Source organism: Polypterus senegalus, chromosome 10, assembly GCF_016835505.1.
Source record: "Polypterus senegalus isolate Bchr_013 chromosome 10, ASM1683550v1, whole genome shotgun sequence".
Lineage (NCBI taxonomy): Eukaryota > Metazoa > Chordata > Cladistia > Polypteriformes > Polypteridae > Polypterus > Polypterus senegalus.
Window position 1 is genome coordinate 171569368 of NC_053163.1, and position 144179 is coordinate 171713546.

The 144179-nt window shown below is 40.4% G+C and overlaps 4 protein-coding genes across 9 annotated transcripts in view; 1 reads left to right on the forward strand and 3 right to left on the reverse strand.

Annotated features, from left to right (window-relative positions):
- aldob (aldolase b, fructose-bisphosphate) overlaps positions 1-15111 on the reverse strand; it is a 21390-nt gene extending 6279 nt beyond the window's left edge. The window contains exons 1-6 of the mRNA XM_039767498.1: positions 14985-15111; positions 5844-5956; positions 5533-5744; positions 3287-3341; positions 798-958; positions 612-695 (exon numbers count right to left, since the gene is read on the reverse strand). Coding sequence (XP_039623432.1) covers positions 612-695; positions 798-958; positions 3287-3341; positions 5533-5744; positions 5844-5955 — 624 coding nt within the window. The 5' untranslated portion in view covers position 5956; positions 14985-15111. The remainder of the gene's footprint in view (positions 1-611; positions 696-797; positions 959-3286; positions 3342-5532; positions 5745-5843; positions 5957-14984) is intronic.
- Positions 15112-23953: 8842 nt separating this feature from the next.
- On the reverse strand, positions 23954-37006 carry pgap4 (post-GPI attachment to proteins GalNAc transferase 4). 3 transcript variants are annotated; one of them, XM_039767500.1, is made up of 3 exons: positions 36906-37003; positions 28978-29102; positions 23954-25562 (listed from the first exon to the last, which is right to left on the reverse strand). In XM_039767500.1, exon 3 carries the CDS (start codon positions 25421-25423, stop codon positions 24242-24244), a length of 1182 nt encoding a protein of 393 aa, XP_039623434.1. In that variant the 5' UTR covers positions 25424-25562; positions 28978-29102; positions 36906-37003; the 3' UTR covers positions 23954-24241. The 3 variants fall into 3 exon arrangements, with proteins under 3 accessions (XP_039623434.1, XP_039623433.1, XP_039623435.1); XM_039767499.1 differs by lacking the exon at positions 28978-29102 and having other exon boundaries at positions 36906-37006; XM_039767501.1 differs by lacking the exons at positions 28978-29102; positions 36906-37003 and adding an exon at positions 36121-36454.
- A 4672-nt stretch (positions 37007-41678) lies between these two features.
- rnf20 (ring finger protein 20, E3 ubiquitin protein ligase) lies at positions 41679-87550 on the forward strand. Its single transcript, XM_039767502.1, has 21 exons — positions 41679-41742; positions 48183-48354; positions 48437-48604; positions 54471-54654; positions 54742-54915; positions 55020-55138; positions 57883-58029; positions 58542-58619; positions 65076-65195; positions 65291-65470; positions 65708-65843; positions 65925-66046; positions 71565-71742; positions 71848-72115; positions 72209-72326; positions 74124-74273; positions 76122-76334; positions 77210-77335; positions 78795-78935; positions 86369-86470; positions 86555-87550. The coding sequence occupies exons 2-21, from the start codon at positions 48226-48228 to the stop codon at positions 86729-86731; spliced, it is 3030 nt and encodes a 1009-aa protein (XP_039623436.1). The 5' UTR covers positions 41679-41742; positions 48183-48225; the 3' UTR covers positions 86732-87550.
- An 18-nt stretch (positions 87551-87568) lies between these two features.
- Positions 87569-94287, reverse strand: LOC120538082 (protein FAM216B-like). 4 transcript variants are annotated; one of them, XM_039767505.1, is made up of 4 exons: positions 94130-94287; positions 92534-92628; positions 91008-91128; positions 87569-87779 (listed from the first exon to the last, which is right to left on the reverse strand). In XM_039767505.1, exons 2-4 carry the CDS (start codon positions 92612-92614, stop codon positions 87688-87690), a joined length of 294 nt encoding a protein of 97 aa, XP_039623439.1. In that variant the 5' UTR covers positions 92615-92628; positions 94130-94287; the 3' UTR covers positions 87569-87687. The 4 variants fall into 4 exon arrangements, with proteins under 4 accessions (XP_039623439.1, XP_039623440.1, XP_039623437.1 ...); XM_039767506.1 differs by lacking the exon at positions 94130-94287 and adding an exon at positions 93796-94079; XM_039767503.1 differs by lacking the exon at positions 94130-94287 and adding an exon at positions 93629-93722.
- Positions 94288-144179: the final 49892 nt, after the last annotated feature.

Below are 144179 nucleotides of genomic sequence, written 5' to 3' on the forward strand. Positions count from 1 at the left end.
TCGGTTTCACTCAGCCTTTAGAGCCCTGCAGTATAAAAACGTACACAATATCTCCACATTTGTACGAGTCATTTAAAAGTGTTTACGAACTCCTGTGGTGTCATGACACACTAGTATGTTCGTGACCCTTCGGTTCCTCCTTTGTGAGTGAATGCAGCGCGACACACCAGTTCCCCTCCTTTGCAAATTCGAGTGTAATCAGTTCCCCCTTTGCAATTTGAGTGCAATCATCAAAGTTTGGAAGGTTGTCTCACACGATCACCAGAGGATCAAGTGGGATCGTCAATGCTTTTCTTTGTTTATGAATCGGGCACAGACATCAGAGTGGTGGTATGGAAGGTCGTACAGAATCAACCGCGATCCACTTGCAATGCTGCCACTGTGAACGGGGTGCAATTAGAGAGGTGGGAGAATGCCATTTTTTTCCAGGGTTGGCCAACCCCCACCTGAAATGCTGCAGCACACGGATTGTAAAGCAATGATTTAAAAAGTAGTTATCCAGTTATTTATATGTATTAAATATTCAAACCATATTTATTAACACATCGTGATACAAAGAATTATTACACTAACAGCAGTGTATGATGCAACTTTAGGAAAGGGAAACCTACCTTTTCTGTGGCATATTGGCAACGCTGGAGGTCATGGTCCCCATCTGGTAAAATCTCAGGCTCCACAATCGGTACCAAACCATTCTGTAGTGATAAATATATGTATTTATAGTGTTTTCCCTGATACCAAAATGTACCATCTAACACTTATCAGAATTTTTTTTTCACACATTCGTGCAAACCTACCTGCTGGCATATGCTGGCATAGCGTGCTAAAACATTAGCATTCTCCATGATGGACAAGGTTGAGGGGCAAGAATCTGAGATTTTCAAGACGCAGCGCCACTTCGCAAAGTCTGCACCATCTTTCTTGTACTGTGCACAGCGTTCTGCCAAACCATCCAAGCCTAGGAGTGATAATATATCAGACATGAAATTTGCTTAGGAAGAGTCCATATTTCTTTAGGTTCTCCAAATCGGACATCCCTCTCCCCTAAATAAATGCACAGGCCCAAAAATTAGGAATTTGTTATCCCAAAGGATTTAGTAGAACATAATTCTCTTATTTAATTATTAAGCCTCAAGTCACATGTCACAAAGGTTAAGACTAACTTAGCATTTAAGGACAATGCAATCTTATATCTACGCATGCAGATAACTATTTTATACTTTTGCAGAAAAAATAAAAACCTATTATGAAAAGGTGCTCCCCAAAAGATGTCTTGGGCTACTTGTAGTGGCGACGCTATGCAGAGAAAGGTAGAGGCTGACACAGAGAAAGATCAGCTGACACCACTGCTCACAGTTTCCAGAGATGGTCTCTTAGGTTGGGTCACACTGCAAAAAAGACTACTTCGGAGCCAGACATTGCTGGTTCGCAAGTGACCACCAGCGGTTCACCACAGTGCAAATTTTTGAACTAACATGCTTTGTAGTACGAATCCATGGCAATTAATTTGGTGATGAGGACGGGATTGGCACTCTGGATGGGTGGAGTGTAATAGTGACGCTGTGCAGTGTTCTCAATGGCTCTTTGTGGGTCGTAATTAGGACACCCCATCCACAGGAGTAAAACAGGAGTCCCAACAGGCAAGAGGGAAAAATGAAGAAAAGGTAACAAGAAAGGCAGAATCCTGAGTGTGAGCCGGCATGGTGGCGAGAGGGTAGGGGGCCAGTTGCTCCACAAGGTCACAATAAAAACGGTGCTCCTGGAGCAGATCGTTTGCCTTTGAAAACAATGGAATAGTGGGGAGCGATCAAGTGGCCACCTAGGGTCCTCTAAATGCTGAGAAGGGCAAGGTCCAGTTTCAAACATTTGTGCGGAAGCTGAAGGATCGTGGTTGGGGCGAGGGCCAGAAAAAGGGACCAGCAGTTGCCAGCATCACACCAACTCAAGTAGACCCAAAGGGGTGAACAGGGGAGATGAGGGAGAAACACTCAGAGAGTTGAAAGGGAACCCGATTGATAACTAGATTTTACTTTTGGATTTTAACACAAGGGAACTTTCTGTATTTGAATTTTTTCCATCACAGAAGAGCCTGTGTATTTAAGGAATATTTGTTATTTCTTGAAACTGCACTGCACTTTGTGAACACCAAACTGCACAATGAATCGTTTACAACATCTCTTGCTGTGTGCAAGTCTCCTCATTGCCTAGTCCATCTTGGTTTCGTGACTATCGATGTCCCAGGTTTGAAGGACTATGCCAGTTGCGGATATCCTGGGCATCACAATCACACATTAACTTGTATAACTGAGGCAAAAGCAATGATTCTGACGTCACTGATCACACTGCAGAGCTTCTGAATAACTGGAAACTAACAAATGTTGTCTCATTACATAAAAACTAGTAACTACAGACCAGATTTGGCCAAAGGTCATAAAGACCTGGAAGAATCATTGACTATTTAGGTAAGCTTTCTATTCAATAAAATGAAGTTCATCAAGGAAGAGAGACTGGAAACATGTTGTATGTTTGATTTGATTGATTCAATATACTTTATTAATCCCCAAGGGAAACCTTTTGGAGGTCAGTGTGCAGTGTTAGCCATTGTACAGTGTTCCTTGGAGTAATTTTTTCTATGTTGGTTGAAAGTACAAGAACTTCACTGAACTATGTGCACGTGAAAACAATTTTACTAGAATTTAGTATGTCACGATATCTGAGATCATGCAGACCCCCACTGAGATGTGGGACATCGAAAACCATTCAGCTAAAAGCGTGTGTACAATTGTAAACTGCAATATACTGTCAAGGGTTTGTTCTGGGCATGAACCCAATGTTGTCAGAACATCCTACAACCTCTGACTACCAGTTATGTCTAACGGAACAGGAAAATGAATGAGTGAATATCATTGATAGTTCACCGTCTTGCCTCTTCAGCAGTACATTCACCAAGGATAACACTTTTTAATATCCTTTTTCCAGCTACCTTGGCTTATCAACAATAAACCAATTAATTCTTTCTGCTTCTCATTAAGTGGGACTATTAACATACACAATGTTCACATATTTTATGTGGAAGACCAAAAAAGAAAAGAAGAAAGAAAAAGAAACACATCTTCTCTGACCACCTTCTTCTGCTATAAGTTGATAACAAGCACGCTGGGCTAAAGAGCATAATGAAACTCGCCATCACGGTACAGCGGTCAACACCACCGCACTCGGCAGGTATTTGTGTCTTTCACTCAAGGAGATGAGAAGCAAGGTGTTAAGATCTATAAATGGTACTAACCCTGTGTGGTCGTCTCTCCATCTGTTCCAGCAAGAGGTGCTGTGCCCTTATCCACCTGTTAATATAAAAAATATATATATACTTACTATATAAATAATATATTTACTTTTTGGGTATTAAATATGTTAAGAGTTTTAAAGAGCTTAATCAAACTTTTTCAAATTACATGATATCCCATAATACCTCACCTCAGACAAAGTACAACAATGGCAATCTTAGATACTCTGCACCTGGTGTTTGTCTATGAATTAGAGATTTCAAACAGTCATTGCATGCAAGGGATATGCGACAAAGCCCTACATTTTTTTTTTTCTTTATTTCGCCTTATACAATTTCTTGTATTAGGAATTTGTTAGTTTTCGCATACACCTTGGGGTCAGAGCGCAGGGTCAGCCATTGTACAGAGCCCCTGGAGCAATTACAGGTTAAGTGTCTAGGCTCAACGGCCCAGGAGAGTAGGATCTCTTTTGGCAGTGATGGGGATTCGAACTGGCAACATTCTGGATACCAGCACAGATCCTTAGCCTCAGAGCTACCACTCCGCCCCAGTATGGCGGGGCAAGTAATTTATCGCTTGTGGCAATCGTCAGGAAGGTGACAAATCTAGTGGTGAGGTCGCTGCTTATGGACGGAGTGCGCAAGTACACTTTACTGGTGGGCTGGAGAAACAATGGGGACATGGAGTTTGAACTGATTTTAATCATTTATGACTTTCCCTTTTTTAATTCACTATTTATTAACAATGGCACCATTGAATCTTTGAGATGGAAACAAATATACAGTTGAACTTTTGGGCAACTTGAATCTTGCTGTGTGTCACTCACTGCTGGTTCATTTTAGTAACAAACAGCTAGGGGGCCAAGAGGACAGTGGGGTGTCAGGATCGCATCCCAGCCTGTGACCCCCAACACTGTACTAATACATGTAATTATATTCAATTTTCACTGTTATTTGTGAATAGGGGGTCACATGCTCTGTGGTCTGAATGTGGATCCCAATGCCACACTGCAGTGACAGTGACACTATGCTGTAAAAAAAAAAACATCCTTCAAATGAGATGTACAACTGAGGTTCTAACTCTCTGTGGTCATAAAAGATCAATGGCCATCTTCCTTAAACAGTAGGGTTTATCCTGAAATCCTGGCTAAGTTGCCCACCATGGCCTAGTGCAGGGGTTCTCAAACTCGGTCCTGGGGGACCCCTGTGCCTGCAGGTTTTTGTTCCAACCAGCCTCTGTTTTTAATTGGACCCCTGGGCTAATTAAGTGAACTGTTTCACAGATTCCCCGTTTTGGGAACAATATACAAATTAGAAAAAAGTTTGGTTTAAAAAAAAAAAAGAGTTAAAATGTACTAAGCAGTTACTGTATGTATTTTTTTTTCTTTTTAGCAATATTTTCATCTTGATTTTCATTCTACTTTTCTAGGTGTTCTAATTGTTTAATTAATCCATTATTTACTACTTTGTGGGGTTGACGCTAAAGTAGTTGCAGCATTTCACGATTGAGTGTTTGCTTGGGTTTCTGCTCTGCTTGTTTTTAATTGTCATTAAGATTCAATGAAGGGAGCAAACTGCACAGTGAAAGGGTGAAATATAATAAAAAGAGAGTTAAGCATTTAAATCCATAGGAAAAACAGAAATATTTCTAAGTTTCTTATAAATGTAAAAATCATGCTGCTGTGCTTTTCTGAATGTAGAATAAAAGAAAAATACCAGCTAATTAAATGAAATCAGTGTTATCAGGTGTTGTCAAAAACCTGCAGCCACAAGTTTGAGAACCTCTGGCCTAGTGAGTCTGGCCTCCTAATCATCCTTTGTCTCTAACTGGCTAACAATCTCATCACTTTACCACCTAACAGCTAATGTGTGGTGAGCATATTGGTGCAAAAATGGCTGCCGTCACATCATCCAGGTGGATGCTGCACATTACTGGTGGTTGAAGTGGCGCCCCACTCACTATGAAAAGCGCTTTGAGTAATGAGAAAAGGGCATTATGAATGTAAAGAATTATTAGTATTATTCTTAAAAAAAAACATTAAACAAACAAAAATGTGGCATCCGTCTTTGATGAAGTACACTTAAAGAAACAGAATTAAAAGTTGGAGTATTTTTTAAATAGTTAACCAAGTTCCTAAAAGTACACTAGTCTTAAGTGATGCTTACATTTTCCAATCTGTTTTATTTCTACCTCAACTTGTGATTTTCCAAACTCACTAGCTGCCAAAGCCTCGTCACACTCTGCTCACCTTAATGCCTACTACAATGCCCTTGTCCTTAATGAGCTTGGGGAAAAGCACTCCTGCATCGGACTTTTGATACAGGGTCTCATGAAAGAAAATGACCCCACCGATGCAGTTTGACACAGATGCATCTGTAGAGAACAGAAGCTGGCGGAAAACGCGGCGGTGCTCCTCTGTGTTCTCCACGTTGATCTTCTGGAGACGCTTCCCCATCGTACCTGAAACGAATGAAAAAAATGTGTCCAGAGAATGTCATGTCACTGTAATCAGCGCTTCCAACAACTTAACCCAAAAAAAAAAATGAACACACAGCTTACCTACGGACTCATCTGCAGCCAAAATGCCCTTCCCGGTAGCAACGATACGCTGAGCAATACTTGACAGATCTTTCTTTTGCTCAGGGGTGAGTGCAACAAATTGGTGGGTCATCCTGGAGATGAAAACAATGAATGGTTATAGAGGTCCTTCAAAGAGTATTGTGACAAAAAAATGCATGACATTGACACTGAGCAGAACAAAAGGGCCAGTGACGACAAACAGAAAGAAACATTTCTGCTGAGTCCCCAGACAACCGGCCTTTCCCTTTAGGCAAGATTACGCCTGCATTGATAAGGAACAGGAGTCAAGGCGAGGCTTTACGAGCCCAGCTCGAGCGGTTATTCTTACTGAGCAGGATCTTCAGGACAAAAAAAAAAAAAAAAATACAAAGCACCATGTTTATCTACCACAGGCTTGCCCTAGGCCTTAGGTGTGGAGGTTTACTTTTAGATTTTGAAATACGTCCAATTCCACTTATTTTGTATGTGGCCGACACTTTTATCCAAAGCAGATTACATTTTTCATTACATCTGTCTGATGCATGGACACGTTGACTTGTATTTTTACTTTTGAAATCCTCTTCAGACAGAAAGATGAGACAAACTGTAATTCCTTAGGTTTTAATTTCCACAGCTAATTTCAGATCAGATATTTTTTTATGACAACTCACAAAACTGACAAATCAAAACTATATTTGGTGTATCTGTTAGGGCACGAGCTCAAATGTGATCAGAGCGCAAGGATTCAGATTTCATTCACGCATAAAACGAAACCAAAAGCTGCATTCAGCTCTACAAGTGTCTATTTAGAGATTAGAATCAAGCACTGGAACTCATTACCTGCGGATCTCCGAAATATCAAATCATATTCATCTTTCAAATGTAAACTTAAAACACATTTGTTTAAAATGGCTTTTTCTTCTTCCTCCTAATTATAGTGCTTTTGTTTGGTTTTAATTTTTAGATTTTCTGATGTTTTAAGTTGTTTATAATTGTGTTTTGTATTTATTTATTTATTTGTTTGTTTGTTCGGTGTCCTTGAGTTCTCTGAAAGGCGCCTTGTATAAATAAAATGTATTATTATTATTAGAATCTGTTTGAACATTGGAACCATCTGGACAAGGACAGGCCATTCGGCCCAAATGGAGCTTGCCAGTCCTATCCACTTCTTTCTTCTAAAATAACATCAAGTTTGGTCAAGTAAAACAGACTGCCTGCACAAATCACAGCCATATCAGATAAACACAAGGCTGTATCAGATACCGTATCTCTGTGTCCAGATGGGTCTGGCCTTCTTAAGGTTTTACATGACAGGCAGCCTAACCTTTTCATTGATTCATTTTAACTGATGACGAGTTTCATTCCACCAAGTTGTGCATGTCCATGACCTTCAGACAATTAATGGGAAGCTTCTCCGTTCCACCAAATTGCACACGCCCATGACCTTTGGACAATCATCTGTAAACTTCTCCATTCCATTAAGTTGTGCATGTCCATGACTGTTAGACAATTATCTGTTAGCTTCTCTGTTCAAAATCTCACTGTGTTCTCAAGGTGCCTGCCCCTCTTACCCATTTCTGACTTACAAATGCCAGTGCCAGTCCTGCCACGTGCAAAAGTTCGCTGACGACACTGCTATCGTGGGCTGCGTCTGGAGTGGGCAGGAGGAGGAGTATAGGAACCTAATCAAGGACTTTGTTAAATGGTGCGACTCAAACCACTTACACCTGAACACCAGCAAAAACAAGGAGCTGGTGGTGGATTGTAGGAGACCCAGGCCCCTCATGGACCCCGTGATCAGCAGAGGTGACTGTGCAGAGGGTACAGACCTATAAATACCTGGGAGTGCAGCTGGATGATAAATTGGACTGGACTGCCAATACTGATGCTCTGTACAAGAGAGGACACCTTAGAAGGATGGCGTCTTTCAACATCTGCAATAAGATGCTGCAGATGTTCTATCAGACGGCTATGGCGAGCGCCCTCTTCTATGCGGTGATGTGCTGGGGGAGGCAGCATAAAGAAGAGCGACGCCTCACGCCTGGAAAAACTGGTGAGAAAGGCTCTATTGTAGACACGGAACTGGATAGTTTGACATCTGTGGCAGAGCAACGGGCACTGAGTAGGCCCCTGTCAATCATGACAGAGTCATCTCCAGACAGACGAGCAGCTTCAGCGACAGACTGCTGTCACCGTCCTGCTCCACTGACAGACTGAGGAGATCGTTCCTCCCACACACTATGCGACTCTTCAGTTCCAACCGGGGTGATAAGCGTTAATATTATACAAAGTTATTGTCTGTTTTACCTGCATTGTTATCACTCTTTAATTTAATATTGTTTTTCATCAGTATGCTGCTGCCGGAGTATGTGAATTTCCCCTTGGGATTAATAAAGTATCAATCTATCTATCTATTTCCAGGTTACAATGAAGGTGCAAAACACAGCGAGCCCTCAAGTGATGTGGGGATGTCCAATGACCTGCTTAAAACCTTCTGTGCTCTAAAAAGTGTTGTAGCAGTCTGGGGCTGGGGGGTCATGTCATGTAACTGCATTGATCAGCGTAGTAAGAGAGCCATTTCAGCATTGTACACACAGTGTCCCAGTGTTTATGTATCAGGAAAAGTACCTGTTCTAAATTATACTAGTCAGAAGTACAAGGTATTGTGGCTTTTTTCTGAAGATTTCGTATCCTAGTATGATACAAATCATCGACTTAAATTATGCATGACCCTGTAGTTAGCATATAGCAGGTTGGATAATGCATGGATGGATAACCAAAGCGATACCATTCAACATAACTAAGTTCTTTTCCATAGTTCCAGATATTTCAGTGTTCAGCCAACACTGGATTCCTAATGGGACCCCTGACTACCACAGAATATTTTTGCACACTGGTTTCATCCACACGCCTTACATTAACAATATTAATCTATGCCTTCCCTATTTCTGTAGGCTAAACAACACTTAATTATCAGCAAATTCTCACATTGTGGTTAATACAATTGTATTGCTCTGCATACAGGTCAAGCCTGAAGTGTGCAGCAAACAAAAATCAATAAATAGCACTCCACTCGGATTTATGCTTTAATGGGTTACGCAGATGTATGCGACGATTTAGCTGGCACTTACACATGTAAAAGAGCATTTCAGCTTGCACTAGGAACGGGTGCTAAAATCTATCAATACAAAGGATTTGATTTGTTCCCAGGGGGAAATCTGGCTCTTTACTGAATCTCATTCAACAGATAGGCACACTATGGGTCTGAACACACAACAGAATGACAATCACAGAAGAAAACTAAGACATAAAAATTGATGAATATACATTCACAATCCCAGTGATGAACTCTACAGGCATATTGTTGTTGGTATTAAGGACTGAATAATTTGTTGCCTGATAGTCCTCAGTGCTTGTGTATCACAAAGAGAGGATGTGCAACTGTCTCATCCCCCTTATCCAGGGGTCTCCAACACGTCGCTCGCGAGCTACCAGTAGCTCGCAACCCCTTTCCAAGTAGCTCACCAAAGGGTTAATGAATCCTACATAAATCTGAAAACTTGATTAGTCTAATTAGGGATGGGCGATCTTTCCAAAAAATCATATCACGATCCTTTTAACACAAAATCACGATCCACAATCTTTTCAATGTGCGTACACTTAAGAGAATATCCGGACTCAAACTCATCACGACCTAAGTAACACTTTATTTTAAATATCAAACAAAGTTGAATTCAATTGTTCTCTCTTTCTTTAGCGGAGTTAAAGAACACGCCCCGAAACTGGAAAAGTGAGTGAGGAAGGACATTCCACTCTGCATCTCACTCAGAATTCCGCTAATAAATCGGTACCGCAAGCGAACTATGATACATAGCGAAATGATAGAATTTGCAAATTTAACTGGAATGTTCAAGCAAATTATAGAAAAAAACAAATCTAAATCCATTAAGTAGTTCTCTCGTGAAATAGGGACAGACATACATACAGACAGACACTGGATTTTATACCTATATATATAATTCACAAAGGGCACGCAAGACACTGAGCGCAAGCAAGACAGAGCCCCGCCCACCAACTCTAAGACCATGGGATATGCTCGACAGAGCCCCGCCCACAAACTAACCCTCCTACCGCGTCATGGGATACGCACGACAGAGCCACGCACGCCAACTATAACCATTCTCCCGAGTCCAGCGTCGCTCTTGAGGCACGCAACAACTCACCAAACACAGCCTCAGTCGCTTTCGTCTGTGCAAAAGTCCACATGCACCTCTGAGCCAAGTTGACATTACACCGCACGCAAGACAGAGAGCCACGATCACCAACTCACAGAGCCCCGCCCGCCAACTCTAAGGGCAAACAAGACAGAGAGCCCCGCCAACCAACTCTAAGACCATGGGATACGCACGCATTTAGTGTATAAATGGATAGAAGTAATTGCATGTAAACGAATCGCCAAAATCTGTTGTATGTAAACGATACTGTTTAAAACATAATTGTTTTTTCATCAGAAAACCCGGTTTCTAAGTCTACCTGTATTAGTTTAAATGGCACTTTTACCACTCGCAATATGGCTGACGCGCTGACTTATCATGTCGACTGGGCAACACAGTGAATGCGGCGTCTGTCTATATATGTCTATGTTTTCCGTAGCCTGCTACAGGAAGACACTTTCTCGACCATTGGCATTGGTTTCGCTCCTTGTTATTTTCGTTATACTGCGACGGTGGTTTCCTAAGCCTTTGTTATACTGAATTCCTTTCTCACCATTTTCCATTCCTATTCTTACACCGCCATATGCTACAGCGGGCTTCGGCTAGCATTATATATTAGTACTCCTTCAAAGTAATGTGCAGTTAAAGTCTCAACAGCATTTTCAGCATTTCTAGAGCTTAGTAGGGCCAGATAACTATAAGGATCTTCACCAAGCAGCTCTGAAAATGTCTGCTTTGTTTGGATCTCCATCCCTCTGCGAGTCTGACATGAATGTCACGAAATCAAAGTTCACAACAAGACTGACAGACAAACATTTAAATGACTCCATGAGAGTGAACCTGAGTGATCTGACCTCGGTTCCCTGCGCTTGCTGGAGAAGCAAAGAGCAAAGCACCTCTAAAATGGCAAGAGAGACCAAAGCAAATGGGCAAAGCAAAATATTTCGTGGGTGATGTTTTTGCATATTATCTTTGAATCGGACTTCTCAGACTCTGATTTTGATGCAAGTGATCTGGAGTTACAGATCGAAAACGAAAGTGAGGTACCAGCATCAGACATGTTCGTGTAGCTGATGCGCCTACAGCAAACTTCGCCTGGGAGGACCGCTACTTATGATGACACGAGGTACAAACCGGATTGTGACGCACTGCGACTGCCACCGCCGGGCCCACGCAAATGCTGCTGCCAGAAACCGTGAACAGGCACTGACAGCAACTACAGCACACAGCAAGAGACGTTTTATGTCATTTTACGGTACGTATGAAACAATTGCCTTGTGTGCCTTTCAGAAAACGGAGTTTTTTGGAAGAAATATCCAGCCCTCAAAGAGTTCAGGTAAAAACCCTCGCCTGGCTCGAAGCTTCTTCTTTGAAAGCCTCTCGAAGCATTGTGACAGCTTCTGCTGCCGTTTTCCCCAAATGGAAACAGAACTTGATGCAAACACGTTATTCTTTCAAGTCTGCCATCACAAAATCGAGGAAGACAGAGGCTCAAGAAAAAAAAAAAAAAAATTACACAGACCTTACAGACCTTTCCCCAAGGGTGCTGCTTGGCCAAATGATGCAGAGGGCAGTCTGGTACATGCAGCTACTAATGACCCTCCGGCCTCCAGAAAATAAGTCTCGTTATTTTTGGGTCCTCCCTCGTATATAATACAATATCATTGTCTGCTCTAAATTGTGGTGGCATTGGGCTGTCATAAGGCAGTATGTGCAATAATATGCCAAGGTATAGAATACATATTAAGAACAAAATCCACACCTTGACATAAATGGTGTGAACAATATGCCAAGTTAAGACTTGAGTAAGTCAGTCCGACTGTGCGTTTTCATTAAAAGCTTTTTTTTTTTGTAAACATAAACCTGTGTGTCTGCATTACTTCCATTTCAGGGCTTTTCAACTTTCACCCAATTATTGCCATATACCTTTCCTGGTTTAGAAAACTGAATTTTTTTTATCACACCAAGTTTCAAGCTCTGGGTGTGCACCTTCGTCTCTGGATTCAAGACTTGTTATCAGACGATATGAGCTGTGAGAATAAGCCCTTTAGAAATTTAAACATCCATAGAAAAACTATTGTAGCTGAAGGACAAGTACTTATCACCAAGTGCTTACCACGAGAAAGAGGGAGAAGGGGTGTGTGGTTTAACTGTGTCATTTATCGGGCTAATTCTTGTGTAGTCAAAATAAGATAAAGGAGCAGCTTGTGCCGATCCGGGTTGGCTCCACACTCTCCAGTAACTTCTGGGAGGTTTTTTTTTGAACCCGGAACCGTCGATGGCCGTAAATCCAGATGTTCTCGTCACCTGTACCTGTTCAAAGCTTGCATCTTTCGGGGCTCGTAATTATCCAACCCGCTATATCCTAACTACAGGGTCACGGGGGTCTGCTGGAGCCAATCCCAGCCAACACAGGGCCCAAGGCAGGAAGCAAACCCCGGGCAGGGCGCCAACCCACAGCAGGGCTTGTAATTATTTGTTTAAAGTTCCTCCTGACTTTTGATCTTTTCTCCAAATTGAGCAACCTGTACACAGCTGTGGGGGGCCAAGATAAGAAACTTAACCACAGACTCCAGTGATGTGCTGCCTTCCTGTGTCCTAACAGATGTTTGTTTCTAGACGTTTATTCAGCATTCAGTTAATGCTGCGTTCCATTTACCTCAGAATTCAGATGTCACTGCTCGGAATGATGGCACATCAGAGTTGAACGTGTTCCACTGAAACCAATATGGACTGCCCAGGAAAATCTATGTTGTGCTTGTTCCACCAGAATAAACAGCAGTTAATAACAACACAGTACTTTGTATTTGGCGTATAAAAACACCACAGCAACTTGAACGCTGATAGAAGGTGGACAGCACCGTGTGTGCGACGTATGAAACAAACTGACAGAAGTACTAATAAACAGTAGAATACTAAAGCTGGCAAGAGTCTGTTATGGGCTAGTATTTCAAAAATGGCTGATTCCTTGCCAACCGTCATAGCACATGCACTTCAGAAGAGCTTGCCCACCTGAAGCTAAGCATTTTTGGGCCCAGCCAGTACTTGCATGGGAGACCATCTAGGAAAAGCAAGGGTTGCTGCTGGAAGAGATGTTGGCGAGGCCAGCAGGGGGCACTTGCCCTCTGGTCTGAATGTGGATCCCAGCACAGTAAAAATGGCGCCGTCCATCAAATGAGACAGAAACTCTCTGTGGTCAGTAAAGATCCGTGTGGCATCTTCTTTCTGGCTAAACTGCCCATCATGGTCTCGTCCATTTTGGCCCCCTAATCCCTAAATCCCTTGTCTCTAACTGGCTCTCTCCCTTCACATACTAATAGCTAATGTGGGGTAAGCGTACTGGTTCAATAATGGCATCATCCTAGGAGGTGCTACATATTGGTGGTGGTTCAGGTGGTTAAGGTGGTTGAGGTGGTTGAAGTGGTCCCCCATCTACATAAAGCACTATGAGTAGTGAGAAAATTGCTATATAAATGTAATTAATTATTATTATTATTATCAATAACATTTCCAAATTTGTGGTCAAGGCGTATTGCCTTTTCTGAAAAGATTTATTCTGGCCTGCATAAACCACGTTTGCTATTTGGAATATTATTTTAATATGGGGTTTCTTTCCAGCCTTGTGCCCTATGCTAACTGGGATAGGCTCGCTCCAGCTTTCCCCAGGACCTTAGTCTGGATTAACTGGGTTAGAAAATGACCTGGCCGTTAATAAGGTTGGCACTGTGGCAGAGCTGTTGCCTTGCAGTAAGGAGACCAGGGATAGCGTTTTGTGTCCCCCCAACCACACTGTGTTTGCATTTTCTCCCCGTGAGTTTCCTCACAGTGTCTATAGATATGCAGGTTTGGTGAACTGGCGAGGCTAAATTGGCCCCATTGTGTGCTTGGTGGTTGTTTGTGTGTGTTTGCCCTTTAATAGGCTGGCATTCTGTTCAGGGTTTGTTCCTGCCTTGCACCCTATGCTTCCAGGGATAAGCTCCAGCACCTCCAAACTCTTATCTGTATTATGCAGGATTAAAAATGACATATGACTTTTTAATATAAATATTTCCATTGTTTATAGTAGGTATCAGAAAGCCCCAATCCCAAATTGAACAAGCAAGTAACACAATGAATGGATGGATGGACTGATGGAAGGGCAACATGCAAACATTAATCGTTAGCGCTGCCCACACAGCTAAGGGGAGTTAGAAAATGAATGAAATGAAACAAAACTGCATACTTTTAAGTATTATATATATATATATATATATATATATATATATATATATATATATATATATATATCTCATTTGAGTGCAAGAAAGCAACAAATGATTCTGGCACAACTCTGCCCGCTGACCTGTGACTTACTGGCCAGACTTCATTTTTCTCACTTACGCAGTCAGAGGGCAAACTGCATAGGAATTTGACATCTTGCGCAAACTGCGGTTATGGCGCCCAGCCCCCCGATTTAATCCCCACGGACAAGCAGTTGGATTGAGATTAGATTAGAGAAGAAAGAAACTTCTGATAAGGACTGATCAGATCCTGGGTCTCTGTAAATGCATATATGTAAACAACGATCCAGTAAAAAATCTACCATGATCACAGGTTTAGTAACAAAGAAAAAACACGCCTCACTGTGTTTGAAGGTTTTGTTACACGAATACGAAGCCCTTAATAAAAAAAAATGCGTTTTTGAGATGCACCTTGCAAGAGCAATCACGCCTGCACCCCCAGCACGTTCACAGTGTTATCTTTATTTGCTCAGTAGGCGCTTTTATTCAAAGCGTCTAACAAAATCCGAATAAACTCTCCCAGTTGCATCTCGTCAAGTCTGCAAGATCCTGCCATGCTCTGCGCTATACAGACCCCACCATTCTCGCAAGGTAAATAAATCACGCGGACTTCATGTTGCGGACTTCACGTTACGGAGGGTACTTACTTTGCAGCAGGGTTCGTAAGCACGACGGAGTCACAAAAAAAGCAACACGTCAGTCTCTGGGTGCAAACAGGCTGAACTGGAGGTCGAGCACGCGAATTTATAAACTTTTATGACAAACTCTGCACCTACGTGGCCGGAGGGGGCTGTTTAGGGTGTTGACATGAGATGTGCGTTCTGATTGGTCGTTCATGTAGGGCCGTCCCCTAACTCAGGCCAATAGAAAGCATCGTCGCGCTCTTGCCGCCCTCAACCTTCCAATACTATCGGGTATCCAGTAGGTGGCGGTGGTGGCTGCTGCTTCTTTATTATATTATTTGGAAACAATTTTACTGACAGCTACTTTAGTTTGATGCTCCGTACGTGCGTGTTATCCCGCAATGCCACAATGCGATGTCCATTAGGTGAAACTAGTTATGCTGACTCGTTTTATCAAGATGATTCGTTTACAGCGGAGGTTTCATGTTTTCATACCAGTCCTTTTCAAAATTGGTTGCGTTGAATTTAACTTTCTTACTTTTTAAGATTCTAATACCAAATTTGTTTTTCCCCCTAAATTAGTTCTATTTAATAAGTGGCTTTCAGTTAAAAAGTCCCCCAAACTGATATTTGATGTGTCATGTGCCGAGTGATGCAATCAAATCAAACATATCATTAACAACAAGAATTACCTGATGATGACATAACTGGTTGCAGTAAAAAAACTGAAGCCATTGTCACCTTAGGCTTTGAGACCCTAATTTAAGGGAAATACTCTAGCATGGTGCCCTGTTCAGGGTTTGTTACTGCCTTGCTCCCTGTGCGGTCTGGGATAAGCTCCAGCACCCCTCTCGTGACCCTGTTCAGGCCTAAGCAGGTTAGAAGATGATTGAGTCACTCTAGCAAAATAATGCAAGGTTGTGCTGTGCTTGTGCCCAGCATGAAAAGTACTGAGCCTGGCCTGTAAGCCATCCTTAATGAGATGTTTCCAAGGTAAGCTTTCATGACATGAACTCACTGAACAAATTATTAGGAACGCCTGTACACTTGCTTATCCATGCAATTATCTAATGGGGCAATCATGTGACAGCAGTGGAATGCAGAAAGAGGTTAGGCGTTTCAGTTAATGTTCACATCAAACACCAGAATGGGGGAAAAAACAAATGAAATATCGGTGATTTCAGCCATGGCAACATTGTTGGTGCAATATGAGCTGGTTTGAGTATTAATGTAACTGCTGATCTCCTGGGATGTTCTTGTACAACTCTCCAGAGTTAACTCAGAATGATGTGAAAAACAGCAAACATCCAGCGAGGTGGCAGTTCTGGAGATGGAAACGCCTTTTTGATGAGAGAGGTCAGAGCTGATGGAAAGGTTACGGTAACTCAGATAACCACTAGTGTGGAGAGCAGAAAAGCATCTCAGAATGCAAAGCACGTTGAACTTTGAGGCAGATGGGCTACAACAGCAGAAGACCACGTCTGGTTCCACTCATGTCAGCCAAGAACAGAAAGCTGAGGCTGTAGTGGGCACAGGCTCACTAAAACTGAATACCGGTAGTCGAAGACTGCAGAAGCATAGCCTGGTCTGATTAATCTTAGTTTCTGCTGAGGCACACAGATGACACTTTTGGACATGTAGGCAAGGAGAGTGGTGGATATTGCATCAGACGATCATTTAGTGACGGGTTAAAATAAAACTCAAACTGAAAAAGTAAGCTAAGTTCAATATAACATAGGCTCCTGTCAGAATTAGACAAAGCAGGTACAGAAAATGAAATGCTGGCCTATTTCATGGTGAACATTTAACACTCTGTTTAAGAGGCTGTGCTGCACATGTCTTAAATGTGCAGGCTTCAAGTCACATGGCATCACTAAACTACAATCTTTGCTCAACACAGCAGCTCCCTTTCACAAGAGGACATGGTGCATGTAAGCAGACAATCAGGCTGGACCAGAAAACCCTAGACTGACATTTAGACCTCTCTGATGATGCACTTAAGGACGTCATTATAGGTTTGTGAAATAGAATTTGAATTGTTGCTTGATATTTTTTTTACCAAACCTGCCTGTGTTCAAATTGTGAGGAAAGATGCATTTGAATTTTACGATTTAAGGTTACTTTGCAAAGGTTCTTCACTATATTCACACCTGTTCTTTTTCAGGTGTAAGACAAGAGCCGATCTTGGGATGGACGTCAGTTTTTTCACAGGACATATCCACACTCACACATACAGAACTAATTTAGAGACACTTCATTAGCCGTACACGATCTACACAGACACAGAAAGACAGTGCAAACTGAGTCAGCATTTGAACCCAGAGGTATGGGGTAGGCCACTGTGCCACCCATGTGTTTTTATAGCAGATGTATGTCTACATGTTGGAGCCAAGGGCTCCCTTTAGTATGTGTAGGTCATGAAGCCTTCTAATCAATTTTGGGGTCAGGCTGAATTGGTTTCTAGGCCTCACATAGGCCTTGACGCCTGTCTTTTGGGTTAAAGTCTGTTTGTGAATTTTGTGAATCCCTGCAAATTATATCCCTGGATATTTGGTTGATCTGCCCCACCATGGCCAAGTTTTCCCCAAAATTTCTCAACATATACTCTGCATGTACACTCTGTCTCTTGTGTGTGCATAGAGGTCACCCTTAAGGCTCTGTCAGGGGGCAAGAGGACTGTCACTAAAGAATTCCTTATTGTACCAGCAGTGCCAAGTGCCCACACCAAGAAGACACATGACCACATCTCAACTGCTTTACAAGCTTATAGCCCTTCTGGGAGTGGCTCTATATAAAGGATGCTCAGGCTTGAAAGGGTCATCTTTTGAACCGTGTTACATGGGGAGAAACACTGAGGAGCTACGAATGTCCTCTGAATGTCTTTTTATTTTGTTTAGAAGCGTGATTGCCGATTGCTTTGTGTTGACTGAACTTGTTCTTTCTTGAACTGTCAAATGCACACTGGTCCACTGGTACCCGATACCTAAAGCTGTAGTCATCTGCTTATTATTGTGACAACTTGTAAGCAAAGGGTTGACTTACAGTTATTATACAATTATACAAAGTTATTGTCTGTTTTACCTGCATTTTTACTATCTATCTATCTATCTATCTATCTATCTATCTATCTATCTATCTATCTATCTATCTATCTATCTATCTATCTATCTATCTATCTATCTGTCATATAGTGCCTTTCTTATCTATCTATCAGTTATATAAAGCCTTTCTTATTTATCTATCTATCTATCTATCTATCTATCTATCTATCTATCTATCTATCAAGGAAAGCATCCACAAGACACAGAAACCAAAGATAAAGGAAATTGGTCCCTGCTTAGGACTGGATTCTGTCTTCTTTCCCAGCTGTTTCTTGGATGCTGAAGCCACCATGTCTGGTGCACATTTTTTTTTTAATTCATCCTATGAATTTTACAACAATTGAATAAAAGCAAAGAATACAAAACAAAGCTTGTACTGTACTTCTGGCCAGCAGCCATACTACCGGTGCTTCATGACAGGTCATCCTGAAGCTAGGCAATGTTTGCACTCAGCCAGTAATAATAAATAATAATAAATTTTATTTGTATTGCACTTTATATTTTAGCAATCTCAAAGTGCTACAGAGTCAAAAATAAGAGTCTATAAAAAATACTTTAACTTGGGTGGGAGACCATCTAAGAAAAAGCTTGGGTTCCTGCTGGAGGAGGTGATGGAGAGGCCAATAGGGGGAGCGTGCCCTGTGGTCTGTATGTGGGTCCCAATGCTCCAGTGCAGTGATAGGGACACTGTGCTGCAAAAATGTCGTTTTCCTTAAGAAGAGATGTAAAGTTGAGGTCCTGGTTCTCTGTGGTCAAAAAAGATCCTTGAGCATCTTTTATAAATTGGAATGGGTATCCTGATGTTCAGGCTAAATTGTCCATCTTGGCCTGGTCATTTCAGCCCCCTAATCATCTCCTGTCCCTAATTTGCTATCTCTCACCCCTTCACCACCTAATAGCTAATGTGTGGTAAGCGTACTTGTGCAGAAATGGCGGCCATCATATCATCCAGATGGATGCTGCATATTAGTGGTGAGCGAGTAGTAAGAAAAGCACCACATTGTAACACATGGCTGGGGGTGGTACCCAGCCGGGACGCCCAGGAGGACCGGAGGAGGGCTTGTGCCTTCTCCAGACCATGAGGGGGTGACCACCCTGGTTGCTTTGGGGGCCATGGGTACAGAGCTTTGAAGCTCAACCCTGTAGGGGCCCGCGGTTACTGCCAGGGGGCGCCCCAATGCCTGGAGAGCCCTGGACCTCAGCCCTTCCACCACACCAGGAAGTGCTGGGGGAAAGAGGAGCAGGGACACCCGGAGTGCTCCGGGGATACAGCCGGCACTTCCACCACACTGGGGCATGTCGGTGGAAGATTGCCGGAGTACACCTGGAGCACATTCGGGGGGACATAAAAGAGGCCGCCTCCCTTCATTCAGGGCTGGAGTTGGGTGGAAGAGGAAGAGGTCTGGATAGAGAGAGAAGTAGGTGGTCTGAAGGAAAGGCATTGTGGACAGAGTCCTGGACTGTTGGGATGATTGGTGCTGCGGCACTGGGTTTGTGCACTACTTATTGTGTAAATAAACGTGTGTTGAACTTGAAATGATGTCCGTCTGTCTGTGTCCGGGCTGCTTCCCAGAACATGAATGTAAAGAATCATTATTATTATTATCTCAAGTCAAATTAAGTTGGTTGGAAAGTGAATAAAGTTTGGTTCTAACCATACAATGACTAGAATAGTGAAAGTCTAAGACACATCTTTAGGCTGGCCTTGTGAATGTACAGTGCCCTCCATAACGTTTGGGGCAAAGACACATTTGTTCCTTGATTTTCCACTCTGCTCCACAGTTTCAAGTTACAAATCAAACCATTCAGATGAGATTAAAGGGCACATTGCACACTTCATTTAAGGGGCTTTGCAGACATTTCAGTTACACAACACGTTTTCTACATGGTCCCCCCAATTACATGGCTCCATAATGTTTGAGACACAGTAATGGCAGGTCTGTTAAAGCTGTTGTCATGTTTAGTTCTTTGTCACATATCTCTCGCATGTGATGACTGCTTGAAGTCTGCCATTCAGTGATACATCACCAGGTGCTGAGGTTCTTCTCTGGTGATTCTTTGCCAAGCCCCTAATACAGCCATCTTTAACTCCTGCTTGTTGCAGGGACTTGTTCCCTCAAGATTTCTCTTCAGCATATGGAAGTCCTGCTCAGTTAGATTTAAATTGTGTGACTGGCTTGGCCATTCAAGAATGTTCCATTTTTTTTAGCTCTGATAAACTCATGTGTTGCCTCAGCAGTATTTTTGGATTAATATCTTGTTGTAGGATGAAGTGCCATCCAATATGTTGGGAGGTGTTTACTGGAACTTGAGAAGATCAGATGTTTCTACACACCTCTGAATTCACTGTGCCACTGCTGTCAACAGTTCCATCATCAAAGCAGAGAAGTGTGTCAGGACCTGTGTTAGTCATACATGGCCAAGCCATAACACCCCCAGCACCACCATGTTTAACAGATGAAGTGGACTGCTTTGGATCTCGGGTAGTTCCTTGTCGTCCCCACACTTTGCCATCACTCTGATGAAGTTCATCTTTGTCTCGTCTGTCCACAAGACCTTTACCCAGAATTCTGCAGGCTCTTTTAAGTCTTTTTTTCCCAAACTGTAATCTGGCCATCCTGTTTTAGTGGTTTGCATCTTGCAGTGTGTCCTCTGTATTTCTGTTCCTGATCGTCGTCTCTGACACGTCCACATTGGGCTCCTGTAGACAGCTTCTGATCTGTCACACAAACGTTTGGAGCTTTTTCTTTAATATAGTGTGGATTTTTCGGTCATCAGCAGTGGAGGTCTTCCTTGGCCTTCCAGCCCCCTTGTGAGTAATGAGCCCATCAGGGCATTCTTTCTTCTTCATGATATTCTAGTTGATTGTGGTCATCCTAAGGTTTTCCCAATGACTCCAATGGTTTGTGTTTTTCAGCCTCATAATGGCTACTTTCATTGGCACAGCCTTCGTCCTCATGTTGAGCAATGACAACTACAGACTCCAGAGGGGAGATGCAAGCCGAGGTATCTTATGAAGCCATGAGCCCCACTTGAGGAATCACAGACGCCTGTCAACACCAGTTGTCCCAAACATTACAGTGTCCTGAAATGGGAGGGGACCAGGTAGAAAAACTGTTGCACGACCGAAATGTGTGCAAATCCCTTTCAATCAAAGTTTTCAATGTGCACTTTAAACACTGAATCTGAATTGTTTGATGTATAATTTGAAACTGTGAAGCAGAGGAGGGTAAATCAAGGAAAAATGTGTCTTTGCCCCAAACATTATGGAGGGCACTATATATCACCTCGTTACACCTGACATCACTTGCTACCGGAACAATTCTCCTCTCCCTAATAACCCTTGAGCAGAAAATCTGGATGGATAAACTAACTGATGTTTCAAAGTTCAGAGTTCCTCTCCTTGATTGCTGAATGAAGGCTGCTGGTCAAAGATCAATACTGTTTCCACTTGCAGACAAATGCATTCTAAATATCAATTAATAATTAATTGATAGTTCAAAGTCGCAAGTTCACAACAGTAGCCCGTGTGTTCCATCTGCTTCCAGAATGGTCGGTGGCTGGCTTCTTGCTGTGCACTTTTCCACTGCCCTCCATTATAGTCGCTCTCACAAACAAAACTTTACAAAGCAGTCCATCATTTGCAGGAATCCCAAGTGCGGCACAAATATCAAGTTAAAATGTAACCTAATCACTGGCTCGCTTACTCAATCAGATGTTTGGGTGATCTAATAGCTAACCGAAGGCTCCTGATTTTATTGCAGAGACGCCTAAGGGACTCAGCGCAAACAGAACCAGCTAATCAGTTGAACTCTGAACCCGAGGCAATCATTGAGTCAGCTTTTGTCACGTTTGCATTCGGATGCAGACAACACTTCATTTCACAATGCTTTTTAAAAGGACAAGCAAAGCTTACTGAAATTTATAAAATGTTAAGGTATCTATCATTTTTTATTAATATGGTAGATGAAGCAATCATAAGGCAATACTTTTTTATTAATATGCCAATATGCCACACTGCACAGAAATGAATAACCTGTCTACCGATGTGTTAGAAGTGTTATGAAGAAGGAATAACAGCTGCCTGTTTGCAGTATCCACACTAAAGTGTTACCAATCCTCTCTTTATCAGGGCCGTCTTAATGCACGGGCACGCTGTGCAGTTCCCCAGAGGCCCCACACTAATCTATGAATGCTGTGACTTGCCGAGTGGTTGTGTAGGTAGGGACCCCAGTGCACTGCTTTACCCCGGGCCTATAATGCTGCAAAGACGGCCCTGCTCTTTATCCATTTCTAAACCCACCATAGATTATTCCAAAGGCAGAAAACCTCATCTGCTTTCATTCACAAGGAATCTGGTTAGAGTTATAAGTTAGACTACAATGCCTGTCTTTGTGATGTGAAAAAAAGGCACAGTGGGCAATTCACACTCCATACAAGCATTTTCTGGGCCCGGGATTCAAACCTAAGTCTACCAACCATGCAGCAAAACATAACAAAATAAAATAATAAAAAACAAAAAATAACAAAAATGACATTTCACAGGTAAATGTCATTAGATATGCAGTATTTAGACTGTATTAATACTGTTGATATGTTTTGTAGCCTGCACATGTCTGTTGCACTCCATTTAGCCTGGGCATATGTTAGCTTGGTAGAAGTTTCCACAAGATAAATTTCCTAAAGCAAATGCATTATACCTTCTCCAGGTTGAAATAATCTGTCACAGTATTTCAGAAATTGCTAAATTTTTGTTGATGAGCTAAATGTGCAGTGCTAAGCTCAGCAGCACAATCTTGACATCAGTAATGTGTAAAAAGTAACATGCGTTAAGTAGTCAAATTAGATTTTAAAATAAAGCGTAACCTAAAGTAAAAATACCTGCATTGCTATTGCAGCAGTACTGGGCGGAGTGGTGACACTGAGGTTAGGGATCTATGCTGGCAATCAGAAGGATGCCAGTTCAAATCAAACAAATGCCAGAAATGTTTCCACGCCATTGGCCCCTTGAGCAAGGTCCTTAGCCTGCAACTGTGCCATCCGGGGTATGACATTAACCTAACATCCAACCCTATAAGCAGGTCCTCCAAACTGCAGGTAAACCTCAGGGGTTGATTTCAGGATTGGCACTCCAGCCACTGGTAGAAGAAAAAAAAAAACCCCTCATTTAATTCTAACTAGTATGGTGCTGAGGTCACGATTGGGTCCTAATTTGTGATCCTGTGGTGGTTTGTTGTGTACCACTCCTCTGCAGAACTCAATCACACTGTCAAGCAGAAGACTGTGCCATGTGCAAACCGGTAACAGAAACATATTAATAACATGTCAGTTGATTTTGAATCCAGCTACTGGCTGTAGATATGTTGAAATAGTGTGAAATGGAGACGCAGCAACTGGTGTTCATAACAGGTTGAGGATGTAAAAAAGGGGGTCACAGTATTTCAGAAATTGCTAAATTTATGTTGATGTGCAGTGCTAGGCTCAGCAGCACAATCTTGACAGTAGTAGAGCGATGTGTAAAACGTAACATGTTACGTAGTCGAATTAGGTTTTAAAATAAAGTGTAACCTAAAATAAAAATACCTGCATTGCTATTGCAGCAGTACTGGGCAGAGTGGTGACACTGAGGCTAAGGATCTGTGCTGGCATCCTTCTGAAGGATGCCAGTTCAAATCCCACAAATGTTTCCACGCCATTGGCCCCTTGAGCAAGGTCCTTAACCTGCAACTGTGCCATCCAGAGTATTACATTAACCTAACATCCAACCCTATAAGCAGGTCCTTCAAACTGCAGGTAAACCTCAGGGGTTGATTTCAGGATTGGCACTCCAGCCACTGTCATCATTTCACAATGCTTTTTTAAAAGGACAAGAAAAGCTTACTGAAATTTATACAATCATAAGGCAATCATTTTTTATTAATATGGCAGATGAAGAAATCAATGAGCTAAAATTCATATTACATGTCATCCTGCAGCATGGCAGAATTTGCTTTGAAATTTTTAGGAAACAACAGGCACTGATGGTGCTCCCCCCTTAAAGTCGACGGACGGGTTGGAAAGCCACACATTTGGATCCCTCGAGTCTTGGCCACTTGGTGAAGTAGTGATGTTCAAAGGAGCTTCTTAATAATCTGAGCACAACTCCTAACTTGCATTCAAGGAGCAGGTCGGGGTTCCGCGCTACAGAAGTCTGGGCTCTGAGTGGGTGAACCTTACCGATGAAAAGGCTCCGATATGCTGGACGAGATTGGGCTCTACACTGTGAGCTCGTTCGCTTTGGTTTTTTTGGAGGCTGTCATACAGGGCGATATCTTTAGCAAAGCCTGGCTTGCATGTCAGCTCATTGAGATAGTGCATTACACGCCTCGCAGAAAAGTGTGGAAACAGCATGGCAGGGGTGCAGCACTCGGTCGCAGGGGACACCGCATAGAGCTGAGGGGACAGCCTGCGCAGTTCCAGCAAGTAGTGCCTCCCAAAAAGCTCAGCAGCTGCCATCGTGTACAGCATAAAAAATAAAAAGAGGAAAGGCAACATCTTGGGTGAAAATCCTATCAGTCTTTTATACAGCGCACATAAAACCGAAGCTCCACTCATGCCCAGGCCTATCCACTCGAGTATCCTGTAAGGTTCAGGATTCCAGTAGCGGTGTAGCCGTTCTGGATGAAAGAGCTTCACATAAAGTGTGTTGGAGTAAAAGCTCCGTGAGATTAGATTTTGGACCACCGGAAAGAAGTCCTGCAGTGGGGCAGCGTCATCCTCCAAGAGCAGCACGTTTTGGGGATTGAAGGTTTCCAAGCTGCGCTTTAGGCAGTAGACGTAGTCCTGCTTCTCCTTCTCAAACGTGTTCCATGCTGTTGAGGCCTGCCCTTCAAGATCCTTGAATCGCTCGACCATGGGGAATCGTTTTTTAAGCAAGGCTACATCCTCGTTTTTCTCTGGCTCCTCTTCCACATTGCACAAAAGTACCTCCGCACACCCGCCACACTCCATTAAGGCACGGTCAAGCAGCTCTGCCACCTGCAGCACATAGTGATACTGAACGCCCTCTGTTGGTCGTGCAGCTGTTACAATGGTTACCAGGAGCTGGGGACTGACTGGCTCCACTGGCAGAAGTTGTGGGGTTCCATTAAAGGACTGCCAGTAATGCAGGGCCGTCTGTCCTCTTGCTAAACTGGCCTGCAATGCTTCATGACTCATAGATTTCAAATATAGAAACTTAAAGAAATAGTATGAGTACAAAAGTCTGTGACATAACAACGGAAAGATCACTAAAAAAGTAAGAGAAGACAAGCCCAGGATGTGAAGCAGAGGACTTGAACGACGGCAGTGGTGTCGCAGAAAGGCTTTCATTTGTAGCCCCATTAAGTTCCTCAGTCCTCAAGTTTCCACTGATAGCTCAAGGTCCAGCCATTTGAAATCTTCTTGATATGACGTTCAGGTGAAAAAGACAGTACCAGGATCTTGCAGGATGTTTCTTTGGGAATAAGTCTTCAGTGCAGATCTGTGAAGCAAGAGAGGTCACAAGAGATTTTTAGCAAAAAGTATAAAAGTTCAAAGGCAATGTCGGCTTCCACGTTCCAATTTTAGCCCCCGAGTTGCCATGAAAATACACTTACATTGGTGTTATGTTATGTATAGTAAATTTATCTTTCCATTCATCCATTTCCTGAACCGACTTAATTCCACTTAGGTTCATGGGGTGCGAGGGGTAAGTCTACTGTAGGGCACGTTCAGGTTTTTGGCATGAAAATTATCAGGGAGGAATACCAGAATCGTCCTTTATGTGTACAGACTTCTCGGATATTTACATGAACTTATCTATCTAGTAACGTCTGTCTGTCACTATGTAAAGAGCTTTGAGTAGTGAGAAAAGCAAAATATATCTATAAAGAATTATTATTATGAACTGAGCAATGTATGGTACAAGATAAAATAACAATTGATTATTCAATTATAAATCACTTTTTCCACTGCCCCATCATGTTCCTTGTGGGTTGGGGGTCGGCAATGAACATCATCAGTTTGTTTCACAGTAGATAGACACCACTCCCTATAAACAGAGAACAAGCAGGTTAAAAAAAATGCCAGCTTAATTCTGTCAAACAGTAGCCTTCCTCTGTTTCCCAAGGTGCAATTGCTGCCATCTTTTTCTTCTTCTGGCAGCTCCTGCTAGGGGTTGCCACAGTGAATCATCCTTTTCCATATCTTCCTGTCCTCTGCATCTCACTCTGTTATATCCATCACCTGCATGTCCTCTCTCACCACATCTACAAATCTCCTCTTAGGCCATCAGAAATCAAAAATGTGACATTTAAAAACACTTTTATTCCCAGTGCTATATTCATTTGAAGTTCTAGTGGCTCAAGGAGACCTCTAAATTATTACAGTATATTTTTAACATTAAACATTATTACCTGTAGGATTCCTACCTGTGTTTTCCAAATAGAAAAAAATAATATAAACGTCTGTCTCCTGGCCTGTTTTTTCTTTCAATGGGGCCATTTTATGTTTGCACATTCCTCCTACACAGATATTTCCCTCTGGGTTAATAAAGTCTACCTGAACTTAAACCTAGAGATTAACAGATTCAGCTGAAAAAATGTAAGGTTAAGCCCTCAAAAACAGAGGAGCTGTTTTAAATCTACTTCATACACACCCACCCACACACACACACAGGCGAAGGCTTTTTAAAGCTGAACTGATACCCAGGTCACGGGCGCCTCTTTGTGGCTAAAGCAGTTAATGGGTATCTATTGGCACTATCCAAATGAAACTGTCTCATCTAATATATAAATATATACGGCACCACTTTAGTTTAGGTAACTAAACACTCTTGATTCACTGATACAATGTCTCACTTGTGTTAACAAATGGATGAGTTGTGATTTTCTCAAACTAAATAGAGAGAAAATAGAAAATTTAGTAATTGGCAATAATGGATATAATAAGGTTTAAGGTTTCTTTCTTTAGTCATGTTTACACAAGAAAACATTAAATTTGCCTTCTCAGTTGCATCTAATAACAGACAGAATGAAATAAAACAGCTGTGGTGGGTTGGCGCCCTGCCTGGGATTGGTCCCTGCCTTGTGCCCTGTGTTGGCTGGGATTGGCTCCAGCAGACCCCCGTGACCCTGTGTTCGGATTCAGCGGGTTGGAAAATGGATGGATGGATGAAATAAAACAGACAAACAGAAACAAGAGAGGTTAAGGTAAGGCAGTTAGATAATACACAAAAAAAAGGTTACAGGATGATAAATCAAAACCTTAATCATCCATCCATCCATTTTCCAACCTGCTATATCCTAACTACACGGGGGTCTGCTGGAGCCAATCCCAGCCAACACAGGGCGCAAGGCAGGAAACAAACCCCGGGCAGGCCAGCCCACCACAACCTTAATCATTATCTCCGATATTTCTTATTGAAAAGTCGTATGGCACTAGGAAGAAAAAAGTTCCTGGAGTGATTTGTGTGGGTTTTCAAAGCGACGATCCTTCCTGATTTACTGAACTTTAGTTCTACACGTAATGGATGTCTGTCATCAGTTCAAATAAGTCTACCAACCATGCTGCAAAACATAACAAAATAAAATAACAAAAATAGATATGCAGTATTTAGACTGTATTAATACTGTTGATACGTTTTGTAGCCTGCACATGTCTGTTGCACTCCATTTAGCCTGGGCATGTGTTAGCTTGGTAGAAGTTTCCACAAGATATATTTCCTAAAGCAAATGCATTATACCTTCTCCAGGTTAAAATAATCTGTCACAGTATTTCAGAAATTGCTAAATTTTTGTTGATGAACTAAATGTGCAGTGCTAAGCTCAGCAGCACAATCTTGACATCAGTAATGTGTAAAAAGTAACATGCGTTAAGTAGTCAAATTAGATTTTAAAATAAAGTGTAACCTAAAGTAAAAATACCTGGATTGCTATTGCAGCAGTACTGGGCGGAGTGGTGGCTCTGAGGTTAGGGATGTATGCTGGCAATCAGAAGGATGCCAGTTCAAATCAAACAAATGCCAGAAATGTTTCCACGCCATTGGCCCCTTGAGCAAGGTCCTTAGCCTGCAACTGTGCCATCCGGGATATGACATTAACCTAACATCCAACCCTATAAGCAGGTCCTCCAAACTGCAGGTAAACCTCAGGGGTTGATTTCAGGACTGGCACTCCAGCCACTGGTAAAAGAAAAAAACCCTCATTCCATTCTAACTAGTATGGTGCTGAGGTCACGATTGGGTCCTAATTTGTGATCCTGTGGTGGTTTTTTGTGTACCACTCCTCTGCAGAGCTCAATCACACTGTCAAACAGAAGACTGTGCCATGTGCAAACCGGTAACAGAAACATATTAATAACATGTCAGTTGATTTTGAATCCAGCTACTGGCTGTAGATATGTTGAAATAGTGTGAAATGGAGACGCAGCAACCGGTGTTCATACCAGGTTGAGGATGTAAAAAAGAGGAAGGAAGGTTACTCACTTCAGAGCACATGAAGGACTAAACATATTTAAAAAAAACATAAAATGATCTCAGGATTGTTTTAGGATCCACTGTGGACGATGATGACGTTTACATTTTTTTTTTTTTTGCTCAATTAAATGACGTTGAGAGTATTTTGCCAAAAAGGAAATTTCCAAAACACTACTTGCACATTTAAAGGTGGACTTTTAAGAAACCAGGTTTCTGCCTTAACCAGGTTAGTCACCTTTTCCCATTTATGTGTATGTGCTAAAATATGTGGTGCTAAAACTCCTGATAGTGCAGTGAAAATCTGACAATTGCTTCACAGAATGTAGTTATCAAGTCTTTGTTCAAAATGTCAGCACTCAATTACTCTTCTTATCAGGACACTATAAGGCACATCTCACGTTTTGTCTGCAGAAGTCCTGCTACTTTGTTTTGCTGCATTCACCTGTCACTGGACTATTTGGAGTTTCCATTTGTGACATTTCACCCTGTACTACTTGAATGTCTTCACAGGGATTTCCAGTCAGATTTTTCAGAGTAACGCGAGTTGCTGTGGATTTGTTACTTGGTCTGCAAAGAAAAAAGCAATTAAAGATAAGCTGTTATGTTTCAGTGAAATAAAGAGCACACGTAATGCATCACTTCACTCCAAATTAAGTACAACCACAAAATGGCACTTCTGGCTGAGCAAGGTTATATTTTTTTCATTTTACACCATTAACTAAGGTGAAAGGTAACAACTTACGTCACAGCTCAAAGAACTTGGGTAGCTTTGTGACTTATGAACTGCCTGACTTGGAGCTTGGAGTTTTTAGGTTGCTCACATGAAATGTCCAACTTGGAAACTCCATATATACCACATATGGTGAACACAGCATATGATATAGCACTAAGAAGTAAGAAGCACACCTAACCCTAACCATCCATTATCCAACCTACTATATCCTAACTACAGGGTCACAGGGGTCTGCTGGTGCCAATCCCAGCCAACACAGGGCGCAAGGCAGGAAGCAAACCCCGGGCAGGGCGCCAGCTCACCGCAGACCCTAACCGTTTGAAAATAAAACAAATCAGGTAAAACAATGAGCAACATATCCTTTCTACTAAGAATAACTTCTAGACTATTCCAGACATTCTTTGTGCAAGAAGATTTGCCCCAAAAAATCATTTTGAGAAAATTTTTGAAAAAATATTCTGTAGTGGAAGTTTACATTCAGACAGTTGCTGCCTCAAAGCTCCAGAATCTTGGGTTCAAATCTTGGACCCAGGCACATTCTCTGCAGTTTGTGTAGTTGATGAGGATGTTCCTCCATGCACTCCACTTTCCTTTTCATATCCAAACTGTTAACTTTGCCCTGCATAAGCAGGTACAGGTGTATGCTTGAGTGTGTTCTGCGATGCACTGTTGTCCTGTCAAGGGTTGATCGCCACTTTTGTTAGGGGGATGGATTCCCGAACGTGATGACCGAATGAATGGCAAGCCATGATGAGTGCCAAGCTTAGGCCCTGACTATAAGTATGTTGAAGAATTTTCAACTTGGTGGCACATTTCGAAAAGACAAAAAACAAAAAAAATGCTGACAAAGGAGATGTCAGAATGGCCAAGCTAACCCAATCGTATTTAAAAATGAGAAACGTAGGATAAGATATATATGAGATAAAGAAGTAAAAAAAGTTTTCAACAATAAAAGACAAAAGAAAAAAAAACAATAGAATCAAGATTGTGCCTTCAAACAACTTGTGCCAGAAGTGTGGTAAACAAGATAAAGAGATGAGAGATGGGGAACAAAGGCACAGAAGATTAAACAATGGAATAGCAGAGTGGGCCTGAATGGCATAAAGAAGAAAAGATAAAGAGCAGATGAATGTTGAATGATTGGATAATGTACGAACTGGACTGAAGAATAAATTTAGCTTCTTCCGATTATTTTCTTAAATGAATCACCAAAAAACACACACACACAAATATAAATTTTATATATGATCATCAAGAAAAATTAATCCTGTCACAGTAGAGAGAGGTCTTTGTTTCCAATATTACAGATACCGTATAATCGCGTATAAGTCGGGTCTTGAAACCCGAAAAAAAGATCATAAAATCAGACCCTGACTTATACGCCCGTTCAAAAATACGACACTTAATTTTATTTTTTTTTTGCTCCATCCAATCTCGCACCAGTTTCTCAAATTTTGTTGCAGCAGCACAGTTACCAATTTCTTTCACCACTTCAATGACTTAATTTAAAACCAGCTTCATATTTTCTTCTGATCGAATGCTCCATCGTAGATAAGGGATGCTCTTACGATAAAAGGTGTATGAGGGTAGGAGATACAAAAAACACAAACAGTGCAAAAGTCCCTTCGGAATAGTTTGGGTATTATTACTGTGTGGTCACGTAGGCACAATACTTTGAAAAAAAGGCTTTGTGCTTCAGGGTTACTCTCTTAGGTGGGCGTTAGCATATCATAATCTCTTGGGACAAAAAGCGTGAGTTTTCTGCATTTGATTTATACGAATGACATTATAAAAGACCGGACATTGTACAGTAAAATCAAGTCCCGACTTATCCGCGAGAGAACTTAAATACGAGTATATACGGTATATTCCCTTAAATGAACTACAAGCCATCACCTGTTCCGCCTATGTAAAATGCAGGACATTTTCCAGAACAAGCTCACTAAATTTGTTTCTGGAGAAGCATGAAATCCACTCTTTAATATTAAAATGTGTACAAGATCCAGATATGGACCTTTTCATGAAGTTCTGATTACAATGTAACTGAGTGGCTCAAAATGAAACAGAAAGTGCTCAGTGTACATAGTGATTCTGAATTCTAAAGAAAGTTGGGTAAGCAATATTGGGTTTAGTTTGGGATAAGAAAGCCTTTCTTAAGCTGATGTCACATTATTTGACTTTTAATCAGCAGCAATGTCAAACTTGATGACTACAGCTGTTTATCTTGTCACCAGCCAATGTCACAATGCATGACTAGAAATCGTTGGGGGATGTTAAACGACACAAATGACTGATGATTTTCTAGCACAGTTTCACATTTCCAAAGTACTGTCTGCCTCACAGATCCAGCATCTTGAGATTGAATCCTGAGCCCAGTGGTTGTATATGTGGAGTATATACATTCTCCTATGCTCTGTATATGTTTTTTTCCCAGAGTACTCTAGGTTTCTAATATATTGGAAGGGCATGCATATCAGACTAATTGAAAATTTTATATTGGTCTTTTATATAGAAGTTGTACCTGCAATTGATTTGCCTGCAACCTGATGTTTCTAGGATAGGCTTTGGTCCACCATAACCCTAAAATGGATTAGGTATGAGTCCATGTTCACACTTGTACCCATACACCCTTATGGGTCAGTTTAGAGTAGCCATTCAATTTATCTTTGGTGTATAGGTGGAAAATTGGAGACATGTAGGGAAATATCCAAAGGGACAAAGGCAGAACATGCAAGCTTCAGTAAAAAAAAACAGTAACCATGCAGGACTGAAACTCCATGGTTTAAAGCTGCCATCATTTTAGCATAGTAAAATAAACTTGATCTGTGGAGTGTAATATTGGAGTGCTGGATCAAGGTCTCAGGAAGGAATTAACATACTTTTTTTTCAAATTTCAGCATGGATATTTGTGGTCGCAGAATTATACTTACTTGTTCAGAAGAACTTCTTACATACAAACTGGCAGCTTCTCTTTATATTCCAATATATTCTGTTACAAAAAAACAGAGCTACAAAGACTAATTATTTTTTTCATTTTAAGTGGTAGCTCTAATTAAGGTGCAGGATTGTGTGCTTAGAATAAGAATGAGATGGTTATATATTTACTCTTTCCCTTTGTTTGTTGGTATGATTTGTAGCGTGAGACTGAGCAGTCTGTGGGGATAATAAGACGTGTAAGATGTAAATGAGGGTATAGTGAATAAAGTACTAAGGAGGGTTTATAAACTAAACATCCATCCATCCATTATCCAACCCGCTATATCCTAACTACAGGTTCAAGGGGGTCTGCTGGAGCCAATCCTAGCCAACACAGGGTGCAAGGCAGGAAACAAACCCCGGGCAGGGCGCCAGCCCACCACAGGACACACACACACACACTAGGGACAATTTAGGACCGCCAATACACCTAACCTGCATGTCTTTGGACTGTGGGAGGAAACCCACGCAGACATGGGGAGAACATGCAAACTCCACGTAGGGAGGACCTGGGAAGTGGGTAGCAGCAGCGCTACCCACTACGCCACCGTGCCGCCCCTTAAACTAAACATACCGGTACAATATATTGACAGCTACATCTTTCTTTGCTATAATAAGATTCAAAAGGCACATCAGCAATAATACAAGGAGTGCTCTCAGAGTACCAAACCAGGGAAAACAAGAAGGTGAAGAAGAAACACACCGTTGGAAGGACGGAGACAATAGTCTTCTGGCAGTAATAAACAGTTATATTAAGTTGGAGGAGAGAACCTATAGCGACCAGTTTCTGTGAGTGGGCTCCAACTGAAAGCTAAGAGGTGGCAGCAGGAGAAACAAGCAGGGCTCACAGGGACCTCGCATACACTGAGGACACAAACTCGATAAAAAGGGTTGACTTGTTGGGGGGACTGAAAAGGGTAAGCAATGGGGAAGTCAGTTTTAGAAGGAAGAACAGATGCTCATAAGGATTGTAATGAACGAACCTTGACAGTATTTTTATCATGGATTTTAACCTGTATGGATTTATTTTTTTTGAATTTTTAGCCTCCACAGAGACATCGTTTTTACTAAGGATTATTAATTAATTTATTTATTTATTTTTAAAAAAAAAAAGGTTTGCACTGTACTTTTATCTTTGGTGTTTTTGTACTCTGTTAATAAAAAAACATTTTGGATTAGATTAGATAAACTGTATTTATCTCAAAGGAAATTTGCATATCTGCACATTTGCATCTACTCTTGTGGTTATATGGGTCCTCATTTTTCTTTTAAACATTTTATTGAATTTATTAAAATCAAACAACATTCCATACAAGCAAGTCAAATTTTACAAAACGTCAACCCCTATCCATGAGAAAGAGAGCTGGGCCAACATAGTGAAACTTAAATAGTAGAAAAGATAAGTAAGTAACTAGAGTAAAAAAGGGAAGAGAATCTGCTTCCTCTATTTAAATGCTTACTCTAAAGTATTATTAATTAGATCCTGTCGTGGTTTATAAAAGTTTTTCATAGATCCACTAAGTGAGTATTTAATTTGGTCCAGTTTCAAGTAATATATAACATTGGTTATCCACTGACTTAGAAGAGGTGAGTTAGGATTCTTCCTGTTGAGTAAGATAAGTCTACGTGCCAATAGTGTAGTAAAGGTAATTAGATAGATACAGTTTGTTTGTCCTTTTCCACTTTAAGCCCACCAATCATAGCTGTTAATTGAGAGGCTGTGACCCCAAGGCTGTCTGAACGTCATTTAAAGATTTTGGTCCAGAATGATGTTAATATTGTGCAGGCCCAAAACATGTGACCTAGTGAGGCTGGGGCTCGATTGCAGCATTTGCAGGTTGGATCACATCCTGGAAACATTTTGGATAATTTTAAGTGAGTCAGGTGTGCTTGATATATAATTTTGAGTTGAATAATTGTATGCTTTGCACATATGGAGCTCGAGTGAATTCTGTGCATGACTGCCGTCCATTCCTTTTCCGAAATGTTGAGTGAGAGATCCTTTTCCCACCGTACTCTGGGATCTTTAAAAAGGGAGGGATTTTAAAATGTTTTTATATGTTAGAGAAATGCTGTCTGAGTCCTCAAGACTGATCAAGAATATTTCTGGAGTAGAAGTATGAGGTAGGTGAGGAAAGTCGGGCAAGTTTTGTTTAACAAAGTTTCTAATTTGAAGGTAGTGAAAGAAATGTGTTGCTGGAAAGTTAAATTCGAAGTGTAATTGTTCATAGGCTGCAAAGACATTGTCTATGTACAGATCTCTAAGTGATTTAATCATGAATGTTTTCCAGACATTGAAAGCTCTGTACGTTTGAGAGGGAGGACGACGGTGGTTATCGTGCAGAGATGCCACAGATAAAAGCTTCTCTGTCTTAAAGTACTTCCTGCATTGGTTCCATATTCTGAGTGGATGAAACACAACTGGGTTATTAGTATATTGGCAATATCTTGTATTTACTGGGGTACAAAGCAAGGAATAGAAAGAAGGGCTGCAAGATTTTATTTTTTTTATTGTGGACCAGGCCTGCAGATGTTCATATATTTGTGTCAATGTCCAGGTTTTTATAGTTTGTATATTTGCCAGCCAGTAATAAAACAAAGTTAGGAAGAGCCATGCCAACTTCTGCCTTAGGTCGTTGTAGGGTCACCCTTTGGGTGTTTTGAATTAAATTAGGTTGTGATTGAATATAACTTCTTATAAAATGATTTGCTGATGTATATTAGAATGCTTTGAAATAGAAAAAGCTTAGGAAGGATATTCATCTTGCAGCACGGTGGCGCAGTGGTAGCGCTGCTGCCTCGCAGTTAGGAGACCCAGGTTCGCTTCCTGGGTCCTCCCTGTGTGGAGTTTGCATGTTCTCCCCGTGTCTGCGTGGGTTTCCTCCCACAGTCCAAAGACATGCAGGTTAGGTGGATTGGCGACTCTAAATTGGCCTTGGTGTGTGGGTGTGTTTTGTGTGTGTTCTGCGGAGGGTTGGCACCCTGCCCAGGATTTGTTCCTGCCTTGTGCCCTGGGATTGGCTCCAGCAGACCCCCGTGACCCTGTGTTCGGATTCAGCGGGTTGGATAATGGATGGATGGATATTCATCTTGACAATGTTAATTCTTCTGGCTAAAGTGAAATGAAGGGTAGTCCATCTATGCAAGTCTTGCTTAAGTTTTTCCAATCAGATAGCAAAATGTTGTTGATAAAGAGCTTTATGTTTGCTTTGGACTGATCTGGGCTGATAAAAGGGAAGATGTCCAATATAATATTGTATGCTTGAGAATTCACTGGAAAGAGCTCACATTTATTCAAATTAATTCTGAAACCAGAAATCATTTGAAATTCTGTTAGTGCTGTTAGGATTTCAGGCTCAGTATTTTGTGGATCTGATATATACCGTACCATATCATCTACATACAGTGACATTTTCTGCTCAAATCCTTCTCTGTTAATCCCTTTTATGTCACAAGCATTTCGACAGTGAACTGCCAGTGTTTCAATGGTGATTGCAAAAAGCAGTGTGCCCTTATTTGCCCCGTCCATAACTATTGATCTCCGGGGTTCAAGAAGAGTATGCCAGCTGTGGGCAAAACTGGGCATTACAAGAAGGCAGAAGGCAAAAAAATACTTAAGTGATTACAAAGCGTTCATAATTAATTCACATGAACACAAAATGTGCTAAATAAATAACTATTTTGTTAAACAAGTTGAACACACACACACACAGAGTTCTTATAATAGACTCCTGTTGTCAGCCTGACCCTGACATTCAGACAGAAACAAACTATAAACTCACTAACTGATCTTAACAAAAAAACAAAAAGAAAGCCCTGAATTTAAATGCTGTGCTCTAAACGACACAAATACAATGAACTGGCACAAGAACTCACCATTAAAATATGGCAGAAGAGGCAAATAACAGCTCAGTGGCCACAGACTGATGATCTCAGCTCTTGACATCAAGAATCCAGGAATGGAGGTTGAGCGGTCTTCAATAAAAGGACTGTGCCAAGTATCTTGGCAATGTTTATGGAAGAATTCTGCAATTTAAATAATCCTGACTTCCTAAAGTTCTGATAACACTTAACGGTCGCGCTCAGCTCAGTTGCGTGTGTGTACCGTACCTGCCCACAGAGAGAGATTGGCACATTCCTCACCCAAATAAGGACAGCTGTTTTGAATCTTTTTTAAAGACGTTTATTTAAATCTTTAAATAAACCGATCTTTTTATTGTACATTTATTTCCTGGTGACACGATTTTATATTCATGTCAAACATTTATGCTTGCATAAATTAAGAAACCAGTACTACCCCACCACATAGGGATTGCGACAGTCGCTTGATGACAAGATCCGATAGTCTTCAGAAGGCGGAGAAAAGGAAGCACTCTGTCATCTCTAAAGTCTAAATAGTCACCTGTCTCACTTTAACACATAATCCACTTAGTAACCAGCGTGTACTTTGAAAAGTGCTTTCTTAAAAATGTGCCCCCCTCCCTCCGCTACACCTCGCCATCTATCAATCAATCAATCACAAATCACATTCAGTTATGCAAGAGAAAAAAAAACACAACAACATCCTCAAACAGGAAGAACAATTGATTTCAGTCTTCTTAAATGGATGATGTTCTTTTTATAAGGACAGGTGATGTTTAAAAACAGAAAAACAATGTTACCTTTATCGAAAAACATGGCTCCTACGTGCTTTACAGAATCATATACTAGTTCACTTGGTGCTATCTGCAGTCGTCTGGCATGTCCCTTCTCACTCCCTGTATCGGCGAAGAGTCTTACGCTACTCTTCCGCTTTCGAGCCCAACCAATCCAAAGCCGTCATTCCAATAAGGGGTGTGGTTTGAACTGGACCGCTGACAACATACATGTGGTAGTATCGCGGTAAAGCGCGTTTCATCGTTAGTTTGATTCTGAAAGTTTAATAGCAAATGGGCAATAAGTTAAGTATCGTGATGAACGTTAAGAAAGCCGTTTAAAACGGGTATAAAACTACTGCTGGAGCGAATGTTTTCAGTCCCTCGGTTATGACAATGGCTGTCATAAAACAGTCCAGTCAAGTTAATTATTTGTCATTTCCAGTACACACAATGAAGTTCACCTTTGTTCTGACAGTGACATGGTAATAAAACGATACTTGTTTAAATTAAAACATGAGGTGTAAATAAAAATGGAATATGACTACTGCTGCAAATTCTTAGATGTGCTATCTCTACAGCAACCTTGTGTTTCCAGGGAAGCCATTCACCTTTGACCAAGCAAATTTCAATGCAGCACAGAGCAGAAAGTACCATGCCACAAAGGCTACATAGTTTATTTAGAAAGTATTCAGATTCTTATACTTTATTGTGTTGTAGATTTAATTTTTAAAAGAACAAATTTACCATTTTTTTGTGCACCAATCTACAATAAAAACCCATAGGAAAGGGTTAATATGTTTTTAAGTAAATTTGCAAATTTATTAAACATCAAAACCTCTCAGTTCTATGATTATTCAGACCTTTTGCTACAGCACTCTAAATTGTGCTTAGGTGCTTCCTTGCTTGCTTTAATTCGCCTTTAGATGTGTCTAGAACTTGATTGGAGTCCGACTGTGGCAAACTGAATTGAATGGACATTGCTTAGAAAGGCACACATTGAACACTGCATGTCAGGACAAAAGCCAAGTCATGAAGTTCCTGGAACTCTCTGTAAACCTCCATGGTTAAATTGGGGTGAGGCATAGATCAAGGCATGGGGATAAAAAACATTTGTGTATATGAGTGTTCCCAGCAGCACAGTGGCCTCAATAATTGTGAAACAGAAGAAATATGAAACTACAAGGAGTTTTCCTAGAGTTGGCTGTCTGGCCAAACTGAGTAACTGAGATAAAAAGGAGATGACCAAGAACTCAATGGTCACTCCAACTGACCTTCAGAAATCCTCTGCTGAGATGGGACAACATGTTGGAAGGACAACCATCTCATCATCTCAATAGCACTCCATCAAACAGGCATTTATGTTGGAGTGGCTTGACGGAAGCCACTCTTGAGTAAAAGGTACATGACAGTTTAAAGGACTCTGGGAGCATGAGGGAAAAGATTCTCTGGTCTGATGAGAGAAAAATGGAACTCTTTGAGCGGAACTCTGAGCATTATGTCTGGTGAAGACCAGGCACTGCTCATCACCTGCCTAATGCCATCCCTGTGGTGAAGTATGGCTGTAGCAGAATAACACAATTTGGATGGGGCTGCATCTCAGTGACAAAGATAAGCAAACTGGTCAGAATTGAGAGAGGAATGAATTTAGCCAAATACAAAGAGGTCCTCCTGCCCTGCACCCTGTGTTGGCTGGGATTGGCTCCAGCAGACTCCCATGACCCTGTGTTCGGATTCAGCGGGTTAGAAAATGGGTGGATGGATTATGGGTTGTTGAGTGTAGATGGATGGATAAAAAATGGCAAATGCATCCATTTCAAATTAAATATGTGACACAATAAAATGTGCAGAAAGTGAAGGGGTGTGAATATTTTCTGAAACCACTCTTTGTATGGTCTGATTTTGTTCTCTATCTATCTATCTATCTATCTATCTATCTATCTATCTATCTATCTATCTATCTATCTATCTATCTATCTATCTATTTATCTATCTATCTATCTATCATATAGTGCCTTTTATTTCTATCTATCTATCTATTGTCACACACGTGTGAATAGGAGGACGTTATGTGGAACAAGTAATGGTAATCCCACGCCAGGCCAGGGGAGGGCGGGGTGCATTAAACCTTCTCCTGCTATCTCTACAGACCAGCCGCGGGAAAACCTATCTGAATCAAGAACGTCACTTCCAGTCCCGGCGCCTAGAAGATTGCCACTTCCGTTCCCGGCTCCCAGGCTGATGTCAGAGAAACATCACTTCTGGTTAACCTACATCACTTCCAGTTAAACATACATCACTTCCTGTCTGACCATTTAAAACCGCCATCTTTTCAAACCTTCACCAGTTCTGTTTTGGACTCTGCTCAATCAACTACTCTCTTGATTGGAAAAACCAACCCTTTGCAGCTAGGAATAATATACGGGTGGCTGCCCCAAACCTTTTTACGTGTGTCGAGTCTCTTCCTTTTTACACTATCTATCTATCTATCTATCTATCTATCTATCTATCTATCTATCTATCTATCTATCATATAGTGACTTTCATACAGTATCTATCTATCTATCTATCTATCTATCTATCTATCTATCTATCTATCTATCTTATTGTGAAGTGCATTACACTGCTTACATGAATATGTGGGAGACTAAATCTGAAATGACTAAAGAGCACCTTTACTGAAAATGAAAATACACAAACACCGCAAACTCAATATCCACAGGGTAGGTTGTGTGCTAGCTTTAATAAACGGATTACTCTGTATTAAAAAAAAAAAAACTAGAGAATTAAAGCAAGCAGTCTATTCTAAAATAGGAAAGATGTACCTGGCATCCGAGCGTAATTTGAAAAATCAAGATGATAAAAAACATTTGGTATTAGTAAAAGTGTTCATGTGATGCCCGTAGTGCTGTTAAAATTTATATATATTTTTTCTTCTTTATCACTGTAATTGTCGTTTAACATAACATTCTCCAAGTCGCTGAATACAGTTAAGGGACTCAGGAAACCAGAGCATATACCAATAACATTGGGTACAAGGGGGATGCACACACTGTGCCAGTTTAGAATGGCTGAACAAATGTGGTTGTCAAAACGAAAACCCACACAGGCAGTGACAGGGGAGTATTATTGTCACTGCCACATAATATGTTACATAGTTGTGACCTTTGGGGGGCACAGCAGAGCCCTTGATACAGCTAGACCAGAGGCTGCCCCTGATTCAAATTCACATATTTTACTTTTTTTTATTTACAGATTTCTTCCTCCCATTTAGCACAATACAATAAACATGTTTTCCTTTCATTTCCTTTCCTTTCTATCTCCTCCACTCCTGCTAGGCTAGTGTTAACCTTTTCCTTTCCCAACTCTGACTCCCCAGGCAAAGTGGAGGGCTCCTTTAAACTTGACCCTGGGAGTACCTCCGGTACTAAACCCGTGTCTCCAGGAAGCAATTCTGGGTCAGGCAGAACTACCCTGGAAGAGGGAATTCATCTCCTATCTATTGATCAGAGCTCTTATACATGATCAGTACAGAAGTGTTTCTTTCTTGCTACCCTTGTTAATTCATTCATATTATTTCATCAAAAGGAGTGAACAGTCCTGATGATTTTATCTACATTTGTGGAAAATATGTAGTTAAAAAAAAGATTATTTCACATACTTTACCAGGGGTCTCATTTAAAGTCAAAGTCAAAAGTCAAAGTGTACTTTATTGTCATCTCAACCATATACAAGTATACAGATAGACGAAATTGCGAAGCTCAGGGTCCACAGAGTAACAACATGATGTGCAAATAATAAATTAAAAATAGAATTTAAATTTAAAATTAAAACATAAACAAGACAATATATTGTGCAAAGACAATACAAAGAAGTAAAAGCAACATTGACGTGTAGTTAGCAATATGAACATTGATGCAATATAAGGTATTTGCCGTCTAGATACATAAATATAGTCAATAGATATGTAATATAATAAATAAAGAAATAATGACCTGAAACAAGTGGCTTGCGTACCATTCAAAAAAAGTAATTTCCTGTTTTTTAAAGATCCAAATTATAAAGAAATTGTGAAAAATATATCAGTTCATTTTAAGCACTTAGATTACAACATGAGTCTCATAGTTGACTTTTGGATCCGCATTCGGAATTTGTCCTTGGGTATCTTGGAACGGTAAGTGAAGAGCAGGGCGAGAGAGTCCATCAGGATGTCAACAACTTGGAAAGAAAGTGCCAGGGACTTTGAGATGTCAGTATGTTGGCAGACTACTGCTGGATATTTCATTGGGGCGGACCAAAAAAAAAAAAAATGGAAAAACGACAGACCACCAAAGAAAAAAAATAAGAACATTACATTGACTAAATCATTTCAGCCTGAGGTGATCCATGTGGATCGTCGTGTGGTGTGTGAGGCAACGCGCTATCGGCGCATGCTCCCAACTTCCTCCTCCTAAATCACTTCATGTTAAATTGTTTGAGAACTATTCTGTATTGAGAACTATTCTGTATACTTGAATAATTTGTCTAATTTGTTAAATTCTAGTTAAGTTTATTTTCAATTTTGTACTTAAATGTGACATTATAGAAACGTTCTAATTATATTTTATTGCTTTCATAAAAGCAAATAAACATAACTATTTACAGTTACATTTTTTATCAGTTTAATCTTATAGTCTTCTGTGTTATGAATGCTCACATATGTGCATTAATAACCTTCCGCCACACGGGGGCGAGAGCATATAATCAATCTGAGCCGTTGTTTGACTTCCGCCAATCTGGGAGACTTTAGCCTTTGTATTTGTCAATATCTATGATTCCTGTTTCCGGAAGAAAGACTGGACTAACTAAACGGTTGAGCTTCACGGTAAGTACGGTTCAATGGTAATATTTCTGAGCAGTTACTAATGCTAAGTGATCGTCACAAAGGTGTTGCCTCTGTTTTATTTTCATCGGTGTTCGGAGCTCAAATTGTGAAAAAGGGACATAATGCGTTCTAATTTGTATTAGTTGGTCTGGCCGCCTAATAGGAGTCCGAGGATGTACAATTTGCAAAACTTAAAAGTTTGATCTCCACAAAATATCTGATTAGCTTGCCCAGCCAAATGGCGGGGATCTTCCATCTTACTTTGTGACATTTCCTTTAAACACAAGGAACACAAGGACGACACTGTAAACATTAAGAATGAGATAACATTCCGTCCTTGGGTGCTGTGGTGTTTTATACCTGGCATCGCAGAGCGCGAATTGGGTTCTGCGGTAGGGACCAGCACTACAAACAGCTGGTTAAGAAAATGAATAGATAGTAACAAATTACCAGAGGAATCCGAAGCACGATCACTTTTTAAAGCTACTTATCCAGAGAAGGGTCGTGGGGAAACGTGAGCCGATCAAAGCAAGCATCGGGCGGAGAGCAGGAACAGCACCTTGGTCAGGACGACAGTCCATCACAGAGTGAACATGAGTTTAGCATCACTGCCAATTCTCGTAACCTAAATGTGTTTCGACTAAGCGCCGGGTGCCTCATTCTGACCGAACGGGATTTAGAGCACCTTTACTAACGGTCTTGGCGTAGCCTATGGGACTGCAGACTAATTCGGACGAGCGTTTTTATGTATACATGCAGTTTCTTTGTTTTTATTTCCTTCTTCCCCTGCAGTGGTTATATACACTCAAAAATCACAATGTTAGTATGTAAATAAACAATTTGCATTACATCTTTTTAAAAGAGTATGAAATTATCTAATAAATCCAAAGCAAAACTGTATGCTTTCTCGCTTATAAACTCAGATAATTTTAAATTCATTCACGACTATTTATAAATCACTACTTTTATTTAAGTTTGGTTAAAGGCTTTTCATTCTTTTTACCCATACACACCGCATTATAATTAAATAGTATGCAAAAAATCATATTTTTTGGAAGTAAATAAATGTATATGGAATTTAATAGATAATATTGCAGAAACTACACCAATGCGTTTCTATTAAATATTAATAAGTGAGGTGCTGTCATGGTGCGCCTGCCCGTTGTGATGGTTCTTCCTAAAAACTGATACAAATATCCAAGCCAAAGTTCTTAACGTGTGTTTGGGGGATTGCTGTTTGTTTACAACAATATAGAAGTTGGATCTGCACATATACAGTAATAAAGTATATACAAATCAATATTGGGGCCTGTATATAAAAGTTTTTCTGTGTGCATATTTAATGGTAAATGTATGTGTATATGTAAGTCTCATGTATATGTGTGTATTTTTGTATGTAGGGGTGTGTGTGTATATATATATATATATATATATATATATATATATATATATATATATATATATATATATATATATATATATATATATATATATATATATATATATATATATACACTGTGTGCACAATTATTAGGCAAGTTGTATTTTTGAGGATTAATTTTAATATGGAACAAACACAGTGCTATCAGTCAATCCAAAATGTTAATAAACCTGAATGTTTCACAACGGAAATGTGAGTGTGAACATCATCAGGGAATACATATGTGCGCACAATTATTAGGCAACTATTAGTGTGCAGATTTATTATGCAACTAAAGGAAAATGAAAATTTTCCCATCTCACTTGTTTATTTTCATCTGTTATAGTGAGAATAATAAACAAACACCTCAAAATTTACAAATAAACATCTCTGACATTTCAAAAAATAAATCAATCAATCAATGACCAATATAGCCACCCTTCTTTCCAATAACAGTCATAAGCCTTTCCATTCATGGAGTCTGTCAGTTTCTTGATCTGTTGACGATCAGCTTTTGTGGAGCAGTGACTACAGCCTCCCAGACACTCTTCAGAGAGGTGTATTGTTTTTCTCCCCCGTAAATCTAGCGTTTAAGAAGTGCCCACAAGTTCTCGATAGGGTTTAGGTCAGATGAGGAAGGGGCCATGTCATTATTCCTTCATCTTTAAGGCCTTTACTGGCTGGCCACGCAGTGGAGAACTTCGATGCAAGTGATGGAGCATTGGCCTGCATAAAAATCATGGTCTTCTTCCTGTATCACTGTTTGAAGAAAGTGTCTTCAAAAAACTGGCAGTAGGTTTGGGAGTTGATTTTGAGTTCATCTTCAATGCAAAAGGTCCAACTAGCTCATCTTTAAAAATACCAGCTCATACCAGTACCCCACCTCCACGTTGGAGTGGAGCTCTGTGCCCATTACTGATCCACAGGTCCATCCATCTGGTCCATCAAGAGTCACTCTCATCTCATCGGTCCATAAAACCTTTGAAAAAATCTGTCTTCAGATATTTCTTGGCCCAGTTTTGACGTTTCAACTTATGTTTCTTGTTCAGTGGTGGTTGGGTTTCAGCCCTCCTTACCTTGGCCATGTCTTTGAGCACTGAACACCTTGTACTTCTGGGCACTCCAGGTAGGTTGCAGCTCTGGAATATGAAAGTACTGGAGGATAATGGGTTCCTGGTAGCTTCACGTTTGATTCTTCTCAAATCTTTGGCAGCTAATTTGCGTCTTTTGTTCTCAACACGTTTCTTGCGACCCTGTTGACTATTTGCAACAAAATGTTTGATGGTTCTGTGATCACACACCAATATCTTAGCAATTCCAAAAGTGCTGCATCCCTCTGAAAGACTTTTTACAATTTTTGACTTTTCAGAGTCAGTTAAATCTCTTTTTTGGCCCATTTTGCCCGAGGAAAACTAGCTGCCTAATAATTCTGCACACCTTGATATAGGGTGTTGATCTCCTTAGGCCACACCCTCCCTCATTACACAAATACACATCACCTGACGTGCTTAAATCCAATAAGCATTCAAGTTAATACAGCTTGGAGTTGGAATATACGCATTAAAAATGATGATATGGTCAAAATACTCACTTGCCTAATAATTGTGCACACAGTGTATATATATATATATATAGACACACACCTATAAATACATACTGCTTATATATATATATATATATATATATATATATATATATATATATATATATATATATATATATATATATATATATATAAGCAGTATGTATTTATAGGTGTGTGTCTATATAGACATTAAATGTATGTGTATAAGTATATTTATTGGTTCTGTGTAACCATACACAAAGAAGTCTTGTGTTCTCTATTAAAGTGTTAACTGTGGTAGTTTAATTATAGACCTATAGACCACAGCTGTTAAATGGTAATTTTTTTATTAACATAATTATATTCTGTAGGGTGTTTGTTCACTGACCATAAAATACATACATGAATAATATTCCTTTAAAAAATACATACTTTTTTAAATAATAAAATATGTAGAAAATGTATCCATAATACAATGGCATTAAAGAAATAAAATGATTCTAATAATTGCAACCTGTCATATTGTTTTAATTTCTTCTGCAATGTACTTATTTGAATCAAAGCTTATTTTAGAAATTTACTTTCCATCATTTGTCTAAAATAATAATAATAATAACAACAATAACATTAATAATAATTATTATTATTATTTACACCCATTGATTGTTAATTAATGCTGGCAGTTAAACACTACTTAAGTGTAAATACACATGCACTTGTAGGTTTTAATACATTTTTAATCATTTATTGCACTATTTTCCTTTTTGCTGTTAAAATATACATTTGCTATATTTATACAGTTTTTTTTTTTTTCTTTTAAGGATAAATGTCACATGCAGAGAACCATAGACTTGTGGAATAAGTGGCCAAATAGTAGAGAGTTGGAGTTTAGGGCCATTTAAAATTCAGCCTGATGTTATTTTGGAGAAAGCGGGTTGGAAAATGGATGGATGGATGGATGTAAAGTTGTGTCAGTCTTTGTTGGGTTGAGTTGTCTGTTCTTGTTAAACTGTTTCTGAATGTTCTGATAACAAAGACAAATGCACAGCGCAGACTGCAGATAGGGAACCACCACAGCTGATGTGCATGAATGGGTTAAGAGAGTGTAGTACGGCCAGGCTCTTTTTCTCCATAATCAGATATTGTTAAAAATGTTAGTTTCATTAGGTCTTTATTTGTGTTTTTTGAATGCAGGTAACTTGGCGGTTACAAGAAGAAGTGCAGTGAAACTTGATCTTAAATATTCCAGTCCTAAGTTATTTTTATTGAAATGTTATATTTCATGTTTAATACAGGATGGAATGGTGGTGCAGTGATTAGTGCTGGTGCTGCCTCACAATTTCCAGGATACCAGTTAAATTCTTGTCACTGTTAGTGTGGTGTGGGACTTTTCCTCCATCGGCTTGGAGTTCTTTTTTCCTCTGAGTTCTCAGAGATTTGAATGTTCAATTAATTGGCCGAGTGAGTGTGTGTGTGTGTGATTGTGTGCTGCGATTGACGGGGGCCTGGTTAAAGAGTTCATGGCGGTTTTCCAGATCCTGGGTCAGCAACATGACTGAAAATTTGTATGACGCAAGTTAAGTAAATGAATGTAATAATTAAAAATCAGAAGAGAATAATGGGTACATTTTGCCCATAGTTTCTTAGATCTGTTTATTCTTATTAAGTGCACCTTGTGAGTTTGTGCAATAATGTATTATAAAATTATGATGTTAAAATACAAACAAGTTGACATTATTTTCAAAACTGTGCCTATACTCGCTGATCAACCACAACATTAAAAGCAGTGCCAGGTGAAGTGAATAGCACTGAGTTATCTTGTTGCGGTGGGGTATATCTAAGCGACTTTAACAAAGGGCCAAATTGTGACGGTTAGACAACTGGGTCAGTTAAAGATGCTAAGATTTGCACTGGGCGAGACGAGGATGGACGGGATTAGAATTGAGTACATTAGAGGGTCAGCTCAGGTGGGACGGTTGGGAGACAAAGTCAGAGAGGCGAGATTGTGTTGGTTTGGACATGTGCAGAGGAGAAATGCTGGGTACATTGGGAGAAGAATGCGAAGGATAGAGCTGCCAGGGAAGAGGAAAAGAGGAAGGCCTAAGCAAAAGTTTATGGATGTGGTGAGAGAGGATATGCAGGTGATGGGTGTGATGGAACAAGAGGCAGAGGACAGAAATTAATGGAAGAAGATGATCCGCTGTGGCAAACCCTAATGAGAGCAGCCGAAAGAAGAAGACGATTGGGTCAGAGCGTCTCCAAAATTGCAGCGGTGTGTTCTCGGTATGCTGTGGTTAGTACCTACAAAAAGTGGTCTTAGGTAGGACAACCAGTTTACCAGCAAGAGGGTCATGGGCGTCCATGCACATGGGGAGTGAAGGCTGGCCCGTCTGAGCCGATCCCATATAAGAGCCACTGTAGCACCAATTCCTAATAAACTTGTTGCTGGCCGTGATTGAAAGATGTCATCACTGCAGTTTGCTGTATTTGGGAGAAGCATAGCCACAGACTGGTCAGAGTACCCATGCTAACCTCTCTCGAGTGCTGAAAAGTGCTTATGATGGGCACATGAGAGTCTCAACTGGACCACGGGGTAATGGAAGAAGGTGACCTGGTCAAATGAATCACATTTTCTTTTAGATCATGTGGACCACTGGGTGCATATGCGTTGTTTACTTGGTAAAGAGATGGCAGCAGGATGCACTGTGGGAAGAAGGCAAGCCGATGGAGGCAGCATAATTCTCTGGGCAATGATCTGCTGGTAAACCTTGGGTCCTGGCATTCTTGTGGATGTTATTTTAACACATACCACCTACTTAAAAGACCATTGCAGACCATGTATGTCACTTCATGGCAATGGCATTCCCCTCTTTCTGCAGGATAATGCGCCCTGCCACACTGCAGCCGTTGTTCAGGAATGGTTTGAGAAACATGACAGAGTTCAAGGTGTTGACTTGGCCTTCATATTTCCCATATCTCAATCTATTCAAGCATCTTTGGGATATGCTGCTAAATCAAGTCAAATCCATGGAGGCTCCACCTTGTAACTTACAGGACTTAAAGGATCTGCCTCTAATGTTTCGGTACCACAGGACTCCTTCAGTGGTTTTGTGGAGTCCATGCCTCAATGGGTCATGGCTGTTTTGGCGACACAAGGGGGACTCTACACGATATTAGACAGGTGGTTTTATTGTTATGCCTTATAGGTGTACAGTACACACATGCATTATTGTTTAAGCACAAATTCATACTGTTCCAGGTTATGTCAGTCAGTCAGTCAGTCATTTTCCAACCCACTATATCCTGTACCTTTTGAAAATATTAATTCCATAGGTGTACTTTAATTTGAATAAAAAGTCTGTAAATAGGTCTATCAATGTATGGTTAATTCATTTCTATAATTTTGTTTACTGTGACTAAAGTTACTCAAATATTTTACTCTGGTATCTTTTTCAGATCCGAAACCGTGGATTGACCCTTGACATTCAGATTAACAGTGATGTCAGGGATGAAGCGGCCATCACTGGATGATGCCTCAACCTCTGGTCCACCAGAGAAGAGGAGGGAAGGGGAGGAGCCTGGTACAGCTGTGGAAACAGTTATTAAACTTGGTGGCGTCTCTAACACGGTATGTATTTCTGCTTCTTTGCACATTGGAGCGAGAGAGATTGGTCTGGGAGTCTAATTGCAATTTTCTGCCCATTCCTCAGGAAGAGCAGGATATACGAGCCTTAGTAGCTAAAAACCGAAAGCTGGCAGAAGCACTGGATCAGCGCCAGGGCATTGAAGATGAGCTGAGGGACACCATTGAGAAACTGGAACGTCGCCAGGCTACTGATGATGCCAGTCTACTTATAATCAATAGATACTGGAGTCAGGTACTGTGTGCTTTTCAAGTTGTTAAATTTCTCAGGTTAGCGTTGTTCACTTTGTAAAGATATGTACTTTTTGAATTGTTATGTTCAAATATCTTCTTCTACTTCTTTCGGCTGCTGCCATTAGGGGTTGCCACAAAATCAATAATTTCATTATAATAATTATTATTATTATTAATTTTATTGATTTTATTAAAATCAAATAACATTCCATACAAGTAACTCAAGTTTTACAAAAAAAAAAATGTTAGAAACAAATCAACCCAGGCGTAGTGGTAGCTCTGAGGTTAAGGATCTGCACTGGTATCTCGAAGGTTTCCACTTCGAATCCCAATCACTGCCGAAAGAGATCCTACTCTGCTGGGCCCTTGAGCAAGCCTCTTAACCGTCAATTGCTCCAGGGGCTCTGTACAATGGCTGACTCTGTGCTCTGACCCCAAGCAGTAGGCGACAACTAACAAATTCCTAATACGAGAAATTGTATAAGGTAAAATAAAGAACAAAAAAAAAAAACCCCACCCCTGAGAAAGAGAGCTAAGCCAGCAGTGTAAAACTTTATGCAAGTAAAAATAAGTAAATTGATAAATTAATACATGAATAAAGATAAATGGGGTAAAAGAGAGGAGAGAACCTGCTTCCTCAATTTAAATGCTTATTCTAAAATGTTATTTATTAGATCCTGCCAGCTTTTGAAAAAGTTTTGTACAGATCCTATAAGTGCGAATTTGATTTTTTTTCCACTTTCAAATAGTATATAACATCAGTTACCCACTGACTTAGCTAATAGTGAAGTAAAGGCAATGACAGTTTGTTTGTCCTTCTCCACTATAAGCCCCTCTGTAAACCCACCAAACACAGCTGTTAGTGGGTTAGGACGGATTGTGATACCAAGGCTGTGTGAAAGGCATTTAAAGATTTTGGTCCAAACTGATGTTAATTTGGTGCAGGCCCAAAACATGCGGCCCAGTGAGGCCGGAAGTTGATTGCAGCGTTTGCAGGTTGGATCTCACCCTGGAAACATTGGGGACAATTTTAAACGAGAGAGATGCGTTCGATTATATAATTTTGAGTTGAATAATTCTATGCTTTGCACATATGGAGCTCGAGTGAACTCTCTACATTGCTACCTTCCACTCCTTTTCTGAGATGTTGAGTGAGAGATCCTTTTCCCACTGTCGTCCTGGATCTTTGAAAGGTAGGGACTGTAAAATAGTTTTAGATATTACGGAAATGCTGTCTGAGTCCTTGAGACTGAGCAATATTTTTTCTGGCATAGAGGTAGGTGGTGGGGGGGGGAGGTGATTAACAAAGTTTCAAATTTGAAGGTAATGAAAGAAATGTGTTGCTGGGAAGTTACATTTGGAATGTAATTGTTTGTAGGATGTGAAGACATTGTCTATGTACAGAGCTCTAAGTGATTTAATCCCGAATGTTTTCCAGACATTGAAAGCTAATTTCATAATTAGATCAGTAAATTTTAGGCATGAGGTCTTAAAAGTGAAACTAAAGCGTTTCTTTGCCTATTCCTGATCTGTTGTCCTAAAAGGAAGTTTTCCTTTGTCAGTTGTACTTCTGTTGGAAGTGACGATTGTGTCAGTTGGCTTTGTAAGAAATTTAGAAAAATTTCAATGTTTTTCAAAACATTTAATACAGGAGAATATTTCTTTTTCCATTGCATTCCTTTAATACTTGTTTTTCCAGATAATTGGCATTCTTATTTGTATGTAGTTAGGGTCATTTTGCAAAACACAGAGCAGACACGGGTACCAAAAATGGTCATAAGAAGGGCAACCATTTAAGTGTCATCCCCAGTCCAAGTACTTATTGGTATTCAGTGGCTTAAATAAAAAAAAAAAAATAAAATTAAGTTAGAATAAAACAGTGTAGCTTCCTTAGAGATCTGTTTACCCCAGGAAAAAGAAGCCAAAGGTGCTGATTTTTTTTGAAAATAAAACAATGGTATTACGCATAACAGAAACATCAACATAAATACAATAGAAAAGGTCTGTACTGATGCAGATTTAGTACTTTGTGTGATGTGTTTTACGACAGTCACCAGCCTATAGCCTGATGTTGCACAGTACGAGTGTATTTCTTTGCAAACTTACCTTATTTTTTTCTGTTGCATGTACACAATCAGCATGCCCCTTGTGTTCTTGCAGGCTACCACAGAAAGGCTTAGTGCCATCCACATTTTCATTGGCACGAACATTGACAGTTTCTGCATTGTGAATAGTGCTTAGAGGGCCCTAATTTCTTGCTTGTCCTTGCACTTGAGCACAATTATTTTGCCTTTTTGTTATGCAGCTACTGGCACACCATGAACGTCTATAACTAAATTCATCGGCCATATCACAGCGGTTCAGACATAAAGTGCTATATCATGCATCAGTTTCAGTTTTAGTGTCCGTGTCTGATGACTAGTTTGCAATGTTGGCACTATTGCTCAATTCAAGCAGTGGTTCAGTTTCAGTTAATTCTAAAGCTGCTTTTACATCTTTTTGTTTGCCATTGATTTTTTTCAGTGGAGGCTTCAGCCCACTCATTAATTTTGCAGAGTTACCTTAGAGTTACTGTAAAGAGGCATAAGGCATAGAAATATTCACTTTTTTTTGCAGCCTGATATTATTTCAGCCACTAGATGGCAGTAAACTGCCGTTCAGAGAGTTATTTGGGCAAGTGGATCATTACACACACATTAACACTTTGCATGACTCGGGCTTGGAATTCTCTGCAGTTGCGGTTAAACTCGAGTCACGTTCCGGGTTAACGAAAAGGAAGTTAATAATATACGAGAATATTGAACTTATTCCTTTCTGTGTGTAAAATAGGTAAATACTGATATCTGTTGTAGAAAAGTTACAAACATGTGCAGAGCAGTTAGACTCCCTTTACTGAAGCTGTTTCAATACTGTTCTAATAATGGTAACTGCTCATGAGTGAATATCGTTTCTTTCTCTGTAATAAATGGTTGAGAGGAGAGCGGGACTTGGCAATAGTCTTACTTACTACTTACTTATGCCCTCCACCCCTTCTGGGGTAAGGGCCGCCAAAGCTAGATCTCCAAAGATTTCTGTCCTAGGCCATTCTTTCTAGTTGACTCAAGGTGTAGCCCATCTTTGTGATGTCTGCCTCGAGGTTGCGTCGCCAGGTGTTTCTTGGACGGCCTCTCTTCCGCTTTCCTTGGGGGTTCCATCTGAAAGCCTGTCTGGTGATGCTAGTTTGCGGTTTACGTAGGGTGTGCCCTATCCATCCCCATCTTCTCTTCCAGATTCCTGCTTCTACTGAAGGTTGGCAGGTCCTTCCCCATAGGTTGGTGTCTGGCCAGCAAATGTGGAGGATCTTTCTGAGACAGGTGTTGATGAATGTCCAGATTCTTCCGGTTGTGGTTTTGGTTGTCCTCCAGGTTTTGGCCCCATACAACAGTACTGATTTCACATTGGCGTTGAACAATAACAATTGTAACAATTGGCAATAGTCTTCTTGGAAAAAATCTCTTGGCAATAGTCTTGTCTCGTCTCAAGATTTTCTTTTGTAATAGAGAGATAGGAATAGATTGACTGTCCAGCTTGGATTATTAATAAGGTCCTCATTTTTCACTAAATCATCAGTTAAAAGGTAGGCAGTTTACAAGGAACAAGCACAACAATAACATTGTATTTAATAGAACGTTTTCATACACACAATGTAGCTCAAAGTGCATTACAAAATGAAATAAACGGAAGTTAATGTAAAACATAAACAAGGTTAGGCAATAGTGTTATACAGTATGTAACAAAGAAAAGGATAAGGTTGAATTGCCAGGAGGACAAAAAAAAAAAAACTCAATTTAGGCTCGAGGAATAAAAAAACAAAATCTGCAGGGGATCCAAGGCCAAAAGACCACCCAGCCCCCACTGGGCATTGTATCTAATCTAGATGTTCTAAATCAGTCCTTATGGTTTTCATTCTTCACATGGGTGAAATTGAAGGTGATGGTGGTTATGTGGATATCTGGGACACCCACCATTCAATCCGCACAGCTGTTACTGATAATATAGGTTGTTTTTAAGAGCAAACCTATGATTTACAGTTGCACTGGGTGTGTGAAATGTAATTACTTTTGATAGTGCATTTCTACACAAACATTGTCACAGGAAACGCATCAAACTTTAATCATTTTCTCTGATATTCCTTATTAAAAAGTCATATGGCACTAGGAAGAAAGGAATGTCTGGAGCAATTTGTGTAGGTGTTCAAAGCGACTATCCTTCCTGATGTACTGAAGTTAAGTTTTACATGTAATGGATGTCGTCAGCTGAGATTATTTCCAGTTTCTTTAGCATTGTCCTCTGGCACCTACTTGCCAGATCACCTGCTTTAGCTACATGCTAATCTTGTGGAGCTTTTTTAAATTTTGGTTTGCTAGACCACTAAACCAGGCAATGAAACTGAAAGTGATAACAGACTGCGTCATACTGCGATTAAAGGACAACAAGAGGTCCTTGTCTACTTTAAATAGTTTGAGTTTACGGAGGAGAAATACACACTGATTGCATTTAGAGAATATTTTTTTTGTATTCACATACCAGTTAAGATTATTATCTACATTCGTTCCTAAGTATTCATATTCATTAACTATTTCTACCTCCTCCCCGAAAACAACAATGGGTGAACATACAGATTTCTGTCTCTTAAAATTGAATATAATTACTTTGGTCTTTTTTACATTCAGAGTGAGAGAGTTTTTATTGCACCAGTTTACCATACAGTTCACTTGATTTAGTGCCTTTCATCCTCCCCAGATATGCATCCTATGAGCCTGGTGTCATCTTCATATTTGATAATGTACCAGTGGTCATTGTTCTCTCTCTGGCCACTTGCGTACTATAATGGTAATGGTGATGGTAATATATAAAAACATCCAATAAATATTCATGTAGCTATATTTCACTAGTTCTTGTATATTTTTACAAATCCCAAAGTAAAGGAATACTTATCATTGAGAAGACAATTTGGTGGTGTAGTGGTTAGAGCTACTCCCTCATCATTCCCAAGTTCAGGCTTTGATTTAGTAGCCTGGCCACTTTCTGTGTGGAGTTTGCATGTTTACCTGGGTCAACATACCTGTAGGACTTCCGCTAGAACTCCAGTTTTAATTTCTCTTCCAAAGACTTGCACTTAAGTTAAAAACTAATGTATACAGTTGATCCAGTATGTGCAAAGGTGTGTTTTTGAGAGTGGTTGCCATTGAACTGGTGTCTGTCCAGGGTATTATTTTGTTTTTTTGGATACTGCTGTTAAGCCAGGTCCAACACCCTATAACCTTATACATGGCCTTAATGGGACAGAAAATGTCTCTTGTACTTAATGAGTAATGTGGTGGACAACGTTCCTAAAGCTGAGGTTTGCTCACAAAATCTCTTAACGGGTAAATATGACAAAAGCCATAGAGTTGTTCTTATACACACTGAGCTTATTTAAAATATATATCTATTACAGTAACACAGTTCTAAGTTTTATCAATCTGATATTTATGACGGGGTTTTCATTTATACAGTAAAGGGTGGATGATTACATGCATACAGGCCAATATAAATCATTCTGATACAGTCCTGTTGACTGAGATCACAATCCACTCATTAGAGTAAAATCTTGCTTGATCTATTCACAAAGACTAAAATTATTTCAGAGAAAACATTAAATTTGATTAAGTTAGATTTAACAGTCTTCCTGGATCAGATTGTACTCTGCAAATTTTAATGTTTAATTGTAGTAGTTTAAAGTTAGCAATTACAATTCCCCAGACCCAAAATGTAGTGTTGAGCCCAGAATTAATTCCTAATTTAATCTACTGCTGCTTATGAACTTGCATTGTCTTCCCCTTCAGTTTGATGAGAACATACGTCTTATTATGAAGAGGTATGACTTGGAGACACAGCTTAGTGATTTGGTCACAGACCGCAGGACTTTGGAGCCCACCGAGATTGAGCATGACTCTGACAGCAACCAGGAAAGGAGCAGTGTTCGAGAGAAGGAGAGAGAAGAAAGGGACAGCAAGCGGGAAGACAGAGGTGATTGCCCACATTTAATTTCTTAGCCTCATTTTTTTTTGTATCAAATATGGACTTGAATCTGACTTTCTTTTTTTTCCCCTCTAGGGCAGAGCGAGGCACCATTGTCCTTTTTAGCTAACCTAGCCAGCAGCAGCAGTGAGGAGATGGAGTCCCAGTTGCAGGAGAGGCTAGAATTCAGTCAAAGGGCAGTTGAGAGAACCGTGGAAATCTATGACTCCCTTCAGGAGACAATAGAACGCTTGGAAGGTGCCATCACAGGTAATTTATACAGTTATAACACACGTATCGTTGAAAGTTTAACTTGTGTTGTTTACCTTGTGTCTTGCACCACATATTATGGGATTATTTTCTTTTCATGTTAGACCCAGAGAGGTTCCAGGAGTTGGTCACTGAACTAAATGGCCTTTTATCACGTGAGAACCAGCGGCTTCAAGAACTAGCAGATTTGCTACAAGAAAAACATCGGCGTACAAGCAAAGAGGTTGGTTGACTTTTCCTGCTCTGTAGTGGTAGCCTTTTCTAGTAACCACAGCATTAGTGTGCTTATTGGCTGATAAGAATACACTGAGTCTCACCAAGTCAAAGAATATCTCCTTTAGAGCAGCAGTTGTTACAATATAAAGAAATTAAAGAATTCTAGTGCTCACCATAATGTCTGGTAATTTTATCAAGGAAAAAAATGTGTCTTTGAACCAATCAAATCATTCAGATGTGTATTTACATACATTTCAGTCACACCTTGCAGAAATGACATTTTTTTCTACATTGTCCCCCCTTTTCATGGGACCATAATGTTTGGGACACAGCAATGGCAGATATAGTAAAGTAGTTATATTTAGTACTTAGTCGCATATCCCTTGCATGCAATGATTGCTTTAGATAGATCTCTTTAGATAGATAGATAAATAAATAAATGTACATACACCAGAATTACTAAAAAGGAAGAAAATTAAAAAGAAAGAAAACTTTCTGACTTGACAGTTACAGTCCCAGTGAGGCATTTGCAGGTATATTGCTGTTGGGTTAAAGGAGCCCACGTCATGTTTCATGACACACTTATCTCTTATATATATTTCTCCTCTTGTTCGTCCTGTTTCCTCACCGCCGAAGTGAAAGTTTCACGCGGTCGGGCTAGACATAGGGCGGGGATGTGACACCAATGGGGTCATGACAGGAGCGGGGAACGCGGTTGTCCGAAAGAGGAATAAGTATCGAGAAAAGCGACGTGGGGGTGTATGAGAGGCCGCAGGCAGCGTGGGGAAGGGTTTGGAAGAGGAGGAATAGGAGTTGAGAAATGCCATGTGGGCTGCGTGTTTAGGGGGACCGGGTTTGAAGAGGAAGTAGGATAAACCAGAACAGAAATATATATGAGATTATTGAGTGCAAACTGATCGCTATCCAAGCAATCTTCATTCCCAAAATGTCTCTCCTTCCTTCCTGATACCAATCTTCCTTTTAAATTTAAACGCACACAATTCCCACTCAGACTCACCTTCTCCATGACTATCAACAAGTCCCAAGGACAAACGTTTGCAAAGATTTGCGTTAATCTACAACAACCAGTCGTCAGCAACTGTCAGTTGTACGTGGCTTTTTCTAGGGTTAGATCTTTCAACTCATATCTGTCATCTCCAGCAAAACGCCTATTCACAATTGCGTCTTTCAAGAAGTATTTCTTTCTTGATTTCTGAATTCCTTTCTCACTGTTTTCCATTCCTATTCTTACACTGCCGTATGCTACAGCGGGCGTCGGCTAGTGATGAATAATGTGTTAACTGAAAATCCTCAGTGTTAATGTGTAAAAGCAAGGTTGTGCTGTGCTGTTCATTATGGCACTCAGTTTTGTTTTAATTCCTCCCTTTGCTACTACCTTCAGGAGGTCCAGAGGAATATGCCCCATGAATGAGCCTACACTTTGAATTAGCTTGCTAATTCAGTTGGCCTCACTTGAAGTGATATTACTTTCCCAGCCTGCCACAGCCTTTAAAATTTGTCTTGGTAGAAGATATGAAGGATGTCACTACCCACATTAAAGGAACACAGTCTCATAAAAAGATCCTGCTCTGTCCTTTCTTATATAATTCTTCTGTGTTCTGAGACGGGTCCACCCTGTCACGAATATGAATCCCCAGGTACTTGTAGGACTGCACCACCTCAGTATCCACTCCCTGAATAGTGACCAGGTGTAGAAGCTCTTTGGTGTATCAGTAAGTAAATAATGAGTTCCTTAGGTTTTGTTGATGTTCAGTTACAGATAATTTTTTTGCTTTAAGAAACCAAGTTTTCCATTTGACTCCTATACTCTGTCTCATCCCCCTTATCAATATACCCCATAAGTGTAGAATCATTTGACAGTTTCTGCAAGTGACAAGACCTGGTGTTATAATGCTATTCTGCGTTATACAGAATGAAGAGAAAAGGAAAAAGGACCATTCCTTCTGGTGCTCCAATGTTGCTCACATCTATGTCAGAGAATCGGACCTGTAGTCTCAATGAACTGTGGTCTGCCCTACAGATAGTCCATTATCTGGGATATCATAGGGTTATCCACCTGCATATCCCTGAGTTCACCTCTTAACAGGGATAACTGAATGGTACTGAAGAAATCCCAAAACATAATCCTGACAGTACTGCTAGCTTTGTCCATGTACAAATAAGACTTGTGGAGCAAGTAAATAATTGCATTCTCCACTCCAGTCTTTGCAGACAGGTAAACTGCAATGGGTCCAGGTGGTCTGCCACATCTTGTATGACATTGTTATGTTAGAAGCACCTGACAGAATAAGAAGTACTGTGTGTGCCCAAGGAGACAACTTCCAAAGCACATCTATTTTGAGTTTCACTAAACTTTTGTCCTTCCCCTTTGCTTCTGGTAACAGCCTTCATTTGCATAACGTGTCAGCCCCACTTCTCTAACTTCTTTCCTTCCTTCATTGTGCTCAACAGATTAAACAACACAATCCTTAAGAAAAGTAAAGCACTGCTTCTGACAAATAAAGTGTATCGGCTATTTTTTTTTTCTGTAATGTCACCAAATTCCATTCAAATTCATTACACAATTTTGGAGATTTTTGAAATATTTAGTGTTTCTTATTGGGCAAGGAAGTGGGGTTTGGGTAATATCAAGCTATGGATTAAATGTACTTCTTCATGGGATTAATAAAATTAACCTAATCTGATCTACATGTCTTTGTTTTAAGGCTTATAATTTTTGTTTCTTTACAGTTTTCTGTTCTAGGCAAGAAGGTGGAAAAGGCCGATTCCCGTGTTTCTGAGCTACAAAGTAAAACTGAGGATCTGCAGTGGGACATTGACAAGATCCGTAAGCGTGAACAAAGGCTTAACAGGCACTTGGCTGAAGTACTTGAGAGGGTGAGCTTGTAAATAGATTTTTGTCGTTGACTCTTAGGCCTAATTCAATGCAGATTACACTTTCATTTTGCCATAAGATGGACAATATTAATTTTATACTATTTAATGCATGTATTTTTAATGTGTTGGGTTCCTGTGAAATTTTAGTGAAAAAAATTGGAATCTGCAAACAGATTGATGGATACTGGTCTTTCAGAAGTGTTAAAATAGATTTAGTATCACATTTCAGTTATTGTTAAACGTTTCCAGTCGTGGCATAATTTGGTATGAATAATAATAATTTGCTTTTAATATACAAATTTTATAATCTCCATTTGTAAAAATGTTGCGCTTATTTTTTTTATAATAAAAGAAGACACATTTATAAAACAATTGTTCATTTTAAATGATAATGCTATACCACTTTTTAATTAATGATAAAGAAGGTTTGTACCAGGTTTTACAATTATTTCCCATTTTATTCTTTTGGTCTTTCGTTGAGGTATAACTGGATTTTTTTTTTTTTTTATCAGGTCAACAGCAAAGGCTACAAAGTGTATGGAGGTGCAAGCAGTTTGTATGGTGGGACAATCACAATCAATGAGAGGAAGGTGAGATTTCCCCTTACATTGATTACGTTTGTGTTTTCACCGTCTGTGACTTTTATTTACTTGACGTTTCTTTAGCGTTTTTCCATTTATCCACTGAAAACTTAATATGTTAAATGGTCTAATTAGGAGTGTGTGATACATATCGTCTACGACGATATCTTAATTGTTGTTTTAACTATGTGCGATCTGAAATTATCGAGTATGTCACTCAGTTTGCGAAAAAACAATCAAAACCGCTCCTTTAGAGCCCATGCATTCACTGTCTAATGTACATAACAGCCTAGACTGCCGTGTATGCGTGGTCAGTGCATCACAAGTGAAGCTAGCTAAGTGATCAAACAGCATCACGGGATAAACCACTTCGCAATCTATGTCATTGGATTTGGTTTCAAGATGTGGATCATCCTCACTTGCTTGGAGGTGGCTTGGCTTTTAAAAGACAGCAATCTGCAACCTATGTCTCAAGTCATTTACCATTAAAGACCGCTTGATATCTAACTTGTTTTACCATCTGTAAAGTGAAATTCATCTACTACGGAGCCAAGTGGTGTCATGCAAAAAATAAAAAACTTTCAGACGTATTATGCAATTTGTTCAAACAGATTATTTTTATTTCCGTAAGAAGCATATGTACGGAAACTCTGAACCGCACAGTGAAAAAAATTATGGGATAACCCTTATCTCGTACGTACATGAAAATATCACGATGTTTTCACGTACGTACGAGATACTTTTCACGTATGTACGAGATAAACTTAGATTAAAATATTACAAAAGTGTGCTTCAGGGCTTCGTAATCACGACCTTACCAAGGCCATGGTGCTTCAGTTTGACGTCACTTCCAGCACTTGTAGCGCGGTAAAATAAAAAAAAACAGATGGATGGACTTTTATTTATTAAAGGAGTGTGGGATGGTTAGAGTTGGGTTTAACAGCAGCTTACAGTACCTATGTTAGGTAATGCCCAGAACGTCAGTCACGAAATGCCCATCGTATACCCCGTTACACTATGGTTAAGATTAGGCTTGTGGGAGGGTAACGGTTTAGTTAGGTGCTTTATGTTTACAGGTATTCTTTGTCTGCACACTCGCAACTGAAGAGATCTGGTGTTTTTTTTTTTTCTTCCTGGGGAAACAATTTCGTGCGTACAACTTACTATCTCGTGCCCACCACTTGCCATAGCCTGCGCACCAGGCACTTTTAAGGTCGCATCTGCCAATACTGCGTGTGCGCTGCATTCTTTCAGATGAGCACCAAATGCCATTGCGTGCTACTGTACATCATTTTCTGGAAACAGGACATATCACTGAACAGTCTGATGTTTTCCTCATACAGTTCCAGTCCACAGAATTGAATATTGGCAAGTTTATAAAATCAGGCTATGCATTCAAGCCCAGATCGTTAAATCCGCGAAGCAGCACCGCTAACCAATGCACTAATTTATAGTGAAAGGAAATTACATTAGTTAGCCATTTACTTACTAGCCCGCAGTATGTTATTCGCACAAGTTACGAAAGGAATTCATATTTCACGCATTTACTGCGTATGAAGTTTACCCAGTTCAATGCGGGTTCACTAATTTAATTCTCTGGTAAACCTGGCACACTCGATCGCTTATCTGCACCAATGAACTGTGTTATTTAACGTGCATCTAAAGAGTTTAATCCAAATCGGGCCACTTTAACTCCCGCCGTTTTCAGACAAGAAATGTACCCTTGTTAAAAAGCCAAACTTGAATATCGTAGTGAAATCCACTGGCCAACCTGGCACACTGGGTCACCCGTTGCATTGTGCAAAATGAACTGCGATATTTAAAAGTACAGCAGAGATCTAAATCGTGTTGCTGCCGTTTTTATTGTCATGTTTTTGACAGGATGGCTCACTAAGTTAAATTGCAGGTAATACTAGCTTAGCCCAAATGTAGGTGCACTTGGTATATTAATTGGCTAACTTATGATGTCATTGTGTTTACGGTAATGAGAAAAAATAAAGACACCTTCTTTCAGTTTTATTGCATATCAGAGGCACGGATGGTTATTTAACCTGATTGCCCCTTAAACAGCAGAGTCCGACTTGTTGCTAATATGGAAATGTGTAAACTTTGCTAGAAAAAAAGGACTTGTATCCGCATTTGGGTGTCAAAATCTAACTGCAGTCTCTCTTGTTACAAAACTGTAAAATGAAAGTGAGCCAAACTGATTTAAAAATTTAGAGTGTGACTTTAATATTACAATCAGTCTTGTGCCGTTTATATGAAGACAGATATATGCTAAATTTACTAGTCAATTTGACTATACTCGGGTTCGTCTGGGCAAAATTCAACTGCCTTTAACAAAAATATATCTAAACATTATATATATATACTGTATTATATATATTATATATAAATTAAAGAGATCCAAATCGATTTCACTCTTTAGAGCGCATATTATATATCGCAGTCAACTGAAAGAAAGTGTCTTCTTTGCATCACCGATAACAGGGCAAGTCAGTCAATGAATTTCCTTACGTTTGGGCTAAGGAAGTATTACCTGCACTTTAACTTAGGGATCCATCTTGTCAAATACGTGACAATAAAAATCCGCCGCATCACGATTTAGATCTCTGCTGTACTTTCAAAGTTCATTTTGCACAATGCAACAGGTGACCCAGTGTGCCAGGTTGGCCAGTGGATTTCACTATGATATTCAAGTTTGGCTTTTTAACAAGGGTACATTTCTTGTCTGAAAACGGCGAGAGTTAAAGTGGCCCGATTTGGATTTAACTCTTTAGATGCACGTTAAATCACACAGTTCCAGGTTTACCAGAGAATTAAATTAGTGAACCCGCATTGAACTGGGTAAACTTCACACGCAGTAAATACGTGAAATATGAATTCCTTTTGTAACTTGTGCGAATAACAAGCTGCGGGCTAGAAAGTAAATGGCTAACTAATGCCATTTCCTTTTACTATAAATTAGTGCATTGGTTAGTGGTGCTGCTTCGCGGATTTAACGATCTGGGCTGCAATGCATAGCCTGCCATTATAAACTTGCCAATATTCATTTCTGTGGACTGTAAATGATGTACAGTAGCATGCGACAGCATTTGGTGCTCATCTGAAAGTATGCGGCACACACGCAATATTGGCAGGTGCGACTTTAAAGAACCTGGTGCTGGTAAGTGGTGGGCACGAGATAGTAAGTTGTACGCACCAAATTTTTTCCCAGGAAGAAGCAAAACACCATATCTCCTCATGTGTGCCGTACAAGTGTGCAGACGAATACCTGCAAACTAAACCCTTACCCTCCCACAAACCTACTCTTAACCATAGTGTAATGGGGTATGCGATGGGCATTTCGTGACTGACGTTCTGGGCATTACCTGACGTAGGTATTGCATGCTGCTGTTAAACCCAACTCTAACCATCACACACTCCTTTAATAAATACAAGCCCATCCGTCTGCTTTTTTATATCACCGCGCTACAAGCGCTGGAAGTGACGTCAAACTGAAGCGCCACAGCCTTGGTAAGGTCGTAATTAGGAAGCCCCGAAGCACACATTTGTAATATTTTAATCTAAGTTTATCTCTAAGTTTATCACGTACGTACGCGTGAAAACATCTCGTACTTACGTGAAAGTATCTTGTACGTACGAAATATTTTCACGTACGTACGAGAAGGGTTATCCCATAATGTGTTTTCACTGTGCGGTTCAGAGCTTCGGTGCATTTTATTTTGCAAGCAGTCGATTCCAAAGCACTTTTTTTTTTTCAAGCAGCCCTTCTGAGAGAGCTTTCAGCACCGGGGGAAATGTTGTAAATTCATCTACTGTTAAGTTCTGCTCCATACTTGTAATTTTTTTTATTTTTTATACTGTATTGAGGATTTGTTCTGTGTATTGCATTGTATTGACCGCCTTCTTTTTGACACCCTAAGGTTTCTTCCATTTTTTCCATACAAGGGTTTTTTGGGAGTTTTTCCTTGACTTCTTAGGGAGTCAAGGCTGGGTGCTGTCAATCGGCAGGGCCTGTTAAAGCCCATTGTGCACTTCTTGTGTGATTTTTTTTTGGGCTATACAAAAATAAATTGTATTGAAAAATGTAACTGAGCTGCTCTGAAACCAGATGCTGTGGATCAATTGGTGTTTCAGTCTCACAACTTGAATTTTCCTCAGAAGTATTTTACAATTTTTTTTTTTTTTTTTAATTTTTGTGCAATATTGGACAGAACATGAAGTTAGTAACTTATTTTAAAATGCTGTAGGTTTAGTTTTTTTGTATCTTAGTGCAGTATATGACAGAACATATTTACAAATGCTGTAGTTTTTATTTTTCCCCCTATACAGTGTTTCACAGAACTTTGGATTGTTACACAATAGTACATTATGTCTGATTTTTGTTCTTGCTTGAGTGATGCACAATTCACCTCACAGAGTAATCTATATTTATCCACTCTGTAATGTTCGTGCCTTTATAATTAAATTTTGATTAGTATTTTATTCCCTTTGGATTCATATCTTGCTTACATTAAGGCTAAGTGTTGGTTTAAAATGTTCTCATTATGATAGTTTTGTTGGTCTTAGCACACTTTTTTTGTGTAAATCCTGTAGGCCACTTTGAAATAGTTTACTCATACTTGCACTGTTTGATCTCAGTAATACTTTAACTGGTGATTTTATTGTTTTTATGTTATTTTACTTCAGTTTTAAGTAAATAAATAAGGCCTGTTTTCCGTAACTAATGTTTCCTCTAATCTCATTAGTATGCTACACTTAATATCCTATTATCAAGACCAAGCTAGATCATTAAGACTTTTATAAACGCGTATTAAAAGGATGCAAAATATTATGTAATTATCGTTATCATAAAAGTACCAGAGAATATCAAGAGAGAATTTTTTGCCAATATTTCACACCCGTAGATCTAATAAAGATTAGTTTCTGTAGTGAATTAGCAGGAGTAACTGGCGTTGCCCGGGAATCTATAACCGGTGAATTTCCCAAATGAAAGAAACAGAACATAGAAATAGAATTAACATTTTTCTGATTGACATGTTGTTGTAAGTTCCTCCACTCTGGATTCTGTGTGCTGTGGCGTTTCAGACACCTTTGAAATAGACTTTGTTGTGGCATCTGAAGTGGACCTTCCAATTCTATGTGTTCTACGTCGGTGGCATGGGTATATTAGCGAAAAGCAGGACAATTATAATGTGTGACATGGTATTAAGTACGGAATAAGCACCACAGTGAGATGAATTTACATTATTTACAATACATCGGAAAGCGAACAAATAGCACCAGTCAGTAAGAAAGAGCAACACTGAAATCGTATTGTCAGTTAGAAAGCGAGCAAATAGCACCACAAATACAAAAGGCAATAAGAAAGAGTAGCACTGAAACCGTACTGGGTAAAATGGCATGGAGGGATGCTGTGTTTGTAAGGACCGTCTGTGTTGAACCGTGATGCCATCTAACAGATGTTGGCAATGGTAACTACAGAGAGAAGTGACATACAACCAGTGCTGCGTTTGGGGAAAATGGTGGGGGAAGGATGCTGTCTTTTTAAGGCGAGTCTCTGTTCAAACATGCTTGCATATTACGGACACTGGCGAATGAAATATAGTACTATCAGTGCGTGTGGGAGTGTGACGTACGGAAACGCGGGTGTGTCAGCCACTCATGCGCACTGGGTCATTCACGTTTTACATCCAAACGGCAGTTCCCCTTCACTTGATCAAAGCAGTCGGCCTTCTCATACTTGGACACTTCATCTCTTGGCAATTTAAAGAAACTTGGGTAAAGAGCGATGCACAGAGACCAAAGCTGCCGCTAGATGGCGCCGCAGTGAACGTCTGTAACGTGTGGCCATCTTGTTAATGATAAGTACGGGGACGTGTGGCGAATGTTGTGCCGATGAAAAGGTGCCCTGTGGTTCAAAACAAACATTTTTCCGAAACATACATACCGCATGACCTTCTCCTGGTCACAAAGGAGCCCCATCCCCAGTTTGGTGAAGATCGTATGCCCGGTGCAGATTTGTATGGCGGACAAACAAACATATATAGTGAAAGAAACTCATAAAATACTCCATGTTTTATGTCATTTTTGCATACATTGGTTGGTTAAATTTACTGCATCTGCTGCAGGTTCTGCTCAGTGTCTGAGGGCTTTGTTTTTATCATTGTATCATGGTACCTCATTTAATTTATTTTAAGTTACTTGGCGGGGCAGCCAGGACCTTGTGAGTATTGCTCTTCTGAGTTATGTTTAGCAATAACCAAATTGCCAGACACTGATGGCATCAAAAATGTGAACTAAATTAGGCCTAGGGCTGGACCTGGTTAAAATAGAGTTTATGTTTTAACAAATTTGTCCTAGATAACTGTTGTCTATCCATACATTAAAGTCCCTTTGTTGTGTTTTAAAAATGAACAATTGTTTAAGGCCAGTATGGCTTACCTACTTCTGTTTTGACAGTTTGAAGAAATGAATTCAGAGCTGGAGGAGAACAAGGAACTGGCTGCCAATCGCCTAGCAGAACTGCAGAAATTAAAGCAGGATTTGCAGCAAGTCAACAGTGAGAATGAAAGAATGATGGTAAGTTTGGTAGACACCCTTGTGTGTAGACTTTTTTTTTTTTTTCTTTCTCTATTTTTTTTATTTAAATCAATATATCATCGATGATTTGATAGGTGGAAGTTCGAAACTTAGCTGAGGTTGCAGTGAGAGACTCTTCAGAGTATCGGTGCTTACAATCCCAGTTCTCTGTGCTTTACAATGAGTCTCTGCAGTTGAAATCTCATCTGGATGAAGCCAGGTCAAGGCTTCATGGAACTAGAGGAGCAAGGCTGCGACAGCTGGATCATATGGAGGTATGCCTAATTGAATACCTGAAAAGGCATTCATGCTGACTAAAGACTTTCTGACGATTGGATAAATGGAAGGAATATTCTTAAAAACATTGGCAGATTTTTTTTTAAAGATTAACATACAATATTCTGATATATTCATGACCTTCCTTTAGCTGCTGTGTTATAAGCAAAGAGCTGTAAATGTCTCTCTTTTAAGGTGAAGGACATTTTTACATTTTTTTTCTCCTTTTCCAAAAGCATGATGAGATTGCTCTTCAGAAAAAGCTTCGAACAGAAGTAATCCAGTTAGAAGATACTCTCGCACAAGTACGCAAGGAGTATGAGATGCTGCGGATTGAGTTTGAGCAGACGCTGGCAGCCAATGAGCAAGCAGGTTTGTCCTTTTTCATATCGATATCTCAATTGTGTATGGGAATGAAAATGTTAAAACCTGGGTCATTGTCTCCTCCTCTAGGTCCTATCAATAGGGAGATGCGCCACCTTATCAGCAGTTTGCAAAACCACAACCACCAGATGAAAGGAGAGGTGCAGAAGTGTAAACGTCGTCTCCGGGAGGCCCAAGCAGAGCTTGCTAAGGTTACTATTATCCTTGTATATAATGTGATACTATCTATATGTATGGTGTTCGCGTCAATACCCCGTATATATGGTGTTCGCATCAGTACCTCAACTCAATACAAATTAGTAGTTAGAACATAACGTGGCAAACGTGGACGTAGTATTGCAAGATTGGCTAAGAATGTTCGAATGCTTCAGTGAAGCCGCTGGACGGCGGAGTATAGTAAGTCGGTGTTGGTTCGAGCAGATAACGGTTAAGTTTGGCTGGTTTTTGGAACGTTGCTGTGGTGTTGCGTACTTTTCAGGACTAACATCGTCGACTGACTTAAACCCTTCGACAGCTCTGTGGTGTTATGGGTCCACAGCTCGTGGAGAAAAGGCCATTGATTTTAAATAAATAATCATCGCACCCGAGGCGGCTTCGTGAGGGGCGTTGTTAGCGAGCAGCGGCGGTCGTCTGTGGGCGTTTCTCACCGTGTGCACAGGTGAGGAACTGCCCACATTCGTGATTGCTCCCGTGGCTAATGCTGCAGCTGTGATGGCCCCTCACGTTTTAAAAAGAAGCGCGAGTCGGTTGTGGGGTAGTGTAAGAAACGTTCGGGAAGAAGAAGAAAGAAACGTTCGGCGAGAGAATCGATCGGAGAGAAAGGAAAGGAGAGGACGGAGGTTACAGGGAGCGTGGAAGCAAGCGGTGCAGGAGAGAGACGGACACGCGGAGCGTGTGGTGAGCGCGATCGAGCCGTGGGCAGCTGCAGGAAGCTGGGTGTTAGGCCGACACCCAGGTGTTTGTGTAGATGTCGCCCCGCTGAGCGATCTGGTAGCGGAGTGACAAGGTGAAAGCGACGAGCGCGGAAAGGCAGCGGAAGTCGGGAGGCTTGGTGGTGGAGTCCCCAATATGAGCGACCTGGCTATTGGGGTAATCAAGTCTCGGGGACTGGGATGAGTGCCATACCGAGCCAGGGATCGGGAGGTCTCCAGTCTCGAGCGTGTGAAGTAGGAGGGCAGCTGTAGAGAGCGTCTTGCCTGCTGCTAAGCCCGTACGGGATAAGCAGGTGAGACGCATACAGAAAAGCACCGGATTTGTTTTTTTGTTTTAAAGACTGCTTCCATGAGAAGATTTTAACCTCTCATTTTAAAGGATTCTTTTTTCTTATTGTTGTTTTAACCTCCACGTTTTCATTTTATGGATTATTTATTTAATGAACTTTTGAAACTGCACTATTTATGAACACTGTTTTTGTTGACTGTTTTAATAAAAGCACTTTTGTACTTTCAACCATCCCCTTGCTCAGATGCTCAATTTGCCTCCATTGACTGGCTCACTCGGTTTCATTATCGACGGTGTTGGGTTCAAGGGTTCCCAAACAGCCATGGGAGCGTGGAGCCAGAACCCACATCGTCACAAGCTCCGGAACCATAAGTAATTTAGAACGTATCGCCATTTGCTTCGTATGTCAAAATCTATCTTTGGGCAGTTCGGTTTTGGCATCCGTCCTTTCTGACATCTATTGGCAAACTGAGTAATGACGGCTGGGTATTAACAACGGTCATTGTTTAAATTTTTAGCCGATCTCAGATCTAAAATAACCATGGCAACATAATTATTACTCCAACTCTGTTTAGAGTCGTACAATGCGGTTTGTTTTGAAAATTTGTTTGCCACAAAAAATCAAATGAGATGCGTCGAAGAGCTGAATTCACGTCTCGCAGCCCCGTTTAAACAGGAAGCTCTTCATTACATCGGCCAAAAAAGTCTATTTCAAGCACAAATCAGTGCCATGATAACAAAATCATTTCAAGGACTTAAAAAAACAAATAATTCTTTGCAGAGAAAGTTTGGATTTCACAAACGTAGAATTTGTAGCCCGATTTGATTTGGGCTCCCAGTTGCTAGTTTGTTTATAATTGGATTGTCACTTTTGGGTAAAGGTACCCATCAATCAAAAAATATTAATTTTGTAGCAGATAACAGGGACAGCTAATATTGTAATTTCCTGTCTTGATATATGAATTGTCATTATTGTGAGTGTGAATTGTTGTGCTAACTGGCCATTTCTTAGTTTAAAAAAACTCCACTATATTTGAATCATATGCCCTCAGGAATGGTAGTCTAAAAATAATAAAAGTTTATGAACAACCTGCTAAACAGTGTTGGGAGTACTAGAAATACAGCAGAGAAATTGCTTGGTACCAACAATAAAATAACCTGGGAATAGGTAAGTTGTAGAAGAAAGCAAATTTTGGAAATATGCCACTTAATTTGCAATAAAGAGAAGATACAGCCAAGAAATGAGCCTTCCCGTTCTCACTAGCCTGATTGTTGACTGTGATACACCCATCAAAAGACCTCAAATCATCCAGTCAGATATCTGAACTTGCATTCCCTGTTGACTGGAAATCATTGTACTTTCCATTCCTCGGCATGGGTCAAGGCAACTTAAGTAATTAGCAGGAGGAAGTCTCAAAAAACTAAAATGAGTAATGTCACCTGATTATCTCTGAAAATCAATATCATGAAAGTAATGGCAAGGGAAAGGTCATTAGCTAGATTTTGAAAGCTCAGAGCTTCACTAACAGGTGCAAGCAGAGTAAGTTTTAGAGAGTGGATTCAACTCAACAATGTCTTTAAAGAAAAATGATCTCTGTCCACAGTAGCCTTTTCACATCATTTATGAAAGTATATCCATGCCTGCTCTGAAATGACATTCAAGCACATATGATATATTCGTTCACCTACACTGGGCATCTGTGCATTGGCTGGAGGATTTGGGTGGCTCAGTGTCCTCCACGCTACACATTCCTCTATGGTTTAGGTGGAGAACAGCAATGGGAAATACGAATTAAAAAAAAAAAAAAATTATTTGCTCTGACAATGAGGTGTAATTGTTGTTGAGAGTAACTCATAAGTATAAGGCAAACAAAGTGCCGGAGAAAATATAATGAGCAAAATTCAATCTGGAAAAGTCCACGTAATAGGCACAAACAATTAGAGTGTGATTAGACTCTGCATTTTCAGAGCTTCCCTAATGTCTGACTTTTTAAATGAAAACATAGAAGTGTGGACGGAGCCTAAGCTATTTGACATTGTACAGAAAGTACAGCAACTTTTCTAGGTTTTAGGCGGAAAACGCCATCAATTTGTAGCGGTCCAGTGCCACTAAGATTCACACTGTCAAGATGACGGTGATTTATTTATTTTTATAGAGGATCCCAGGGATGCTCCCAGCCTTGGTGCGACCCGCACACACTCACGAACAGAGACAAAATAAAGCACACTGGAAACTAACAACAATTAAAGAGTATAATGAAATTAAATAATATAAATGAAAACAATAATCCCACCCCTGTACCCCTACGGCAAAATTACGTTAAACATATTAACACAAACAACTCCACACAGCCAAGTCCATGAAAAACAACACCGGATGCCATGGAAAAATGACGATCGTGAGTCAAGAGATCTGCACTCTGAAAGGGAATGAAAAAACAGTCCTACTGGTAGACACTGTAAGGGTGAAGACGGATGGATGGTTCAGGAGCACTCCTTTTCTTGCGAGGAAGCCAATGAATCCACAATCAGTCCTCCGCACACAGGTTGACAGAAGACGATCCAGACCCCAACAACAAATACAATCCAGGACACAAAACTAAATATGGCTTAATTAACAGAAGGCCAGGTAAACGGAACACAAAATACAACAACAGAAAACACCCTCCTTCATTTTGACACCTGCCCTCCTTTTAAACTCCTCTGACCACCTTCAACCCCAACAGTCCCTGCAGGGACTGCTGGGAGATGCAGTTTTAACTAATAGTAGCACTGCTACAATTTGATCTCCACATGCAGTGTGGTGTATTCACACAATGAGCACTGGAATTAAATGCTTCAGAAAGTCTTTTAGTCGAAGACGGCTTGTTTGATGTTGGCACATCATGAATAAAGGATGCATCAGAACAAAATTGTTATAGCAAGCTGATCAGAGTCATCATTATACTGAAGAAAGAAACATAAATAGGTTAAAGTAAAGTCATGGCCAAAAGTTTTGAGAATGACACAAGTATTGCTTTTCACAAAGTTTGCTGCTTCTGTGTTTTTAGATCTTTCTGTCAGATGTTTCTGTGGTATACTGAAGTATAATTACAAGCATTTCATAAGTTTCAAAGGCTTTTATTGACAATTACATTTATGCAAAGAATCCATCTTTGCAGTGTTGGCCCTTCTTTTCCAAGACCTCTGCAATTTACCCCAATCAACTTCTGAGCCAACTTCTGAGCCAAATCCTGACTGATGGTAGCCCATTCTTGCATAATCAATGTTTGGGAGTTTGTCAGAATTTGCAGGGTTTTGTTTGTCCACCCACCTCTTGAGGATTGACAACAAGTTCTCAATTGGATTAAGGTCTGGGGAGTTTCCTGGCCATGGACCCAAAATTTTGATGTTTTGTTCCCCAGATTACTTAGTTCTCACTTTTGCCTTGTGGCCCAGTGCTCCATCTTTGTTGGTCACCAAACTGTTCTTGGATGGTTTGAAGAAGTTGCTCTCAGAGGATGTTTTGGTACCATTCTTTATTTGTGGCTCAGGATCTGTGCACCACCATTGTTGAGACTTTGCTCAGGTGGTGCCCATATAAATAAAAGTCTTTGAAACTTATGAAATGCTTGTAATTATATTTCAGTATACCATAGAAACATCTGACACAAAGATCTAAAAACACTGAAGCAGCAAACTTTGTGAAAACCAACACTTATGTCACTCTCAGAACTTTTGGCCATGACTGTACATACAATTAGGTCCATAAGTATTTGGACAGTAGCACCATTTTCATAATTTTTGGCTCTGTACACCATCACAATTAATTTGAAATAAAGCAATTATTATGTGATTGAAGTGTAGACTTTCAGCTTTACTTTAAGAAGTTTACCAAAAATATTGTATGAGCCATTTGCAAATTGCAGTCATTTTACTGCATAAAACACCAACCCACTAACCCAACCATATCCCCCCCAATCCCCTTCCAACCCAATTTTTGGTTCTCAAAAGTATTTGGACAAACTAATATAATCAAAAATATGATGATCATTTTCAGTATTTGGTTGAAAATCCTTCCCAGTCAATGACTGTCTGAAGTCTGGAACCCATGACCATATCCAAGTGCTAGGTCTGCTCTCTGAGAGTTGAATCTGTTTTTTTTCCTTTATTTAATCTCTGCTTTGCTTTGTTTCTCTTTCTTTTAGGCTTCAAGAAGAATATTTCCATTCATCCTATTTCCATTCATCCTTACCTTAGAAATTAAATAAACTTGTTGCATTAGCTGCACTGCTTTGCTGAGCTAGAAATGCAGAACACATTAAATTTTGCATTAATAAAGCAGAAATCAGTAATCCGAATCAGAGATTTGAGTTGTAATAACTTTTAAGCTACTACAGTTAACAAATGTTTTGAGGATCTATCTGACATAGCCTAGTCTTTTTTATACCTCTTTATCAATGTATTCTTTAACTTGTATTTGTTTATGTCTTTTGTAACATTCTACAGGCTCGCCTCCAGCGTGGCTCCATGCTCCTCCAGCCGCAGTCCAGCACTGAACTTGAACCCAAGGAGGATTGTGTTACTTCACCAGTGACGCCTACATCTTCTCTCCCTACTGATAATGCTGTCAAGACAGAGCCAGAGGCTGGATCCACTCCTGTAAGCCAAACAGCTCCCGCAGGAGGTAAAAAAAAGAGGAATTGTGATTTATTTTGGTCTTCTTTTGTTTTCCTTTAAAATATATATGTTCTTAATCTAGTGTGACACTTAATGTGGCTGTTTTCCTAAGTCATATCTAGCACGGCAGCTGTCAAGATTGAGAACCTTGCTGCAGCAGAGGAAGAAGAAGAGACACTGCAGCCACTAGTCAAGGAAGAGGAAAAAGAAAAAGAGAGAGAAAAAGAAAGAGAGCGAATCTCTGTGAGTAACCGATCTGTAAAGGAGGAACGTGAGAGAGAAAAGTCTGCATCCATTCAATCTGAGGATTCGGAGCGGCCTGGTGGGGTGACAAAGAGGAAGGAGATGGAACAGCTTAAGCTACTGCGGGCTGAGCTAAAGTTAGTAATTGAGTACAGCCTGCTTAAAGGAATATTCCCTTTTTTATTTATTTTTTTTTAAATAGCGTAACAGCTGCTCATACTGTTTTGCAGGAAAGCCCAAGAGTCACAAAAGGAAATGAAACTTTTGTTGGATATGTACCGTTCTGCGCCAAAGGAGCAGCGAGATAAAGTTCAGCTTATGGCTGCTGAAAGGAAATCTAAAGCAGAGGTACATATCAAGAAACCACACAAATTCCTTAATGAAAAAATTCATGAAGCAAAAATAGTATAACATGTAAAGAGTATATTGGAATTCTTAAATGTCTGAACAACGCGTCATCACTATTTTGTGCCATAATAAACAACAATGTATTAAAATATATAACTATTTAAGTGAAAGCATTAGTCCACTTCCCAGATGTACATCTTACTCCATTTTCATGCCACTGTTTTAGTTAAGCTCCTAGTAAGACTGGCACACAATGGGTTAAATATGTTTACTCATTGAAAGCTAAAAGTGATCCATCATTCACATTTAGTAGCTGACATTTTCCCAAAAAGAAAGAAAAGAAAATGTCTGACTTGGCAGTCACAGTCCCAGTGTGGCGTCTTGCAGGCGTATTGATGTAGATATTGTGGAGCCCCAGTCACATTTCTTGATGTACTTCCGCTGATTAGATTTGTTGGCTGAAAGTCCTCCTTGTCAGAATTTCAGAGAAAAGATGTTGAGCATTTTTCATAACAGCACTCAGTTTTGTTTTAACTCACTCCTTTACTGCTATCTCCAGGGGGTCCAGAGCGTGTCCTATAATTGACCCTGCCCTTTTAATTAGCCTGCTGATTTGGTGGGCCTCACTTGAAATGATGTTACCAGCCCAGCACACTATACACTTGCCATCGCAAAGTTAAAGAAGATGTGAAAGATCTCATTTCCCACATTAAAGGAACACAGTCTCCTGAGAAAAAAAGAGCCTGCTCTGCTCTTTATTCTATAGTTTCTCTGTGTTTTGAGACCAATCCAACCTGTTAATGTAGACCCCCCAAGTACCTGTTAGGAGAGCACCACCTCTACAGCCATTCCCTGGATTGTGACCAGGCTTAGGGCCGGTTTGGTGTGGTGAAAGTCAATAAGCAGTTCCTTGGTTTTGCTGCTTATAAGCTCTAAACAGTGCTTTTTGCACCACGAAACAAAGTTCTTCACCTGACGTCTCTGTTCTGTCTCATCCCCCTTACCGATACACCCCATAAGTGCAGAGTCGTCTAGGAATTTCTGCAAGTGACTTGACCTGGTGTTAAATTTTTATAGATGGGTGTGGTTCTCCAGGGTTATTCACACATTCCTTGAGTCTCGCAAACTACAGTCTGCCCAATAGATAGTTCATGATCCAGGACACCATAGACTCATCCACCTGCTGATCTCTGCACTTACCCCTTAACAGTGTGCTACTGTGTATCAAATTTACAAATCAGCTTTTGTGCTAAACCACTTTTTGTTTGCTGCATTTATTTTTGCCTCACTAATTTTGAACATTTAGTTTTGTAGCAGTCAGCTGGCTGATGAGGAACCTCAAGCTTATTTCTGAGTTCCTACTTTTTAAACTTTAGAAAAAAAAGGTTTGCAGAAAATGTTGTATTTTTGAAATTGAAATGAATATTCAAAACCCATCTGTTAAAAACTATCAATGCCAATCTATGCCAAAAAAATATCTCCTTAATTAGCTTTTGTGTCATGTAGTTTTGTATTTCAAACATAAAATTATCCCAGAGCATAAAAGTGCAGAGTTGTATTGGTTGTCTTTCCACGTCTTTTAGATCTTGCGCTTTTTTTGCTGTGTAATATCTTTGAGTTAATGTTTGTAATGTTTGCACATTCTCACTAGGAATACATCTGGCAAGCATGGCAGGGGACAGAATTGAGTGGATGGATGTCAAAAATCAAATATTTGTTTTTGTAGCAGTGTATACTTCAGTGGTGGTAAAATAAAAATAAAAAAATATTTTTAAAACAAGTAGGTTTGATTTGCAGGTGGAGGAACTGCGACAAAGACTTCGTGAACTTGAGGAGCGGGAAAAAAAGGAAGGGAAAAAAATGGCAGATGAAGAAGCCCTAAGAAAAATGAGGAGTGTGGAGGAGCAAATGGAGAATCTTCACAAAAAATTGTCCATTGCCAAACAGGTCAGTTACCAGCACCCTGTTTTTCTTGTGCAAATTTGCATATACTGTACACTACTGTGAAAAAGTCACAGGCACTTTGAACGGTTTACAACAATATAATATAATGTACATTGTTAATTTATGGTTTACTGATTAGTGTGCCATTACAAAACTCTGTATTGTAGAGTTCCAAACTTTCTTTTTGCAAAAAGGAAGCAATACAACAAGGTATTTGAATGTCCTTAAAGACAGTAGCATAGTAGTAAAGCACTTTCTAGTTAATAGAAGTGTGATCTATGTAGGCATGCAGCCCAGTGTTTCATTCAGAAAACATAACACAAGTGCTAATGATCAGTAACATTGCATGTTGGCTGAACTAAAGGGATTAACTGAAGCAGAAATAGTTTTGGACAGAGAATAAAATTGGGCAAAGGACAGCCATACCAAAAAGGTTTTTAGTAAATGTGGCACTTTAACCTGCCGGTCCAACGTCATGGCAAGAGAGAGTAAGGCAGCAGGTTGTAAGGTGGTCATACTGCATCATCAAGGTCTCTATCAAGCAGAATTTTCTCCTTGGACAGGTGATTCCAGATGTGCTGTCCAACCTCCTCTGCAGAAGAACAGACAGTCAGGCAAGGTTGAAAACTACAAATTCAGTCATCTCCCATAGAAATGGAGTGCAGCATACTAGAAGCATATTAAGCTTGTCTAGCACTGCTATCGGCTCAAAACTGGAAGAAACCACTGGGACCCTGGTGCACTCTTCCACAGTCCAGAGAAGTCTCATCAGAATGAAACCCACAAAAACACAAAGCCTGAGGTGCAGAAAAATTACACCAAGTGCTCTGGCCTGATAAGTCCTCATTTGAATTTTTTGCCTGTAACAGAAAAAAGTTTTTCCACCAAATGTTTGGAGAACAGTACTCGAATGAATGTCTGCAGGCAACAGTGCAGCAAGTGTCATGGAGAAAACTATCCTGCATCTTCATAGAAGGTAGTCACGGAGCCCAGAATTTAGAACATTCCTTTATTTGTACAGAGTTCTGCTCAAATGTCTCAGCTCATGGAGTGAGCAATCAATTAAACAATTCTTCTGCTTTTATACCTTTTCTAATTACCATTACCTCATCTAATACACCATGTCATCGGACTCTTAATATACAGAACTTTATTACCTCCTCCAATCAACTAACGCCACCAGTAATTTCTAAGTCATGTTGACTTTTTCCATTATTCTGAACATTGCTTCATTAAGGTTGGTGTTTTGTGGATTATCCTGCTGATCTTTGAGCCGCTTCATAAGGTGGGAGTTTATGGGCTTTCCCATCAGTTTATTCCCACTTTCTGAAGGGGTATTCATTACTCATTTACCTCATTCAAACCTTGGAAAATTTTTAAGTTGCTAGATATATCGACCAAGCAAGTGCCTTTAGGAATTGCATGCAAGTGTACCTAAGAGAAGTGTTGTTGCTTTTTAAGGCAAAGGTTGGTCACATCAGATATCGATTTTGTTTATTGCACTGCTAGATTTTTAACCGTTGTCTTGCATGTGGGAATAGTTTCATCTTTTTAATCAACTGTAACATTACTGCTTACTGACTATTCACTATTTGTATAGTTTAATGTAGGAAAATAACTGAGCCCGATAATAGTGTTAAATACTTTGGTCATTTATACAAGTGTAGGCTGAAATTTGTTAATTTTCAAAGATGTAGAAAACTATTATTAAAAGGTAAACAAATTTAAACTATAGATTTGAAAGATTTTTGATATTTTGTTTATTTAGTTTGGAATGTAACATTTATTTATATAGGATCACCTATAGCTCAGAACAAACCAAAAACTTTTCTATGTATACTTTTTACACAGGAAGAGGAAGCTTTGCTATCAGAAATGGATGTCACAGGCCAAGCCTTTGAGGACATGCAAGAGCAGAACATTCGTCTTATGCAGCAGCTGCGAGAGAAAGATGATGCCAATTTTAAACTAATGAGTGAGCGGATCAAAGCCAACCAGATCCACAAGCTGCTAAAGGAAGAGAAAGAGGAACTTGCTGACCAAGTCTTGACACTTAAAACACAGGTGAGGACACTACAAAAATGCAACAAACTGGTTGAACCTCGTCTGGAGTACTGCGTGCAGTTTGGTCTCCAGGCTACAAAAAGGACATAGCAGTGCTATAAAAAGTCCAGAGAGGAGCGACAAGGCTGATTCCTAGGCTACAGGGGATGTGCTATGAGGAAAGATTTAAATTGCTGAGCCATTTCAGTTTAAGCGGAGACCTGGTTGAAAAGTATGAAGGGAATTAGTACAGTGGATCGAGACTGTGACTGTAAAATTAATTCATCAAGAAGACCGGGACATAGTTGGAAACTTGTTATGGGTAAACTTTACACAAACATTAAGAAGTTTTTCTTTACACAGAGAACCATAGATACATGGAATAAGTTGCCGTGTAGTGTGGTGGACAGTAGGACTTTAAGGGCTTTCAAAACTAAACTTGAAGTTATTTTAGAAGAATGAAGTGGATAGGAATGGTGAGCTTTGTTGAGCTGAATGGCCTGTTCTTGTCTAGATTGTTTTAAAGCTATAATGTAGTGAAAGCTAAGAGTTTCTTTTTAAAAGAGCAGTATGCCTGCATAATGCCTCACTGTGGCTGTGACCACCAAGTCAGACTTTTCCTTTCTTTTTAATTTTCTTCTTTTATACTCCTTCTGGGTTGTGTTCACACCAAAGCTTGTGTATATGTATTGATGTGTTTATTTATAGTACATAAAGAGCCTCTGTAAACCAGATTGCCTCTTGGGGACAAATAAATATCTGTCTGTCTATTGAAATATACTTTTTTGTTGCCGTCTATGTAAATATTATGAAGAACATTAAAAATGTTTGGCATTTTATATGTTTATTAATAGGAGATGTGTAAATCCATATTAACCAGCTGTATTTCCCAATAGGTGGATGCTCAGTTGCAAGTGGTACGAAAGCTAGAGGAAAAGGAACACTTGCTGCAGAACACCATCACGACAGCCGAGAAGGACTTGTCCTTGCGGAGTCAGGCATTGGAAATGAATAAACGCAAGGTGTGCTGCTATTCAGTATTATCAAATTGAAAGAACAGTCGGTCATTTTCTAACCAACTTATTCCTGAATAGGGTCACATGAGGTGCTGAGGCCTATTCCAGAACGCATAAGCACAAGGAAGGAACAATCCCCTTGAAAAGGGCACCAGTCCATCACAGGGCAAACACACACACACACATCAGGAGCAATTTAGGTGAACACAATCATACAGCATAGAGCCAGTGTAGCACCACCAGTGCACCAAATCTGCATGTCTTTGGACTGCGGAAGGAAACTGGAGCACTTGGAGGAAACCAGTGCAGACATGGTGAGGACATGCAAACTCCATACAGGGAGGACCCGAGATGCGAACCTTAGTCTCCTTACTGCGAGGCAACAGCGCTGCCAGTGTGCCATTGTGCGTGCAGCCCACATTTAAAGAACAGCTATTTGACAGCTCTCTTTCATTTGAATCTGATATTAATTCTGTACTACTTCATTTTTATATTTCTCGATTACATTCCTTTGTGCTTTGGCTAAAATATTTATGCAAGCATTCATAACTTAATCACAAGATTATTGCAATTCCTTCTGTTTCACTTTCCTAAGAAGTTGCTATGCAAGCTTTAATTTTTTTCAGAAATCAGCAGCCATCGCATTTCAACTGTTCCCAGTTGTATTTTCATTTCTGTGTTTATCTTCCTTTGTTCATATTCAGCCACTTCATATAGTATTGTTGGTATGACTGAAGTGAGAGATTTAAAGAGTGTATTGTCAGATTATCATCATGTAAACTCTGGTTCCATCGGAATGCTAAAACTTTTAGCCAAAGGACCGTTATCAGTTCTGTTTGTCCCATGTAATGGTTTCCTTGATACTATTGTCTTTTAAATAAATACTGGAGACGTCTAAACCTTGGCTTAGTTTTTCCCAACCTTTGTGGTGTCATAACCCAGATTTTCACATGCCAGTGTGTCCACCTTGGTTCCCCTCCACAACTTCACTGGTGAATTGAGTGCAATCATCAAACTGTAGGGCAAGGTAGGAATGGGGCCCCAGAGGATCACCAGAGCATTCGATGAATTAAGCGAGATCCTCAATGCTTTTCCTCCATGGTGAATCAAGTACAGTCATCGGAGCAGGGCTTGGGGATGTTCTCTAGGATCATCAGAGATCCACCTACAATGCTACCACTGTGAATCAAGCATGTGGTGTGTGGCAGGTTTTTGTCCAGCTTCCACTGCGGCCCAGATGTTGGGAAACCACTGTCTTAGTTTGTGCTAATATTTGATATTCTTGCTCTTGTAAGTAGCTGAGTAAATGTTCTGCTATGAATGCACTCCAGCTATTTGGGTATGTTGCTCTTGTTATTAAACATTTCTTACATGCATTTGTTTTTGGTCCAATGACAAATTGTTACATTTCTCACATTGGTTCATAAAACACATTTCTAATGTTTCATCTTACTTAAATCTTCAGGCAACAGACGCCACACAATTGGCTGATGAAGTCAAATCCCAGCTGGAAAGTATACAGTCCAAATTACGAAGCATGCAAGAGGAGATTATTGAAAATAGTGTTTCACGTGAGAAGGAAGCCTTTAACTCCCGTCGAGCTCAGGTAAGACTGGCAGCTAGGACTACCACAGATACTCTTGTTCAGTATACCTTACAAACGCCTGCTGCATTTTGATATTGTAAATGAAGTGTTAGCACTTTGGAAGAAATTAACCAGAGTCAACCAGTTTTCAGAGACTCTGAAAAGGCTTTAAAGACCAAACCAGTACAATCTATAGCTGCTTAGAGTGAATGAAAGGAAGGACATATTTTCTGGATTTATTTCAGTCTTGGCTCTTAAAACTAAACGTGTAACTGACTGGCTCCCATTAAAGATACAAAAAAACTATTCTAGATTTGAAAATGAAATGTTTCTATATACCAGGTAGGAGTGGGTGATGCAACCAAAAATGATCATTTTGGCCATTGTTCATCACTAGTTTAACGTCCATTTTCTCTTTATGTGTATTAGCCAGTTGCTCACAAATCTTTTCCCCCAATGCACTTTGTGCAAGCATAACAATATACATTTTTTTGGTACAGTGGAACCTCCGTTCACGAACGTCTCTGAACACGTACAAATCGGATTACGATCAAAAAGTTCGCCAAACTTTTGCATCTGTTCATGACCACGTACTCGGATGACGAACAAGCCAGTTTCCCTTCCGGTTCGTACGCACCGATGATATCCGCACGTGTTCAGTCTCTCCCTGTACTGTACATTGTTCTCGGTGCATCACGCAGAGGGACTCTCCCTCAAAACTGTAACCTCCTCTCAACCCAGCTTCCTCCTGTGGTATAGCGGGTCCACAACTCCCGTCAAAAAGGCCAGTTTTAATAAATAATCACTGCACTCGTTGCTTAGCGAGGGGCGTGACGATGTGTGGCCAAAGCGGTTCCTGAGGAGTTTGTGATGTGGGCGTTTCTCACCTAAGTGCACAGGTGAGAAGTGGTTGTCATCCGTAATTGTTCCCAGGAGCTGCTGGTTGACACGACTACCACGCCTTTTTATAAATAGAAGCGCGAGTTGGCCAAAGGGAAAAGAGAGTGTTTGTCTCAGTGTTATTCAGTGTTTTTACATTTAGTTTACTATTACACTGTGCATTCTATGGTATAATTAACTATTTTTGTGCTTAAAAATCTTTAAAGAAAATATATTTACATACAGTTTGTACGGTCTAGAACAGATTAATTGTATTTACATACAGTCCTATCTGGGAAATTACTTTGGGTTACGACCAGAGTTTTGGAACGAATTATGGTCGTGACCCGAGGTTCCACTGTACTCTGTATTAATCCCTGAGGAAATATTGTCCATTTACATGACCTTTGGAGGTCAGAGTGCAGGGTCATCCAATGTACAGCACCCCTCGGAGCAGTTTTCAGGTTAAGGGCCTTGCTTAAGGGCCCAGTGGAGTAGAATCCCTTCTGGCAGTAACTGCTTTTGAACTGATATTAGTGCAGATCCTTCGCTCAAGAGTCATCACTCCGCCTTGTTATATTGGCATTATCAAAAATACACACACGCACGTAAACATGTGTCATAGCAAAGTGATTCAGGGTTCAAGATAAGCAGGAAGTAGCTCAGAAAACAATGGCGCTGTCCTGGTAGCCCGCACAGGAGTGGCCAAAAGGCAATGGTGCTACACATGCATGCATAGCATTACAAGGTGTTATCATTGGTGTTTATCATTATTTTTTGTGTTTCTACTTTTTTATTAAGACAAAGTATGCATTTAATGTTTGCTTCATTCTAAAAAAAATGGTTTCTGAAAAGTTGACATTTTGATTTTTTTCATGGGCACTGCCATTTTCTAGTGTTGGCATAGTCTGTAGATATGGTGATTGTAATCAGAATGCTCTGGGATGGCGTGTGTACAACCTCATTTGAGCAACCCCATAAATGCTGACATTTAATTTTCTGGTCTGACTTTCTGTTTGGTCTCAGGATGGGCTCTTTGCATTTGAGACTTGAGAACCAATCAGTTTTTTTTTTTGATTTGATATACTTTATTAGTCCCCAAGGGGAAATTGTCTTTGCATGTCCACAGGCTCAGCCATTTTACAGCTCCCCTGGAGTAATTTTAAGGTTAAGGGGCCTTGCTCAAAGGCCCAGTGGAGTAAGATCCCATCTGGCAATAGCAGGATTTGAACCAGCAGCCTACCAGATACCAGCAAAAATCACAGAATGTAGCAACAAGGAGGCTGAACGCAGCCTAGCTGTTCACCCATCACAAAGCGCTAGCTCAGTTACACAGCACGGGGTCTGTGGACTTCACAAGCAGAAGGGAAGCTTACTGTATTTGTTTGATGTCTTGTATTTTAAATATCGTAACAGAATGGACAAAAACAAATTAAGGGCAGAGATTGCTGCTGAATCCGCTGCAGCTGTTAATACTTCGTAAATTGTCGGCTCCATCAGGGAGTGCGCTATTGGCTGTCAGAAAATGGGGTGAGCACAACTCTGCTGGAAAATAAGCGGTCATATGGTGACTCTGATATAGGCTGCGATTTTCGGTTGTGTAATCTGACATGCTACAGCAACAAGATCAGCAATTGTGATCAGACATAATCCATGACAAAAATTTGCATAAGGCAGGTGTAGGAATTTTTGGAATTCTAGTGGGGGACAAATTGAACGTATCATTTCTGGCAGCCCCCACACTAAAGACTACCCCAACATTTTATTAAATTTGACAAACACTTTTAACAAGATGTTTAAATATGAAATGATAGAAGTATTGTGTTTCTTCAAGCAATCGATGAGTACGCATTTTGCTTCTCATGTAATGGCGAATAACTTTTTTTAAGAGAATGCAATTTGAACCTTGCAATAACCTGGGAACGGTCTAGTAGTGATTTCTGTGCAAGCCCTGATCGTGAAACAGCGTTGATTTTGAGATTTGATATTTACGATAAGGGAGGCTGAATTAGATACAGCACCAGCTGCTCACTCTCAGCCTGTCTCTCCTGCTGGGGGTCCTGGCAGTAGGGCAGACATTTTAACTGTGCAACACATCTGATTTTGAAGTGCAGTGTATGTGTTATTGGGGAAGAAAGCTCGCCAATGTGTTTCATTGTTTAGCTTAGCACAGCAGCTCCTGTTGCTTTACGGGGTCTCCAATCCCCCAAACCCCTCGATCATTGATGGTGTGTCATTTTTCTCATGCCGCTTGATGCTTTGTGGGATGACCCAACCCCCAGTTCGTTGATCGAGTGTCTAAGCTTCATAGGGAACACATTTTACAAGATTGAGATTAATAATGTACATCCTGCCCGAAGAAGGGGCCTGAGTTGCCTCGAAAGCTTGCATATTGTAATCTTTTTAGTTAGCCAATAAAAGGTGTCATTTTGCTTGACTTCTCTCTATGTCCATAATGGCTAACACGGTACAACACCCGGGTGCTTCAATTTATAGTAAAATTTTATGCATTGAATTAAAAGCTTATTTTTATTTAGTTCAATTTGTTCATCCACAGTACTCTTTTTTTGTGGTTCAAAAATTAAATGTAACTTTTTTTCATCTGTCAAAGTGATATTAATTTTGTAGGGGGTAGGAACATAAATCAAACATTTTCTAGGGATGCGGCACATGGAAATGTTTGGGGACCACTGGCTTAGATAGATACTTTATTACAGTTTTTCTCGATTGGTTTGGCTCATTTCTTGAAACAGAAATTACATTCTTAAAACTATAAGATCATTTGGCCAAACAGTCTTACAGTTCTGCGCAACATTACAGCTCACTAGCAAAAGGTCATATCTTTCCTAAAACTGTTCATACATGCTTCAAAATAGATTCCTTTCCCATATAAAGAGTCAGTACCATCAAAATGTCAAAGATCTTTCTCAATTGCGTTGGCTCATTTGCATTCACTTAGTGCGTTTTTCCAAAATAACCTGGATGGTTTAGCACAACACCATGGATCACCTGCAAAAGCTCGTATCTCTCCCAAAATAGTTTACCCATGTGTCAAAACTAAATTCCTTTCCCATTTAAATAATTAGTGTCCCCAAAATGCATCGTCCCTTTGGCATCGTGTAAGCACTGCAAGTCAAAATGCCTAGATGTTTTGTCACTATGGCAGAGGTCTAGCCAACAGAATACAATTATGTATAAAACTGAAAAAAAAAGGATTTTACAGTAAGAGCAGCCTCCAAAGTTTGACATCAGACACACTGCACTCCTACTTCCAAGGAAATTGTAATCATTTTTATTGACACACATAAAGTAACTTCCATACATTAGAGTACATAAAAATGTATACAGTATTCTGTACATGTACGAAATATAAACACAAACAAAAAACAAGAAAAATTATATCTAGCCTACAGTAGGGCTTACAGTAAATAAAGTTTCACAACTAAGGTAACTTTCACTGGTTGTTGTCGCCACCGTCCCTCTCCTGGCCACCATCCTCATCCTCCTGGCCATCCACGCTGCTCTCTGTTTGGCCATAGATTCTCATCCACATCGCAGCGGATATTTTCCCTTGCGATGCAGCGAGGGAAGAAACGGCGAATGTCTCAACCATCCCCTACACTGATCCCCTGTAATGTCCTCACATGCAGCATCCATTGCATGGAGCAGGGATCTCTGGTCTTGAGCCTGATGTTCATAGACTTTCCACCTCCAAGCGGAAAAAAATTCCTCAATGGGATTAAGGAAAGGAGAGTATGGTGGTAGTAGCTCCATGAGCATCCTTGGATGGGTGGTGAACCAGGCCCTGATGAACGCCCACGGTGGAAATTTACATTGTCCCACACGATCACATAGTGTGGTAGGTGAGGCCCTTCGAGACCTCTCTCATTTTCTGGGACCAGATGTGTATAAAGACGGTCCAAGAAAATGAGGAGCTTTGAGTGTTATATGGGCCTAAACTGGGGATGTGTGTGGCCACACCATTCTCAGATATGGCAGCACACATTGTTAAATTGCCCCCTCGCTGGCCTGGGACATCCACCGTGGCCCGCTGACCAATGATGTTACGCCACGTCTGCGGCCCTTGGCCAGGTTGAAACCCAGCCTCATCGACAAATACAAGGATGTGAGATGTTTCATTCCCTTCCAATGCCATTATTCTCTACAATAGAGTAAAAAATCAAATCAGTCATATAGAGGAGTCATACACAACAGAAATAGAAAATTACATGGGATTGTTCTATGTTCTCCTCCACAAGTTCAATATAGCCTGCTACTGGCCACTACTCCAGTGGTTCCAAACCTGGGGTACAGGCCTATGCAGAGGCACTGCAGGGAGTATTTGACACAAAGAGGGAGAAACACTGTTGCAGTTTTAGGCAAAATGCTGTAGTCAGATAAAGCTGGATTCTAAAGGTAAAGAGGATACTGAAAACCAAACAAATTGGGAACCACTGCTTACTGTAATGTTACTATAATAGACAACCAATAACTGACTTACATGCACATACTGGTACCGCAGCTCTTTCACTCTGTCAGAATTCCTCTCAAATGGTACCCTGTAAATCTGCTTCATGGTCATCTGATGCTTCTTCAATACCCGGTCTATTGTGGAGATGCTGATAGAGTTGACATTTTGGAATATGGCATTGTCTTGAAGGATTGCATCACGGATCTGTCTCAAAGTGAGAGCATTATTTGCAATCACCATGTTACAGATCTCTTGTTCTTGTTGTTCATTGAGAAGTTTTCTTCTGCCACCCATGTGAGGTTGTCGTCCAATCCTAGACGTAGAAGTCAAAGGACAACACTGTATGACAATTCGTAATGTATGCCGTATTTGTTACAGAATGAGTTACTGTACTGTAACATCATATTGCAACATCACATTGAGGTAATATATTACAGTACTGTAGGCCTACACACACACACACGGAATGAAGAGTTTATACATGTCTTGCTTTACAGTATGCACAGTACTGTATACTGTAATGACTCCATCATTGACTGAGTACATACCTGTTTTCCCTGCGAAAGGTTTGGATGATGGAGGAGACAGTAGAGCGAGGCACATTAGGCTGCACTCGCGCCCAGCCTCTGCCATTGTCAGGCGATGGTTAACCACATGGTCTACAATTGTGGCCCGAATCTCATCCGGGACAGCATGGTGTCTTCGTGCTCCTCGGCCTCTTCCCCCTATTCCACCACCACGCATCCTCACTCCTCCTCCTCCGCCTCTTCTTCTTCTTCTTCCTCTTCCTCCTCCTCCTCCTCCTCCTCCTCCTCCTCTTCTTCTTCCTCGAGCAGGAGGTTGCCCTTCTTGATTTACTTGGTGAGGTACCTCCATGTTCAAATGGTACTGGCCCTAGCCAAGCTCTATATATACACGTTTGGCAGCATTCACAACAATAGACAGCACCTGTCAGGTAACTAAACAAACTGTTTGGTTGGTCATCTGAGATGTGGGAAACTCCTCCTTCGTTGGTCAAGTTCTAATTTCACCTGATTGTCAATTACTGTCATGAATTTATCAAATGTTCCAAGAAATTCATATATGGTGTTCATGGTATTATGTTCTTGACTAATTTTGACAATTGAACAGACTATTGTGCATATGATGACTTACACGATGAAATCATGCTGACATGTTTTGGAGAGAACAACCATTAGACTGAGAATCAACTAATCAGTTTAGATCAGCAAGATCTATTTATTTGGAAAATGTGCTAAATGTGGGCTTATTGTGCTAACTGCAGGCTACTTGTACTTAACCATTTGCAAAGATGCACTGAGACACTTGAGACATGTACTAAGGCATTTGCAATTTGATGAAATCAATGAGAAATGCCATTCTGTTGTGAACATTTGCAAGGTGGTTTGGAGATCTGTCCATGTTATTTTGAGAATGTCATCTCGGTTTCAAGAAATGAGCCAAACCAATCGAGAAAAACTGTAATCCCAAGGGGAAATTCACATAATCCAGCAGCAGCATACTGATACAAAAAAACAATATTAAATTAAAGAGTAATAAAAATGAAGAAAAACTAAATAAATAAAGCAGACAATAACTTTGAGTAATGTTTGTATTTACTCCCCCGGGTGGAATTGAAGAGTCGTATAGTGTGGGGTCTCCTCAGTCTGTCACTGAAGCTACTCCTCTGCCTGGAGATGATCCTGTTCAGTGGATGCAGTGGATTCTTCATGATTGACAGGAGTTTGCTTAATGCCCGTCGCTCTGTCACAGATGTTAAACTGTCCAACTTTACTCCTACAATAGAGCCTGCCTTCTTAACAAGTTTGTCCAGGCTTAGAATCAGCAATTATCCTAACACAAATGAGTTTGGAATTCAAGAGGAAGCAGAAGTGCTTAAAGAAAATCCTTTGCAGACATGGGGAGAATGGGTACACTTAACACAGGATGGGGATTGAATTAGAGTCCTGAGCCAACAACACTAACCACTGTGCTGGAAACTAGCACAAACCCATCAGATGTAATTGCTGTAAACTTCAGGATGTAGGCAGACAGTATTAGCAGAATTAAAAGGCATTTTTTTTTTGTGTATAATCCCACACAGGAAGACATCTTCAAACTGCGACGGAAGCTTGAGAAGACCAAGAAGCCTGATACTGTACCCAACTCTGATGATATCCTGAATGAGGAGATCAAAGAGTTCAAGGTCTGTTCCCCCGCCATTTCTCCCTCTGTATGTTTGCGTTCTTTCTCCACGTGTTTTGTTTCATTGTCACTTTCTTCCTTGTAGACCCGACTGACCTGCCCCTGCTGTAATTCCCGAGTCAAAGATGCCGTGCTGACCAAGTGCTTCCATGTCTTCTGTTTTGAGTGTGTGAAGACCCGTTACGACACACGCCAGCGCAAGTGTCCCAAGTGCAACGCTGCCTTTGGAGCTAATGATTTTCATCGCATCTACATTGGATAGCAAAAGACTTTGGGTATTTATTGAAAAGGGGTATCGGCTATTGCCACGGAGCAGAGGCATTGAGAGAGAGAGAGAGAGAGAGAGAGAGAGAGAGAGAGAGAGAGATGGCTTCTTTGTCATCTGGTGACCTGTTGAGAATGTAGATGATCAAGAGATCAATGAGGACGAGACTTCCTTTACATCAGCTGATATTTGTCCACAAAGAAGTGGCACCCAAGTGAGTAGCACAGATCTGCCATTATTTCAACATGGTGCTTGGTATTCTCACTGTGAAGCATCCCACATCAAGTTGCAGTGAGCAAGACACTGCCAACTTCTGACACACGCACACACACACACACACACACACACACACACACACACAAACAGAAAGAACTAAGTTGCAGGGAAGAGTAAGAATTTCCGTACTAGCATCCTGACCTGTAAGTGGTGCTACTTTTGTGTTTGTATTGTGTCTGTGCTCACATTCCAGTAAGTTCATTTATAACAAACCGGCGCCTTTCAGCTAGATGAGTAACGTAACTGAAACAAACTAATGGAAGGAAAATGCAGTCTTTTAAATTTGTGTTCAGGATGTACATTTTTTTGTTCGTTCAGCTAATGCAATCTAGATACCTAGCCATATTAAAAAAGGACTGCATTATTTGGAGTTATTGTAGGGGGAGAAAAAAGCACAATGTTTTCATGTAAAAAGCATAATGAGATAGCTATTGTTCCTGCTGTTTTTGTTTTGGTTATGTTTGCTGCGTTATCAATTTAACGAGTGCAAGATGTTTGTTTTCAATAAAACATCTGCCCACTGAGCATATTTTTTGAAAATTTTTCATCATAGCTTTCACTTTTCAATTTATTTCCAAACAACTTAATACAATTCAAGGTTACACTTCAACCCTCTGGATTTTTGCTTCAATTAAATCTTCTGCGATCTTCCCTTCTTCTTTTGTACCCAAAGTTATTTACTTCTTGCCTTTAAGAGAGCTGCCACCTCTGGTCTGTGACGACTGGATCCGGCAAGCAAATTGCTTTTCTTCCTCTGCAGTTAGGTGACCTGAAAACATAATATATGACGGAGCTTTAATTTGTACTCGTCACATATCCATATATCTTGCACTTTATACCATCCTGGTACATCTGGATAATTTAAAACTTCTCTGCTAGTACTGCTTATATACAAAAGCAGTTTAACATGGTTTTACCAGCAAGGCTTGTCACCAAGCTTCTAGAGACCTAGTGCCACCCTCTGCAGCGTAATTTGGACAGCTTCTAGACTCCAGACAGGTATAATTGGGCGTCATCTGCATATGAATGAGAATTGACTTTGCTTTCTTATAATGATTCATAGAGAAAGTATGTAAAATGAAAAACTGTAAAGGTCCCAGTACTGAACCCTGCGGGACACCATATTTAACTTCTATGTATAATGATGCCGTACTGTCAGCACAATTCTTCTGTACATAATGGAATCAATTTGATAAATAAGAACTAAACCAGACAACGATAGTGCCTGTAAGCCCAATATCAGCGTCCAGCCTGTGTAGTAAAACAGAATGGTCAAGGGTGTCAAACTTTCGGCTGCTCCCGTGCTTAAATGTAACATAATTACAGTGGAATTACTGGCATCAAAGGATATCAGAATATCGTTTGCAATACTTGTTAGCACCGTCTCTGTATTATGACTAGTATGGAAGCCAGGCTGGAATTTCTCAAAGTAACAGTAATGTGTAAGGTTGTCAACTACTTTTTCAGGCATTTTAGGGAGAAAAGGTAGTTCTGAAATGTGTCTATAATTGTATGTGGGTCTAGGTCTGACTTTGTAAACAAAAGTATGATAACTGACATTTTTTTAGTCCATCAGGAGCTGCACTATTCAATAATGACCCATCGATAATGCTAACAACAGGTACTACAAGAACATCCATTGAGCTTTTTACTAGTTTTGTTGGCAATGGATCTAGGGAACAAGTAGTTATGCCTTCTGACAGAGTGGTGTCAGGACGACAATTGAAACATGTAAGTAAAACCAAGAAGCTGGTCCTGGCCCTTAGGAACCAGAAGGCATCTACTATGGAGGAGATACCATAGGGAAGGTGAGCAGCTTTAAATTTCTTGTAATGACCTTTAGTGGACGTAACACGTCTGGTCTGTAAAAAAGACAGCTCACCAATGCCCATACTTCCTTAGACATCTGAGGAAGTCCTGGACATCTCTATCTATGCTTACGATCAGTGACCAGCCAGGCCCACACTCTCAGATCCCAGAACAACAGTGCCACCCACTTAGAGGAAATGGTGTATGCATTAGAAAAAATGAAGGGAAAATAATAATGGCCTTAATGTGCAGAAGTGAACGATAGCAACATTCATTACTTGGAGCAGTAGGGTAAGTGTAAATTCTACACCCCATAATTCATTCTGAGAGGCCAGTGCTTTATAACGGTAAGAAAAGGAGCCGATTTGGTTTGAACCATGCTAATAAGTGTATCACACCATGCCACAATCTAAAGAGAATGTTTGTCAAATTACATGTTGTCATACGCTATGTCATACTTGGTGACCACCGTTGCAGATCTTGTCACCAGACCATAATAATTTACATGACTAGAAATGACTAATCGTGACAAATTCAGCGACTAAGTGCCCACTATTCAACATGATTGTTCTCGCCGTGTGCTCTGATAGCCAATAAAGTGCTGTCTCATGGAGCCAGTGCTGTATGAAAGGTTAAAAGGTATGGCAAGTTCAACTGCAATCTCAGCCCTCAGTTTCTTTTTCCATTCAGTCGTGGAACATGAAACACAAGACATTAGACAGACGGGCTTATCTTCTGTTTGTGAGGACCAAAACACCCATGTTCCTTATTCCTCACTGCTGCATTATACACGTTGTACTTCCAGATAAGCATTCATCGGTTGTCCACCCTCATGTACACAGAGTATCCCCTCTTCATCTAAAAACAAAATAAAAATCTGTTTCATGTTGTCTGAGAGATTCTCTGCATATGTTCTACTCGACTGCAGGACACAGGAGCACAGTGCTGACTGCCTACTGATGTATTAAGATTTTCTAAGTGAAGGCTATGACAGGAAAAGTCATATAATGAGACATGGCATTGGGGACAATCTTGGGAAGTGGTGGTGTGCTCCTCAGTATGGAAGGCATTAAAAAAATACAAAATGCTTGGAAACGGTTTTGTTCTAAGATGAGCTTGTCTAGATGCGGAACAAATTATGGACCATAATGCCAAGAGAATGATGGGAATGCTTCAGAATTATCAAGCAGAGCAACAAGAACACATACAGTATACATGTTGGTCAAAGTCTCGCTGATGATGAAGGCTAAAGCTTACAAAAGCTGAGTGTGGAGTAGTATGCTTTGTGGAAGTGAGGTATGGCCAATGGAGGTGCAACAAGAAGCAATGATGGAAAGAACGCAGAGGAGACTGTACAGACGGATGTGTGCAGTGTCACAGGGTGAGAGAAAGACTTGGTGCCGAAGTTGACAGGTGTTGTGCTGAGAAGAAACTGACTAAAGGGATTTGGGCATATGGAGCAGAACATACAGAGATGGAGGCAGAGGGGATGTGGTTGGACATGTTGTCTGCCAGATGATAGTGAAACAATGGACCTCAATGGGTGAAGAGGTGCTAGATGGAGGAGATGTGGATGGAAGTGTTGTCAGATGAGATTGAAATAATGGATCTCACCTCAAAAGAATATCCAGACCCAAAGTGAGTGGAAGGAAAAAGACTTGGGAGTTCGGCTTTTATCAGGCCAACCTGCTCTCTTCAAAAAAATAATGGCACTAAATGGTTCCTTACTGGGTTTTGTGGTTCTTCATCGAGCCATTTCTCGACAAAGCACCTTTTCATTCTGAGAAGTGTTCTTTGCAAATGAAGTTGGTTCTTTGTTCTTTAAAAAAACTTGCTAATAGGTAGAAAGAAACCTGAAATCTTTAATGTCTGATAAGCTACCTAGGCGTACACTAACAGATTAAGAAAACCTGAACTTCCCCTGTGGTGTTGTATGCAGCAAAGAGTCCTTTTAAAATCATGCAAATCTGTTACCATCTATTCATGGTTAGTAACTGTGTGGAGGATAAATAAGTAAAGGATCTTTCTGGAACCTTCATGTGGATGGATCTTTTGGAAACCAATAATGGCTCCCCAATGGTATCACTTTGAAGAACCACCTCTTGAACCTTAATTTTTAAGAGTGTGGGTCAACCCAGAAGATGATGGTTAAACCAGCGATGATGATGATGAACAACGTGCAACCTACCCAGCTGTCTGTGCATTTGAAGGCTATTAAGATATCTCCTCTGTAGCGCTTGCAGTTGACCTTTTGTGTCATAAACTGCCATCACACTGTAGAGGTATCTCTTCTGACCTGGGGTTAAGCCCTGTAAACCAAAACAAAGAAGATGTTAAACACAAAGTTCTGACATTTTAATACCAACTCTTACTTCTAGTGGTTAATTTTAACCTGACAAGTCACTTATTCTCAGCTATCTTTAGCTGAGCTGATCTTTGAGGTCTGGACTAAGGGGTAACCACAAAATTGATTCCAAAATTAAATTAGATGGTTTACCTCGGCAGTGACATTCATGTCTCTGGCGACTCTTCCTATGAAGTCAGTAGACGGATTTCAAGAGTGGAGAGGGGTGTGTGGCGCTCCCAATATCTGTGCAAAAGGACGAAAGTCTAAGTCTTTAGAGTGGCTGGACCAGGCCAAGGGGATGTCCACGTAACACCTGGCTGCGGGCAGATAGATGGTTATTTCTGAAGGGTGAGACCGGGCCACGTGTCTGCCTGGGAGGGTTACCAACCAGGATGCCGAGCTGTTTCGTAGAGTGGTTCTTCAGAATGATGCTATAGGGAAACCAATTTTGGTTCCCAAATGATCCATCCACACGAGCTTTCCAGAAAGAGCTTTCACTTATTTATCCTCCATACAATTAATATACAAGAACAGACAGTAACAGATTTGTGGAGAACCAATGGGTCATGATTTTCAAACAACACTTGCTGCATACAACAACACGGGCCAAGTTTTTTTAATCTGTTAGTATGAAGCTAGGTAGCCCACCAAACATTAAACATTTCAGATTTCTTCCACATACAGTATTTGGAAATTTTTCAAAACACAAAGAACCAACTTTGTATGCAATGAACCCATCCCAGAATGAAATGGTGCTTGGTCAAGCAACGGTTCAACAAGGGACCGCACGACCCAGAAAAGGACCATAAAATGCCATTAAAGAACCTTTGAGTGTGCTAAAGAATGGGAAGTGCTGATGGGATGGCATTTTCTCATCACACAATGGAAACCAACAAGTTGACTAGATGATGACCTCACCCATAAGGTATGTCAATAATAAAACATCTTAATAATAAGGATTTTTGATTCCACCTTTTTTGGGGGGGGTTGGTGGCAGAATTGGTACTCCAGCCACCATAAAAAAAAACCTCACACTAGTTCCATTCCATCTGAACTAGTGTGGTGCTGAGGTGTCACCCGTTGCATGGCTAAACTCGGGTCCTATTCTGGAATCCTGAGTTGGTTTGTCGTATGGTGGGTGCAGCAATGCGCTGTATCAGCGTGTGGTCCTAATCTCTCTCTCTCTCAGGGATAACACAACACAATCCTGACAAGTTTGGATTTCAGTGTGGCTCTTGCATGAATGAAACGATCACAGACCACTTCCATTATCTGTCTTGAGTGTCACCCCGTCTAAAAGATTCCCGGAAAATATACAAAATAATATATTGGGGACAGGTCCTCCCTCAAACAAAAAAAAATACAACCTTCATCAGGGTGGTGTTCTTCTCAGATTTGGGCACATGAGGCTTCTTAAGATGCTGGGCTCCTCCAGGATGTTCTTCCATTTTTCACTCAACTCCTGTGAAGGACACAACAAAAACAGAGGAGAGGGGGCTTTCAGACATGTCGACTCCGATGGGAAGTGAAGCAAAATGCCACCTGCCTGAGTAGATCACAAAATGAAAGCTTTCAAAGCAGTTTGGGCACCTTCTTCAGGTAAGTATCCATAAATGGCTAACACGGTACATCACTCAACTCCTACCTCACTTATTTCCAAACAGATTCACATTTATTTGCTGAGCAGACGCCTTTATCCAAAGCGATCCCACAAAAGAGGTCAACACCCCAAGGCTGCGTACAGACTTGTATAGATGTTAGAAATGATGAGCCGAGCTGAACTGAGATGGGGTGCATGAACAAGGCCCTTAATCTAAAAATTGTGAGCGCTCTGACCTCGAAAAGGCATGTAAAAAGACCATTGTCCCTCAGGGATTAACAAAGTATAACAAAAATAAATTGTTCCACATTCCTTGGTCTACCTTGCAGTATGCGGGCATATCCTTGTTTTGCATCCTGGGTATGTTTTGATGTGTAACTACACGTGGTGAGTCAAAAAAAAAAAAAAAACGGAGCCAAATACTTTGTAAGCGTGCATTCTTGGCCAATAAACGCGACTCAGATATTATGATACATTGCTCTTCAATTCCACTATTTTGAGAATGTCGTTCCTAATGTGTTGTCGCAAATAACAACAACAACATTTATTTCTATAGCACATTTTCATACAAGCAGTAGCTCAAAGTGCTTTACATAATAAAGAATGGAAAAATAAAAGATACAATAAGAAAACAAAATAAATCAACATTAATTAACATCGAATAAGAGTAAGGTTCAATGGCCAGGGGGGACAGAAAAAAAAAAACTCCAGACGGCTGGAGAAAAAATAAAATCTGTAGGGATTCCAGACCATGAGACCGCCCAGTCCCCTCTGGTCATCCTACCTAACATAAATAAAACATAATCCATCAATCACTTTAGTAAATCTGCAGAAAGAATTCCAAACTCGTACTAAAGCCTACCTGACCGCAGAAACATAAAAATGGGTGTCAGAAGGATAACAATAACATCCCGATTTTCTGGATAATTGTTCGTCGGTAAAAAAAAAAAAAAAACTATTAACGAAAAAAGCAGGGAGATAGAAAGAGGAATAAAAAAACGCCACCCGCGTAGTAACGACGGCACTGACCCGTGTCGCCTCCTTGTACACAAAAGTTCTCGACCATGGCAACGGCTCGCTGTGTGCCGCAAAGGCCACTCGGCATTCTTTCAGTGTTAAGTGCTGCCGGTTCTCACTTTCACTCTTGGGCTGTCACTTTGAAAAGTTTCCGAAGTGATCAGTGCTCATGTGTAACTGGCCAAATCAAAACGAATTAATGTAAGGTGCTATTCGGCACATTTAGTAAGCAATATGGATCGCATTAAAGTGCGTCCATTCCTTTAGCCCCTGCACCGTTTTCTGTAGTTACAAGCCCCGTGCAGACACACTCATATGTACATTTTAGAAGCTGTAGTAATCATACCAGTTGCTCTAATCTGTATTTTCGTAGACCCAGCGATGGGGCTGGCGCAATGCCCAGAGGTTGCCAAAGCTGACAGACACTTCAAAGACTTCAAAGACAGTCAAAACCCAACCCAATCCTACAAATTCTAGGCCACTAGTGATTGGTCCACTTCAAGCAATCACCTTCCCCACTCCCAGCTGTAAATATCCCTGACGCTCACGTCTCGGATTGGCCAATTGGGGTTTAATTTGCATGAGTAGGCGGGCCTTTCTTGAAAGGCTGAGATGCGAGGATACAACTAACAGAGCGGAGTCTTTAAACATTTTTCTTAAAGCTCACGAACCGTAGGAAAAAAAAAAAACGTGACGAGACTCCATTTGAACATGTGTGTTGCCTTTTTTCTTTTCTTTCAGGTGAAACATCACAGCAGATAATGAAAAGTTGCGTTAGGGGGCTTGTGCAAAAATGTTATTTGGCTAAAAGAGAAACTAGACAAGAGAGGCCGTTTCGGCTGTAGAGCCTTCATAAGGTGTGTTGCCGAAACGTCAAGGTCTCTTTAATATTTTTCTTCTTTCTTCAACGTGAATATAACCTTTATTTATTCATAGAAAGACATGACCCCGCTAAACTCAAGAAATGCAATTACAAACTTCACTCCGAAGTCAGTGAAACATCGACACCACATGGAAGTTTAGGAAAGGAAAAAGAAGATGATGAAGGTGGTGGAATCCGACACACTTTGTTCACACGTTTATTTATCATTTTAAATTGCTATCAAATAATAAAGAACTACTTACTAAATATGCCGCATGGCTTTAACCTTCAGAAAATATTTAAAAAAGAAAGAGAAACACTTACTTGATTTTCAGCTTAAAAGGGAAAAATGAAAAACGCAAAACAGTGACTTTTTTCCTTTTGTTCTTTCGCACATCAGAAAAGAAAAATGCAAGAAACAAGAACGAGAAAACGCACTTTATTTTGCAGTAAGTAACAACAATAACGTTCATAAAAGAACGGCCACATCAGTGAAGTAACGTTTGCAAAGCTTGAACTGTACATTATTTTTACCTGAAAGATGTGACTCCGTTTGTCAGCAGTCATGGCCTCGTCCCTGAGTGTCACTCTTTTACTGTTCCGAAAAACAACGCAATGGCCCATCCTCTGCTGATGCCAGTGTAGCTTCAAGGCCGTCGATCAATGTGTTGTGAAGAGGACTGTTCGAACGTGTCGTCAAAAATTGCGCAGAATATTCTGGTTTTAGACAACGAAAACTCATCTGTTTTGTTGTATTTGCGGTATTACACTTTCATTATTTGAATCACAAATAAATCCAGAAAAGTATGTGTAATTTTAAGTTTATGACTGCTATTTGTTACCATAGAATGAAAAAAATACCTTATTTTACATCATTCTATTTTTTAATCAAAAATAAAAATCTGAAAATTCCTTTCATTTTCGTTTTTGCTTCTAAAATGAAATTGCAAATACCAAAAAGTACACGGACCATTATCTTCCCTTACCTTTTAATACTTTTATATTTTTTGGAATATTTTTATATTGTTCCCACATGTTTAAGAACTACAGCGCAACCACAGTAGCGCTACCATTAACGAATCTTCTGTACTGCGGTTATCCCATTTCGGGATTCCCGTTTTCAACACCCATTAGTGTTTCTGCTTTTTAGACAAACTGTTTAATCAGCTGGAATTGGTCGATCCCTACTGCAATGCCCAGTTTTTCGACAGTTGGGTAGAAATAGATGTGACTAACAGGTCTTTAACTGCATGACTTGTAATTATCTATGAAACTGTCAAGTTTTAAACTTTAAGTGAAGAAGGCCGAGTGACATTTCGAGATGGGCTCAGCGGCAGACCTCCGCAGCTCCGCTGGGCTGCCATTTGGATTTCAGGGTTTTGTCACTTGTTTTACTTGACTGGAGTCGGATAACCCACCCCTAACCCTAATCATAGAGTAGCCAGAGGTTATCACTGACACGAATAATATAAAGTGACAGCTTCCTCTGTGGTGTGTAGCTCTGGAAATCCACAGAATATATTGGACATTTCAGGGCCTCAGAAAGGCAAGAAAATGACGTGCTGTAGCAGGAATAAAGATGCATAGAAACAATTTTAAGTAAAATAGCCCAAAATATAAAGTCACTCACGCACACGCCATTTTCTTCAATTAAAAATAGCCCAATTGGGCATGACGTTGATCCCGGCCAATTTGGTTGCAGGTGCCTTTCCTGCACGGGGCATTATTTTGAATGGACAGAGGGATCAGCCTCTCCCGGCTGAATGAGATAAACACATAAACTGAAATAGTTTTTGGTTTTCTTTGAATGTCCATAAGTCTAGTATATATTTCACAACTTTCCCTTATCAAAATGCCGAATTGTTGGATGAAACATCTTGACTGCAAGATATTGCGTGCATCAGTAGCCAAACCACAAAATGTATGCCTGCCATTCTGCCGATTACAGTTTTAACTGCATGACGAGAAATCACAGATTTCACTACTGATTTTTTTTTCTGTTTTTCTGCGTGTACTTGAAATGTTCTTCATTACAGGATTTGTATGGTCTGTTGATTTATAGCTGCTGTGATGTTTTACACAATTTAATGTTGAAGTCCCTCCAGCTGCACGAATGATCTCCTCATTGGATCCAGGGTGCACGATGAAGTTTGTGACAATCAATTTTCACTTCTTTTTATGTCTTGCTGTTTCAACACGTTATTTCAAGGTCCATAGAGTACCTCTGTTTGCAGCTGAAGCAAATGTGCATGCACTGCAAACGGTGCATACCGTCCCGAATTCTTTACGGCCATTTCGAAAACAGTTATATTTCATTTTAAGTTTGTCGCCGTAAAATTACATACTACAGAAACCCTCCGGTGCCTCCGAAATCTCGCTAGCATTCCTAAAGAAGTTTACAATACCTAACAGGCGCTCAGATTTGCAGATCACGCCACGTTAACGGTGGCTGCTGTTTGGTTTGCATCCGCTTTGTATGGACAGGACTGAATTCTAGCGGGATTGCGCGGAATGACTACGAGTGGCACGACCTCTTAAAATTGTAAATAAATTCCGAGCGCCCATGTTATCTTATCCTTCAGAAATGAATAATTTTTCAATGAAAACTCGGACAATTGTATTGGTTATGAAAATCCGCCTGGATGCTTATTTTACTAGCAAAAAATGCAACCGTCTAGTAACCATGGCGCTGTGGTTCTCTTTTAAGGGTGGTGTCTCCGCCCCTCTCGAAGCCCCGCCCCGAGGCGCAGCCCAGTGGACTCCCGATTTTACCCGATGAAATCCAAGTCGAGCGGAGAGGATACCACGACGGAAGACAGCAAACGGACTAGCGACGCGGTGAGACTCCTCTTTGTGTTTGTCGCGCTCTTCTTACTGGATGTTTACCTCAGTGCTGTCACTGTCACAGAAAAACAGACGAAGATTATAGCGCCTGCTAAACTTAGTAGAAGTCGTGAACTGCTCAGCAGCCTCCTGCTTGATGCGCCACTGACTTACAGTACATAACGGAGTTTGGTGCTGTCCTGCCAGGGAGTCAGTATTCGTTTCATTTTCGTCTAGCTTTTGTTTTTCACAAGCGTTATTTAATTTATGCCACGTTTTCAGTAAATTGGAAAAATCATTTTGGTTTACTAGTGTGCGTGAATGTTGAATGTTGTTAAATACGTCGTAGTGCATGCAGTAAAAAAGCTATACAATAAATGTTGAACCATTGTTTTTACTTTTGTCAAAAATTATTATTATTATTATTATTATTATTTCTGCTATTTGATTTATTATATTGATGGATGGATGCACTGTTAAAGATTCTGTAAAATACATTACATTTATAGTTTTACAGTAAAAACTGTAATCCAATAAACGGTCAAACCAATTTTTACAGACAAATGTATGTACAGTAGATGTACTGTACATTTAAGCAGTATTTATTAAGCAGTCAATATTAATTAATTGATTCCATGTGGAAGACTATTTTAGGAATAACTGTATTATAATATAGGGCAGCATGGTGGTGCAGTGGTAGCACTGCTGCTGCCTTGCAGTTAGGAGACCTTGGTTCACTTACTGGGTCCTCCCTGCGTGGAGTTTGCATGTTCTCCCCGTGTCTGCGTGGGTTTCCTCCCACAGTCCAATGACATGCAGGTTAGGTGCACTGGCGATCCTAAATTGGCCCTAGCGTGTGCTTTGGTGTGTGGGTGTGTGTGTGCGTGTGTGTGCCTTGCGGTGAACTGGCGCCCTACCCGGGATTTGTTCCTGCCTTGTGCCCTGTCTTGGCTGGGATTGACTCCAGCAGACCCCCTGTGTTAGGATATAGTGGGTTGAATACTGACTGACTGTATTATAGTACATGTATTATAATGTATTGTAATATTACAATATGCAAGCTTTTAAGGCAACTCAGGCCCCTTCTTCAGACAAAAAGATTAATTGATTACATCTTGCCTGAAGAAGGGGCCTAAGTTGCCTCGAAAGCTCACATATTGTAATATTCTTTTTAGTTAGCTAATAAAAGGTGTCATTTTGCTTGACTTCTCACTACTTCCATAATGGCTAACATGGTACAATGCCCTACTATCTCTTATTAAATAACTAAAAATTAAATCTTCATAAATACACATGGTTTAATTGATTTAAAACAATTAAACGCTAAAAGGGTTTCAAGTGATGGACCAGTAAGTGGTGGTGCGGGTGTAATGCTGCTGCCTCATCATAAATAGACCAGGGTTCACATTCTGGGTCCACCCTGCGTGGAGTTTACATGTCTTCCCTGGGTTCATGTTGGTTTTCTGCATGGGCTTCAGTTTCCTCCCACAGTCCATAATCATGCAGGTTATGTGGACTGGTGGTGCTGAACTGGCCCTGTGCTGTGTGTGTGATTGTTTTCACCCATTGATGGGCTGCTGCCCTGTCCTGGGGTTGTTCCTGCTGAGCCTGTTGTTTGCTGGGGTCTGCTCCAGGTGCCCTGTAAAACCCTACCCTGCATAAGCAAGTACATAAAATAAAAGGTTTAGACATTTTTCAAGTTCATGACCAAATTTCTGTTTGCCCTCACTGGAGCAATGTTGCTGTAAGTTGGAAATCCCAATTGGGACATTATTGGCTGCTCACGTTGGACCAATATATTTGCCCACACTGGGCGTACACTGGCCCATTGTCAGTTTGTTTACTATTTATTTCAATTCAGGGTTATTGAAAGCTGGAGCCTATCTTGGCAAATTCGGGCACACATCAAAAAAAAGCACTGGACAGAGTGCCAGTCCACCTCAAAGCCCACTCATCCCCCACCCCCCTCCCCAATCATCCAGAGCTAATTTGGAATTGTCAATTAACCAGAGTAAATCTTTGGGAATGGGGGAGATAAACAGGAGTACCCAGAGGGAAAACCCATGCAGACTTGAGAAGAATGTGCACATCTCCACACAGATAATGACTGTCTGGAGGATTTGAACCCAGGACTCTGGACCTGTGAGGAGGTAATGCCAACCAGTCCGCTGAGTAAGACATAATACATGTGATGGGCCATGTGACTTAGAAACAGCACCTCTGATTTGTGTCTGTATTTTGTTCTCCAGCAGCTGCAACAATGGCAGAACTTGCACCATCACCACCAAAGCAGCACCAAGGAGGTACCCCGGAGCTAAACAGAAATCAAGTGGTTAAACTTGGAGGAGAGCGGCTCTATATGTTCCTACGAGGAGAACCAATGTGTATTGGGGTGAGTTGAAGCTGAGGGATACATTGCTAGCAGTGAGTAGTTTTGAAATAAAATGTTCACATCACAGTTGTATTGGGCCAATTGAGAAGGTGCTCAACAGCTTATGTCTATAAATTTAGTGAAGCTTTAAAACAAGGCTGTGGAGTCGGTACACAAAACCTAAGACCATGACTCTGACTCAAGGTCCTCAATTTATGGTACCACCGACTCCCACTCCAACTCCTTAACCTGTAATACCACAATCTGTGACTCCTCAATTTATGATACCACCGACTCAGAGTCCTCAATTTGTAGTACCACCAACTCCATCTCCTCAACTTATTGTACCTCTGACTCCTCAATTTTTAATACCACAAACTCTGACTCCTCAATTTATGATACCACCGACTCAGAGTCCTCAATTTACAGTATAGTACCACCAACTCTGACACCTACTCCTCAATTCATAGTACCACTGACACCTCCTCCTCAATTCATAGTACCTCTGATACCTACTCCTCAAGTTATCATACTACCAACTCTAACTCCACAATTTGTGGTACCACCAACTCCAACTCCTAATTAGTTCCTCCAACTCCTTAAATTATGGTACCACTGACTTTGACTCCTTCATTTAAAATACCACCAATGCTGATTCCTCAATTTATTGTACCACTGACTCCAATTCCTCAGTTTACAGAATGGTACCACCAACTTCAACTCCTACTTCTCAGTTCAGCTTCTTCAGTATAGTACCACCAACTCTGTGTCCTTGATTTATTGTACCATTGACTCCGACTCAACCCTGATCCCTCAATTTGACTAATTAGACTAATGCAGTTACTATGTTGCTTGAAAGAACACAACATACAAGACACATGGCATTTCATTGTTGCCATCATAAATCATCAGACTACTTTTCAGCACGCTAACCTGTTAAAGCTCAGGTTTAAAGGCTGTAGTGATGTCAAAAGTTAAAACAGAGGCTGTATTTCTACCAAAAGGGTAGAAGGAAAAATAGTTTAATTGAATATAGGTGAAACTGGAAATTTTAACAAAATATTTTACAATTTATGTTTAATCAGAGTCGATACATTTTGATCAAGTCTGACTCCTGTAACCCAATAATTGCTTCCAACTCCAAATCTGACTCCACAGCCCTGCTTTAAAAATGCTGGATCTCTTTGGCTATTTAGGGTGGTGATTCTTAAAGCAGGTTGAGACAATATTAGTGGATTTTAGTCAAATTAAAAATATTTTACTGCATACTGCAGGTTTGAGTAAGCAACACAGGCTAATCCGGCTTTAAGATACATTGTACAAGGGACGTTCAAAAAGTTTCTGCACTTTTATATTTTTGTTGGAAACAGTGAACACGGGGGGAAGAGTAGTAATTGGGCATTAAAAAGTTGGTATGATGCTTGGAAAATTGCATCGCAAACAAAGGTGACTATGTAGAAAAGTGATGTCATTTTTTTTTTTAATTCTTAATTAATAGAGTTAAAAAAAGTGCGGGAACTTTCTGAACGTCCCTCATAGGTTACAGTTACAATGAACACAACTGACAGCTGAAAATGCATGCAGCTCGTTACAGTTTCAAGTCAGTGTGTTACACTGAATATGTCGTAAACCATCCTGTTTTCCATTTCCACAAATAGTTGTTTGTGAATTTTGATTTAAAGTTCTTTGGCATGGTATTCACCATATGCAGTATACAGTTGACAACACTTCCACTGCACAGTTTAAACTGGTTGTGTCTGTGTGTGTCTTTATCATCTCTGCATTAAAGCCACTTGACTTGACAAAATTCTTCTTTCACATTCTAAACATGTACGTTTTAGCAGAACTGGCAACATTAAACTCTCCCAGGGCGTTTTATTGTGCATGTGTGCGCTAGTGTCCCCTGCAACTGACTGGCACTCTGTCCAGGTTTGGTTTCTGCCTTGAGCTCCATCCTGCCAGGATAGACCCCTGAACCCTGTCACACTGAATAGGACTAAATGGATTTAGAAATACAAAGAGGGAGGGAAATGAACTAACCAAGGCAGAGGGAAAATGCACAAGTGAAGACAAGATTCTCAAACAACATACAACCATTTGCTTTTTCACTACCTAAGATGGGAGATGAAGCCAGTCATTGCATTACACCCTGAAGAACACATCATGAATGGTAATGACTGCAACAAAATTTAAAAACTACTTTATGTTATAGGGACCCCCCCAAAGAGATGTGATCTAGATTTCCTGCTTTCCCTGATCAATAATCTAAAATTAATTTTCTGTGGAATATCACCAACAAAGAAGCTGGTCTGAAAAGAAGAAGACATATTGGGGATGAATAGTAGACAGAATAGTTTAATAGGGGGGGAGAGAAAAAGAGCAAGCTTTTTCTAATCTATACTTTTAATCCTTATAATTATAAGCGTCAACGTAACATTAAGCTTCATGGCAATAACTTCTGGGAAAACGGGGAAATTAAGGTCAAAGCTGTCTTATTTTAAGTTAAGACTACAAAATGACAGCAAAAGTTCAGTAGCAATATCTTCATGAGCAAACAGTTAACTTTGTGAGCTGGAATGTTAAAGGACTCAATCATGAATTAAAGAGAAAGAAAATATTCTCCCACCTAACCGGTCTAAATGCTAAAATAGTATTTTTACAGGAGACCCCCTTATTAAGCAAGGATTAGTTTTGGCTGCACAGAGACTGGACTGGCCAAATATTCCATTCCAGCTTAACAAAGAAAACTAGAGGTGTGGGAATTCTTATACAAAGAACAATAATATTTGTAGTAATCGATGTAATATCTGATCCTGAAGGGAGATATGTGATTGTCATGGGTGATTTATTTCACTGTAAAGTGATTTTGATAAATATCTATGCGCCCAATGTAGATGATAGAGACTTCATCCAAAACATATTTGCATCCATTCCCAATGTGAACACTCATAAAATTATAAAGGCTGGGGACTTTAATTGTGTTTTAAATCCAGACTTACAGTAGATAGGGCTCCTGCCACAAGGGCGATGGTGTCTAACAATGCAAAAACAATGACACAGAATTCACTCGAGCTCCATATTTGCATAAGTATACCATTATTCTATTTAAAATTATATATCGAGTGCATCTGTCTCATTTAAAATTGTCCAAAATGTTTCCAGGGCAAGATCTAACCTGCGAGCGTTGCAATCAAGGTCCACCCTCGTTGGGCCACATGCTTTGGGCCTGCACCAAATTAACATCATTCTGGACCACAATTTTTAAATTCTTTTCAGACAGCCTTGGGTGTCACAATCCCTCCTAATCCACTAACATCTGTGTTTGGTGGGCTCACAGATGGGCTTAAAGTGGAGAAGGACAAGCAAACTGTAATGGCCACTATTCACTATTGGCACGTAGACTTATCTTGCTCAACTGGAAGAATCCTAGCTCGCATCTTTTTTATGTCACTGGAAAACTTACGCTATATATTATCTAAAATTGGAAAAAATCAAATTATCATTTGAAGGATCTGTACAAAACTTTTTCAAAACTTGGCAGGATCTGATCAATAACATTTTAGAATAAGCATTTAAATAGAGGAAGCGGATTCTCTCCCCTCTTTTTTATTCTATTTATTTTTATTCATTTATTTATTTACCTATTTTTACTCTTATTAAAGTTTAACTCTGCTATCATGGGTGGCGGGTGATTTGTTTCAAACATAGCTTTGTTAAACTTGACTTGCTTGTATGGAATATTATTTGATTTTAATAAAATTAATAAAATGTAAAAAAAAAAAAAAAAGAATAGTTTAATCAAAATGATGTGCATAAACAATGGTAGCTTGACAGGTGATTTAGAAAATTAGTACAATTAGTGGCAAAGACCACAGTTGAAATAAATGATGCGTTAAAATCAAAACATGTTTACTGCCCTGGTGTCTCTGTCTCACTAGATTGCCATCCTGATGCTGGGGGCAACCAACATCTTCTTCTCATTATCCATTTGGACAGATGCTGTTGTTTCTGGCAACCTGTCGTTGGCACCGATAATTGCTGCTGTATTGGTGAGTTGACACTTCACATCATAACAATTCCAAGTTAGTTTATTGTTGGTGAAGAACTGCTATTCATTTTTTTTTTTAATTTTATTAATTTTAATGTAGTCATTCCATAAAAATAGATCAATTTTTATAAAAGATAGGATTGAAAACAAACGGCCCCCACCCCTGAGAAAGAGAGCATGGCCAATGGAGTAAAACTTAAAGCTTGTAAACAGATCTAAATTGATTAGTTTAATAGGGCAATAGAGATGAATGAAGAAGAAAAAGAAATGTGGAGAGAATTACTTCCTCTGTGCTTTAAGAGCTTATTCTAAAATAATATATTGATTTGATCCTGCCAGGTTTTGAAAAAGTTCTGCACAGATCCCCTAACTGAGAATTAGCTTTTTTCCAATTTCAAATAGTAGAAAACATCGGTTTCCCACTGACTTAAACTGCTATAAATTTTAACAATAATATTCCTTTATCCCTTCAAAAATGTGTTTTCTTAATTAACAGCCAAATAATAATGAAGTATATAACGAGCCATCACATGACCATCTGTTCAGTGTCCATCATACGATATATAAAAATGTAAAAAACTGAAGGCCTGCTCAAGTCCACAAAACATTTTGATGGTGGTCTTAGAAAAAAGAAAACCAACAGTTTTGGATATGTTTGTTGTGGTAGAGTGAGAGCAACACCAAGCCATGGAATTAAATAACGGGTTTCATTAACAAAAAGAGTCACCTTCTAATTAAGAAACTGGTTGGAGTCTGAGTACCTGATTTAGCTGGTCATCTATTGGCTCACATCACATCAAATATCATTTCTGTTTGAGTGCCGCAATTCGGAGGACTGAATCTTAAAAACAAATCAATTAAAATGAAGGTAAAAGTTGTTAATTAACTGCAAAGACTTGTTACTAATTAAGAAACGGGTTAGAATGAAAACCTGCAGTCACAGTAGCGCTTCAGGGCCAGAGGTGAAGGCCCCCGGTTGAATATAATCATATTTAGGCATTGCATGCCATGAATTCTTTTTTTGTTTGTATCTTTTGTTGATATTGTGTTGCTGTCAGCTGCTTTGAGGAGACATGCAAGTACGTTTTTCAGGTTACTGTGTACACTTTACTGCATACATGTGACTATACATTTAGTGACTAGTACTTGCTGATCACGGTGACATGCAGCGTGTTGGAGGAACAAGCAAGTTAAAACCAGTGTGTTGTCCAACCATGAACGGATTCCTGTCAGGAATGATAGACACTGTTTTTCTTTTTTTTTTCAGAGAATTAGGACAGTTCATGAAATATCATTTTGCTCATGTATGTAGAACAAAAAAGCAGACCTCCCATTTAAATGCCTTACAAGCATGGACAGCTGTCCTTTGCCAGTTTGTAACATTTTCTTTGTGGCTCTCTGATTTTGCAGGTTTGGTGCCACTGAAGTTGCTCTGGTATGCATAGTAGTGGCTGTAAAAAAAGGTAGCTTAGCATTTACATTAGTAATGTGCAAAACGATTCTTTTTAGTGATTAGATTCATTTTGTTCAGTTTACTAAAGTGATTCAAATCTTTAATCACTGATTCATTTACTTCAAAAACAATACAGGCTATATTCTAGTTTAAAATCTAGAATAGCATCATAACAGTGTAAGAACTTTAACCACCTAACAATACAAAACAATGTAAAAAGCAAGCAACAAAATAAGTAATACACACATAATAATAATAATAATAATAATAATAATAATAATAATAATAATAATAATAATAATAATAATAATAATAATAATAATACTGAGGAGGACTTTATCCATCACATGAACCATCACATCCTCACCCTAAGCTCAAGGAATAGACTCGGCTTCATGAGTGAATTGAGCAGGACTTTGAGGAAAGATGATGATAATAATAATAATAATAATAATAATAATAATAATAAGAAGAAGAAGAAGAAGAAGAAGAGGAGGAAGACTTTATCCATCAAGTGAACCATCACAAATACATGGTAGCCCTAAGCTCAAGGAATGGACTGGGTTTCCTGAGTGAATTAAGCAGGACTTTAAGGAGAGATTATGTTGATGATAATAATAATAATAATAATAATAATAATAATAATAATAATAATAATAAGGAGGAGGAGGAAGAGGACTTTATCCATCAAATGAACTATCACATCCTCATGGTAACCCTAAGCTCAAGGAATGGACTCGGCTTCAAGAGTGAATAGAACAGGACTTTAAGGAAAAATGATGATGATAATAATAATAATAATAATAATAATAATAATAATAATAATAATAATAATAAGGAGGAGGAGGAAGAGGACTTTATCCATCAAATGAACTATCACATCCTCATGGTAACCCTAAGCTCAAGGAATGGACTGGGCTTCATGAGTAAATAGAACAGGACTTTAAGGAAAGATGATGTTGATGATAATAATAAGAAGAAGAAGAAAGAGGAGGAACAATAATAATAATAATAATTTATAGAATTTTGACGATAAATAAAATTTCAATAATAAATAGAAACAAAAAACAATTATACAAATAGAGACTTAGACTAGTGCACACAACATGATAAAACTATGAAAACATTGAAATACGACTAAATAAAACTATTTCAATTTTGGATTAATCTCCCACAATTTCTTTCTTTAAAATCCAGTCCTGTGTGATGTAATCTCCCATACTTATAAGATCAGTGAACTGAACTGAGATTCAACATACTACGAGTTTCTTGTCTGCAGTACATTCCTCGGTTCAGAACATGAACTTATTCTTTCGGTGAATTACTTCAGTGTACTGAACTGCAAGTCTCTTGACTGCAGCCCATGAATGAAATTGCAGTCGTTCTCCAGATCAGTAGGAGGCATATTGGTTCATTTAATCAGTCAGTGTAGTGAGACAGTCATAGTCACGCAGTCAGAGTGAACTGGTCAGTGGGAGGTGCTTGGTGTCATCTGCCAAGTCAGTTATTGGCTAGCTGTTGTGATGACAGTCTTGCTGAAGCAGGTAGCTGATAGGACATTTCCCGAAGACAGCAATCACTTAAGTAAAGTTAAGATGATAGCTCTGGGCTGTTGCTAAATGCAATGTAAAACGTACCACGCACTACGTACACTTCGACAAGATTCATTCTTTAATGTCACTCTACCAGTACATTCGTTCAGAGACCAAGACAAGTGCAAAATAATTATTTTCCTCATTCATTGCACATCACTGATTCACATGTTTTAGTAAAATGAAGCAAACAATGATTGGTCCTGTCATAACTGAACTGCACATTATCATTATCAACTTATTTAACACTGGCCATGATTTCTATGTACGCAGCTTTAGTGTCTCATTTTCAATGGTACAACTGCAATTTCTTTCTGCTTACTTTTGTAGCTGGTACTATCAGGAATCATTTGCATGGCATCTGAACGCAAACCAACTAAAAAAATGGTGAGTCTTTTTTGCTTTTTTATTTTCTTTGTAATGCCCAGTCTGACCAAGGCAGTAGATCACTAAATTGTCAGACTAGCTGTGTCAGTCACTCAAGTGTGAAACAGGAAGAAAATATTTGGCTTCATCTTTGAGGTCATTTTGGCCGGAGAACATTGGGATTATTGTGCAGTATATCGTTGTGCCTATGCTTTTCTACATCAGCAAGAGAATAACCCACAATTCCCACCATCAATAAGGAACCATTCTCTTATTTAGAGTCAGAATGGTTCAAACTTGGATTTAACAGTTCTCTCTTAGCTCTGGCAGTCCCATTCAGGTGTCTATTTTCTTATGGAAGGTATAAAATTATGACAGAGTCTTTGCCGTATGGTAATCTGATTCCAGGAAGGTCTCTTTCAATCTACTTAAACGCTCGATGTTTTTATGAATTATGCTGCCTCTACATTTTTCAGACGTTTATGATATTTCCCTAGGTGACAGCCTGCTTAGCTTTGAATATCATTGGGGCAGTGGTGAATACCAGTGACCTCGTCTATCAGTTTCAAAAGGTACTTTATACAGCTATTGGGCACTACGGTGAGAAACTGTGCAGTGGTCTCTGTTGGGACATACATTTGGTGAGCTATACTCCTTATCTAATAGACCTGTGTGATTAACTTCACATATTACTTAAAATGAAAATTCCATGTTTTACCAATTCTTCTCCAGGATGTAATTTACAGCACAGCAATCGTCATGTTCATCACCATTGGAACTGGAGTAATTCTACAGGTCACCATGTGTGTGTTTGCAATTATTGGACTGAGATCCATCAAAACTCGGGTAAGTAAAACAATGGAACATACAGTAAAACCAGGCTGTCACAAGCAACGTTACACCTGTCAGTCATAAGCCTCCTGTTGCCTTATGGAGGGAAGGTAGGTTGCCTTCTAAACAGGAAGTATGGCTTGAATATCAACTTAAACAAATTCACAAGATGGCCACCAAGTCATCTGGCTTCACTGCAGTTCCATGGTTGCTATAATTTTTCACGTTGCTCTCTTCTTGTGTTAGTACCTGCATTTCTCTTGAACCATTTGAAAACTATCTGTTGAACAAATGCATGTAAATATACTGTAACTGTAGGCATTCATTCATTTTCAGCTTATCAACTTCAGCATCATTTATTTATGAATATATCCATCCCTCCATTCACTAAGTTAAATTTATTACATTAAATTAGTCAGTCAGTCGGTCATTATCCAACCCGCTATATCCTAACACATGGTCACGGGGATCTGCCGGAGCCAATCCCAGCCAGCACAAGGCACAAGGCAGGAACAAGCCCCGAGCAGGGTGCCAGCCCACAGCAGAAGACACCCACACACCAAGCACACACTAGGGACAATTTAGGATCGCTAATGCACCAAACCTAATCTTTGGACTGTGGGAGGAAATCGACGTGGACACAGGAAAGAACATGCAAAATCCACGCAGCGAGGACCCAGGAAGCGAACCAGTGCTACCACTGCACCACCGTGCCACCCTACATTAAATTAGATAAACTTTATTAATCCAAATACATACAGCACCAGAAACATAATAAACAAGAATGCAGACTGACAGGGCAAAAAAAAAACTACAGCTAATCAATCAATCAATCTTAAACTTTAAATTTATAATTTATGGCACAATACAGAAGGAATGTAAAATTGTGTTTGGGTCATAAATTATTAGGCCAAAAAGACAGAATGATTTCAATGTAAATTGCTCCTGTACATTAGTTAGTTAAATTGTCTTAAGGGTGCTATGAATTCCTTTATAAAGGAGTTGCTTTTTATAGTTTGTCATGGTATATTTGACAAAATTAATGTAAGCAGTCTGCAGTTTCAAGAGATGATGGATTTATTCTCCAGGACACATGCTTATGGTTTGCATTCAGTGTCTCAGCTGGCTTTGTTTCCTGTCTGTAATGAAGGAGGCAGATTGAGGACACGGAGGGATCTGACAATTACCAGGTTTTATGTTTTTAAACACTTACAGAATATGCAATACCATACTATACCATTATCTAAGCCAGCTTAATCCTGCAGGGCACAAGGCAGGGACAATGCCCTGGACAAGGAGTCAGTCCATGTCAGTGTGAACACACGCACACACAACACACATACTAAGGACAGTTTAGCATCGTCAGTCCACCTGCACTGCATGTCTGTGGACTGTGGGAAGGAGAAAAAAATCGGAGAGCTCTTCCGATTTACACAGAATCTCTGTACATGTGTTTTCAATTAAAATGAATTTTTATTTTACATAGGGGAAAGGGAATTATACAGCTGTATAGCTGACAAGGTTAAATGAAAGGTTAATAGATAGGAAAACATTGAATAAAGCAAAGTAAATACCATAACAACATAAATGTGGTATTTGTTGAAGCTCATACAAATAAAACTGCAATATAAATGTACAGCATAAGGGCAACAGTAAAGATCATTTCCCAGCAGCTCACCAAGACCATATTTACTGTAAGCAAACTTAGCCAAATTTATCAGGCCAGTGTAGACCACACTTCAGGTCAGGAAGTGAAGTTCATTCACTTCACAGCTTGTGGATAAGAGCCATTTTAATGATACGACAACTGGGTCTGTTTTTAACCAGGAAAGCACTTAAATCCTGTACTTATACATATATTTATCAGCTTAATGTAGAATATTCTTAAAGTCAAGAAGTTAAGCTCATTCATCTGCTAACTTGCGGATAAAAGTACATTTCAAAACTGGAAGAAATTGATTTATTGTTGGCCAGGATTGCATAAATCTACCATGTGCTACTGATTTTAGTGAAAAGAAAAGAAAGTTAGGCAGTCCATAATACCAAGTCCAATGTCTTTTTAATCATTCTGGGGTGAGTTCAGACCATGATATCTATCTATCTATCTATCTATCTATCTATCTATCTATCTATCTATCTATCTATCTATTATATAGTGCCTTTCATTATCTATCTATATATCTATCTGTCTATCTATCTATTATATAGTGCCTTTCATTATCTATCTATCTATTATATAGTGCCTTTCATTATTTACAGTATCTATCTATTATATAGTGCCTTTCATTATCTATCTATCTTATATAGTGCCTTTAATTATCTATCTATCTATCTATTATATAGTGCCTTTCATTATCTATTTATCTATCTATCTATCTATCTATCTATCTATCTATCTATCTATCTATCTATCTATCTATTATATAGTGCCTTCCATTATCTATTTATCTATTATATAGTGCCTTTCATTATCTGTCTATCTATCTATCTATCTATCTATCTATCTATCTATCTATCTATCTATCTATCATGTAAGACTGTCAGAGATGTTCTTTCATTATTTTATCTCAGTATTTTTCAGATCATCAGAATAACAAAAGTGTTAAATATTTACAGATGGTGACAGTAACAATGCCAGCGACCACCTAGTCATATTGTGAATGTGCTTTCACAACACCTCAGATGAAGACGAAAGCAACCGTTTCCATTTCGTGATGGGAGGAGGATCTCTGCAGAATCTCCTTTAAATTCTATGGTGAATTATCCATATTAATTAACAAAAGTGGTAATCTTTACTTCTATATTTCTCTCCATGTATTACAATGTAAATAGTACCTACTGCCAAATTAAGAAACTATTTTAATAAACCTTTGTTTAATACAATATTAGCATGTACAGTATGTTTAATGGAGATCTATCAGACTAAACTCCTTGTAACATGGACAGTGTACAGTTAGCGTGCGGCAGTGCTTATGCAATTTCAAGAAGTTGCTATCAGATTTTGAAACAAAGACGTGCAGGACCAGCATGGGTGCCCGTTCAGTGCAGAGGTTTACAAACCTCTCTTGCTCGCATACCCCAAACTGTTTATAGTGACACACCAAGGATTTTTCTTTTATACAAGTGGCTGTTGTTTCTAGTCAGCTGTTATGGAGACTCGCCTATTCCTGGAATTTACTTTATTACAGTAAGTAAACTTTCTCATTTGGTAGCGTGATCAATGACCCCGTCAAGTCCAAGGACTGCAATGACATCTTCCTCTGTGTGAGGCTGCCCGCTCGGACATAACGCGGAGGCACAAACTGATTTCAAACACAGCTGACCCTTCAGTGGTATCTTTTATGTAACTGTGCATATGGGAGACTCGCCAGGCTCGACAGCTGGAATTCATTACTTCTGCCTAAATTTGTTTCTCAACATTTTGGAAATAACGCAGCGGAAGAAAGTACATTCCACAATCCTATAGGGACTCTGAGATGTTGAAACAGACTGACTTTGCTGTGCGAGGAAAAACCCAAATGAATTATTGAAATGAAAAACTCTGCTTTATTTTCCTTTTCCCAAGCTTTCCCCCATCGTCTGTCCTTTACAGTTTACTTTGTAATTATTTATTTGCTTGCTTACGTCTGGGCCGGTTCTAGATAGAAATATGTGAGGGGGCAGACAGAAATGTGAAGGGGGCACATGGTGGCGACGGATGCGGGAAAGTGGTGGGAGTGCCCTGGATAACTGTTTTTGTCATGTAATTGGATTGCACTTTGTCAGGCCTCTACCCTAAGCCTAAGACCTGTCCAACTTGGGTGTCCCACCTGAAGGCAAAGCTTCTGCTGGTGTAGCTCTTAGGGTCAATGAGGCACGCATAGCAGGCCTGATGCCTCGGTGCACAGGTCAACTGCAGCATCATCATCCTCTGTCATCTCAGATAGGATACTAAGGATTTGTTCTTGATTGTCCACAGTGCACCTTGTCACCTCACAGTGGCTTGTCCATCTGATCTCAAGCAACCTTTTTAGACAAGGTGCATCATGTTTATTGAGAACATAGTGGTGGTGAAAAAAGTTGTAGAGGGAACTAGATAGGCTAAAAAATCTTTTTGCACTCGGCTCACTCTGCATGGCATGCACAACCAGTAAGTGCAGTTGGTGGTGGTAGCAGTGGATGTATGGGACGTATCTGTCAAGCCTGTTTTGGAGCAGAGCTTGTACACCCCCTGTAACCCCACTCATCACAGAAGCCCCATCATAACACTGGCTCAGTATATTGTCAGTACTGTAGCCAGCATCAGAAAGGTGTAACAGGATCTCAGAGGTGATGGACTCTGCGTCAAGTTGTTGCAAGTCAAGCAACCCAATAAGATGCTCCTCTGGCATGGACTGTATTATCAAAGACAAATTTTCCACATTGCACCTATCGCTGATTCCATCACTTTTGAGGTAAAACCCTGCAGAGTCAGCACTTTCATATTTTATCCTGACCTCTCCAAGCACCATGTCAGCCAGCGTTTGGATAATTTCATTTTGGATATCCTTTCAATGTGTATTTTCCATTTCTTGGAATACCCTTAGCAATGCTTGCTAGCTTCTCATCCTTCTCTAAGGTATATTCCATTAGTTTTAGAAAAATACCTCAAGCAATGTCATCATCATTACCCGCTGCATGATGTCTCAAGGTTTCTGACGTCCCACGGAGCCCCAACTCATTTACACAGAGAAACCTTATAGCACTACCAATACTCTTGACATAGTTATGTTTTTTTTTCAAGTTGTGTTTTAACAACCAACACTGAATCCACAATCCCACCTGTGGCCTCTCTGCTTTTATGCTCAGTCCAGAAGGTTGAAGCATGCACATGGTTGTGGCTGGACACATGCCTCTGTAGCCCCTTGTCTCGATCAAGTGCTGCTTTCCAGTTGTTAAAACCAGTTAAGGTAAAAACTACATCCCTCTCATTAACAGTGCTGCCATATTTCCGACAGGGGAAACAGAAGCACGAGTCCCGCACAACAGAGTACTCCAGCCATGGTCGTGTGCGGTACCAGGCAGGATTGAATGATCTTAATGTTGTACCACCAGATACACGTTTGGGGTAACTACCCAGTATTGGCTGGGATGGTGTATTGCCATTTAAGTCACTGGGTAGCTGAGCGGGTTGCTTTGGGGCAGCAATTGTTGGCAGAGGTACAGGAGAAGCAGTGCCTGTTGATGCCACAGGAGTAGACTGTGACAATGTGGGTTCAGGCTCCTCACTCCCTTTGATGTTTGGAAGCACTTGAACCCAACACCGTCGATAACGTAACCGAGTGAGCTAGTCAGTGAAGGCAATAATTGAGCATCTGAGCAAGGGGATGGTTAAAAGTGAAACAGTGCTTTTATTTAAAAGAAACAATCAAAACAGTGTTCCATAAATAGTGCAGTTCAAAAGTTCTTCATTAAATAAATAATCCATAAAATGAAACATGGAGGTTAAAACAATAAATAGAAAAAAAACACAATCCTTAAAAACCAGAGGTTAAAATCTTCTTTAGGAAGCAGTCTTAAAAACAACAAACAAGCTTGGTGCTTCTTTTCTGTTAGCGTCTCACCTGCTTATCCCGTTTGGGCTTAGCAGCAGGCAAGACGCTCTCTGCAGCTGCCCTCCTCTACGAACTCGAGACTGGAGACTCCCGATCCCTGGCTCCGGTATGGCACTCATCCCAGTCCCCGAGACTTGATTACCCCAATGGCCAGGACGCACACATTGGGGACTCCACCACCAAGCCTCCTGACTTCCGCTGCCTTTCCGCGGCCTTCTGTGGCTCGTCGCTTTCACCAGGTCACTCCCGCTACATGGTCGCTCAGCGGGAGCAACATCCACTCAAACACCCGGGTGACGGCCTTACACCCAGCTTCCTCACAACTGCCCTCGATCGCTCAATCGTGCGCTCACCACATGCACGCACCGCCTGCTTCCTCGCTCCCTGTAACCTCCGTCTTCTTTTCCTTATCTCGTTCTTTTTTTTCCTCTCTCTCTCTCTCTCTCTCTCTCTTTCTCTTTCTCTTTCTCTTTCTCTTTCTCTTTCTCTCTCTCTTTACATTCCATTTTTCCACCTCACAACCGACTCGCGCTTCTTTTTAAATGACGAGGGCCACAGCAGCTGCAGCATTAGCCATGGGACAATCACGAATGTGGGCAGTTCCTCACCTGTGCACTCGGTGAGAAACGCCAAAACCCTACGGATTGCCCCACGGCTCGCTATGGCCCAACGTCCCCTCGCTAAGCTGCGATCATTTATTTAAAACGAATGGTTTTTGCACAATGAGCTGTGGACCCGCTACACCACATAGACATGCCAGCTGCTGTCTCTTATGTACCAGCAGCAGCATCATTGCTACTGCTATTGGTACAGGCAGGATTACCGCCACACTTTTTAAAAGCTTGGAAGAAAGGATGCATCTTACAGCATTAGCTTTCCCTTTGTGAGTTGCTGGAAGCTGGGGTGGAAAGTGAATAAGCTTTACTAAAATCGCTGTGATTACATCAGTGCAGTACAGTATATGAAACGAAGAAACTGTTGAGTGCAGAGTTGAAAGCTGGGCTTTGTGTTCGGGTCTGACAGACAGACAGAGGTCATCTAGTCGGCTCTATGCAGCAGACAGGCTCACAGTGGTGCTGGTGGGATCGAGAAAGAAACCCTTCTCTACCAGACTGAAACTGTGAGAAGAACAATGGACTAGTCCCCCATTGACTGTACAAATATAAATGTATTTTTTAGTTGTTGTTAATTATCTCAAGAGTCACTATGATTTTGACAACAGAGATTTGCTGCATCCTCAAAGCCTGCCGCTGTTGCGCAGCTCATTTCGCTCTGCCCTGCCTACTGAGAAACCTGACACCGAGTCATTTGCATACTAACAGTGATTGGATGGTTAGCTGGGCGGAGGGTGAGTGGGGGATCTCTGCCGAGTGTTGTGTGAGCTGCAGACAAACAGAGCACGGAGGGAAAGAGCGAACGAGAGGTGAAACGTATGTTCTCATTTGTGCCCTTTCCAGTGGATTTTCTTTCTCAACTTCTAAAAGTTTGATTTAAGGGTGCATGGCATTTGTTTAAGGGGGCATTGCCCCCTCTTGCCCCAGCATAGAGTCGGCCCCGGTTTACGTGTAAATTTGCATAAAGATATACCGTAAACACTCGGTGATCCAGGATCAAAAGACAGTTGATGATGGTAATAAATAAATCTTCTTTCTACGCTTCGTTTACTATAAAAACGTGCGGCTGCGGAATGCTGCACTTAGCAATGTCACGAGAAACTGACGTTTAAACCAATTCTGTAAATTGAAAGAGTTCATTTTTAACATGATTAGGATTGGGATTTGCATGTAAGGAGTACTTATGTTTTCAATAAAAAGTGTCAATAAAACAATAAAGCTTCAGCCCCAGTTTATGTTTGTTTCTTTCTTTTGGATCTCCGTTTGAAGCCCCAGTGTAGCACCTTCTGGACTGTTCCCTGTTCGCACACCTCACAATACACTTTTGGCGCTTTTCCACTGCATAGTACGGCACGACACGGTTCAGTTCAGCTCACTTTTTGGGGGTTTTCCACTGGGAACAGTACCTGGTACCTGGTCCTTTTTTTAGTACCACCTCAGCCGAGGTTCCAAGCGCCGAAACGTTACCAAAACGTGACGTGTAAACTCTGCTGGTCACTGATTGGCCGGAGAAAATCGTCATTACTGCGTCACTGGCTATTCTTTTCTTTTAGGTACACACACGCGGCAGTTTGTGTCCCGTCTCTCCATCGCTGGACGCAGTTTGTTGCATAAGTGGATGAAAGTTTCTTCAGACATTCGAAAGTTCTCCAGCCACTGAGTGTTTGTAAAACCGGGAACAATCACATCCCACCACTCTGAAGCACGGTTAAATGTCCAAACAGATGGTCTGTTGCGGCGACTTTTTTGCAAAATGTGGAAGATCTGTAATATACAGAATCAGTATTTTAATGTTACACTGGCAGTTAAGTTCATTTTATGCTTTGCAACAGTGATAAAAGTTAGCTAGTGATGTGCTTTTTTTAGATGCTTACCCTTGCGCGTCGTCGAGCTAAAGTGTTGTCGTTGTCTGCGTGTTGTTGTAAAAGTTCCACGGTGTCACGGCAGTAGAGGCGCAACTATAACGACACGTGCATAATCCCGCCCACTCTAAAGCGGTACTAAACTGCAGTCGAAACGCAAACCGAGCCGAACTGAGCCGAACCAAGGTGAGCTGTACTGAACCGTGCTGTGCCGTACTATGCAGTGGAAAAGCGCCTGTAGAGTTCAGTCATACGCTAAACTTTCTAAATAGTGATCTATTGCTTTCAGTTGACTTGAATTTGAAATTCGTAGTGTACAGCAGTCAGTCAGTCATTTTCCAACCCGCTATATCCTACATCTGCACATAAATTCAGTTCTCAGTGTTTTCCACGTCATTCAGTCCGCAGATGCATCATCACTTCTACTGTTTTGTCTTTATGACAGTGTTCAAATTACTAATCTGAAGTGAACTCAGATCCAACTTTTTGCTTTAATGTGACATAAAGCTTACGTTTTCTGGGAAAAAAATCTGATCTGTTCAAATCCGATTTAAGTCACTCTTATATGTGGTTATAGACATGGCCGGACTGGAAAGCTTATTCAGGCTGGGAATCCCAAGTCAAACCCAAAGCAGGCCACGCAATCAGTTTTCTTGTACGGGCACAGACCCAAAAAACCAACAAACACCATTTTGTCTTGAATTTTTTTTATGCCTGAGGGGACAGTATAGGTTCAGCTTTTACACATACATTTCACTCTTAAATATTAGTCTCAAGACAACCTCTGATAAAGTGTGGAACAACACTTCATAAACGTAAACTTTTCATAAATAAATTAATCATGAAGTTCTATAATAGCTATATTAAAAAAATGTTCAAAAAGCACTGAACCACAAAAGGTAGTTGTCAGTGGACTCCGCAGTGCAGAGATTATGTTTGCAATTTCAGCTCTGAGTCCGGAATCTCCACAGCCGAGCCGCTGTCCGTATTTGGATGGTGATGCTGAATACTCTTTCACAAAGTTTGAAGTGTTGGTCAAAAAAGACCACTTTGAACTTCTTCAATGAATAAAAGACTCAAAAAATGTCTCAGTGCCGCAGAATTCTGTCAAGCATTTTTTTTAATGCATTATGAAACATTTCGTGTGGACTATTCAGTCCCCATCTCATCATAACGCTAACGTTTAACTGTCGGAGTGCGAGAGACGCACTTTAAAAATACTGAAACAAAGTAAAAACAAGACACGTTCATTGACAAATGTATCATGAAATAAAGAAAAATCATTCCACTCACATACGTGTTTCATCGATGAAAAAAGTAAAATAAAATATTTCGTGTAGCCCATTCAGTCACTCAGAGGAAAAAAGGTAAAAAAAACGTTAAAAATGTGACCATATGCTATACGTCATCAAAATCTGACACGAAACTAAAACAAAATAAACACACATTAACAAAGACCAAAACCAATAAAACATCCAAATATAATTCAAAGAATATTGTTAACTTTTAAATAATCTTCATAACTTTAATCACAAAAGCACCAGACGCAGGGTCGGATTAAGACGAAATTGGGCCTGATGCTGCAGTGCAAAAAAGGCCTCTCTTTTCTCGGCATTGGCGCGTTCGACGTTCACCGTACATGCGCACTCAGTCCGACCGAGGAGCCTTAATTGCTTGCGACTCAACCAGCCAGCCTGTTTTGAACATGAAAAAAATAAAAACGTAGTATTGTAACAACTCGAGATTAACATCAAACTATGTAACATTAACATTCAACAGCAATTGTCTGAAAAGTGCACTTAATGCAGAAAACCTAACAATGAAATACACAAAATTTCACAATTCTCTTATGAAACAGAGTATGAAAAATGAATTTGCAGAGAGATTGGGTCAAAGTGACTCAGTTCAGGCTCTTGAGGGTAAAAATTATTCACGATTTAAATTTCATAATAGACCAGAATCCTGTCGATGATTTTAAAAATTCTAAACATCCATGGCAGGCTCGCGGGCCGGCTTTTATAGTTGTACCTTTACAGATAACCATTTAAATAGCCATTGATTTTTACTGTACAACTAACTTTCAAGGTGAAAAATTTACTACGTGGTACTTACCGAACAATAATAAAGTGGCAAGAATCCCCAAGATATTGCAAAAAACGCAGCTAAATTACTAAGTAAACTGTTTAACGTAAAATTGATAGCATTAACTTGAAATCTTCGGTTAACAAACACAACGACGTTATAGTTACGTCACAGCGCAAAGAACAATAGTAACTGTATGATAAGTAACGGTGTGTCTAGGCGTCCGAAAGTCAGACTCCAAATTTCATTCTAAGAATTATTTTGAGGTTAATATAGCAAAAGAAAACTGTTCAGCTTCCGGAAAATTCTCGTCTGTTTTCACCTGGGTCTATTTCAGGAATGGGCCTAATGCTGCAGCATCAATAGCACCCACCTTAATCCGGCCCTGACCAGGCGTACGTAGCTCTCATCATTGAGCTCCCGTTTAACTGGCAGAGCGCGAGACGCACGTGAGGTCAAAACTTGACTTGAACAAAAACAAGAAACCATAAAAGAAACCCACCAACGTTAAACCGAAAGGATTTGCGCCCACTACAGAGCAATAGCGCCTGCTCATTTCCAGTATAATAACATTGTATAATTTCACCATTAGTTTATTTCACTGGTTTGCTCTGAATGTCATGCCAGGCCAGGCAGCAGGCCACCAGGAAATCTCCCGCTGATTGTAAACGTCAGTCCGGCTCTGGTCCTAGATCTGGTCAATCAGAAAGCAGCTACATCCTGTACAGTGCCCACCATGATATGTGGGACAAAGGCATTTTTTCCTTTGATTCCCCCTGTGCTGAAATAAAGGTGGCTGCATTAGAGGCTTGGCAGAGCATCACCAGAGAAGACCCCCAGCACCAGGTGATGTTTATGTATCACAGACTTGAAGCGGGCATTGAATGGAAGAGATTTGCGCCAAAGTCCTAAATATGACATCGGCTTTAATAGGCCTGCCATTGTTGTGTCTCAAACTTTATGGTGCCATGAAACGAGAGGAGTCACGCAGAAAAAGGGTCTAGTGAACGAAATATCTGCAAATGCCCTTCAATAAAAGCAATGGCGCAGCTCGAGTTCGTGCTGCTCGGGGTGGGGCGGGGCTTCAATTTGCCGCTCTTCATCCAACCATCCATCCATTATCAAACCCGCTACATCCTAAGTACAGGGTAGTCCAGATCTAATTATGCCATTTTCATTACGCTATAACCTATTAAGTTTATTACATAGAAAATCACCTGAAAAATCCCAGACCATCAAGTAGTGTGTGAACTGACGACATGAAGAATCGTCTCCGCGCCGAACTGGAATCATCCTCGCATAAATCAAAGTCATCCAGACGATCTGGATCTGCATAATTAGATCAGGACCACCCTGTATGTATGTGTGCATGTATACTGCTGAAAAAAATTAAAAGAACACTTTTTTTAAAAATCTGGTTGGAACAAAAACTTGCAATGGTCCGCCAGGACAGAGTTTGGGAAACACCGAGTTAGCCAATAAAAGATGACATTTTGCTTCACTTCTCAACACATCGATTCACTCACTTACTCACTCAGTCACTCCATCTGGATTAAGTTCAAATTGAACGACAAAATAGTAAAGGAAATGAAATAAAAGGAGGAATTCTTATATAATACGCTACTGTGGCAGTCCGCTTGTCTGTCCAGGATTTTAAATCACCTGTAGCTGGCAAACCGTTTGGCCTATTGACCTGAAATTTGGTACGCATATCTGGTCCAGATCTAATTATGCAGATCCAGATTATCTGGATGACTTTGATTTATGCGGGGATGATTCCATTTCGGCGCGAAAACGATTCTTCATGTTGTCAATTCGCACACTTCTCGATGGTCCGCGATTTTTCCGGTGATTTTTCTATGTAATAAATTTAACAAGTTATAGCGTAATGAAAATTTCATAATTAGATCTGGACCACCCTATACACAGGGGTCTACTGGAGCCAATCCCAGCCAACATATGGCGCAAGGCAGGAAACAAACCTCGGGCAGGGTACCAGCCCACTGTACGGCACACACACCCATACACCAAGCACACACTAGGGACAAGTTAGAATCACCGATGCACCTAACCGGCATATTTTTGGACTGTGGTAGGAAAGCAACGCAGACATGGGGAGAACATGCAAACTCCACGCAGGGAGAACCCGGGAAGCGAACCTGGGTCTCCTAACTGCGCGGCATCAGAGAAAAATTAAGATACATTTTGTATAGATGTATTCATATATAGAGAAACAGCAATAATTTTTCACATATAATTATATATAAGCATCAACTAGACAAGAATATAGTATAGACGCAGTTTAATATAATTACACTGCGAAAACCAGAACTAGTGTAGTGTTCAACTGATAGGAACGCATTTGGATTGATAGCCAAACGAAATCATAAATTGCAAATCAGTTGTTTATCTTCCTAGAAATTATTATCGGTGCAATGTTTATTTTTCTTATTGCCTGATACATTTCAACTGCTGTGTCTGATGCCGTCACAGATGGACAATCTGAAAATTATTTTCGAAGCATTTGTGGATAAAAATCAGATCATTTTGCTTTTTTCATTCATGAGTGCTATTTTTCCGAAACTCTGCTGCTTACACACGAATTGTCCTGAGCCTTTTGCCAAATAATGCCGCCCCCAAAAATATGCCGCTCGAGGCGGACCGCCCACTCCGCCCCGTCCCTATCTACGTGACTGAATAAAAGTCTGTAATGTGTGCTTTAATCACGATGTCTAAATGGTTTTATTTGTCATTTTAAACTGTGGAGCAGATGGGGAAATCAAGAGCAATGTGTCTTTCTCCCAAACTTTATAGAGGGCACCATATAACAAAGAGTGATTGAATGGGGTTATAATTAATGCAAAAATAGAGAAAAGGAAATGCCTGTTTTGAAACGAGCTGGCTGAGTAAGTACTAAGTGGCTTATAAAAAGCCCTTTTTTGCAGCAGTTACAGCTTGGAGACTTTTTGGAAAGTTCACCACTACTTGCTTTTTTAATTTTTTTTTGTTTGGATGATATCATTTCTGATGACATTTTCTTTTTTTGAATTTCTTCCAGTTTTGACCAGTTTTGGTGTTGCCCAGAGGAGACTGGGCGATCTCTTGGTCTGGAATCCCTTCAGATTTTATTTTTTTTCTCCAGCCTCTGGAGTTTTTTGGTTTTTTTTTTGTATGTTTTTTCTGTCCACCCTGGCCATCGGACCTTACTTATTCTATGTTAACTAATGTTGACTTATTTTTATTTTTTATTGTGTCTTCTATTTTTCTATTCTTCATTTTGTAAAGCACTTTGAGCTACATTTTTTTTGTATGAAAATGTGCTATATAAATAAATGTTGTTGTTGTTGTTGTTGTTGTATCTGCCATAGACTGAAATCTCCAAATGTATTCAGTTATTATTCTCTTTGAGCTGTGTGTTTGTAATCACATTCAGTCCCCCTTGGTTTAATCATTCTAGCTTGGCCCCCAGTATAAGCCATCAGAACCTACATTTAAACAAAATAATCAAACAAACCAGATGGAGGGTGCCATGCTGTTCTGCTCTGGTGCATAGTACATATTGTATAATCCAGCCTTAAACTTTCCATTATTTAATTTCTAGAAGTGTTTATGTCACCAGACCCTTGATGGCCTCTTTATTGACAGTGTGTTGCTGTTCTTTAAACAAGTGCTACACTTCAGATATACTCTGGTCAAGTCAAGAGGCTTTATTGCTATACCATCCTCACACTGTATGAAAATAACATTCACAAGGACCCTTACCTCTATGCCATGGAGGTCATAATTTAAGCCCTATTACAAGGCTTGAGGTTCCCCAGACAGCTAGGGGGCAATGTGTTGTGGGCACATAGGCATACTGGGCAACCAATCTGGCCACCTCTGTAGTCCATCCATCCATCCATTATCCAACCCACTATATCCTAACTACAGGGTCACAGGGGTCTGCTGGAGCCAACACAGGGTGGAAGGCAAGAAACAAACCCCGGGCAAGGTACCAGCCCACTGCAGGGTTCACACACACACTAGGGACAATTTAGGATCGGCAATGCACCTAACCTGCATGTCTTTGGACTGTGGGAGGAAACTGGAGTACATGGAGGAAACCCACGTTGACACTGGGAAAACATGCAAACTCTACCCAGGGAGGACCCTGGAAGCAAACCCGGGTCTCCTAACTGCAAGGCAGCAGCACTACCCACTGCGCCACCGTGCTGCCCCTCCTCTGTAGCCACATAGGAAAATGTTACTGCTGTAAGGTTGATTGATACTTGATGGCGTCATGGGATTTAAAAGCGATTCTCATTTATGTTTCATTTAAGAATCAACAGATGTTTCTGCTTGAATTTCTTTGTAGAAACAACTTAAGACAGAAAGGAGACACGAGAAATGACAGACATAAAAGGTGTTAAAATTCAGAATTTGAAAAGCATGATATGTGAGGATATTCAAAAAGAAAGAGCAGATTTCAAAAGTGTATTTCAAACTTACTGTACAAGACAGAAGTCCATTCCATACATCACTGGATAGAGGAAAGTTCAAAGTTTAAAAGCCCGCCTAAAAGTATCAGTGTATGCCACCGAGCGTTGACTTCATTTTCTTGCAAGATGGCACCCCGCCTCATTTCCACTTGGTGGTCTGATGTTACCTGAACAACACCATTCCAGGATGATGGATTAGAAGAGGTGGACAACAAGATCTTGCTCATTGCCTATGGCCTTCCAGGTCTCCAGACCTTAAACCCTGAGATTTTGTATCTATGAGGGTATATTAAAGAAACATTGTTTGTCCCACCAATGCCTGCTAATCTTCAAGATTTGTGACATGGAATTGCGGAAGCTGTGAATTCTAACTAGGGACCGTTTGACTTGTGTGTGGCAAGAAATGGTCTATCGTTTTGAGGTTTGTCACAATACAAGTGGTGCTCATGTTGAGTGCATGTAACCTCAAGGACCATAGGACCAAAATTTGAACTTTCCTCTATCCAGTGAAGTATGGAATGTGTTTCTGTCTTATACAGTTTGTTTGAAAAAAATTTTTGAAATCTGCTCTTTCATTTTGAATAGCCCTGTATTTTACAAGATCTCTTTCTAATGTTGTAGCAATTTCTTTCACGATTTCATATTGTTTACTTATTATTCGACTGATGGGATTTACATCTGAGATATAATTGGTTACAATTCTTTAATTTTTTCATTTGGAGCCCAGGCATGTAGAGTGACTTGCTCATAGTTACATGGTGTCAGGAGTGGGATTAAAACACGTAACATCAGGGCTTGAAGGCCAACGTCTTAATCTACTATGTCATATTGTCTGCCTTATCTTCCAGAATGGGTCTGATTGAACTAGAGCCCAGCAATATACATTAGAGCAACTAATAATATTATTCAGAAGCAAGGTCGGTGGCAGCTTAGCTAGAGAGAGGGAGGAAGGAGACCCAAGTAGTGGAAAGTGAGCAGGGGAAACGTATTAATAAAGTAGATAGGGGTTGCCATTGTTTAGTTATGCCTAGTTGGATTATTTTCTGTTTTGGTTGGACTTTATTGTTTCCCTGTATCACTTATTGAGACTTTCTTACTAAAGCCATTGGTTTTGTTTTGTAATCTTGGACTCCTGGGTTAGTGTCTGGGGTTGCAAGATGCCCCCAATAAGACACAACATAAACATAGGACACTTGCAAGACAAATAACAAACTATACTATACTACAAGGTGTGGCAGAAAAGTAATGAGACTGGCAACACTGCAAGCGATCTGGCAACGCTGCGCTGTTGTCCTTGATAGAGCACGTGTATCAGTACCCTCCCATAGCTCAGTGCGAGTTTCAACTCCTTCCATTAACTACGTGATTTTTGTGACTGCTATTAGCGAAGTTGTGTTTTTGGTTGTGCGCCACGCAAAATGGAACAGCGGAATTTGGAGCAACGTTGTGCCATTAAACGGCAAGTGTGACGTTTGAAAAGTTAAAACAGGCCTATGGGGAACATTCTTTATCCCGAGCTCAAGTTTTTCGCTGGCACAAATCATTTTTGGAAGGCAGAAAACACGTTGAAGATGAACACTGTTCAGGGAGGACTTCAACTTCGAAAACCAATGAAAACATCGACGTGTGAACACTCTTGTGAGATCAGACCGTCGTTTAACATTAAGAATGTTGAGTGAACAATTACATTTGAACAGATTTACCGTTCATCACATTTTGACTGAACATTTGCACATGCGAAAGGTCTGTGCCAAAATGGTGCCGAAAAACTTCACAATTGAGCAGAAGGACAATTGAAAAAACGCATTCCTGTGGTTCCCCAGCCCCCTTATTCACCTGACCTCAGTCCGTGTGACTTTTTCCTTTTTCCTAAACTGAAAAATCTCCTCAAAGGACGTCATTTCGGGACTTTAGAAAACATCCAAAAGAGTGTAACAGACATGCTGAAGACCATACCGGTTGAAGACTTCCAGAGCTGCTACCAACAGTGGGAACAACGTCTCCATCGGTGTGCAGCTGCCCAAGGGAACTACTTTGAAGGGGATAACATTGATGTTTGAAAAAAATAAAAACGTTGGTAAATAAAAAATCAGTCTCATTACTTTTCTGCCACACCTCTTAGTACTTTTTATACTATACTAGATAAATAAATATTTAAATACCGTATATACTCACATATAAGTTGGGTCTTGAAACCTGAAAAATCGATCATAAAATCAGACCCCAGCTTATACGCCCGTTCAAAAATGTGACACTTAAATTTTTTTTTTTTACATATTCTTGCCTCCTCCAGTCTTGCACCAATTTCTCAGACGCATCGAATTTTGTTGGAGGAGCACAGTTACTAATTTCTTCCTCTACTTCAATGATGTTTCATTTAAAACCAGCTTCATATTTTCTTCTGATTGAACACTCCATTGTAAATAAGGGAAGCTCTTACAATAAAGGTGTATGAGGGTGTGTGATACAAAAAGCACAAATCAGTGCAAATGTTGCTTCAGAATAGTTTAGGTATTACCGTGTGGTCACGTAGGTACCATAGAGAGAAAGAGAGAGAGAGAGGTTAGGAGCACACGCTGGTACAGTGCATTGCCACACCCAAAAGGCCGTGTGCTCCGTGGTTAGCATATCTTAATCTCTTTAACCGATAGTGTGACTTTTCCGCATTTGACTTATATGACCAACATTATAAAATACCAGAAATTATGCAATAAAATCAAGTCCTGACTTATACACGAGTATATACAGTAAACAATAGGTAAATGAACAGATACTAATAAGCTGAAGTAAACATATAAATAAGAATAAATAAGAGAGGTTCCATGGCACATGCTATATGCTGACGGACTGACTGAAGCAGAAGACACCACAATTACACTTCTAGAAAGGTTCATCCGATGGCAAACAAGTGGAAACAGCTACGTAAATGTCTGGAATCACTTTTTAGTGTAAAAGAAGCATTTGAAATGAATGTGAATTTCAAGGTTAATGCTGGTTGGAGAAGTGAGAAGATCTGACTGGAGTTCTGTGTGAGACGAAAATGCCAATCAGAGTTAATCCAAACAGCGATTAGACCTGTGATGAGTTACAGAGAAGGAACATGGGCATTGAGAAGAAAAGAGGAAGCACTTCTGGAAAAAGACAAAACAAAATCAGGGTGCTGAAGTGAATTCAAGGAGATATCGCTGCAGGAAAAGAAAAGGAGCAAGGAGATTGGCAGCACCATTTGGCATTGCCTGCATTACAGACACGTGAAGCATGGAGGAGCTGGTTTGATCATTTGCAGGGCAAAGTAGAAAATGACTAGGTCAAGATGATTATGAAGTTTAAGAAATATGGACATCAGAGCTGTGGCACACAGAACATGTGAAAGGATTAGACTCGACACAGTTAAAAAAGTTTGAGGCAGCCACCTGTATATTATCCCTGGCTGCAATGGGTTTGCTTTTTTAGAGAGATGTGTCTCTGTTGGAGTCCAGACATGAACTGATGAAGGGTTAGAAATATGGCAGTTTTAAGTAATTGGACTGGAAGTGACGTAGGGGAACTGCACATGACCATCTTCTGACATCAGTCTAAGTGACATCTTTAATGTTGAATCAGACAGGTTTTCCCACAGCTGGTCTGCAGAGATAACAGGAGAAGGTTTTGTGCACCCTGCCACCCCCTGGTCTGGCATGAAATTACCTTTGCTTGGTCCATACAAAGTCCTCCTACTTGCCCGTGCATAACAAACAAAAGATGGATGGATGAAGTAAATAAAGTTATGAAGGCATTCCATCTCATAACAGAAGGTTTGGCAGACAGAAGTGAATGGAGAAGGAGACCCTTCACAGTGAGGGCTTTAACAGCCTGAAGGAGACAGAGAGATACATTATTCCTCAACCTGTGCAAATCATTGTGCAGTTCAGGCTAAAACTGTGTATTGTGCACATTTACAGTGACTAAATCTGCCTAAAGTATCATACCTGTCAACCATGACAAACACAATGAACCCGTAGGTCAAGAGTTTTGGGATTGCACTGCACTTTGGAAATATATGTGTTGGATTCACAGTCATTTATAATCACTTAAGGTCATCATTTCAATTAACCCCTGGAAGCGTAGAACTACGCAATGAAAGATCCACTTTCATCTCACTGACTACATTACTCGCATGTTGAAGTTATTTAGTCAACTGCAGGAATCCTAACTCACCCTCCATAACTCAATGGGAAAGCAAAGTCCTAAATTATCTATTACAGAAAAAAGTGGAAATTTTCCATAGAAGCAACAGTGCAAAGCTTCTTCAGAGTTTAACAAGAAGTCTTTAGTGCCGTTCAAAAACAAGCCTGCTGGGCCTCTGATTCTGCTCAGTAATTCTTTTGATGTTTAAGAACGCACGAGCAGCTGTCTAATAAAAGGGCTTTTTGTTCACAAAGCTTTCTGAACTAAAGCGTAGGCGGTGGGGTGTTCATATAGTTTAATACATTTAATGTATGTGAGTGCAATAAAACTTAGAAGTTAAATATATCTGAAAGGCACTATATACAGTAAGAGATTGATTTGTTGTGTGTTTAGGATGAAATTAAATGAACTATAGATAGATAAGGAAAGGCAATAGATAGATAGATAGATAGATAGATAGATAGATAGATAGATAGATAGATAGATAGATAGATAGATAGATAGATATGAAAGGCACTATATAGTAGATAAAAAAGGGAAATGTACAAAACAACAAACAAATAAAAAATAGATACATAGGTTAATAATATAAAAGACAATATATGAAATAAACAGAGTTGTGAAAGGACCTATAGTACATTCTCATAGTTAAGGAGAATTGAGCATTGAATTGCTGTCATGTGATTGGCTGATTAGATATTTAAGGTAACAAGCAGTTGAACAGGTGTACCTAATAGAGTGGTCAGTTATTGTTGATAGATAGATAGATAGATAGATAGATAGATAGATAGATAGATAGATAGATAGATAGATAGATAGATAGATAGATAGATAGATAGATAGATATCATGGTCTGAACTCACCCCAGAATGATTAAAAAGACATTGGACTTGGTATTATGGACTGCCTAACTTTCTTTTCTTTTCACTAAAATCAGTAGCACATGGTAGATTCATGTAATCCTGGCCAAGGATAAATCAATTTGTTGCATTTTTGAAATTTACTTTTATCTGAGGGCAGCACGGTAGTGCAAAGGCGCAGTTAGTAGCACTGCTCCTTACAGTTAGGAGACTGGGTTCGCTTCCCGGATCCTCCCAGTGTGGAGTATGCATGTTCTCCCTGTGTCTGCGTGGGTTTCCTCCAGGTACTCCGGTTTCCTCCCACAGTCCAAAGACATGCAGGTTTGGTCCATTGGCGATTCTAAATTGTCCCTAGTGTGTGCTTGATGTGTGTGTGTGCTGCCTGCCCAGGGTTTGTTTCCTGCCTTGCGGCCTGTGTTGGCTGGGATTGGCTTCAGCAGACCTCCATGACCCTGTAGTTAAGGTATAGCGGGTTGGATAATGGATGGATGGATGGACTTTTATCCACAAGTTAGCAGATGAATGAGCTTAACTTCTTGACTTTAAGAATATTCTACATTAAGCTGATAAATATATGTATAAGTACAGGATTTAAGTGCTTTCCTGGTTAAAAACAGACCCAGTTGTCGTATCATTAAAATGGCTCTTATCCACAAGCTGTGAAGTGAATGAACTTCACTTCCTGACCTGAAGTGTGGTCTACACTGGCCTGATAAATTTGGCTAAGTTTGCTTACAGTAAATATGGTCTTGGTGAGCTGCTGGGAAATGATCTTTACTGTTGCCCTTATGCTGTACATTTATATTGCAGTTTTATTTGTATGAGCTTCAACAAATACCACATTTATGTTGTTATGGTATTTACTTTGCTTTATTCAATGTTTTCCTATCTATTAACCCTTCATTTAACCTTGTCAGCTATACAGCTGTATAATTCCCTTTCCCCTATGTAAAATAAAAATTCATTTTAATTGAAAACACATGTACAGAGATTCTGTGTAAATCGGAAGAGCTCTCCGATTTTTTTCTCCTTCCCACAGTCCACAGACATGCAGTGCAGGTGGACTGACGATGCTAAACTGTCCTTAGTATGTGTGTTGTGTGTGCGTGTGTTCACACTGACATGGACTGACTCCTTGTCCAGGGGATTGTCCCTGCCTTGTGCCCTGCAGGATTAAGCTGGCTTAGATAATGGTATAGTATGGTATTGCATATTCTGTAAGTGTTTAAAAACATAAAACCTGGTAATTGTCAGATCCCTCCGTGTCCTCAATCTGCCTCCTTCATTACAGACAGGAAACAAAGCCAGCTGAGACACTGAATGCAAACCATAAGCATGTGTCCTGGAGAATAAATCCATCATCTCTTGAAACTGCAGACTGCTTACATTAATTTTGTCAAATATACCATGACAAACTATAAAAAGCAACTCCTTTATAAAGGAATTCATAGCACCCTTAAGACAATTTAACTAACTAATGTAATAATAGATAGATAGATAGATAGATAGATAGATAGATAGATAGATAGATAGATAGATAGATAGATAGATAGATAGATAGATAGATAGATAGATGTGAAAGGCAACTATATAATAGATAGATAGATAGATGGATGTGAAAGTCACTATATAATAGATAGATAGATAGATAGATAGATAGATAGATAGATAGATAGATAGATAGAAAAGAGCAAAGGTTTTCGGAAGTCACATATCAGATCCACTGGAGCAGGTACCACACAATAATGATCTCATTACTGGGCAAGTTAGCTTGCTCTTAGGGATATGTCCTTCTGATGACCACCGAATGTTAAACTGCAAGCTTTGTCCCTATCCGTAATGCATCGTTCCTGATTTCTCTATGATATATCTTCCCAAACAAATGGTGGCCAAAACGTATCCAGTATGTGATATCTCCATCAATGGATAATGAAGGATGCTGCCAAAGTAAGGAAAATATGAGACCAGCTCCAAAGGGGTGTCCTGCACTGTGATGAGTTCCTCATGAGCTTCATCATCTAGTGCAGGCTGGAAGAGTGTAGACTAAGATGAACCCTCAAAAGACCACAAACTGTGTTATCATCTGTGTTCTGCATTTTAGTGACTCCCACCACAGAAATCTTTGTCTTCACGTGTAGGCATTTGGGTTCTAAAGGGATGTACAGTAATGGACCACAGCAAAAAAAAAAAAAAAATTAAGGTAGGAGCGAGGACACAGCCTTACTTGACACCAATCTTGATGCAAAAAGTAGAGGACAGTCTTTGCCTGAACTGGATTTGGCTTTTCATGCTTTTGCTTAAGGCAAACTGTCGTATTTCAGCTCCTCCACCAGCACATCCTCCCCGAAACACCTCCCATTTTCTACCAGGAGTAATTCTGTGCCCATAGTTAAATGGTGTCAGAAGTGGGATTTATACACATAATCTGAGGGCTTGAGGTCCAAAGTCTTAGGGTTAGGGTTAGGGTCATATTGCCTGCCTTATCGTCCAGAATGAGTCTGACCTAACTGGTTCACAGCAATATTAATCAGAGCAACTAACAGCATTTTCAGAAGCATGGACTACAGTTTTTTAATTATAATGAAGTGTTTCATTACTACTTCCATACACTCAGTCATTGTCTAACCCACTTTTTCCTGAACAGGATTGTGAGGAATGCTAGACCCTATCTCAGCCAGCAGAGGGCACAAGACAGGAACAAACCCTAGACAGGGCAACAGTCCATCGCAGTGTAAACACACAATAATGACACTGGGGCCAATTTAGTGTCGCTAATCAATCCAATCTGTATGTCTTTTTTTCTGTGGGAGGAAACTACACAGACATGGGCGGAACATGCAGACTTCTCGTAGGGAGGACCCTGGACATGAACCTTGGTCACTCTCCACCAGCCGTACGTTTCACTGTATATTACTAAGTACACAATGCAAGCACAGTACTTTGAAATTGAAAAACAAAACATTTCAAGATTCTCCTTGGAAAATCTGAGCCCATTCTATGACTTTGCTGAGATCTCCTCTGAAACTCAAGAGGATGCCCTTGTTTAGAATATTGGGGTAAAGTACTCAGGAGAAACATCTGAGAGGCAGAAGACAAAAGACAATGTCTTATCGTATTTCTTTCTGATCTCATTGTTGTCGAGGAAAAACTGAAAAAATATTAAGGGGATCTCTTTTTTGAGCTTTCATTCTGATGGGGATTTATACTTCAGCGTCAAGCATACGCTGTAGGCTGTGCCATTGAAAGCAGTTCATACTTCTGCAGACAGTTTTTGCTCTCCTGGATCACCACTCCTGTTGCTATGCATTTTCTAACATAGGTAAATGTTTTTGTTCCTTACATTTTTTCACTTTTTCATACATTCGCTGACTTCCAAGCCGGAAGATGAATGAAAACGTGTTTCAGGAAATACATAGTTACCAAACTGGACAACCAGAATCATAGTGTTCTTCATAGGGTTGGCGTTGACATGATGCATAGTCACAATTTGAACACTGGCAATTGTGCTGTGTGCTAATTTAGCACTGGCACATTTTCAAGCTTTCTTTTTCACAGTTACTTTGACATATTACTATATAAATTGTGCCTGTTTACACATATTTGACATTGAATATAAGCAGCATTTTGACTTGGCAAAAGGGAAAAATGTCTCCTTGGAAATGTAATGTAATCGGTGCGATTTAGTAAACAACTCTATATGACTGTGCAAGCGAGGTTCCAGTTATTTTAGATATGCAGACCACAGAAGTCCTTCTGACTGGCTGCCTCAGCATAAAGTCTTGTAATGGAGGTTTCCTTCTTTCATTAATCAATTCAAACTGGCAAGTTACCGTAATGGTTCTATAGAAGACTTCTGAAGCCCTAAGCACTTTCCTCTTGCATTAGCTGTCTTTTGGGTTTGATCTTTGGCTCAGATTTGTGTGTTCCCTATTGTGAGTTTGCTGATTTTTTGATTATTTATCTTTTCTTCTCCCATGTTTTCTACCTTTGCACTTATTTCTGATTTTGTTCTTTGGACTTAGTGAGTTATTTGATTGGATTGCTTTTGTTTTTTTTTTTTTCTTAAAGAAAATAACATTACATACAGGCAAGCCAAACATATACAACAAGTGAGAATTGTGAAAATTAGAAATGTTTTATCTCTCCTTTTTATCTTTTATTTCAACAGATGGTGCGTCATAAACATTAACACTGCTTTTATGAATCCTATACCAAATGGTATATAACAGAGACAAAGGTGTTGCATGTCATTCCAACAGATGGTGCATCACAAACATTTGTAGTAATAAAATACATTGCATCTGTCATTCCAACAGATGGTGCATCACAAACATTAACACTGCTCTTACAAGTCCCATACCAGTTGGAATATAATAGAGACATCAGAAACTTTAACAGTGCTTTTATAAATCCCACATCAAATGTCACATAACAGAGATATACAAAAGTGCATGTCATTCTAGCAGATGGTACATCGCAAACATTTGTAGTAATAACATGCATTGCAAATGTCTTTCCAACAGAAGGCACATCACAAATCTTAACACTGAATCCAATCCAAAATGGCATATAATGGAGATATATGAAATTGCATGTCATTCCAGCAGATGGTGTATCACCAACATTTGCAGTAATAAAAAGCGCTGCATCTTTCATTTCAATAGATGGTGCGTCACAAACTTTAACACTACTTTTACAAATCCCATAATAAATGGCATATAACAGAGATATATGAAATTAAATGTCATGCCAGTAGTTGGTGCATAAGAAACATAGTATTGCATCTTATTACCACAAATGTTTGTGATGTGCCATTTTTTGGAATGACAAATGCAATGCATTTTTACTACATGCATTACAAAATACATAGATGGTTCTCTGAAAACATTAATGCTAAGTAATGTATAAGTATCACAATAGGCATATCGGTAGTGTCTGGTTGGTCCCAACTGTTTGTCCCTCATCTTAGTTGCCTTCCATCTAATTCCTGGGCATTGCTCTCAGGCCTCTGACTGTGGACAGGAAGATCAGACCTTGAGACACCAAGGCAACTGAGTTGAGGATTATCAAGTGTCCCACAATGCTGCTTAACAGAAGCTAGATGAGGAAAAAAGAAATCAAGAGTAAGAGAACTTGGTATTACCCTTTGGAAAGATTTAGACAATTCACTATCTTGCTCAAGATTTTTAAAATAGCCTGTCCTCAAATATCTTGTGTTGTTTCTGCTACACCAAGAAGTAAAGTAACACATCTCACATTAGGTAAGTTAATTCCCGCCTGAGTTTGTCTCCAGGCACACTAATCTTTCTTCTCAGTTCCCAAAGACGTCCCTGTTGGGTCAACTGCTGACTCTTCATTGCTCCCATACGAATGAGTGTACTCTGCTATGGACTTGCCTCATGTCTAGGGCTGCTTCTTGTCTTGTTCTTGATATTCTGAAGACAGACATCCCCCTCCCTCTTCACAAGCCTGAATTGAATGAAATGGTTTTGAAGATGGAGTAATGGAATAATGGAAATGAGATCCAAGACTTTGTGGATGAAGAGGTTTTTTGGAATAGAGTTAGTGTGCAGCACTTGAAATCATGCAAAGGATGGAAACAAAGTCCATCCCAAAACTCCAGGAAATGTTGTGCTGTGACGCACTCAGTTCATTAAACCTGTTTAGTCTCCACCTGAGAAGACTCCTTGGGGACCTAATCCAAATCTTTGAAATTCTCAAAAGCGTTGATAAAGTAAATCCAATGGAATTCTGTTAACTAAATGGTGAACCACATACTTGCAGACAGGTTGAAAAGCATTTAGGACTGAAGTCAGGAAGAACTTCTATGCAGAAATAGTTGTGGGAATTTGGAAAACAAAGAACCGAAACACAGAGTTGAAGTACAAACCTTGGCAACCTTTAAGGGGTATCTGGATGAGATAGTGGGACAGCTGAACTATTAGCTAAACACCCGGGCTTAATGGACTGAATGGTCTTCTATTGTTTGTCAAATTACTTATTTTTTATGTTCTTCCTGCAGGGAAAATTCCTGGGGGTTGGTGGCAGGATTGGCACTCCAGCCACCATAAAAAAACCTCACACTGGTTCCATTCCATCTGAACTAGAGTGGTGCTGAGGTGTCACCCGTTGCATGGCTGCACTGGGTCCTAATCTGGGATCCGGAGTTGGTTTGTGGTGGCGATCTGTGCCCTCACCACCTGATCAAAGCATTGTGATGACCCTACATTGGTGGAGTAAAGGCCAGAAGTCCAAATGACCATCATCATCAAGTTCTTCCATGTGTACCCTGAATCCCATGAGGACTGATTGAGGTCATTTATGTGAGGTGGAATGCTTAGATGGGCCTGGGTGGTCTCGTGGCCTCAGAACCCCTGCAGATGTATTTTTTTCCTCCAGCCATCTAGAGTTATTTTTTGTTTTTTCTGTCCTCCCTGGCCATCTGACCGTACTTTTAATCTATGTTAATTAGTGTTCCCTAATTCTATTTTCCTATTTATTTTGTTTTTTTTCTCCTTCTTCATCATATAAAGCACTTTGAGCTCCATCATTTGTATGAAAAAGTGCTATGGAAATAAAAGTTGTTGTTGTTATTGTTGTCATGTGGTGGGTGCTGCAATGCACTATATCAGTGCCTGCTCCTAACCTCTGTCTCTCTCTTCCTGAAATTGTGTGTTAGTTCCACCACTGATGCGATTTTCACCACACAATTCTCATCTAGCAGAGAAACCCATTAGATGGTGTGGTGTACAGCTGGAGCCCATGCCCGGCCAGGACGCCTCTGTTCTGGAAGGACTTGAAGAGAGAGCTTATCCAGCACATTTTATCCCCCAGAAGGCTAGAGGGGAGCCCCCCTGCCTTACAACAGAGCCATGGGTTTGAAACATGGAAGATCAGCCCTGCTGGGTCCCATGGCCAATGCCAGGGGGTTCCTTGATGGCAGATGAGCCCTTGGTTGCAGCACTTCTGCTACACCCAGAAGTGCTGCTGGGAGAAGGTGGCGTAGCAATTGGTGCCTTGTGAAAGGAGTAGGCCGACATTACACGGGGAGCCAGAGTCAGGAGGTGGAAGACGAAGCATCAGGTGGGAGGAGTGCAGGCAGTGGCATAGCTGGGGGGGGCAAGGGGGACATTTGTTCCTGGGCGCAGCATCCAGGGGGCGCCCAATTGATGTTACGAAATTTTAGAATAAAATGTTTTCCATTCTTAAATGCACTAAAAAGTAAATAAAAAACATTTGCATACTCAGTCCATCACTCCATCAGTATGAGGAGATCTTTTTCCTGTGTTTTTGTCTGTTTTTGATTTCAAAGCACGTATTAGTTCTATATACCCAACAGACAATAATTTATCCCCTCCACTACTCTAACATGCTTGACTCCCACCCAGAAACATTTTTGACGTTATTAAACAGGTCGCGCGACTGACATGAAGCATTAGTGTATCATTGTCTAAGTTGTTGCAAACGCCATTTCTGTGTGCCAAGTGATTTGTGTTATGTGTTTGTGGTGAAGTATTCTAGTAGATGGCTGCAAAAGTCTAGACGTTTCCCCATCATATTTTCGTACGAATAAATTGTAAATAATGCAGTTTTTATAAATATATAATTATTTTGCTTTATAATTTGATATATACTTTTTTTAAAATCATTTTTAAATGCGGAAAACGGAAACTAATGACGGGTTTAGATTTTAAAAAACACGAGGCGGCATTATCATTTTCGGAGACTTATATGAAATTTTTTCTTAAAATACTATTTTAAATACATTTTTTAAAATTTTCTTTCCCTTCCCCATTGCATTTTGGCAAACAGGAGGGGATGCGAAATCTTCATTTGTCCCCGGGCACTAAAAAACCCTAGCTACGCCTTTGAGTGCAGGTAGACAGAGGAAAAGAGACAGAAGAGAAGAAGAGAAGTGATTTTATATTGTGTACTGGTGCTTGGAACCATGCTGTACAAGTGGGAAACGGGGATAGGTCGTTTCCCACATCGAAACAGAAGAAAAAATAAAAACGTGTGTGCTGAACTTGGATCCCATGTCTGCCTGTGTCGGGGTTTGGGCGGCGGGAGCCCCTTCTAGTGGTCACAATTGTTAACCTGATGGTAGAGTGCTACCTACCAATCTTCATATCTGTGGAGTTGACATATTATCTTCTTGGCTTATTTTCAAGTTTTCTTTAAAGAGATGTTGTTTTACTTTCCTAAGAGTAGGACAGAAGAAACAAGCAATCAACTGTACAAAAGAGTACAGCTTCACATGCTCTTTGGCCTACGGTGTATATAAATTGATCTTTAGATGTATAAGACACTATGGTATTGTGAGTAAATTCTACAGAGTTGCACGATTATTAATAAATAAAGGAGCACTCAGGTTTTGGAAGGGCGTAGGTATGCAAGGCAGAGCAGCTCCAGAGTGTTCGTGGGGTAATCAACTTTTTGTGCATTCATGCGCTGACACATGCAGTTCGGTCGATTGCTTCATTAGCGCTCTGGGGTCTGTCATCAGTGCCAGCGCACCTGCATCCCTAAGAGTATAAAAGGAGCCTGAGCAGGAAACAGATGGAAAAGAGAAACATAGAAGACAAAAGAAAACAGAATCAAGTCTATAATGAGAATGGAGGTAGGGCAGGATTGTTGAGGAGCACCATGCTGATGCACAGTGGAAGCAAGTAGTTAGGAATGAGCCCTGATAGGAGAGCATGGCCAACACTCGAAGAGGGGGCAGAGGTTGCTCCTGTTGAGCAAGCCATGGAGTTAGGGTTAGGAATGACCTACCGCTCTGGACATCTCCCAGATGAATGCCTGGGTTGGTGACATAAGATGGGAGCAGTGTGTGGGGTACAGCCTGGACACAGACAGGCAGACATGTTGGTTCACCACACACGTTTTATTTACAATAATATTTACAGTGCACAACCCAGTGCCGCAGCACCAATCACCCCTTAACGTCCTGGCCGCACAACAATGCCTTGCTCAGTCCTTCTGACCGCCTCCACTCCTCTCCTCCGAGCTCCGTCCTCTTCCACCCGACTGGAGGGAGGCGGTCCCTTTATCCGCACCTGGATGAGCTCCAGGTGCTCCCCGACAATCTTCCGCTGACACGCCCCAGTGTGGCGGAAGTGCCGGCTGTTCTCCCGGAAGCTCTCCGGGTGTCCCTGCTTCTCTTCCCCCCAGCACTTCCTGGTGTGGCGGAAGTACTGGGGTCCAGGGTTCCCAAGGCATTGGGGCGCCTCCTGGCGGTGACCACGGGCCCCTACAGGGTGGGGCTTCCATGCCCTGAACCGTGGCCCCCAAAGCAACCAGGAAGGCGGCCCCCACGTGATCCTGTGGTGTTATGGGTCCACAGCTCGTTGAGTAAAGGCCATTTTTAAATAAATAATCAATGTGCTCGCGGCTTAGTGAGGGGACGTTGGGCCATAGTGGGCCGTGGGACGATCCGTAGGGTGTGGGCGTTTCTCACCTAGTGCACAGGTGAGGAACTGCCCACATTCATGATTGTCCCGCGGCTAATGCTGCAGCTGCTGTGGCCCTCGTCATTTTAAAAAGAAGCGCGAGTCGGTTTTAGAGGAAGAAGAAAGAAACGTTCGGAGAGAGAATCGATCGGAGAGAAAGGAGAGGACGGAGGTTACAGGGAGCGTGGAAGCAAGCGGTGCAGGAGAGAGACGGACACGCGGAGCGTGTGGTGAGCGCGCGATCGAGCGCTCGTGGGCAGCTGCGAGGAAGCTGGGTGTTAGGCCGACACCCAGGTGTTTGTGTAGATGTCGCTCCCGCTGAGTGATCTGGTAGCGGGAGTGACAAGGTGAAAGCGACGGGCCGCAGAGAGGCCATGGAAAAGGCAGCGTAAGTCGGGAGGCTTGGTGGTGGAGTCCCCAATATGTGCGTCCTGGCTATTGGGGTAATCAAGTCTTGGGGACTGGGATGAGTGCCATACCGGAGCCAGGGATCGGGAGGTCTCCAGTCTCCTGAAAGTGTTGTAGGAGGGCAGCTGCAGAGAGCGTCTTGCCTGCTGCTAAGCCCATACGGGATAAGCAGGTGAGACGCATACAGAAAAGAAGCACCAAGCTTATTTGTTGTTGTTTTTAAAGACAGCTTCCTGATCATTTTAACCTCTCGATTTTAAGGATTGTTTTTTTCTATTGAGTTTTAACCCCCACGTGTTCTTTTTATGGATTATTTATTTAATGAATATGAAGAACTGCACTATTTATTTGAACACTGTTTTTGTTTTGTTGACTGCTTTTAATAAAAGCATTATTGCACTTTTTATATACCACCCCTTGCTCAATTGTTTATTTGCCTCCATTGACTGGCTCACTCGGCAACATTATCGACGGTGTTGGGTTCATGTGCGTCCAATATCAAAGGGAGTGTGGAGCCTGAACCCACATCGTCACAGATCCCAGATGGGCGCACGCCCACTTCTGGTCCTCCAAGGCGTCGCGGCCGGGTCGTGGCCCCTGGCATCCTTGACAAGTGTTTCATGTGGCCCCCTGCTGACGCTGAAGGACTGACAATGGGGACTTGAGCCCGGATCAGGGGATGACAACACCTGTTAATGGACGACTCCTCGTGCTGCAGGGATCCAGTAAAGTGTAAGCAGAGGAGGTTCAGGTTCAAGAAAGAGGCACTGTGGCTTGGGATTATTTTTAAAGGAACGGATTCTGCCTTACTTTATGGATCTGTGCATCTTTTATTTATGGATTTTGTCTTGTTTTTTTATTGAATTATTTATTTATTCAGTTGCTTATTTTTGAAGAGTCTGCGCTGCCCTCTTTGCACATGGTTTGTGTCATGATTTGGCATGCTTCTAGGTGTCATATCATTGTTCATCTTTATGATTCATGTTACGGTTCTTTCTTACCTAAACCGACATTAACGGAGTTAGGATTAGGGATGGGGTTAGGGGTTCTTTTTCGACTCTACTGTACAGTATACTGTGATAAGACAGCCCACGGGCACAGACAGACAGATACCGAATGTCCCAAAGCACACACAATTTATTATAGAAGTTCTGCACACAATACAGTGCTCTAATCTGCCCAAACTCAGTCCCTTCTTTCTCTATTCTTCTCCTTCTTTGTCTGCCGCCTTTACTCCTCCACACACAAGCTTCGTCTTCCTCCTCCCGACTCCGGCTCCCGAGTAGAGAAAGGTGGCCTCTTTTATAAGCCCCGGGCTGTGTTCCAGGTGCTCATGGTGTGGCGGAAGTGCTGATGTCCAGGGCTCCACAATCCTGCTGGGGCCCCCCTGTGGTGACCACAAGCCCCCGTAGGGTTGAGCTTCTATGCTCCATTCCTGTGGTCTCCATGCAAACCAGGGTGGCTGCCCTCTCATGGCCCAGGGGAGGTATAATCCCTCTCCGGGTCCGTCCAGGCATCCCAGCTGGGCATGGCCCCCATCTGTCTGCCACAATACAGTTTTCACTTTCTAAAGGCACGATTTGCTTCATTTTCTTTCCCAACATTATTTTAATTAATTTATTAAATGATTTTCAGAATGAATGACTATTTGATAAATGCTAGCATCTTGAGGCAGGTCAAGATGCCCTCTTCTTTTATCTTTGCTATTTCTTTGAATCAGTCCTAAGCCATCATGCCATTGCTTTGATCACAAATAAATTATACCCTGAGATTAAGTCAAAAAACAAAAAAATCATCTAACCAAATCAATGGTGCACTACTCACCTTTAATAACCGCTCATGTTCACAGAGTGTGCTGTCTTCAACATCTGAACAGTCTACGGGTTGTGGGATGCTGAGAGAATATGAGACAAAGCCCACTGGACACAAAAGAAAGCCGAGTGCATTAATAGCACAACATAACTTGAACTGGAAGAGATGGAAAAGTTATTTCTTGGGATCGCCATAAATTCTGGAAAATTCTACATATTGAAGCATGGTTACAGATTTAGCAATTATGCAATAAAAAGAAATACTTTTTTTGACTTGGGACAAGATAATTCCTGCATCCTGGAGTTTGAATCCCAAGGCCAGATTCTGTCTATTTGCAGTCTGCAAGTTCTCCCTTTCCCTCAGGTAATCCCGTTTTCCTTCCACATGGCCAGACATGAAGGTTAGGTTGATAGGAAATTCCAAACTGACTCCAGTATAAGAGTGAGTGGGTGTTGGTGGGCTCTGCAATGGACTGTTTTCCGGCTTTGTTCTCCAGCACCCTTAATTAAGTGGGTTTAAGAATGTCATGACATATCTGGCTTGGTTAGAGTTCTTAGAAATAGTGAACAACTATTTAACAAGTGGAAATCAAAAGGAAAAAAGGGAAATCTAAGAAAAGGCAAAAGCTTCTAGTCACAAGTCACAAAGACAGTCTGCTGGTGAAAAAAAAAACCAAGAATCGAATGAAAAATAAAGGGATATGACTCAAGCTGCAGTGCTAAGGAAAAAATCGGGAGTGGTCTCCCCTCGAGGTTATTGTCCATGAAGAAAAGGAGGAACATGCAAAGGGTTCAATCATGTTGGGATGGATCAAGAGAAAATGGATGACGGCGCTATCCTGAAAGTAAAGAAGTCACAAGTCTCACCCTCTGAAATTGGCGAGCAAAAATGTATGGACAGTCTTAAAAAAGAAAAAATCGGGAGTGGTCTCCCCTCGACTTTGTCGTATACTCAGATATGGGGATGGATATTTGAGGAGTAAACCGCAAGACAAGGGTTATATTTTTATACTAGCAAAATACCCGCGCTTCGCAGCAGCGAAGTACTGCCTTAAAATTTTTATTAAGAAGAAAATTAAACCTTTTTAAACTGAGGGAAAATATACCAATAATTATTTGTTAAAGATCTCTTTGTATACCACATTGTGAGTTCGGCCCTCTGGTTGTAATATGACCAAGCTGTGCGCTGAGCTTACTCTTGAGCATGCAACGTACAGTTGGCCATGTGAACAGTAATTTTGCCTCAAATCTCACAGCTTGGATTGCTGCTGTCATAATCGGTTTGAGTTTCATGGTTTGTTTCAATTACGACAGCATTTGCAAGACTTGTGTTGAAGTGACATTCGGCATCTGTCAAGCGTTGTAAGCACACAACCGGTTTCATCGATAACTTCGCATCTAGCTTTTGAGAGTTTAAACATTCATAAACATCAAAGTGTCCACTACTGAAATCGTCACCTGTCAATCTAAGATGTTTAAGATGCACTGGCGTTTGTCCAAAGCTGTAAAATGTTTGGCCATTTCGGTACACTTGAAAGCGACAACCGAACAATTCAGCGGCAGCCATCAACTCACATGCAGAACCATAGGTGAAGGGCTTAAGCATTTCACTCTTCTAGTGCTCCTGTGTAGTCTAATTATCTCCTGTACCGTCATCAGTCCACGCCTTGAACCTGTCCCAGTCATTCAATACATAAGACACAATGTTCCTCCGGATATCAAGAGTGAGCCTGATATGGCCGTGCAATATGTAACAAAGAGAATGGAAAAGGCAGGCACCATCTCCGGGCATGGAAACCACTCGGTAAGTGAGTCACCTCGAAAGACATGTTAATGGGGGTACGGTTGGAATGATAAAGGAAATGGGTACCTGAATAATGTAAACTAAGTCTAAAATACCTACACAATAACTATAATCATAATAAATGAACAATAAAACAGAGGAGAAGCCGTGGATTAAATGAAAAGGCTGCAGTTATCAGCAGGGAGACGTGAATCCTGTGGCGGAGCAAGGAAGGGAATAAAGAGACCGTAGCGACGGACGGCCTTATATAGGCAGGCAGCCAACAACGTGGGAGGCGTGGGGATGGGGGACCCAACGCCGCCTCACACGGTGACCGAGCTGCAGGCTATGGACGTATATACACTCACCTAAAGGATTATTAGGAACACCTGTTCAATTTCTCATTAATGCAATTATCTAATCAACCAATCACATGGCAGTTGCTTCAATGCATTTAGGGGTGTGGTTCTGGTCAAGACAATCTCCTGAACTCCAAACTGAATGTCAGAATGGGACAAAAAGGTGATTTAAGCAATTTTGAGCGTGGCATGGTTGTTGGTGCCAGACGGGCCGGTCTGAGTATTTCACAATCTGCTCAGTTACTGGGATTTTATCGCACAACCATTTCTAAGGTTTACAAAGAATGGTGTGAAAGGGGAAAAACATCCAGTATGCGTCAGTCCTGTGGGCGAAAATGCTTTGTTGATGCTAGAGGTCAGAGGAGAATGGGCCAACTGATTCAAGGTGATAGAAGAGCAACTTTGACTGAAATAACCACTCGTTACAACCGAGGTATGCAGCAAAGCATTTGTGAAGCCACAACACGCACAACCTTGAGGCGGATGGGCTACAACAGCAGAAGACCCCACCAGGTACCACTCATCTCCACTACAAATAGGAAAAAGTGGCTACAATTTGCACGAGCTCACCAAAATTGGACAGTTGAAGACTGGAAAAATGTTGCCTGGTCTGATGAGTCTTGATTTCTGTTGAGACATTCAAATGGTAGAGTCAGAATTTGGCGTAAACAGAATGAGAACATGGATCTATCATGCCTTGTTACCACTGTGCAGGCTGGTGGTGGTGGTGTAATGGTGTGGGGGATGTTTTCTTGGCATGGGCTACCTGAGCATTGTTTCTGACCATGTCCATCCCTTCATGACCACCATGTACCCATCCTCTGATGGCTACTTCCAGCAGGATAATGCACCATGTCACAAAGCTCGAATCATTTCAAATTGGTTTCTTGAACATGACAATGAGTTCACTGTACTAAAATGGCCCCCACAGTCACCAGATGTCAACCCAATAGAGCATCGTTGGGATGTGGTGGAACGGGAGCTTTGTGCCCTGGATGTGCATCCCACAAATCTCCATCAACTGCAAGATGCTATCCTATCAATATGGGCCAACATTTCTAAAGAATGCTTTCAGCACCTTGTTGAATCAATGCCACGTAGAATTAAGGCAGTTCTGAAGGCGAAAGGGGGTCAAACACCGTATTAGTATGGTGTTTCTAATAATCCTTTAGATGAGTGTATGTGCGTAAGTAGGATTCAGTTAGCGTTGGGAACCCGCGTACCAAATTTCTTGAAGATGGGCCCATAGCTAACAAAGACCGTTGGAAAGTTCAATATGGCGGCCGACAGTGGCATCATACCACCAAAATAAGTACGTACATCGTTTCAGTCAGCACAGGGAAGCCGCCTACCAGATTTCGTGAAGATGGGGCCATGAATATGAAAGTTTAACATGGTGGATGTTGTCGACCGTTATGACCGTTACGCGTAGAATTTCTAAATGAAACCTGCTTAACTTTTGTAAGTAAGCTGTAAGGAATGAGCCTGCCAGATTTCAGCCTGCTACCTACACGGGAAGTTGAAGAATTAGTGATGAGTGAGTCATTGAGGGCTTTGCCTTTTATTAGTATAGATTATGTACATTAAAGAACCATAAACAAAAAATCTAATCAAATTATTAATATATTGAACAATTATTATAAAAGTAAAGTTGAATAAAATGGACTCTGTAGCTGCATAAATAAAAGGTAAAGTACCACTTCCGGTTAGCGGAATTAGCCCAAAAGTTAGTAGAAATTTACGATCATGCATGGGTGTCGGAAGACTCCTCTAAGGGCCAGGCCAGGGTAAGGTAAGTAATAACCCGCCAAGATGAGAGGGGGGGCTGCCGATGATTTTCTCCTGTTTTTCTTCTTCCCTCACAGCTCCAAGAAGACGCCTAGTAAGGGCACTTAACTCCGCCCCTTCCAGAAGTTGGCTATAAAAGAAGTGCTGACTAAGAAAAAGGTGTCTTTTGCCGGAAGACCCAAATGAGCTGCAGAGCAGAGCACGTGCCCCTTAAGAAGGATGAATCCCTGATCAGGAATAGCGCATTGGTGTGTGTTTTCGTTATTTCTTTATTTTTGTTTGTTTTGTCTCGCGGAAATTAAAAGGGACGGTGTCCCAACATTTTGACTGTTTCAAGTCTGTCCTTCCACCACCCGACCACACTATGTTTTATACCCAATACTTGTATGCAAAATTTGGTTGACCTAAGTGAAAGCGTTCTCAAGTTATCATGTTTACACACACACGCACAAACACAGACACACAGACATAATTCCAAAAATTGTATTTTCAGACTCAGGGAGGTCTCAAACGTTGAGATTCATCAAAATCTCAAAAATTGAATTTTTGGTCGATTACAATACTTTCCCTATACTAGAAAATAAAAACAATTAAATACCATGAAACAATAATCTGTGATTGTGTGAAAAACAATAAAGAAAAAAAATATACATTTAAGAACACTAGGATACATACCTTTCCTCGACTTGGACGTTTTTCAGAAATTAAGCAGATTGAGCCAGAAAAAATATTCTAGAAATAAAAAAGTAAGAGCTGAACAAAATAACAATAAATAACAACTATTCAACACCTTTCATCTTTTCACTACTCATT

Coding starts and splice junctions, on each gene's coding strand:
- pgap4 (XM_039767499.1), bottom strand. CDS start 25,423: ATGGGGCTACAAATGAAAGCCTTTCTGCGACACCACTGCCGTCGTTCA.
- rnf20 (XM_039767502.1), top strand. CDS start 48,226: ATGTCAGGGATGAAGCGGCCATCACTGGATGATGCCTCAACCTCTGGT. Junction 71,743..71,847: donor CCAAACAGCTCCCGCAGGAG/GTAAAAAAAAGA, acceptor TGTTTTCCTAAG/TCATATCTAGCACGGCAGCT. Junction 86,471..86,554: donor AGGAGATCAAAGAGTTCAAG/GTCTGTTCCCCC, acceptor TCTTCCTTGTAG/ACCCGACTGACCTGCCCCTG.
- LOC120538082 (XM_039767505.1), bottom strand. CDS start 92,614: ATGGAAGAACATCCTGGAGGAGCCCAGCATCTTAAGAAGCCTCATGTG. Junction 91,129..92,533: donor AGAACACCACCCTGATGAAG/GTTGTATTTTTT, acceptor TTTGGTTTACAG/GGCTTAACCCCAGGTCAGAA. Junction 87,780..91,007: donor TCAAATGCACAGACAGCTGG/GTAGGTTGCACG, acceptor TTATGTTTTCAG/GTCACCTAACTGCAGAGGAA.